Here is a 144,179-nt window from a genome sequence, read left to right on the forward strand (position 1 = left end):
AAAATAGCCAATCAAAATTTGCATTTATATTATTATATTCACAAATTAGTACAAAACAGTGCTGTGCTTCTTATTAACCATAAAGGGATATATGTGGACATTCTGTAGATGGATAAGTTGATGCACTTGTTCACATTACTTGTGAATTTCTGTAATGTACCCAAGGTCTATCTGTGGAAATTATATTTGTATGTTTATTTATTTGAGCTTGTATTTTATGTAAAGCTTTTTTAACAACATTGTTAACATTTCACCCTAGATCTCATTTGAGCTGTGATCTCTAAGAGTGTAAATGAGATGGTCTTTATTCGCATACTCATGTAATGCCATCATCTGAGCTGAAAATTAAAAAGATGTGGTTGTTGTCTTTGTTGTTGGCTATGGAGTTAATTGCGCTCTTTGTCCTTCCTGACAAGATTGTCATTCTCAATGATCAGAGGGGGATTGTAGTTGAAGACTAATGGTTAGCACACCAAGATGAATAATGATCATCTGATTTTAATTTATATCTGCACCAAGGTCTTTATTAGTCCTTAGATTTGGGTTAATATGCATCATATGAGTTTTTTTCCTCTGCCTTTCTCATACTCTCTTAAGTCTATACTTGGTTACATGTATATACTGTAGTATTATAAAATTCCCTCACACTACATTTTATTCCACATTCACTGCTTTGCAAAATTCAGGTCTTCTAGAAATTTGCTGATCTGTTTTTGACAGGCCAAACAGTTATCGTCTTCACAATGACATATTCTTTTTTTTTGGTCTTTTAGCTAACCTAAAACTTTAAAAGAAAAAGTGTGAAAAATCCACCTTTTAGGAAAGCCATTTATGTCCTCATAAATGAATTTATGTTGACCTTCAAGCTTTAAAGAGGCAGTTTGGTATAGTCTCCATGCTCTCTATGTGGTTGGCATCCTATTGTAAGTTAGTGAGAAAGCCTAGGTTTCATGACTAGAGATGGTCACCTTCTGAACCGCTTTACTGCAATTCCAAACATTTTTCAGCATAGTCCTTTATTGCTTGGTGAGGAAGTAAGGGATTCATTGGGGAAGAAGGGAATGCTCTGTGACCAATCTGAAACAGAGAATGCTTATGTTCTTGTTTACAAACCGAATACTACGTTTCTTTTTAACAGAGATTCATAGTGAGACTTTTTCATCAAAGTTTATCATATTTAAACTCAATAAACGCAAATATAATTTTATGTTTACACATGCAAAACTTATCATCACAATGCTATGAATGGTTGCCAAGGTGTTGCTACAGTATGTGGTTATAAGGGTGTTCTGAGTGGTTAGTTTTCTAATGTCATATTGTGGTTCCTAGATATGCCTCAGGTCTTTCCTGTATGTTTATGGACAAAAACTTGTTCTAAGAACAATTAAATGTGATAAATAATAATAATAATAACAATAATAATAAAAACACTAATATTGGCCTATAGATGGTGTCACCTGTCTTCCATGGGCCACTTGGTTTGAGGTTGACCTTGATCATGCTAAAGTTTAATAGTTGTGTTTGAAGTTTGTTAACTGTCACGGCTCATAATAAGTTGAACCAAATTGAAAGGAGCTGTTTTGCATCTTGCACTGATCGGTCTTCTCATGTCCTATATAGGCTACTTGGGCTAAACATGCCTGTGTGTCTGATTGTGTGTGTTGGATGAGGGTGGATTATGGGGGGTGAGGGGGGATTTAATCAGCGAAGCTGGAGTGTACACTCTTTGATTAAAGTAAACGTATTGGCCTAACACAAACAAGCATGGAGCGAGAGTCTATGCCAAAATACAGATGGACTGACAGAGCAATCAGAGAGAAACGGCTTGCAGTGCACGCTTTCTCTCTCTAGAGCTGTCTCGCATGGCGCAGTCGCACTAAATTAGCAAAATCTGATACAAGTTTCCAAACACTTCAAACAAATAGCTTAACAGTTCAGTGACAAACAGTGCTGGAGAATATAGTCCTTCTTGGCACCGAGACATGTTTTCTTGCAATGAATAACTTGTGCTTGTACTTCACTGATGTCAGTTATAATTGGGGCAGAAAGATCAAATATTCCTTATATATTTGTCACGATTCCTGTCACTTCCCAGACTCCAATTCCCATAATCCTCCCTGCCAGTCACCTGGACACACTCCACACTAATCACTAATCACCACACCCAGCTGCAGCACATTAACCGGACTATAAAAGACTCTCACTAACCACACATCTTTGCGAAGTCTTGTTTACCTGTGTTGCAATTCTGAGTGTTATTATCCTGTCTGCCTGCCTGCCTGCCTGCCTGCCTGCCTGTCTGTCTGTCTGTTACCGATCCTGTCTGTTACCCGTTTACGATTCTCTGCCACCTGCCTTTGGACAGTTTATTATTACCTGGACCTGTGAGTGATATCTGCCTGCCCCAATCTACTGCCTGTGTCCTAACCATGATTCTGCCTGTCCCTTGCTATACCTGTCTGCTCCTGTTTGACCCTGCCTGTACGACCACGTTCTTTTATAATAAAAGCTTGCAATTGGATCCCTGCCTGAGTCCCGCTTCGTTACAGAAGACTTCGCCCTACCAAGATTCAGTGGCTTCTATGAGCGTTTCCAGCCTCAGGATGGACCCAGCAATACGTCTTGTCTGCCTTTAGCAAGGTAATTGTACACTCGAGGACCATATTCAGAAGTTTCTGGATATTGCCTATTTATCTGACCTGCCTGACTGTGCTCTCATTGACTTCTTTGGTTATGGATTAAATGAACCACTAAAGGGCTATTTACTCACTAATGGTCCCCGAGGGTCGTTTGTGGAATTTCTGGACTTTGCCCTGCTCACAGTTGGTTCACTTTTTACTGTGGGTGTCACAGAGAAATGCAACACCATTCCTGAATCACGTCACGTCTCCGCTGATCGTCCAGAGTCACGTCACGTCTCCGCTGATCACCCAGAGTCACGTCACGTCTCCGCAGATCGCCCAGAGTCACGTCACATCTCCGCTGATCGTCCAGAGTCACATCACTTCTCCGCTGATCGCCCAGAATCACATCACGTCTCTGGATCCATCCGAGAGCAAGAGGATTGTTGTCCAGTGTGGACGATCCACCTCTGACATCAGTACGTGCAGCTGGAATTCCGAAGCCTTTGCCAGCCGCTTCGCAAGTCTGCCGGTTGCAATGCACTCAAGTTCACCGGTTGCAATGCTCTCAAGTTTGCCGGTTGCAACGCACTCACGTTTGCTGGTTGCAACGCACTCAAGTTTGCCGGTTGCAACGCACTCAAGTTTGCCGGTTGCAACGCACTCAAGTTTGCCGGTTGCAACGCACTCAAGTTTGCCAGTTGCAACGCACTCAAGTTTGCCGGTTGCAAGGCACTCAAGTTCGCCGGTTGCAACGCACTCAGGTCTGCCGGTGTCTACGGACAAGATGGTCACTTTGCCGGTGTCTACGGACAAGATGGCCACGTCGCCAGTGTCTATGGACAAGATGGCCACGTCGCCGATGTCTACGGACAAGATGGCCGTTCCGCCAGTGTCTACGGACAAGATGGCCGTTCCGCCAGTGTCTACGGACAAGATGGCCGTTCCGCCAGTATCTACGGACAAGATGGCTGTTCCGCCAGTGTCTACGAACAAGATGGTCGTTCCGCCAGTGTCTACTGACAAGATGGCCGCTCCGCCTGTGTCTACGGACAAGATGGCCGTTCCGCCAGTGTCTACAGACAAGATGGCTGTTCTGCCCGAGCCCGAGTCAGCTCCTGACTCCCCACCCGAGCCCGAGTCCGCTCCAGACTCCGAGCCCGAGTCCGCTCCAGACTCCGCACCCGAGCCCGAGTCAGCTCCAGACTCCGCACCCGAGCCCGAGTCAGCTCCAGAATCCGCACCCGAGCCAGAGTCTGGAGCGGGCTCGGGCCAGAGTCAGCTCCAGACTCCGCACCCGAGCCCGAGTCGGCTCCAGACTCCGCACCCGAGCCCGAGTCGGCTCCAGGCTCCGCACCCGAGCCCGAGTCGGCTCCAGGCTCCGCACCCGAGCCCGAGTCGGCTCCAGGCTCCGCACCCGAGCCCGAGTCGGCTCCAGGCTCCGCACCCGAGCCCGAGTCGGCTCCAGGCTCCGCACCCGAGCCCGAGTCGGCTCCAGGCTCCGCACCCGAGCCCGAGTCGGCTCCAGACTCCGCACCCGAGCCCGAGTCCGCTCCAGACTCCGAGCCCGAGTCGGCTCCAGACTCCGCACCCGAGCCCGAGTCCGCTCCAGACTCCGCACTAGGGCTCACTCTAGCAGCCCACGAGCCCGCTCCGGCCTTCGATAAACCAGCTCCAGCCCTCCAGGTTGCAATTCTGAGCGTCATTATCCTGTCTGCCTGTCTGTTACCGATCCTGTCTGTTACCCGTTTACAATCCTCCGCCACCTGCCTTTGGACTGTTTATTGTTACCTGGATCTGTGAGTGATATCTGCCTGCCCCGATCTACTGCCTGTATCCTGACCACGATTCTGCCTGTCCCTTGTTATACCTGTCTGCTCCTGTTTGACCCTGTCTGTACGACCACGCTCTTTTGTAATAAAAGCTTGCAGTTGGATCCCTGCCTGAGTCCCGTTTCGTTACATTATTCATAATGAATTTCCTGGTGATTTAAATCATTTGAAAGTGTGAATACTGCAATGGTTTACTTCAGTGGTTCCTAACTGGTTTGTCCATGGGACCCACAGTTTCTCATGGTCATTAAGCCGTGACCCATTTTTAAGGAATATGACTAGTTCCTAAAAAGAAACAAATTAATTTCACAGAAATGGTTGACATACACAGGTACCGTCTCACTTTGTTACTGTACCATCTCATTTGCATTCAAGTTCTGCTGCAAGTTTGTATTTGCAGGTGGTAAGTATAGTTTACGACGTTCAGTGCATTCAAGTCACTTTCAACGGTGCAAGATGGTATAGTATTCTCTTCATTAACTATGTAAAAATGCAGCAAGGTTTTTGAAGTCTACTTCTAGAAAATAAAGAACAAAGAATGCGCATCAGGTGTGTTTTGCTTTTTGATGTTTTTAATTAATTTATGAAGCCACTGTAAACTTTATTGTTACATAGCTATTATATTGTTATATTACAATGCTATTATTTTGTCCATGGAATTAGCTTATTTTGTTGTAAATAAAAAAGCCTGACAGCTAAATATTGTGGTGTTCCGCAATGCTTCTTACTGACATGCCCCTAACTCATAAAGATCGGGGCTTAAAGAAAATCCCAAGCTTCCCACTGGTATTTACAGCTTTGTGGTGGCATTCATGTGCATTCAACTCATAAATACAATCTTTTCGACATGACTTGAACACACCATGACTGCATATAGGCCTACTGAATCAGTAAAGCGACGAGCGCATTATAGCCTTCACGGACGGCTCAAAATAAGTCTCGCATCAGAAAAAAACAAACAAACAAACAAAAACATTTAGTGTTACGTTTTTTGTTGTTTCTTTGACTTCTACACTGAATTTGACCATTATGTTTCCGGTGATAGTTTTGTGATCCCTATCGAGCAAGGAGCCAAAAATGAAAATTCTAGCATCATTTTTATCAACCTGTCATTCCAAATTTGAATTAATTTCTTTCTTCTGTAGAACATATGAGAAGATATTCTGAGAAATGTCTGTTTTTTGTCTATACCACAGTGAGCAAAATGATTTTTGCTCACCAAGGCTGCATTTATTTGAACAAAACACAGTAAAAAACAGTAATATTGTGAAATAAACTTTCTATTTTAATATAGGCCGTTTTAGTAGGCCTATGTTATTTATTCCTGTGATGGCAAAACTGAATTTTTTAATTGTCTTCTACAGAGCTCCGTACATGACATGCAAGAAAAAAAAATTTAATCGTGCACACGCCATAATAATTTGTTCCCTCGACTTACTAAATCGTGTGCACGATTTACTATTTCGTTCCTTCGATTTATAAATCATGCACATGGTTTATAAATTGAGAGAACGAAATAGTAAATCATGCACACGTGTTAATAAACAAACAATTCTATTTTTGGCAAATGTAAAGGTCCTTTCACACTAAAAGTGAAAAGAATAATCCTCCTTTAGGTTGAAGGTAATATACATTTACACCTGTGCAGTAGAGGGTGCAGCTCAAACAAACCTTTCTGTGCTGCCATTCTGGATTGCAGAAGAATAGGACGCAGGAGATGACAGTTTAACACTTTTACTTAAAAAATTAAAAATGAATCACAAATGTGATGTTAATCTAAAGTCATTTTTCATTGTTAGCATGGTTGAACTGGATAATCAGCAGCAAAACGAAAAGTAACTGATATTTTGTTGTACATTTAAAAGTAATGCTTTACTAAAAAAGTAATCTGATTACGTAACTCATGTTACTTGAAATACTGAAAATTATTCAATATCATGTTCTTTTAGTGAAAAAACAATCCAGAAAACACTCCCTGATTCTTAACTAGACAGATTAGATTAAAAAATTTGATTTTTATTTTGTTTTCGTTCTTAGATTTAATCATTCTTATGAAACAACATGGAAACAATGGCAGCTTGGTTAAAATGGTGGTTGCATATTTGTAGTTGTTAGTCTTTATGAGTCTTATGTTTAAGTATTCTGTTCCTTTTGAGTTGCTGTCATAAATGTAATAATTCACCATCACTTTTACTGCAAATTTAAGGTGTTGGATTGGGGAGGCACATGCTGATCTTTGTAGAATTGCCTGTGCACAACCCTTTAATAAATGACCAAGACTTTGACTTGCATGTGTTTTCAATTAATTCCTAGGATTCAAAAAGAATTATGTGAAAGTGTTTAACACCCACACTGAGCTCTACATCGCTGATGGAAGAACATTGATGGCAGACCGCTCAGTTGAATCATTCAGAGCTAATGCTGGATATTTGGCACCAATGCACTGTGGGTAAATGTCAGCATGTATATTAGGAACACTGTGGCCTCAGTGTGGTGTGGTCTCTCAGGTCCAAAGTTTCAAGCTGATTTCTCAGTAATTACTCTGTCCGCTTTTGGCATATAATCATGATGGCCGTTGCTGCTGTTTCCTCACAGTCATGTCGAGCCAAAGCGTTCCACGTAACAGAGGGACAGAACCCAAGCTTTATAAGACAGGAGCATACTTACACTTCAGTGGCTGTATGATTGTACGATCGCATTTTGATGGTCTTTACAATTTTCTCCCATTATGCAATCAAACCAAGATCTGGTATTTGCTCTTCAGCATAGTGAACGGATTCAAACTATTGAAAAAATCAAACACATCTAATACACAGTGGCCCCAAAGTGTATTTGGACACTGAAGCCACACTTAAAAATGTATTAAATGTGCAATTACTTTTAACCAACTGGTCCCAAGGTTCTTTTTAGTAGATGAAGTCAGTTCCCCTCAGGTTCACACAGATGTCCTAGAAGAGTTACCACAGGTGTAGTTCATCACATTAACTATGAACATGTTCCACTAACATCTGACACCCAGAAAGTGTCTGAATACTTCTTGTCTTAAAGGGACAGTTCACCCAAAAAATGAAAATCCTGTCATCATTTACTCACGTCAACTTTTAAGACTACTGTGACAATTTTCTTAATAATTTTTTGTTTTTTATTTTATTTATTTATGTATTTTGGAGCTCACTGAGAAAAAAAAAAACAGTTGAAATTTTCTGCAAAACAACTTTCATGTTCCGCTGAAAAAAGTCACATTTGGAATGACAAATTGAGGGTGAATAAATGATGCCAGAATTTTCATTTTTGAGTGAACTATGCCTTTTTATTTTATTTTTACATTTTATATTATTTTATATTTACACTTGGTTTGATATGTTAGTGTTGTTTTAGTATTACTTACAATATTACGGAGCCCCACACATGACATGTAAGAAAAAAATTTAAATTGTGCACACAATTTACTAATTTGTTCCCTTGATTTACTAAATCGTACGGAAGAGGATTAGGGCCAAGCAATAATAAAAAAAATTCAACCATCTCGAGATTAAAGTTGTTAAATTTCGAGAAAAAAGTCGAGATAAAATGTTGAGTAAACCCGTTAAATTTCGAGAAAAAAGTCGAGATAAAATGTTGAGAATAAACTCGTTAAATTACGAGAACAAATTTGTTAAATTATGAGAAAAATGTCATTAAATTTCGAGAAAAAAGTCGAGATAAAATGTTGAGAATAAACTCATTAAATTATGAGAATAAAGTCATTAAATTACGAGAAAAAAGTAGTTAAATTAACTAATTTGTTCTCGTAATTTAACGACTTTTTTCTCATAATTTAATGACTTTATCCGGGGCTCCATACAATATATACCATTATAGTTATTAATAGTTTGAATTATTTATTTGTATATTTTTAGTTCCCAATTTCTGTTTTTTTTTTTTCTTGGTTTTGTCATGCATTTGTCTTGCATTTTTATTAGTATTAGTTTCTTTTGTTTCTATATAGCTTTAATTAATTATTTCAGCTTTATTTCAATTACAGAAAACAATTTTAATAGTTTCAGTTTTATTTAACAATAACAAAACTGCTACAACTGCTAATGCAATGACATTCGTGAAGTTTTAAGTGTCCAAATACTTTTGGAGGCCACTGTATAGGCACATATAGGGGACAAAATGAGAGTAAATCGAGGTGGAGTATCACTCCCCCTTGACTCAGTGTGAGCTCTTCAACACCTGTTCCTCATTAGGTCTCTGTCCCTGTGCCAGAATCAATACGGCAGGATGCTAGAAAAAAATCTGACTGCCATTTGTGAATGGACAGAACATTAGCGAATTCCCAATTATTTACAAACACAGGCCTCTCCTCATTACTCTTCCTCCTGCCCATTCAGTCTTGGGGCCCTCTGCATCTCAAGCTGAAAAAGCAAGTTTTTTCCCTCCAACCATCCCAGCCTTGTGAAATCAGATGCCCTAATTTTATTTGGATTAGCAGAATATTGTGTTCACACAACACTTTCAAATACACATGAAAGCATTTAACTTTTTTTCCCTAAACCTTCACACTAATGTCTTTCTCTCTCGCCCTTAAGATGACGTATATGTTTCCATAGATTACTGCATATTTGCTGGCAAAGACAGACTAGTTAAACAAAAGATGGAAGCTTTCTTAGGGAGGGGACATCAGGGCTCTGCAGGGGTTGTAGAAACCTGGGAGAGAAAGGGAAAAAAATGTTGCGTGGCAATGTAGCGCAAGTTTGTCATCTTTATAATAAACACATCTACATCACAGCAGTGTAAACATGTGGTTGGGTTTGGAAAACAGGGAAAGAGAAAGAGAATCGTTCGAGCGCAGTGAGTTCTGTATAAGCATTACGAGAGAACTTGGCCTTGGCTTGTGCTTCACAATCACTGGGGTAGAAATGTAAATACCGAAATAAATGATGCGAAATGAAATCAAAGTAAACAAAGTAATCATTCACATGCCATCCCCCCAACTGCCGAGCCCCTTTGTATACCTATATGTGCCAAAATAGTTAGCCTTACTTATAACAAAAGTGTTTATGAAGCATATTTGAATGAAAACATAAGAGAGTTTCGCTACTCCCTACATAGGCAGTTCCCTGCAAAAACAGCACTCAAAGAGCATTGAAAATCATATTACAATGCTCAAACTGATTCATAATTGTTAATGATTCACTAAAAATTAGCGACTCACAAGAGTCATTTGCTCTGGAATTGGATTTCTAGTCAGGCATATGTTTTGATTCACAATGAACCAGCCCATATGAGTCTTCTACTCAGAAATCGGACTGATCACACCAGGGGCATAGACCCTTTTTGGGGGGTGGTGGATACCGCTGTGTCCCAATAAAATATTACTGATAAATCCTCATATCAGCTGTTTTGAATCAGAAATGCTGACTCGCGAATGAATCACTATTGACCTAATCTGTCAAATGGGTTTGCAAAAAGTTTGAGACTGAGTTTGTGGTTTGATTCATTTGGATTGTTAACTCATGCACTGAATCATTTGCAGTGGTTTCTCACCGTAACGGGATACTTTATAAGACAAAAAACAAAAATAGCGTTTATATTTACCTGTCTAGTCAACTGTATCTGAAACCAACAAATGCCTTCTCATTTGTGTGTCAGCGATGAAGCAGCTTTTTATTGTGCATGCAACTCATGAACGAACAACACACTTCTCTATTGTGACATATCTGAGTAAAATGGCTTCTCAAAGAAGAAAAATAATATAAGTTCCGCCTTCAAAATAAGAGCCAATCTCCAACTGGTAAAGTCATCGCGTCACTGCAGCGGCTGTTAGAAGCACTGGTTTCTATAGAAACAGTTAGACGCGTGCTTCCGAAATGAGGCACAAGAGACGCGAGTTGCGTCCCAAATGAAGCACTATACACAGTGCATAAGTACATAGTGTATAAGTGCATAATGCACTCATCTATGTAGTGCATGAATTGTATAAGGTTATTTTGTCATTTAACAACGGAGTCCGATCCTCCCTTCCCCTCCGCTACGTAATTAAAGCTGCGACAGTTGAGTGCATGAAGTGTCCAACATTCCATTAATTTAGTGCATCATCCGGGTATTTAAAGTGTACTTTTTCTTTTTGGAACTTTCAGTGTGAATGCATTACTCAAACTATTTATACTTAAAAACGTCATATTGGGACGTACCTAGTTATTACCTAGTTATTACCTAAGATTGGTTATTACCTAGCTATTATATAGTTATTACCTAAGATTAGTTATTACATAGTTATTACCTTGTTATTACCTAAGATTGGTTATTACCTAGTTATTACCTAAGACTGGTTATCACCTAGTTATTATCTAGTTATTACCTAAGATTAGTTATTACCTAGTTATTACCTAAGATTGGTTATTACCAAGTTATTACCTAAGATTGGTTATCTAGTTATTACCTAAGATTGGTTATTACCTAGTTATTACCTAAGATTTTTATTACCTAGTTATTATCTAGTTATTACCTACCTAGTTATTACCTAAGATTGGTTATTACCTACCTAGTTATTACCTAAGACTGGTTATTACCTAGTTATTACCTAAGATTTTTATTACCTAGTTATTACCTTAGATTGGTTATTACCTAGTTATTATCTAGTTATTACCTAAGATTAGCTATTACCTAGTTATTACTTAAGATTGGTTATTACCTTGTAATTGCCTAGTTATTACCTAAGATTGGGTATTACCTAGTTATTATCTAGTTTAAACCTAAGATTGGTTATTATCTAGTTATTACCTAAGATTTGTCAATTTATTGTCAATTGTCAATTTAGATTTCATGGAGACATGAAAGGCTAGAATTTTCAGTGTGAACACACTACTGTTTATGCTGCAAAATGGCACAAATTGGGACACACCTAAAGTATCGCACTGTATGTTTTTGATTCACTAAAAAGAACCAACTTATTCGAGTCATTTTCTCTAGGATTGGATCATCACGCTGTATGTTTTGATTCATTAAAAAATTAGCCCATAAGAGCCTGCTTTTGCTCGTAAATCTGACTTCATCAAAAAGAAGCGGCTCGTAAGAGAAATTTTCTCAGGAATTTCTTCACTAGTCACACTGTATGCTCACTAAAAAGGACCAGCCCTTAAGAGTCTTTTGAATTTGGAGTTCACTATTAGCGCTGTATGCTTAGGAGAAAGGGCTCATCATCAAGAGTCAGTTGCTCAAGAATCAGACTTCACCGTTTGCAGTGTTTCACGCCAAATAGTAATTAAGGGAACACTTTTCTTTTTTTTTTAATGGTATTCTGTCCACATTAGTTTTGTTAACTGAACATTGTAGAAACCATGGAAACACCAAAGAAGCTTTAATATTTACATGTTTCAATAGGCAAGGGAACAACTGTTTTGATATATTTATAGACAGAAAACTTATTATTGTTATATAGCTCAATTGTTTATTGTCTTATTGTTTATGTTACAAAGGGCAGACTCAGGCAGGGGATCCAAGTGCAGCGTTTTATTAAATGTAAGCGTGGTCGTACAGGCAGGGTAAATCAGGAGCAAACAGGTACAGCAGAGGGCAGACAGAATCGTAAACCAGGTACAGGCAGAGGTCAGGACTGGCAGAAATCACTCACAGGTCGTTATACAAAGCAAGGGTCAGGACAGGCAGCAATGGGTCAATAAACAGGGAGCAGGCAGGAACGGTAACAAGGAAACAGGCAGACAGTAAACACAGGGGAACGCTCAGAATTGTAACAACAGTTAACAATACTTCGTGGTGAGGTGGTGTGTGTGGAAGTCCTTTATAGTCCTGGTAATGAGCTGCAGCTGGGTGTGGTGATCAGTGTAGTGTGCTAGGCTGTATGTGGCAACAGGTGATTGGTGTGGAGTGAACATGTGACTGACAGGGAGGATTGTGGGAAGTGTAGTCCAGGAACTGACAGGAGCAGATGGTGATCGTGACATAATGCCCCCCTCCCGGAAGGCGCGTCCTCGCGGCGTAAAAGGAACAGCTAGGGAGGGGGGTGGGTGCATTGGAGACCTGCTTGCAGACAGGAAAGGGGTCCCCAATGCAGGTCCAGGAACTTGGGCAGCCAGGGAGGGTCAGGTGCCACGGGTAGCCATGACGGGTCAGGTGTCATGGGCAGCCACGGAGGGTCAGGTGGTTCAAACAACCACTGCAGGTCTGGTGGTTCGGGCAACCTCGGCAGGTCAGGTAGTTTGGGCAGCCACGTCAGGACAGAGTCCATAGATGACCCCAGCGGGTCAGAGTCCATTAGTGGCCATAATAAATTGCAGTCCAAAGGTGGCCATAAGAGTTCAAAGGCCCATGACGGCAGTGGTCGGGCAAGGTCCCCACCCACAAGCTCCCCACCCTCAGGTATACTACTCCCCCCCAAAAAGTTCTTGGGGATTTCAACGGGGTCCGTTGCAGGCTCGTGGGCAAGGAGTTCGGGTGGCTCTGGCAGGGCAAGGCGTTTGGGCATCGCCGGCATGGCAAGATGCTTGAGTGGCGCCGGCAGAGCAAGGAGCTTGGGCGGCGCTGGCAGAGCAAGGAGCTTGGGCATCGCTGGCAGAGCAAGAAGCTTAGGTGACACTGGCAGGGCTAGGAGCTTGGGCGGTGCTGGCAGAGCTAGAAGCTTGGGCGGCGCAGGCAGGGCTAGGAGCTTGGGCAGTGCAGGCAGGGCTAGGAGCTTGGGCGCAGCAAGAAAGACCTCTGGAGTGGTCTCCGGGCGCACAGCGGGCTCTGGGAAGGCCTCCGATCCTTGAAGAATGAAAGAAGCCTTCTTCCTCCTCCTCCTCCTCTTCCGAGGGTGAGGCGATGGTTCACCGGTTGGAGCGGGTTCTGGAACGGACTCAATGGCTGGAACGCCCCCTACATCCTTGAGCACCGCAGGGGCGGCCATCTTGCCCGTGGGCACTGGCAAAGCAGCCATTTTGTCCATCGCGTCCAGGGCGCTTGAGTGCGTTACAACAGGCGAACCTGACTGCGTTGCAACCGGCGAACATGAGTCCATAGCAACCGGCGAACTAGAGTGCGTTGCAAAATGCAAACTTGAGAGCGTTGCAACAGATGAACTTGCGTGCGAAGCGTCCGACGAGCTTGGGTGCGAAGTGGCCAGCTGGCTTGAGTGCGAAACGGCCGGCTGGCTTGGGTGCGAAACGGCCGGCTGGCTTGGGTGCGAAGCGGCTGGTGGATGCTTAGGAATGCCAGCCGCTCGTACTGAAGTCATCAGTGGATCTGCCACACTGCAACGCAATCCTCTCTGCTCCCTGGCTGATCTAGAGACGAGGCGTGACTCTGGCCAATCAGCGGAGACGTGGCGTTGCTCTGGGCGATCAGCGGAGACATGGCACTGCGTGGTGGTAGCTACCATTTTGTGCGCACTGTCCATAACGGCCACCATTACGTGGCTCAAAGGAATGTCGCATTTCTCCGCGACCCCCACAGTGAAAGTCGAACCAACTGCGAGCAGGGCAAAGTCCAAGAATTCCATGAACGATCCTCGGGGACCATTGGTAAGTAAATGGGTTTTTAATGGTTCATTTAATCTGTAACCAAAGAAATCAATGAGGGCATAGTCCGGCAGATCCGATAAATAAGCAACATTCAGGAACTTCTGAATATGATCCTCGAGGTTAGCGTTACCTTGGCGAAGGCCGATGAGACACCTTGCTGGGTCCATGCTGAGGCTGATAATGCTCGTAGACGCTGCTGGATCTTTGTATGGCAAAGTATTCTGTTACGAAGGGCAGACTATCAGGAGCAAACAGGTACAGCAGAGGGTAGACAGAATCGTAATCCAGGTACAGGCAGAGGTCGGGACTGGCAGATATCACTCACAGGTCGTTATACAAAGCAAGGGTCAGGACAGGCAGCAATGGGTCAATAAACAGGGAGCAGGCAGGAACGGTAACAAGGAAACAGGCAGACAGTAAACACAGGGGAACACTCAGAATTGCAACAACAGTTAACAATACTTCGCGGTGAGGTGGTGTGTGTGGAAGTCCTTTGTAGTCCTGGTAATGAGCTGCAGCTGGGTGTGGTGATCAGTGTAGTGTGCTAGGCTGTATGTGGCAACAGGTGATTGGTGTGGAGTGAACATGTGACTGACAGGGAAGATTGTGGGAAGTGTAGTCCGGGAACTGACAGGAGCAGACGGTGATCGTGACAGTTTAAATCTAATTTTCTTGATTTTTTTCGAGTACCATTCCTCAGAGAAAAACACCATTTTGTGAAGTAGCTAACATAGCATAATCAGATGCAGCTTTATTTTTAGTAATACTACAGCATTTTCTCAACCATACAGTACAATACGTTTTAAAATTAATTGCACGCCATTTGTCTCACATTAATTGCATGCCATTTGACAAATGTCTCACAGCAGCCACCGAGCGAACGCATAGAGTAACGTTATAACATCATTTTCAACATGATGTATCTAATATGATAAGCAGAGCTGCGTTACCTCATACTCATTACTGGAAAAGCGGAAGCGGCACCAGCGACTGTGGCATAATAAAAGTTCCACTGCTTGCAGCGTGTGTTGTGCAATCGCTCCAGCAGCCTCGTTCAGCTCCAATAACATTCGGTCCTGCTCTGCTTCATACTACAGTAACGTTAATAATTGCATCCATGAACATGATTTCTTCCCTAGTCCTATCCCTATTCTTTTGCATCGCCGGTTGAGATGAAGACCACATGTCCCAAGATTCCGCGCTCAAACTTGCCGTCATCAAGCTACGCCTTTGTTTTGAATAGGCATACTTGTAGCAAAAGTTAGGCGAACGTTCAACAAAAACTTTAATTCAAAATAAACAAAGAAAAAATTAAAGTAATGCCGGCAGACCCTCACGGCATATGTCCTTCACTGATGTCGCTCCTCCTTTTATGCCTCCGGAGCTCCTCCGTGAGAGACTCGAGGCCGGCAAGCCTTGCAGGTGATGCTCATTATCACTTGCGTCACCGGCCTCACGCCGTTCCCTAACGGCTCTCGCCCTGTTTGTCACATACCCCCAACGCCCCTCGCAGGCCGGGGGGTTCTGCCGAGACTGTGCTCTACTCCCCCCCGGGGCCTGTCTCGGCGGCCGCAGCACCTGGGGGTAAGGACAGACGAGACGAGAGAAAGGAGGCGGAAGCAAGGGGAGCGACAGGACGAGCGATGGCGATGGCGATGGCTCCTCCGACTGAGGGCAGCCGGCAGCGAGTCCCCCGTTCCCTGCTCCTCCCCTTTATGGCGGACGGCAGCAGGCTCCAGCCCACGGCGAACGGCGGCGACTCCTCCGCTCCTTCTTGGACGGCAGCCACCCCACCTCGTCCCATGGGCATGGCCTCAAGCTCTCCGCCCCACCTTTCACTAGGCTCCAGCACCACCGCCTCGGGCAGCCTCTTGCGGTCTTCCCACTCCTGCGCTGCCTGAACTCCGTAGCACCGCAATCCCCCTCAGCAGCGAGGGCTCTCCGACAGCATGTCCTTCCTTCCTCCCGGGTTTCGGCACCAATGTAACACGGTTAGTAGTTGTAGGAAGAAGGAGGCGGGAACCGGCGAACGTTCAACAAAAACTTTAAATCAAAATAAACAAAGAACAAAACGAAAGTAATGCCGGCAGACCCTCGCGGACGTCTGCCGGCCACACAAACATAATAAACCATAAAATAAAGTCCAGGCCTGGTCCTCTCTCGTCCTTCACTGATGTCACTCCTCCTTTTATGCCTCCGGAGCTCCTCTGTGAGAGACTCGGGGTGATGCTCGCAGGTGATGCTCATTATCACTCACGTCACCGGCCTCGCGCCGCTACCTCACGGCTCTCGCCCGCCCGCCCTGTTTGTCACACTAACATTACACACTGTTGGAAAGATTTATAAAGAATGAAGTTGTGTTTATGAATTGTACAGACTGCAAGTGTTTAAAAAATGAAAATAATGACAGTCTTGTCTCGTGAATACAGTAAGAAACAATGGTAACTTTAACCACATTTAATAGGACATTAGCAACATGCTAACGAAACATTTAGAAAGACAATTTTACAAATATCACTAAAAATATCATGATATCATGGATCATGTCAGTTATTATTGCTCCATCTGCCATTTTTCGCTGTCCTTGCTTGCTTACCTAGTCTGATGATTCAGCTGTGCACAGATCCAGACGTCCTGCCCTGGTCTTTTAAACAAATGAAATTTAGGAAACAACGGTGTTTGAGACTCACTATATGTCATTTCCATGTTCTGAACTCTCGTTATTTAACTATGCCAAGATAAATTCAATTTTTAATTCTAGGGCACCTTTAAAACAAAAATGCACTAATGTAAAAAGGGCCTCAGTTTCATGCCGACTTTTTTCCAAACACTAGTCTTGACTCTTGAGATGCTGAAATGCTTCAGTAAATGTCTTTGTCACTGATTTTACTACCACAAGGTCCATATGTGCATAGTTACCACATATGTTTGCTGAAACAAATGAATTCATTTACTTGGTTTAATCGCCACCAGCATACATCATTATTACAATGGCTGTTTTGTCCTTCACCCCTGCAAGTTTTTCTTTGAGTCTAGCTGATTTTTGAGGATGTATGTTATTCCATCACTCTCTGGCACTGGATAACTGCACTTAAGCCTCCAAGCTGTGTTAGACTTGACTTTGCTCCGGGCTGATGGCAGCAGTCACTGAAACGTAACGCTCCTCTGGGTGTTAACATTGAAATGTCAGCCTGCCATTGCTGATCACTTGTTCAACAGCTTCCAACACTGGAAAATAAACACCTTTTTCATTTTCTTCTTCTACTGTCTGATTTTTTTAGCCTTTTTTGGGGGTGGGAGGGGTGTTGAGATGTGTGATTTCAGGGCCTCTGAATTCCTCCATTAATAAATCCCAGCTTTTCAGCTCTGAGAGGCTGGAGAGAGGGACAGCTCTGATACTGATAGACCTGCTAAATGCTTCTCACACACAAACACAGACACTCTGCTGGGGTGGAGAACTAATATGGAGGTCAGCTTGACACAGCTTGCTGATTGTAACATTTTTTCTCATTCAAAAAGGTTTACATAAGAGTACTTTTAAAAGATACAATTATTTAAATTGATGTACATGAGATGATTCCAGTTGCATCAGTAGCCTAATAAAGGTTTTATTTCACCTTTATTTAGTTATACCAGCTGAACACTTCCGCTGACTGCAAATAGTTCATTTATATGATAATATAATGTTTTTTTTTAATGTGATTTTGGTTAAATGGCTAAATGGCTGGTGACTGCATTTAGGCTGCAAAATTCATAAAAGCTGTGTTCATATGTGAAAATGATCTTGATGGACAAAACGTGCAAGTATCATAAACTTTTGTTGATCACAGAGCTCGTTTTTTGCGATAATCCAAAAGCCTATGGAAAAATCCTATCAGGTTTTTGAAAAGGGTTCCATTGAGATGCTAACTTCTGATTGGCCTACAAAGTGACATCATACCTGTAAGTGACATCATATCTATATGGCTTCTGAGCTTTACAAATTGAATCAGTGAATCGGAGCTCCAAAGTTACGTGATTTCAGTACTTTAGTTGTTTGATAGGAAATCCGAATCACTAATTCGAAACAAAAAATTCATAAAGCTCAGAAGTGTTTTGAAATCGGCCCATCACTAGATATTGTTGAAAAGTTGTTATTTTGTTTTTTTTGCCACACAAAAAGTATTCTTGTCACTTTATAATATTAAGATAGAACCACTGAACTCACATGAACTGTTTCAAATATGTTTTTAGTACCTTTATGGACCTTGAGAGTTTCAAAGGCTTTCAATGGCTTACTGAGCCACGGGATTTCATCAACAATATCTTAATTTGTGTTCCGAAGATGAACGAAGGTCTTACGGGTGTGGAACGACATGAGGTTGAGCAATAAATGACATTATTTTCATTTTTGGGTGAACTAACCCTTTAAAGGGTGACCAGTAGTAATGATTTATGGAAAAACGAATATATATTACGAAATACGGGCAGCGTAACGGTTTAATGATCTACAGCAAAATAGTTTGAGCTTTGGTGTTAACTAAGCAAATATTTAATTACTACAATAGTAATTTCAGGCTAAAAATGACATCAAAAGTGGAAAACAATAGTCAAAAACGTACATTTGCACACAAACTTACCACCATCCGCAAATTTCAGACCCCATCTTTATTTATTTATTTTTTTTAGCTCTACTGTCACAGTATGGAAAGCACAGGATTGTGGGATATCAAAGGCAGCGAAGGATACATCTATGAAACAGGAAGTTAAGCTAACTTTGGATCCGGACGTGCCTTGATGCCTTCCTACCTTGGAATGCGTCCTCCAAAGACAGGGCAGCATTTTTCAGTTTTCAGCCATGGAGATACAGTTTCTGCCCGATATTTTAAATTTAAATTTTTAATTTGTGACATAACAAATAAGAATTTAAAAAATATATAACTTCTCATTTGCTATTTTTGCTCATTTGCTCTTTGCAAAAATCAGATGATGTCACAAGGTCGACATAATGAGCCATTTTTGCAGTTTATGGCAATAAAAGTTTTTTTTGTTCATTTTTCTTTTTGGAATAATTCAAGGATTTACTTGAAATGAAAAGTCATTTCGCAATAACGTTAATTAACAAGTCCAGCGCCAAAGTTCGATTTCTGAGCCTAGATCACGTCACATGATTAGAATGGCAGTCCTGTTTGGCTCTTAGGAAACATGTAGTGCTCTAAAAGCAATTAGACCGACCACGGTGTATTCAAGAGAGCAAGTCGCTGCAGTGTATCAAAGGTTACAGTAGATTGAAGCAAGCTTGGCAACTATAGAGTATGAATAATAAATGGCTGCCACCCATGCAGCAGAGTTAGAAGGGGGCAGCCTGAATCAGTTTCCATCACTCTGTTTTTAAGGCCATATGCCCCTTTTCATTACTTAGAGCACACCAGCTGTATTGTAACTACAACCAATTTCCTTGCAGTCTATAAAACTGTCAATCAGAATCATACAAGAGAGTTGAGCGCAGAGTAGAGTATGACTGCCTGAACAGGGGGAGACTGAATCTGTAGCCAGATGTCAGCAAGTTGAAATCCTGTGCGCGAGATAATGTTGTTGGACTTTCGTGACTTTAATGTAAAGTTCAGGCAAATTGATTAGGCCTTTTGATTGTACGTTTGAAATTCACACAGGCTAGGTCAGGAAATTGTTTTTTTCTTTTCTTAGACTTGCACAGCATAACCAGCAATGGCTCAGATGGCTTGGTTAAATCAATCAGCTTTGTTAGTTTAAGGCCCATATGTGAGGAAATTCATAATGACTGGGTGTTAGGTGATGAAAATGCTAATGCTCCATGCATCAATTGACTGGTGAAGGTCACAAGGTTACGCTAAAGAAATAGTCATGGGTGTAGCTACATTTTGAAGAATCATTTATTAAATGTATAGCAAAGAGACAAATAAGTTATAATATTTTTATTTGTTAGAATTCTATCAGTGTTTGAACATTATTATTTAGAGAGCTAGTACATTTGTTCTACTTTCATGGCTAGCTTTTCACAAAACCCAAAAACAGTCTTCTGATTGGACTCACTCTCGTCTATATAACACTGTAACAGGGGAACTTTAGTTGTCAGAGAACAAGTTAGCAATGAAAGTGTGCATCTTAATGTCTTCTCAGTTATGTTCTCACAAAAATGGTAGCATTACATATAAACTCTTTAAAAATATACTTCTGTCAAATAACTTGACAACTACTATATACACTACAAAAATAAATTTTCATATAAATAAATTATATGGCATACATTTATCTTTGTAACTGAAAACGACATACATCCACGCCAAAACAAGGAAATAAATGGCAGTCTGTAAAAAAAAAAACAAAAAAAAAAAAAACATTTTTTCCTTTTAAATTCCTCTAAGAGCTATGATGAATCTTTAAGGTAAATGTTATATACTCTTTTTTCCTATTTAACATTAGTAAGCACTTTATACAGATCAAAATCCATTAATGTAACAAAGAAACTGTAATAATAGTGTTTTCCGACAGACGTAGAAATCCCTGCATTGTTAAGAACTGGCATTATGACCATATTGAACAAAACATCTTATTATACAAAAATATAAATATTGCAAAACAAGTGTAAAAAAAAAAATATATATATATATATATATAAATTTATATATATATATATATATATATATATATATATATATACACACACATATATATATATATATATATATATATACATATATATATATATAAACAATAGTTGCCAGCCATGATTTTCTCCCATTTCTGCCAATGTGACATGTAGGAGAACACAAACACAACAAACAAACAAACAACACAGAACAGCTCTCAAAGTCTTTGTCAAGAACAAACATATGTTTGACAGGAAGTCAATCTGGATGAGGGGGTCGCAGCAAACACACAAACATACTCTTAAAGACACATATGCCAGCTTCAGAGCCATGGAGGAGTGGGGGCTCCACGACCCTTGACCCTTAAAGCACTCGCATACACCATTTGGCAGTCGAGGGGGAACGTCCAATTAGTGTCACAGCGTTATGTTGTGGATTTTTATGAGGTGAGGTCAGCGCAGAGAACTGCTCGTGCTAAATTAGGGCCAGTAGTTGTGGTTTGTCATTGAGGAGGTCAACGAATTGACAAAAACCATCGTCATGATCGGCTGTTATGCGACGCACACCTTGAGATTGCTCGTTAGCTTAGCTTATTAAAACAAAAAATAAGACAAAAAAAAGTTACATCACCAGAATCAGAGCGGATATTGTTTTAACAGTAATGTTTTAGCTTAAACCATGATCAAACAGAAATAATGCCGTACCATAAAAACAAACAAACAAACAAAACGCTACAATGGAAACCCGAAAGAACCGTCACATTACATTACTTTAGTAATGCAAAGTTGGAGTCATGAGCAAATTTAGGGTGGCCACAAATGACCGTTTTACAGTAAATAACTGGAATATGAAGATACAAGAGACCAGAGAGAGTTCCAGTACAAAGGACAGAAAAAAACAGAGGCACAGTCACCCAACAATCACTCATTTCCTTCTTCATTTCTGCTCAGCTAAATTCTCACGCATAGCGTGTTTCATTGTTAAACAGTATTTGTTTTTTTTTCCAACTACCACAGGTTTGTGATAAGCAAATTAACATTAAAAACTCTAACGCTTTAATATACACAAAACGCAAACGTCCGCACGCACGCTTAAACATCTGATGCTTGTCGGCAAACAACTGGATATTAATGTGAAGTTCTACATGTTCTAGCATATGTCTGAACAAATATAATTTCCCTGAATGTGTCCTCTGAAAGTGAAAGCATCTGTGCAGTTTTGTACTGGTGTTCTGAACAGAAGTGTACCGTAAGTAGGGCTGCACGATTAATCGCATGAGATTGTCATGCGTGTCTCATCAGTAAAGCCGGTTCTGTGATTAGCGGTAAATGTCCATGACCTGCTTGTTCATAATCGAAGGCTGCGATTATGAACGCAATATTGCGTAGCTTGTCCGCGAACTACGGCTCTGTATATTAAGTGCCGCTCCATTTGAAAGCAGGTGATGGACATTTACCGCTAATCACAGAACCGCTTTTACTGATGAGACACGCATGACAATCGCATGTGATTAATCGTGCAGCCCTAACCGTAAGTGCAATGGAACTGCCACAAAATCATTCAACATATTTGTTAGGTCACTTAGTGTTTGTTCTTGTTAGTTAATATGCATCTGAGTCCCTGTTTCCACCTTGCATTAAGATGCGTTTTGGTCGATCAGATCACAAGTGGACGAGGAAGACACATTCCCGTTTACACCTGGTATTTTAATCCGTCTCTTTAGTCCACTTTCAACCACTTCTGTCCTGATTTCTTTGAGGGGTGCATCAATGTAAGGGTTTTTTCAGATCTTGCATGATTTACATATGAACGCTCCCAGAAACAACGGAAAAACATAACGAGAGCAGCATCATTTGTTTCTGCTCTGACAGCCGCAGGACCACGCCGGACGCGGTCAGTGCGTGTTTAAAAATGAGGAATGGTGAGAGAACATTGTGCTTGGTATGTTTTTTGTCTTCAAACCGAACTTATTAACAAAGTTTAAATCCCGCTTGGCTAATGCGCTTTCCATAATGTTTACAGATTCAGTAGGCGGACTTTAGTGGCCGTTCGAACACATTCGACAACATAAGCGTTTCAATTACGAAAACAAACCGGTCGAATTCGTTTTCGACTGCCACTGGAAGTGGTTGAAAGTGGACAAGCTCGAAACGTTTTACACCTCATTTATACCTGTATTTAGCATCATCCACTTGTGATCCGATCGACCAAACCGCATCTCAATACCAGGTGGAAACAGGGACTGAGGGGTCTATGGGGCCTGACATGGACCAAAATATTCATACATGCACACACACACACACACACACACACACACACACACACACACACACACACACACACACACACACACACACAACAACAAAAACTATACATTTTCAAACTCACACGCACAGTTCTATAAAATTAGAGAAAATAATTGCATAGCATTATACAAACATTACAACAATATCATAAGCAGCAACGACTGTATGCTGAAATGTTTGTCAAGAATGAAGTTTCCTTATGGCACAGATACCCAAATGATGGGTGGGCACTTGACGACCCCGGTCAAATTATAGCTACTCTCATTCATTATTTACATTTGTGTACACATAAATACTTAGAAATATCTAACAATAATACACCAGGGTTATACAGTAACAGAGTCAAGCACCGAAATGGCGCCGCTGGTCAAAGTGTCCCCCGTCATGCAGCACCATGTTTCTGCCACACTGGCAGACAGATGTCCCATCTTTGGCTGTTTGAGCTTCAACATTCAACCACTGTGAAGACAAAGTGAGGAAAAAACAGGGTTAATAGCAATTAAAAATAGATTATAATTAATTCATAATTCATAATAACAGATAAGATACCTGGTTAAAGGTCCTTGCAAACTGAGTCAGAAATTTTCACACATTAAAAAATAAATACGACCTCATGTTGTGTCAATCACTTTTATCTGTCTTAAATTCGGATCGGATTCAATTTTCTGTGTTTTTCGCATCCACAACAAGCATTTTTTTGACAATTCAGAGCCACCGTACAGTTGACGAAGTTGATCCACTTCGTCTAACAGCACCAAGCACTGTATGACAAACAAAGTGCGGAATACAAAGAGACGGAATACAAGTTTCTATGACTATGTGTAACACTAGTATTTCCTATACCTACAGTGATTATTTCAGTATAATCCCGCAGCTCCTTGAATCTCAGGATTGGATGTAACCAATATTTCCTCTTTTTCCTTTTTTTCCTTTTTCTCTTTTTAAGAAGAGAGAACTTCCTCACTGCTTTAAGACTCCATTTTGTATTGTTTTGTGGAATTTTTTTGCAACAGATTAATTAATAAGCATCGGACTCAGTGTGCAAGGTTTCTGAGCGTGACAAATTTTTAGGGTGACGAATATGAAAAAATGCATACTAAAATTTTGGACTCAGTGTGCAAGGACCTTAAGTCTACATAATTAAATCAGATAGAAAGGTGTTATTATTAGTAGTAATCGTTTTATTAGGACTGTCAATTTAATTGGCTAATTCTATTATAAACAATTACGTGCTAAATAAGTAATGCAATTAAAAAACACATTTCGATTATATATTATATATTACATACATTACGTAATTTCATTAACAAAAACAGTAAATATTTTTAATGCTTTCTGAAAGAAGTCTCTAATCCTCAGGGCTACATTTATTTGATCAGAAATACAGTAAAAACAGTAATATTGTGAAATATTATTACAATATAAAATAACTTTTCTATTGTAATATATTTTAAAATGTAATTTATTCATGTGATGCCAAAGCTTAATTTTCAGCAGCCATTACTCCAGTCATCAGTGTCACATGATCCTTCAGTAATCATTCTAATATGCTGAGTTGGTACTCAAGAGGCATCAACTCAATGTTGAAAACAGTATTGCTGCTTAATATCTTTCTAATGCTTAACATCAGCTCTAATCTGCTAAATGCAACTATAAGGCAAGAAGATATTTAAATATAAACATTAACATGGCTTTATTAGACAAATAGAACTGACTTAATATTTTTGTGGAAACCATAATGAATAGAAAGTTCAAAAGAACAGTATTACTGAATAAAAGTATTAATTTCTTTTTTTTTTTAATTTATGGATTTTAATTACATTTATTTTTAATCATTATGACAGCACTATTTATTCATAGAATGCATACAACTGCTGATTTGATGTGGACAGTTTTACTTGAATTTATAAGAAGCTCTCAGACTAACCTCAGCTGGAGGGTCTTGTGTGGCAGACATTGGGAGTGTCATATTCTAGATCCTGCAGCTCCATGCCCTCCGCTTTTGAGCTGTCGTTGCTCTCGTCAAAGGGCACGTGAGGGTCGGAAAAGTGAGGGTCAGTGTAGACATCTTCTGAAGTGTGATAGCTGTCATTGGAGGGGTAGGACGGGTAGGCAGGGCTCTGTCCGGGCATCCCCGAATGAACGGCGACCGTCACCGAGGCTGAGGCCGTCACCGTTGTGATGGGCTGACAGTAGGGAGGGCCTGTGGACGGATGGGAAGGGTGAGAGTAGGGGTTGTGGGAACGGGGGCGATGGGCCCCTGAACGTTCCCGGTGGTTGGGGCCCGAACGGCCACCTGGCTCAGTAGCGGTTTCAAAAGCATCCATGCGCGGCCTGTGAGGGGGAGGCGGGTGTCCGCTCCCGAGGTCCCTCTTAGGGTCCCTGCTACAGTATCGCTTTGACGACTGAGGTCCAGCATCCTGAGAACTGGGAAGATGGGTAGACCTGTAATGCCGCTGTGGTTGCTGCTGTCTAGAGTCATCCTGTGGAAACCATTGTAACATTGTTAGTTCACTGTTTTTATGTAAAACATTTAGAGATATAAATGCTCTACTCACTGAGTGAGAAGGAAACATTGGCAGTTCAACTTGACGACTGCCTTGTCGCCCCCCAGTGGCAATCTGTACCTCCTCCAGTCTGGCTGATCGCCCCCTGTTGGGCTGGAGGTCATATTGCTGAAGCTCTTGGCTAATGCCAGACACAGTAGTGTTGGAACCGTATTCTGAGTCTGATGAGTCTGCTGAACCTGCTCCAGGGGACGTGTGACTGGGCCGCGTGGTGAAGCGGACCACCTGTGGGGGAGGTTCGGGAGACGGGGTGGGCAGCCGGCTTCGTCCATCCACTGGAGATACCTGAAAGTGTATTGTGCATAAAAATAAAAATCGGAGAAGTTGCTCCGTCTAAAATTTGTGGATTTCCTGTGATATTTGAAAGATTTAACATCATCACATACTCTTGAATATTTACAGTGGCTCTGAAAAACATTTGGACGGTTTAGCCACACTTAAAAATGCTGCCGTTATGACTGATAACAGATAAATGGCAGTTATTAAAATTCTATGCTATTTTGTTTAAATAAATAAATTAAAAAATAAACTAAAATAAAGAATTTTAATGCTACATGTGAATTTAGGAATCAAAACATTATAATGTGTTTTTAAAATTGAACACTGTAAAGTTCACAAAATATTAAAAAATGTAAGTAAAAAACATTTGAATATGTGTTTTTTTGTTGAGTATCATATTTGATACATTAGGCTTTTATGGCTCAAGAAAATGGAGCTAATACTCAAAGAGTAAAAAACACCACAATTTTATTCAGAGTCTCAAACTGAGCTAAAATATGCAATTTGGTGCAGTTGCTGATATTTATATGGCCAAAAAGTTTGAAATCCTGATAGCTTGTAATGTAAATCAATTAGATATTTATAGCAGTATAGCTCCAATTTTCAATAAAATGCATGTAAATATCAGTTTTCATTCTATATCTGCCAATGATATGTCTTAAAATGATACTAAATGCTTAGTTTTATGATTAAAGCTCTGTAGTTTTTATTATAGGGGACAAAATTGCAAACTGCTCTGCAATACATATTTAATACATTTTAACATGAAAAAAAAAAAAAGATGAAAAAAAGATGATTTTCTAAAAAAAAAAAAAAAAAAAAAAAAAGGATGGATAATTAAGTAAACCTATGTTACTTCAGTCCCATATATGCTCATCTTGAAATATTACTAATAATATAAAAGCTTCAGTTTAAAAAACTTTATGTGAGCATTAGATGACAGCAAAAATAATCTAAATGTCTAATGTTGGTAATTAAATATTTTGGTCACTCTTTCAAATAAAGCTAAACAGGGTATAGCTCCCCATTGCACTATGTATGGTATGTGAAGGTGTTATGCAGGATAACTTAATGGGAGCAATCCTCTTACCTCAGGATAAGGGCCAAAGTAAGACAACAAGACTGGGAGCAGCACCAGTCCATTCAGGACCCCTAATACTGTTAGGATGGCCAAAACAGCAAAGAAATACCTGTAAATACACAGCAAAAAGCAGTCATTAGAATAAAAAGGAACTTTACTGCTATGATTCAAGCACAGAGCAAAAGTCACATTCTAACAAACATTCGCACACAAAAAGACTTTAGTCGGGTTTGGTTTTAAACAAAATTACCTTGTGCCAGAGAAAGTCTCCAAAGAGGTCTTTTAGAAAGCAGCACAGAGAAGCAGAGGACATAATTAGTTGGTTAATTCAAAAGCATGGAAAATAGGGAAGGAAAAAGAGTTTTTTTTTCTCTTTTTTTCTAGGGGTGAGTGGAGTACAAGCAAACACAGGGAAAAGCAAAACGGGAAGGAATGTGGAGTACAGGCTTGCGAGAGAAGAGAGGCAAAGCACAAAGGGACAGGGGCCTCTCTCGCTCTTAAAAAAAAGAATGTAGAAGCAAACAAATGAAGTGAACGGTATAGAATTTAAACAATTTAGCCTAGGAGGAAGAGACGAGAGGAAAGACTACAGGCCCCTCTTGCCTGGCCTCAAGCACATTCACTTTTCCCTCTCTTTCTCTATCACTCTTTCTATGCTAAGCCCCTGTGAAATTTCCCTGCCTTTTACAATCCCCTGCTCTAATTAAATCTCTAAAGTATCAGGTAAGACCCCCCAATCTCCTCAACAAATCCCTCCCTCCTGTCCTTCTTCGCTCCCTTGCTCTTTCTCTCTTCTTCATTATGGCCAGCTTTCCTTCCTTCGCTACTCCAGCAATGCATCTGTGTAAATTTCTGTGGCTCAAATTGCAGCTGCCATCTTGTTCCTTAAAGTAACACTGGGACAAGAGGACACATACTTTTTTCTTGATATTTTCTTTAAAATTATTTTATTTTTTTTTAAACGTTGAATTTTCTCCTTTATATATATCCAAATAATTACATTTTTGTTTAATTACCATTACTAAATTTATTCACTGCAAAAAAAAAAAAAAAAATCAGTATCCCCCCCCAATTTTCATTTTCACCTCACAGCCGGTGGAAAAGAATCCAGACAGGACTCTGGCAGAAACCATTACTGTAGTATGAAGCAGAGTAGGGCTGAGTGAAGTGACGGCTGAATGAGGCTGCTAGAGCAATTGCTAATGAGAGACGAGCACGACACACATCTCGAGAGCAGCAAAACTTTTTTTATGCCACAGTCGCTGCTTCCGGTCAAGCATATGTTGGGTAAAGCAGCACTGTTTTATCATATTAGATACATTTGAGTGTATTGAAAATTATGTTATAACGTTACTCTGTACGTTCGCTTGGCGGCCGCTATGAGACACTTGTTGCATAGGGTCGATATTAGAATATCATATTAATAAATGCTGGGTGGCTTGTGTTGATAAATGGCATGCAATTAACTGTAAAACATATTGTATGATGGAGAAAATGCTGTATTAGTGTTACTAAAAATAAAGATGCATCTGATTATGCTATGTTAGCCACTTGACTTCATTTTGTTTTTCTCTGGGACATGGTGAAAACATGCGGGCGCGGAAAATCAAGAAAACAAGATTCAAACAATAAGACTAAACTAATTGTTGAGCTATACAACAATAATAATTATTATATATATATATATTGTAAAGTACATGTTTTAGTAAAAATTTAAAGGTGCAGTAGAACGTCTTTTCAAAAGATGTAATATAAGTCTAAGGTGTCCCCTGAATGTGTCTGTGAAGTTTCAGCTCAAAATATCCCATAGATTTTTTTAAATTAATTTTTTTAACTGCCTATTTTGGGGCATCATTAACTATGCACCGATTCAGGCTGCGGCCCCTTTAAATCTCGTGCTCCCTGCCCCCCGAGCTCTCGACTATAAGTGCAGTTATACAGTGCATAAACAAAGTTCACACAGCTAATATAACCTTCAAATGGATCTTCACAAGATGTTCGTCATTCATGCTGCATGCATGCATCGATTCCTGTGAGTATAGTATTTATTTGGATGTTTACATTTGATTCTGAATGAGTTTGATAGTGCTCCGTGGCTAACGGGCTAATGCTACACTGTTGGAGAGATTTACGAAGAATGAAGTTGTGTTTATGAATTATACAGACTGCAAGTCTGTAAAATGAAAATAACGAGTCTTGTCTCCATGAATATAGTAATAAACAATGGTAACTTTAACCAATTTTAAGAGTACATTAGCAAGATGCTAACAAAACATTTTGAAAGACAATTTACAAATATCACTAAAAATATCATGTAATCATGGATCATGTCAGTCATTATTATTACTCCATCTGCCATTTTTCGCTATTGTCCTTGTTTTTTTACCTATTCTGATGATTCTGCTGTGCACAGATCCAGACGTTAATACTGACTGCCCTTGTGTAATGCCTTGAACATGGGCTGGCATATGCAAATATTGGGGGCGTACATATTAATGATCCCGACTGTAACGTAACAGTCGGTGTTATGTTGAGATTCGTCTTTTTTCCGGAGGTCTTTTAAACAAATGAGATTTATATAAGAAGGAGGGAGCAATGGAGTTTGAAACTCAACGTATGTCTTTTCCATGTACTGAACTCTTGTTATTCAACTATGCCGAGGTAAATTCAATTTTTGATTCTAGGGCACCTTTAAGGTAATATAACTTTTTAAAATATGTATATAAACACAGACAAAATGTTACATAAATCAAATAAATATATAAAATATTATTATATAACTTAATTTCTCATCATAAATGTATTCTCTAAAAGACCACTCTTACTATCTTATATAACCAAGTAAATTCATCTTGTTAGAATATTTTTACTGGAAAACAAATGTTTGCAGTGATAACTGGATGGGTGAAATATGCATTGAAAGCATACTTTATACGGGAATGAATATGCGAATGCATGTGTGGGAGAGACAGTGGGTACATTAGCAAACGCCCAGCAGCTGGTATGCAGCACAGCTGCGCCTCAGACTAAACTCACAGACACATTTATAACTGATGCTGCTCTTGCTTGGCCTCCCCAGGTTTACAAGCAGCTCCTCAGACTAAAACAACGTCCTGTAATGTCCGAACAAGGTGGGCTTCTAACTAGAGAAACGCAGATCTGGGTGTCTCTCTAGGCACACTCACTTTATCCGTGTCATTCAGGAGATTCCGTAGGTCTGGTTCAAGGAAACAGCTACCACAGTGTTTAACCAAGCAGACGCCACTTGTTTGGGGAGAGAGTGGAGAGAGAAGCCAGCCTGGTATTATTTAGGCTTATGTTAGAAAAAAATGTTTGGATCTTTAGTCCATGTCTGTATTTCATCAAGTAAGTCTCCTTGAATTGCACTTTTGGGTTTGATTCCGGCTCTTGCTCTACCACACGAAAGACAGAACTCACAAGCAGAGAGATCAAACAGATCAATAGCTACAACTCAACAGACTATAAAAAATGAACATCGTCTTGCTCGAACTGCTCGGTAAGTCACAGACTCCAAACTAAACGTTCGTATTGACGAGTGATTTACTCCGGTGTGCTTTTCCACGGATGAGAGACTGGCTGAAGCAACAAAAGAGTTTTATGTTCTTCAACTTTGAACTTTGAGACATCGCGTGAAGTGTCCATGAACCAAGAGCTGTTCTTGAAAGCCACTTCTCCCTAGCGAAACCTCGCAGAGCAACACGTCCGATCTGTTTGGATTCAAAACATTAGCGGACCTGACAGAGCAAAGTCAGGGAAACATTTATTCCTGCAAGGCTATAAAAATACAGCCTGCGTTTTTGTTTTTTTCCATATCTTCGGAGGCCAGGGGGTTTTGTTTGATGAAAAAACAGTAGTTGCGTTTCAATGGGAGCCCATGAGAGGGACTGGGGCCCAATGTGGTCTGTGGAGAGAGTGTGTGATTGCTCTGAACTTGTGTGTGTATTATTTTTCTGGCATGCTACTTTAGATCCAGAGTGATTTGAGGGTGGAGGGCTGTGGTGGTTTTCCAGTCCTCTAATAAGAATGAGCTACTGCAGACATTTGTTCTTTCCCTCCTGAAGAAACAGCCGAGAAACTTACCACTCAAACACCAATGACTCAGTGTGATTTGAATTTCAGCACAATGATAGTCTCAATACCACTCCAAGAAACAGTAAATTACTGTATGTGTTTGGACTCCTCTGAGGACGGAAAGGACATAAAACATAAAGCAATTGCAAAGTTACTGATTTAGATCCTCTAAGTAGCAGTGTGTGTCACTCCTCATTTCCACCCCTCGACTTGCTGCAAAATAACCCCCGGGCCGTCCCTGCGCTCGGCTTGTAAATGTCTTTGCAGGGTTGTAGAGAAAAAAAAATGACAGAAAACACAGGCTCAAGCTCTGTGAAGACAGACAGGAAAGATACGTGCTCATGTAAGACGTGAAGGGAGGTTGGTTAAGACTGAGAAGAGAGTTAGGAAAACATTTACACCGTGTACTAACCAGGCGTGATGTGACAAAAGAGAGAAGCGATAAAAGCAATATTTTCTATGTTAATCAGTTTGTCAAACCAGCTGTGATGAGCAAAGAGCAGTACATTTTGTCATTCACTTGGTTTCTGTTTATACTTAAATATTTTGAGCCAGACATCTATGCCCTCACAGGAAATTCATTGGATCACAATCATTCTCCTCATGAATGTTAAACATATACTCCAATATTCAAATGTTTGTTCACCTGAAAATGAAAATTCTGTCAATTACCCACACTCGTGTCATGTGTTCATCTTCAAAGTACAAGTGAAAATGTGTTTAATAAAGCCTGAGAGATTTCTATCACTCCACTGAAAGTGTATTCCACTAAAACTTTGATGCTTCATAAACTTCATAAGGAAATCGTAAAAGATATCCATATGAATTAAGGGGCTTCTGAAGATACATGATCATATATATGACAAACACATTAAATTTAGGCTTTCATTCACATATAAACATTTATCAAAACACATACTAACCAAATAACATGTATTATATTATAACTGTATATTACTGCCATATGGACATTACTTTGATACACTCATCTCTGATAACAGAATACTTCCTAAATTGTAACACCGAAACAAGAATTCCTGTAAAGCTACTTTGAAACAATATGTATTAGGAAAAGCGTTATATAAATAAACTTCAAGTGAATTAAATTAAATTATCCCTTTAAACAAGAATGCCATGACAATACAAGGTATATGTTTTTTTTTTTTTGATTAACCATCATTTTGTTTTCAGTGGGGACAGAAAATTTGCTTGTCACTGGAATTGTCACATCTTGTCCAGTTTGGACACATTATTGGAGACAAATATTGCACAAGAACAGCTATCGTGTATAAAAGTGTAAGAAAAATTAAAATTATATTTGACCAGCATTACCTCGTGAGAGAGAAAAATGACCATCAAGTCGTTAAAGGGATAGTTGTGTCATCATTTACTCACCTTCATGTCGTTCAAAACCCGTGAGACTTTCATTTATCTTCAGAACACAAATGAAAATATTTTAATGAAATCTGAGAGATTTGTATCACTCCACTGACAGTCTACGCAATTACCACTTTTACGCTTTAAAAAGTTCATAAAGAGATCGTAAATCTCATCCATATGAATTGAGCGGTTTAGTCCAAATTTTCTAAAGAGACACAATCACTTTTTATGATGAAAAGATTTCATTTAGGCTTTTATTTATAAACATTCATTAAAAAAAAAAAGATATGGTAAACTGATGCTCAATCATGCTTGCTGGGTGTTAAGCAGCACATTTGAGCTTCCACAATAACCAATGAGGTTTGTTCTCATGTGTCAAGCAAGTTAGCTTCTGTTTGTTCGCTGATCAATGTATATACAGCTATGGAAAAAATTAAGAGACCACTTAACATTGATTTCTGAACTTGGAGTGGTCTCTTAATTTTTTCCATAGCTGTATGTGAATAAAAGCCTAAATTCAATCTGTTCATCATATAAAGCGATCGCGTCTCTTCAGAAAAATTGGAATAAACAGCACGATTCATATGGATTCGTTTTATGATCTTTTTATGAATTTTGTGAACTGTCAATGGAGCGACAGATATTGAAAATATCTTCATTTGTGTTTTGAAGATAAATAAAAGTCTGGATTTTTCAAGGTTTGGAATGACACAAGGGTGCGTAATTGATGACAATTTTTTTCATTTTTGGGTGAACTAAAACTTTCCCATCTTAAAGCTGCAGTCCGGGAGTTTTGCTTCTTTGTTGCCATCTTTGTTTGAAACCTGCAATCGTATATATATGCGGAATTATTATTGTTACATGCGTTGTGCATCGGCACGACTCTGTGCGGATGAATCTAACGTTTGGTGTCAGTCACCACATCAGTGTGGATACTGTACTTCGGAAACACAGATTCCGTGTCTTGGAAGTATGACCAAAATAAGAATTTTCACCGGAAAATGTCATCTGAACAAGTAAGTAACATGTCTGCCACTTTTGTTCTCCAACTGAGGAAAAAAACATTAGGGCTACAATAAATTGTGCTGCCATGGTGATTAAATCTAACGATCGCTTAGCTCGGATCATGCCAAACCGTGCAAATTATTATTACTGTTATACTTTGCTCTCAAATCGTTAATGTTAACAACATCATTGCGTGACTATGTGTATTTAGTGTGTATTAGCGTTACCTGTAGATTTCAATTTCTGTAGCCACTCCACAGTCCAAAGTCTTTTGCTTTTTGACTACAAGTGAATCTCCAGTTGTCACTGATGATTGTCATTTGGATCTTTCTGGATTACAATCCGCCATCAAAATGATAAGTTTAATTATTTCAGCTGTTGTGAGAAAAGGCTATAAATGATCCGCTACAAGCAGCATCCTCACGACATAGCTACTAGCTGGGACTGCTTCCTTTCTGTTTACAGACGTGACGTAATGACGCAAAGACGAACGGCTGCATGCTCGAATTTCCCGCAGAAACCCACCAGTACCTCTCTTATTGTGAAACATTATTACAAGCTTACCGTTGTGAATCAAGCTAAGGTAAGGAGATAGTTTTGAACATTGGCTGGTTATGTACTTGCTCAAAAATTGATTTTAGATCATTTTTTAACCCAAAAAAGTTACAGACTGCAGCTTTAAAGTACATTAAATGTACTACAATCTATGCAGCACAAAGGAATTCAAAATACAAGTCTGCAGTCTTTACCTGACTATGAAGTCAAACTCTGACCCTGCCAGCATCAAGACTCCTAATAGTGTGGAAAACGCTCCATCCAACACTGGGGCAAACATGTGCTCAAGCGCTAGTACAGCTCTTTTGTTCCTGTCCCCGATAGCTGTGAGGAACGCCTGAGAAAAAAAAACAAAAAACAAATGTGATGAATATGATTCACCCAGACTAATAAATGATGAGTGCTTTAGCTATATATAGTTGTAATTGTGAGATAAAAAGATGCAATTTTGAGAAACAGCTAGCACATTAACTCACCAGTGCCACGTGGACGGTGAACTCCACACCTATGCCAACAGAAGCGATGAGGATGACGACAGGCACAGCGCTGAGCTTGATGCCGATCAATCCCATCATGCCGAACAGCTCCACCGTCATCAAAGACAGCACCAACACCTGTTGGAGAGGACCAGCAAACATAAATCCATCATCCTAGTTCTTTCCTAAAACACAAGGAGCCATACTTTACATAGATTAAAGTAAAGTACATTTCGGGTTAGATGGGTCAGCTTAGATAAAGCGCTGTGGAATGTGGGAAAATATCTGCTCTTCAGACGGGCTCTTTTGCGACGCTTTCATATGGAGCTGAACTTGGGCTATGAACTGGTGAAGTAAATGCCATAATCAGCTGATGAGTCTTGGGTTACTGGGGGGCCCAGCTGCCTTTGAAGAGGGATGAAGAGGACAGAAAAAGGGCAAATGGAGGGGAGTTTGGGGGCTGGGAGGGTTGGCAAATGAAAGGAGGGGGGCCGAGCATTGCGGAAGTAGGAACGTATGGAGTTTAAGGGGGCCGCTGGTGGTCTGGGACAAAAGCGCAATGGTAAAAGCTAAAGCAGGGCTATAACTTTCCCTTTCAAGTGTCCAGTAAAGCAAAAGAATGAAGCCGCTATCCTGTCAGACAGAGTTGGAACAGTCAGATGGCTTAAACACTGCCCCTAATAAAACAGAAACCATCAAAAAGTGGCTGACAGAGTGTGGGAAAGAAAGTTAGGCCTCATGAATGATATAAATGTTACATACGCGCACATTTCAACAGGAACTGCAGGTCTATTTTATATGTGGAGTGATATAGTTGCTGTGGTAACCTCTCATTTCCCCATTTATTTTAGAGAAAGGTCTCAAAAAGCCTCATGTAGACTAAACAAACTCGCTCTGACAGTATAAGATAAACACAAAGAGCAGGGCTGTAAAAACACAGCTTCTCTTCAGCTATTCCTGCCTGCCCTCCCCTGTCTTGCTCTAAATTGTGCACATTTAATTACTTCCAAACCTCTTGTACATCACAGTTCTTCACAGAATAATGAAGAGGACATGGTGAAAGCTTGTTTATACACTTTATATTTATTTGAATTCATATTTAATAAATTCAAAATAAATCAATTGAAAATTAATTAAAAAAGATATCTCTCCTGTCTGCATTCAATTTGAGTAACACTGCAAGGTTTGTGAAACTGAGTGTTTATTAGATTTGTTTCAATGATATAAATAAGCATTTGCTGAATGCTGATGGTAAATAAGAACATATTATAGTGTTTGCCTTTCTGTTACTAATAATATAAAAGCAAACGCTATAAGGGCCGTTCACACAGAACACGTTTTTCTGTTCTTTTTCATTGTTTTTTGAAAAAGAACAGAAATTACTTTTCCATGTCAAAAATATTATCTATCTATTCTGCTGTTTGCCTATTTCTATTATTTCTGTTATTGCAGTTATAGCATCACGTGTCAAAAACGCGTCTCAAGAACCTCGCGTTCTGAGCTTCGCTTTTTTAAAAACCATTCCTGAGCAATGTGTCTCGCGAGTCAAAGATGCGTTCTGTGTGAATGAGCCCTAATACTTTTTCGTATACAGTTTACTTTGTTTACAGTTCTATTCAGTAACATATTAGACAGACTGTTAAACAGAGACTAATGAAGATGGAGAATGGGAGCACTGTGTGCTCAGGTGCTGCCGTTCTCAGGGCCGTCAAAATAAAAGTCCCACTTCCAACACATCAGCCAAAAAGAAAAACTTGTCAACCGATGCCGATATAAAAAAAAAAAAGGCAAATATCAGCTGATATATTGGCCTTAGCGATATGTGTCAACCACTAATTGTTTCCACCTCAGAGTAAAAAAAAAGAATTTAAAGGCAATTGTGAGAAAGTACTTTTTATGAGATATAAGTTGCAATTGCAAAAATATACTCAATTTTGAGACAACTAGGAGAAATATGTGCAATAGTGCTTTAAAGACGTATTGAGAAAATAGTTGCAATTTTGAAATATAAAGGTCACAAGTATTAACTATAAAGTTGCCATTGTGAAATATAAAATGCACAATTGCAAAAAATAATCACAATTACCTTTCATTTTTGAAAAAAAACAAACAAAAAAAACTGAGTAAATAGTTATTAATGGATGATAATTTATAAATATGAATAATTGTAAAAATTAGCATTAAATATAACCTTAAGATGCATGTACTGAATAACCGAAAAAATATTTTAATGTTTTACAAGGCTGTATTTTGAGAGAGTTAAGCCCCGGGTATACTTCACTTTCCGCAATCACGTCCGCGCGTCTTTCAAAGTATACTACACCACGGATGCGCGCGGATGACTGTGTTCGTCACATGCGCAGTACAGTTTTTTTTCTATGCTCTACCAGACATCGGAGAGCAGCACTGAGTCGTGTCATCAACGTGACATTCACTGTTCATGATCGGAAAAGAAAAGAAGTGCATCCTTTCCCATATTTTACTTATCCCCCTCCATGAATTTGCCACCCTAAACACATCTATGTACTCTTTCAAACATGAATTGTACAAATGTAGTTACTTTATAATCTCTTCGCACAAACGCTGGTCAACTTCGCTGTCCATTGTCATGTTTCTCTCTTTTTTCAAGCGTGTTGTTTTTAAACCGGCCTTTTCACACTCTTCTTTGACGGCTGAACACTGTGCTCAATACTGTGCGTATTGCCACCTAGTGGACTCTTCTATACTGCTTGCGCATGCGCTGTTGCACGCGGTCCTCGAAATTTGGCCTGCACGCGGCCAGGGTGTGCGGCCAGCCGCGAGCCCTCCGCATGACGAAAATTACATCATGCGGACGGTGCACGAACGCAGACGGCCGAAGTATACCCGGGGCTTTACACAATGAAATAAAATTAAATATTAAAGTATAAAAAAAAACACACATGCAGCATTAAATGTTTTATTTAGTTATCTATATATTTATATCTGTATAAGACCTGTTAACACTAAGTCCAGTGTGACTAAATGCCACGAAAGATTTGTGCCAAAACTACTTACACTGAGTCTGACATCTCTAAAAAAATTTTAGATACATGAATGAATTTTTTCTGCATGCAAACAATTTTAAAAAAGCCTAACCCCTAACTCCAACTAACAACAGATAATTGCAGTATGAAGGAGTTCATAGAAATGTTTCATGCCAAAAATTCAGACTTGGGTTTTACATGCCTTGAATGTACATACACAGATAGAGCCAAGTCTGTGATGGATGTACGTGCACACAAAACCCTGACACATCTTAAGGAGAAACTTACTATGATTCCCGCAGTCCAGGGGTTGAGCAGGAAGACGGCGCACACTAGAAAGGTGCAGGCCAACACGACGCTGATGGACAGCAGGAGCCAGTGACGCAGGCCTACGTACTGCTCCCAGAAGAGGAAGGGGTAGCCATTGGGGTAGCTGGGCAGGCCCTGACGGCTGTAGTTGCTGCAGATGGCGCGGACACTCTCGATGGCCTCCACGAACTGTGGCGTCTCACGAAGCCCGTTGAGGTAGAAGGGAAACTGTGCATATTCGATGGGCTCAGCAGCAGGAACTGCAGGTGAAAAGAGGTCCATGCAAAAGAGATAATTATTAGTAAATTTTACTTTTACAACAAGCCACATGATCTGCTACTCTTCCAGAATCATAGTTAAAGGATGTCTAGTGTTCTCAAAGTAACAGACTGCACCTATTAAACATGTCGATTTCTTCACCGCCCCAGGAGGAAAAGAGGGCTAAATTACCAGCTATCAAATCTCGACATGCAGCCGAGTGTCAATCCTGACGATGATCTGCTGTAATTATGTTGTCAAAAATCTGCACTGAAATATCCCACCGCTCCTCTCCGGAAAGAACACACACGCGCGGACGACTATCAAACGTTTGAGTATTGCCAAATTCATGCTGACAGTTATCACCTGTCATCAAAGCTTGTGTGCACTGCAGGGCTTTCAGCAGCAGGCCTGGAATGAGTCATCACTCCGGCTACTGGACTTGGATAAGCGGCAGTCTTAAAACCACAAATAAAATCAGAAGAATGTGACCCAGAATGACTAGCGCTCCGGAGGTGTGTGTGAGAGCGTCTGTGAAGGGCGTGTGGGTGGAAGGGAGGGAATATCTGAGTGTGTGTTCCTGTGCCTGAAGGGTCAGGCAGGACCACTTGCTAAACATGCTTTTGCCCCGTTATAATCTCCACTATAAATTTCCATCAGGACGGGAGTTGGATGTCTGCCAGCCTGCTGTGGGGGCTCCGACTCGGAGAGGCCGTTTCAGCTTGTTATCCAGTCACATTTCCCCTGAGCGCCCACTGTGTACTGCACACACACAATGTACGCAAGCTCACGCAGCCGCTGTTAACTTTAAAAATACGACTACAAATTGAATAAACCCACTTTCGCCGTCTGAACTTCATAAACGATACACAAGTCATTCATTGTGGAAAAGCTCAGTTGACCATTATCAACCAAATATCAAACTTCCTTTGTAACAGAATACATTTAATCATATACTCCTAGTCTTACTATGAACAATACAATGCATGTTTCAAATCTATTTATTTATTTTAACATTTTATATAGAATTGTTATATACAGTATTTAATGCAATTACATCAGTAGTAACTGTAATTAAATTAGACAAAATTGTGTAATCCCTTACTTTATTTGTGACCCATGCTGGCAAAATGAGTCGCAAGGAGCAAATTATCAAAAATGAGTTAATATTATTTTCACATTCTCTATTAAAAAACCTTTAATTATGTTATATTTGTTGGAATCTGACCAAAAATGACTGAGCTACACCTGTTTGAAGTCAATAGAGTCTGCATTTTGAGAAAAATTGAGTTCCAAAACAAAATCACCTAGCAACCAAACCTTAAAATCCCTGGTAATACTGCCACATTTGGCACAAACCAAGTCCCATATCTATAGGAAGAAATATATCTTAAACTTTTTTTTCTCCATAATTTCCCAACTACTATTTCTCACAGATCTAATATAATGTTACACATCAGATGTTTTTTCCCAACAGTTAACCAAATGTTCACTTAAGACAATGTTTGTGTGAATACTCACCAAGACAGATATTTTTGAAATACTGCAATTCTGTGTATTTGTGTATATTGGGATCGCACGCTGTCTGAGGCGTCTTTGTGTGCGCGCTTCAGATCTGTCAATCAGCGCGAGTAAGATCATTTTGTTTACATCAGCAGAGTTTGAAAATCACATTTAATTGGTTCAGACTCATGCCATAGGGAATTCGCTATGAATATTCAAAAATGTAGAATGCTGCGTTTAACAACGATACCAAACTTGTTCTGAGGGGAAGCACCAGTAGTCAAGAAGTGAGCAGAGGAAAAACTGCATTTTTCATGATCAAAGAAAAGGTATTCCCCTCAGAAAACGTACAAATAAAGATACTTTTAGATGTTTAATTGCTATTTAGAGCATTGGGATTGCTAGACGAGGACTTAATCCTATCTTTTATTTTTGAATATCCTGTTTTACTATGAAATCGGTAACATTACAGAGGTAAAATGTGTTGTAAATACCATTTCATGTTGACTTTATCATTTAACACAAAAAATGTATATCCTAACAAATAAGACATGAATAAAGGAAAATCCAGAAAATGACAGCAGGTTTATTCACAGGTTTAAGATGTCTAGTAACCAAGTAATGCATTAATGCCATCTGCTGCTGCTTGAGATGAAATTATTGTGCCCACAATGCATAGATGCCAAGGAAAACAGGATAAGATCAACAAAATTTAGCATATTAAAATGCTTAAAAATCTAAAAAAAAAAAAATAATAAGTTGGACACATCAACTAATTGTAATTATTTGGCACCTTGGACTGGTGATAAATGAATCAGAAAATACTCACTGTTGAGTCTGCTGACAGGAATGGAGTCTGTCCTGTCATGGAGCCACTCAGGAGGGTGAGGACGGATGTTGGCCTGGGATGCGGCATAGGCCACCGGGTCATTGCTCACCCAGGCAGATAAATAAATATAGAAGGCGTTTGGGTTGATGATTCCATCGCTACCCACCAACCGCTGTTTGGTTAGCTAGTGATTAAAAAAAAAAAAAAAAAAAATGTAAAATTAGAAAATGTTCAATCAACATGGTTTGTCCGCTAACATTAACTATATCTAAAAAAGCAGATACACCAATATATGTACTATATAATCGAGCATTGTGAATGCCCACCAGCACTGCTTCTCTGCTTCTCGCCTAGCGCTAAGCTAGCTACCTCCTGTGAAGGCAAAGTCATTATGGCATCACACTCCATGCCATACATGCTTCCCGAGAAAATAAATCTACAGTCTCCCAGTCAGGAGTTGGGGGTCAGTGTGTGTGTGTTTGGGGGGGTCAGGGTGTGTGGTGGAAATGAGAGTGAGTGAGAGAAAAATTGCTTGAGTTAGTGTAACAATAAAAAAATTGGCCGGAGTCCCTGAGCGCGTCTGTGTGCAGTTAACCTTGCTGTTAACACTGGAGGAAATGCCACCCAGCAAATGGAGGAGAGCTATAAAAATAACACAACATCTGTACAAATGTTGCAAACACTTGCTTCTCCTGACCCCTATGGATACCCACAATGCCTGGCGCCACAGAGGGCTCCTGCCATGAAGGCAAAATAGGGTTTTTGATAGCACAGTGACCTAAAATCCTACTCAACAAAAGTAAAAAATTAAAATCAAGTAAAACTGCCTGAAAGGAACAAAAAAAACAAAACAAACAAAAAAAACACATTAGATAAACCTAATATTGACGTGGAAGGATTGTGGATGCTCTCATTCTATAACCGTCCATTTAGAATTCAGTACTGCAAGAATCAATGGGGCTAAATTACATACTGTAATCTGTTGGAGTAATACAACCCGAACTTTAAAATGTTTTAAAGTGAATATTGTTAATTTGTGATCATTGGCTGCCTTCTAATTTTGCTATCTATCTATCTATCTATCTATCTATCTATCTATCTATCTATCTATCTATCTATCTATCTATCTATCTATCTATCTATCTATCTATCTATCTATCTATCTATCTATCTATCTATCTATCTATCTATCTATCCGTCCATCCGTCCATCCATCCATCCATCCATCCATCCATCCATCGCCATTTTTATGTTGTATCTTATGTTGTATTTTATGTTTGCTGTTACTATATCTCTGCAATTTCTCACAATAATCACAAATAAAAAACATAATTACAAAAAATATATATTAGATGAGGGGAAAAATGTTTGACAGTACTGACTTTCAATTTAATAAGAAATTAAATGAAATTTAAATAATTTAATTTAATTACAAAAAAAAAATCTAAAATAAAAATGTAGACTAGTAAGAAAAATTGAGAGACAACTGAGTAATTTCAATTTAATAAAACACATATATAAAATAAAAAGTTAATTTAGTATTGATTTTCTGTTTAATATATTTTAAAATGAATGAATATAATAAAAAATATAATAATACATTTACTATCAGTTAAAAAAAAAAAGGAAGTCCTCAATGACAAAGTAGTACAAGTTAAGGTGACCAAAAGACAGGCAGCATGTGATTCCCGCATCTGTATACACTGAAAGGGGACATGGCAACACTTCCAAGAGAAAGGGAATAAGCGAGAGGCGGGAGAGAAAAAAGCGGACTTGGATTCCAAAGATCTGGATTGCATTAAGCAGCAGGATGCGCAACAACTGTATGTCTTCAAGCTGTCACGGGAAGCACACAGTACAAAGCTGGCGGCCTCCTGGCCCACTGCCGTCCCTCTTCCCTCACAGGCAGAGGAAATGACATCACGGGGCCGCACACCAACACAGATCGGCTGGCTTTTCTTTCACCATTCAGCTGGCAATGGTTCAGCAAAATAATGACCACTTGAATACAACAAAAATGCAAATCATTTTTGGTCTTATGCGTGCATTGCCAATTACCCGACAAGATGACACACTCTCAAACACACACACTCTTGCTCGCAGCCGTCCGCTCCACACCTCCCCACCCTCTAGTCCCTCTGGCATGTGGTATGCTTTGTATTTTTCATATTTTTGCTCTCCTCTTGCCTGACATTTCATGCTGGGTAGCAACTGGAAACTGTTAATGTGTTAACCTGTTATATTTTTTTGCCGGTGTGTGTGTGTGTGTGTGTGTGTGTGTGTGTGTGTGTGTGTTTGTGTGTACGTGCAGTGGTTTCTTTCTTGACAAGGCCCCTCTGAAGGAGTCCTGAAAAGGTTGTATAGGCTGAGCTTTAGGCCTGCAGCAAGAAACTGGAACAAATGGTTTAAATGAAGACTTAATTGCTTTTTCAGAGGCAAGTTGCGGCCCCATCGAGAGCTTTAAATTCCTCTGCTTGGTAAAGCAATCAGAGAGAGAAAGAGAGAGAGAGAATGAGGACAGACACAGACGGACATTCAGAAGCCAGGTGTGGTTCCTATGCGTAGTTATATACCCTGACACTGATGCTAAACGCCTATCTAGCCAAGCACCTCCGTCATCTCCAGAATTACACACACAACCAGAGATTCACATAAACATGTTGATCATGTCAAACAGGAAGTAACAGAAAAGGCCAGGCCACTTTACTGTATCAATATACTTCAGAGAAAAAGAAAAAAAAAAGGGATTGGGATGACAGTTGTTTAATAGTAAAAAATAATAATACTACAATGTTATTAGTATTATTATCGACAATAATTTCAGAATGTATATAAATATAACATTAATAATAAATATTACACAATAAAATGAATAAGTAGATATTATTATTAATTATTGATATGATTACTTTCTATATTTGTTATTATTACTTAATATGATAGATAGATAGATAGATAGATAGATAGATAGATAGATAGATAGATAGATAGATAGATAGATAGATAGATAGATAGATAGATAGATAGATAGATAGATAGATAGATAGATAGATAGATAGATAGATAGATAGATAGATAGATAGATAGATAGATAGATAGATAGATAGATCTCAACTTTAATAAAATAAAATAAAATAAAAATGTCGCCAAGCTTATTTGGTAAGCCCATAAATAAAATAAGTTTGTTAGTTTTGGTTGTGAATTTAGTTAGTTAATTTAGGTAGTGAACTCCATTGGGTGACCTGCATAATCAGTCAATATGTTTCTTAGTAAACAGTAATGTGCTCTTCAGTAAGAGTGGATAATCTGGATATAGGAGACTGGCTCCATCACCTCTCTGAGAATCATGGGATTCAATCTATAAAAACTGGAGATGCATTGAGATGTATCTGATCTTACTCAAGTGAGATGGACTTAAGTCTAGTTTATTTCTTACCAGGTTGATGTCGACTGGCTTATCCCTGCGGCCAGTCTGCACCAGGAGTTTGTAGGCCAGGACACCATCGTCAGAGCCGTTCCTGTAGTTCCCCTGAGTGATCCTACCGGCCTGCCAGTCCTTATCGAATGCCTCCTGCAGACCTGCCGAGACACACACATTATTTTGTGGCTCCTGTTGAATAGGTTATACATACATAAATCATATTAACCTCTCCTCTCAGTCATCCCTCAACCTCTTGTTCTCTCTCTCCCCTCAACGCCAGTGGTCCGTTTCTAGGGCACGATGTTTTCTCTCTCCCTCGCCTCACTGTCTGTGACCAATTTGTCGAGCCATTTCAAACCACAATATTAAAGACAGCTCTCTCCACCCTCTCAGAAGCAGCCTTTACTGAAGCCTATACGCACATACATACACCACAGTAAACGCACACATAGAGACGCTGCCCCTGCACCGAACAAAAAAAGTGTTCCAATGAGATCGCTGAAAGGATTAAACAAAGAAAGTAAATGAAAATGGGCAATGATGTTTGAGGTTCTGGTTGGCTGAGCTGACAGCGACAAAGCAAGTCTATACATGCCACCCAAACTCCGTCTGGACAGAAGTCCTTTGGTATGCCTTTTAAAAGAGGAGTTATGAGAGAGAAAGTGGGCAAAACAAGGTTTGCTTTTGAATTTGGCCCGCCCGGGATTAGATACGGCATTCCGAACACTCGACACATGGATTTCGTGGAAAGAAGCCACTGTGGAGGAGGCCACAAGGAGAAAGTTATTGCAGGGACATGCCCTTTATCTCCCAATCTTTCTTTTTTTACTCACCTTCACTGCATTTTTTGACTCCTTTTTGACTTGTCTTTTTCTTTTCTCTGTTTTTAATCTCTCAATTTAAACCTCATTCTCGGATCATAATCCGTCTTAAGAAATTAAATGTGTTACAGATTTGGAGGTTTAGCAGCGTGATTGATGTTTGTGAGAAACAGATGATCTGATGATGGTAAAATTGAGGTAAAACTAGTCTCCGACGAAGCAAGCCGCTGTCTGGAAAGCAAAACAGTCTGCAAAAATGAAGCAGTATGTGAAACTCCTATGTTTTTTTGTTTTTTTTAGAGAAAATGAAATAGTTTATTGGCAAATGGGATATTGGATTTTTTTTCCCTTTTTAAAAATACACCACCATTTAAAAGTTTGCGGTTGGTACGATTTTTTTAATGTATCTAAACGAAGTCTCATTTGCTCACGAAGGCTGCACTATTGTGAAATATTATTACAATTTATAATAACTGTTTTCTATTTTAATTTATTTTAAAGTAATTTATTACTGTGATGGCAAAGCTACATTTTCAGTTTTTTGGCCAGAAATCATTCTAATATGCTGATCTTTCATCATAACCGTCGAAAACAGTTGTGCCGCCATTTCTATGGAAACCATGATACAATACTTCAGGATTCTTTGATGAATAGAAAGGTCAAGTGTTATGTGTTTTTAAATGTTATTTGAAACAGAAATGTAATATTATAAATGTCTTTATGGTCTCTTTTGATCAATTTAATGTTAATATGTCTTACAGATAATTTAAGAGTATTAAATTCTTCAAAAAAAATAAATAAATAAATAAATCCCCAACTTTTAAAAGTGTACATCTAACAAAACTTATAGAGGTTTATGCTGAAAACAAGGGGGAAAAAAACAAAACAAAACAAACAAATGCATATGTTGGTCATTATGATCTCTTCCTGTCTAAATGGGCAGTTCTGGATCAGAATGAGCTGCCATGTGCAATATGACCAGACCTTTTGCAGCTTAGTCAAAGGTCTGGCCCTTGGGTTTGGCCTCCACCAGTGGTCTCTGATGCAAGACTGATCGATTACACATCTGAATGTATTACCTTGCAGCCAATCTCTGAAGTAATGCAGCCACATGTGTGGGAGCTGGCCGTTCTCCTCCCGCAGGACGTACTTCACAGTGCCGAAGCGTTGGTGCAGCTCATAGAGCTGAGGCTGGATCTGTGCGTAGTCCGCTCTCTGGGTAACCACATACATGTTGTAGAAGGAAAAGTAGCGGAATTGGGCACGGATGAAGTCGTATTCGCCCGTCTCTCTAGGAACAATGTCAGTCAGCTCTAAACCGTCCCGGACACGGGTGGTGCCGTACAGACTGACCCCGAGTAGTGCCAAGAAGAGCAAAATTACCACCACCTGATAGGAAACACACACAAAAAGAAAGATATGAGTCAGAGTTTGGCTATATCTGAAGCTACTGCTGTTTTAGTGTCTTATGACGAAGTTCTGCCCTGTTTGAGGTGTTTGTGGTTTTCAGAAGGCCCTGACTCACAAAATAACACTTACAAAACTTAACTCCAGGAGATTAGCTCATCGCTGGCATCTGTAATCCCACTTCTAATCGGATGATGTGTACAGTGGGAAAAAAGCATTTTATCCTCACCTTTGTTGTAGGCTGCAGTAAAAACGGTGCATAATGATTCTCAGCAAATGATGCGAATGTCCATCGTGAACACGGTGGTTCCAGGCAGCGTAAACTCGACTCCCCGAACTGAGATAGCAAGTCTCGTGTGGAGCTAGCGCCATCAGGACTCTGGCAGGACGCTGTATCAGAAGCCGCTCCTGGCCCTGTGCTGCTGTTGTTGCGGTTGTTGTTGTTATTGTTGTTGCGGTTGGGGTTGGGATTGGGATTGGGATTTGGGGCATAGGGTTGGACGGAGATGTGAGAATGGGGCTCGGCTGTGGTGTAGTAGGCTTGTGTTCTGGGGTCGTACTCGGTGCGCAGCTGTACAGTGGACTGCATGGTGATTTGGGTGTGCTGGGCAAAGCTGTGGCTGCTGTAGGAGGGCGGAGGGCTGTAGCGGCTCGAGTCGGCGGAGGAGTCGCCGTACGATGCCTGCGGCTCTAAATGGATCACCCGGTTAGCACAAGGGCTAAAAGAGAGGGAGAGAGAGAGAGAGAGAGAGAGAGAATGACAGAGAAATTCAGTAACACAAAAGCACCATGTAAAGGTTGATTCTGTGTGGAATTTCCTGCAATATCAATTTATATCACAATAACACAGGAAATTATACAGAAGAGCTGGATAAAGTTGGCATGTATAGACTAACATTCACCAAAAAAGGACGTTTAAAAAGGCATCTTAATCACTCCTCCTTTTAAGATTGGTCCAAATTTTAAGTCAGCATCATACGTATCTTTAATCTTTAATGTGCTGTGTCCCAATTCACCTACTTATACTATGCACTAAAAATTTTATCTTTTTGTGAAGAAAAGTAGATAATTTTGAGTGTGTAGCAGAAGAGTAGACAAGTTGTGGGACGTATTATTACATCATAATTGTGACTTTAATGGGTCGCACTGTCATCTGTCAGTCATTTTACCACAGTTTACATCCTCTTATACGCAGGATATTTCAGTTTATTTAATTTACGCTACTGAATCCGATTATCTTAGGGATACTCATTTCATCATACTAAGATTTGGGACACACTAATTTTTATATAATTCTAATTTCGAATACTATTTGGGATGGATAGTATGCGAATCGGAACGCAGCAATAAATCCAGGATGGCGGACGATGCAAGACAAAGTCATTCAATACCAAAAAGTATCAATATGTAAAAAATTTGATTATTTTACCCAATATTTGTGTATGCTCTGTATTTTTATTATTATTAGACTATAATATTGTTAGTTTCACAACATGCTAATGACAAACTTTACTGAAATCAATTGAAAGTTGAGTTTCCTGTGTGGAGCGCCATTTGTGGCAAATCGCTGCCTACGTAGCATGTTCCAAATCAGTTACTTATAAGGGTTCATGACAGTTAGTATGCTGGCTTAGAAGGCAAATGAAGGGGGTTATCAAGAATTGTAAAAGAGTTTCTCCATGATTGTCTATATGAATGGAGATGTAGCAAGTGAGCTTGTGAAAGTCCTTCAGATGTGGCAACTCGTTACTCTTGAGCGCTCATGCAAATTAATGTAAATACGACCGCAATCAGGTTTCCAGTCGAGAGCAGTTAAAGCCGAGAGGCGAGTGAGTGCTGGTGACTAGAAAGCAAGCGTTTCAACCATGGTGAAAGTTTAGGCATCAGGTTTAATTTCCTGCAGGAGTTTGGGGGCATGACTAAGAAGGTAAAGTATGTGCCTATAGCTGACTCGCTTTCTCTCTCTCATCAGACACCAAGAATGTTACAGAAAGCAGGAGAGGCAACGGCATGTCTTATTTAAAGGCCCGCGGCCACAGACAGAGATGCATATCAACACACACACGTATGCACACAAAGTATAGATGTTAGAACAGGTTGATGCTTAATTGTGTTGTTGATACTGTATATATATATATTATATATACATATATATATATATATATATATATATATATATATATATATATATATATATATATATTTTTTTTTTTTTTTTTTTTTTCCTTTGATGAATAGAAATAAATGTATTTCAAAACTAAATCTTTTGTAACATTATAAATGTTTGTACTGTCAATTCTGATCAATTTAAAGCATACCTGCTAAATATAAATGTATTAACGTCTTTCATAAAATGTACTGACCTTAAACTTTTAAATGGTAGTGAACTTAAATTGTTAGTTCACCCAAAAATTGTCATCATTTATTCACCCTCATGTCGTTCCAAACCTGTAAGACTTTTGTTCATCTTCGTAACACAAATAAAAACATTTTTATGAAATCTGAGAGATTTCTGTCCCTCCATTGACAGTCCATGCAATTACCACTTTGTTGCTTCAAAAAGTTCACAAAGAGATTGTAAAATTAATCCATATAAATAGAGCGGTTTATTCGCTTTATATGATGAACAAACTGAATTTAGGCTTTTATTCACATATAAACATTTAGCAAACATAAACAGAAGCTCAACCATACTTGCTTGACGTGCAAGAACAAACCTCATTGATTCTTGCTGAATCTCAAATGAGCTGCGTAACACATGAAAATGAACCTCATTGGTTCTCGCGCGTCAAGCAAGCATGCCTGAGCTTCCATATACCATATCTGATGTGTGATTAGATTAATGTTTAATAAGAATTCATCATAAAAGCAATCAAATCTCTTCAGAAAATTTGGATTAAACGGCTCAACTCATATGGATTTGTTTTACAATGTCTTTATGAACCTTTTGAAGTGGTAGTTGCGTAGATTGTCAATGGAGGAATTGTGTTTAGAAGATTAACAAAAGCCATTTTCATTTTGGGTGAACTAACCCTTTAAGGTCATCATGAGAACAAAAAAGTTTATATATTAGCCAAAAATGGAATGGTATGGTATGTTTACTTGGGGACAAAACCCCAGAAGTTAGCTAACTCTATTTAGCGACATCCTTCAAAGTAAAAATGCTTAAATTATGTTTTTCTCCTGAAATGCAAATGGTTTTTTTTCTATTAAGGGTAGAGTTAAGCTAAGTGTATTAAATAAAATTAGCTTTGAAAACAACAGCGGTTTATGATGAGTCTTCCTTTAGCCGGGTAAATGCGTACACTACCTAACAAAGCAGCAGAAAATGTCAAAGCGGCGGTCCTCTCGGCGGTACAGGTCCATGCTGAGGATGGCAGGAAAGATCAGCAGCACCATAGCGAAGTTAAACACCACAACCACTGCAGCCTGAGAGAAAAAGAGAAGTTGCTATTAAGCAGATATTCACACTCGCACAAAATATTCACTTATAGCAACACTCGCACATCTGCAGAGGGTCTTAAGCCAAAACCACAATGATCCCAACAAATTCAATTTTAAGACAATTATTCTCTTCAGAACAGATGAATGACAAACAAATAAAAAACACAACCCTTGCCATTCCAAAACTGAATTTGGGCTCATCCAGCTTGAGTGAAACTCACTTAAATTTCTAAATGTAAATCACATTGTTATCAAACTCATAATTCAATCAACACACTCCCATATTAAAAACTAACTATGAATTAAAACTGAATGGGTTTGTGTCCAAACACAGGCAAAAAAAAAATCTCAGAGTTCAGCTAGATGTGGCTCTTCTGACCTTTGGGAAACAGCCACTTTCTTTCACAGCCGATATATCACACGGTTACTAAAAAGACCCCACCAGGCCAAGAGCTCCTTACCAGTGTGGGGAAACGAGCAAGTGATTTAAAACATTTAATCCTGATTAATTTGGTTGAAGCTCACAGAATAACTAGTGTGAGAAGAGAGAGTGGATGAAGAAAGGCGACATGACAATGAGAGTCAGAAACAGAGAGAGAGGGCAGATCGAAGCATGCCTGCCCTAGTTAGGGTGTATTTTTTTATGGGTGGAGGTTGGAGCCGTCAGACTGCCAGACCACCCAGAGAGCAGCTCAGCCTGACAGAGCCAAGACACAATAAGACAGAGAGACTCATGGATACAAAATACATCGACTCCAAAAAGTATTTGGACACACTTGTCACTGCATTACACAACAAAATATCAAATCTATCAGCCCTAGAGAGGAACAAAGAGAGAACAAATGAGAGAATGTGTGTGAGTGATTCTCGAGTAAGATCTGTTAGGCTTGACATGTGCAGCTGGTTTTAGGCTGCCAAAGAAACAGATAAAAAGACAGAAAGAGATGGAGGTGCCAAAGGAACAGTGCTAAACAGAGATGGAAAAATCAAAACACAACCTGACTCATAACAAGATATTAAGACAGAGAAATAATGTTTAAATTCAACTAGAAGTGGCAATTGCAACCTATTACTTATTGCACAAAAATACATGTTGATAAAGTAAATTTGGCAAATTATATTTTAATGAAAAAATATGAAGAAACTATTTTTTCCTTTGGAATAATGTGCACCAGTGAGTTGTTAAAACATGGAACACACACTACCATTTAAAAGTTTGGGGTTGGGAAGAATTTTTAATATTTTGAAAGAAGTCTCATGCTCAGAAAGGCTGCATTTATTTGATAAAAATAGAGTAAAACAGTAACACTGTGAAATATAATTACAATTTACAATAATTTACAATTTACTGAATTTTCAGCAGCCATACGCCATTCTTTAGTGTCACATGATCCTTCAGAAATCATTCTAATATGCTGATTTGACGCTAAAAAAAAAAAAAAAAAAAACATTATTTTTATCAATGTTGAAAATAATTGTGTTGCTTATTATTTTTGTTGAAAGTGTGATTCTGTTTATTTCAGGATTATTTTATGAATAAAAAGTTCAAAAGTAAAGCATTTATTTGAAATAGAAAAATGTTGTAACATTATACATGTTTTAACTGCCTTTTTATCAATTTAATGAATCATTGTTAAATACAAGTATTAATTTTTTGTTAAAAAATTCTTTTGAATGGTAGTATATAGTCAGTGTAGATTTTATGTTGACTTTAAAAGACATATTTCATTCTCATTCTTGAGCATTTGATTGGGCAAAAATCTGTGTAGTGCAGGATGAGTCATCAATATTTTTGGTGCATTTTCCCAAAATAGAAAGCCTACAAATTTGTTTGTATAAGTAAATGTTATCTATAGATTATCTAAAGGCTTGAGATGCATATGGCAGAATGTGGCAGAAATCAAAACAAATACAATTCTTCAGTAATTTTGGGGCATTTTGCCCAAAGTGGATAAGTTGAGCCAAAAAGTTGAAGAATATTAGACAAAAGTTGAAGTAAACACATTTGGACACAAATTATCAAGTAATCACATTTGTAAAGAAAATCTGAAGTAAATATTTGGACACAAATTCTTAAGTAAACACACTACATCTGAAAAAAGAGACTGTCACGGCAGGAAATAACACATTCGTAAAAGCAGTATCTCTTAGCCGTGAATGTGTGTGTATGTGTGTACGTGTGTGTGTTTTAACAGTGGTTTTGAAGATGAGTGTTTTCAGGCACTGCTGAACAGGTGCCAGTTGGAGTGCGCTGCAGTGAAAAACAGCGTGTGTCTGACAGATGTGTGTGAGACATCAATCCACACATCCTAATACTAGATCTACAGCACCGTATGAGTGCGTGTGTGCGAGTTTAGGCGTGAGCCACTTCTCGCGTGTGGTCGGGCAGGCTCATCCCGCACATCATATTCTGAAAATATGCAATCATTGAACAGACACAAACACATTATGAGTCTACACTTGCAGATATATAAAGAAATGGTGTATTTATGATTTAGGATCAAAGGATCCCGCAAAGGGGGAGGCTGTCAGTAGGGTTTAGGCTGAGATTTGTGTGAGTGTGTTTGTTAAACAGAACAAGGCATCAGTGTGTAAATCTCTGCGTCTGTCTCTGTGCAGCTGTGCAGGTTATGTGGATGATGGCGAGGTTATTTCACCTAAAGTTCAAGGGTTAAGCAGCCCAAGTGCTGAATCAGTGTGCGTTTCATGCGAGGGGGATGAAGCTTCAGACGTCCAATAGAGAAAATCTTTAAACTGAATTTAGTAAGACTGCTTAAGCAGGTTCAAACATAGGTATTCAGATTTCATAAGCAATTTAAAGGGATACTTCACCCAAAAATAAACTTCTGTCATAAATTATTACAAACTCATAATAGATACTTCTTTTCAGTAGAAAATCAGTCATGCAATTACAATGAATGGGGACTGAAGCTTCAAAAAGGATGTGAAAGAAAAAAGTGCTCCATACAACTCATGTTCTATATTCAAAGGTCTTCTCAAGCCATACAATAGCTTTGAGTGAGAAAAGACAAACATTTTAAGTCACTATTGACTGAAAAGTCTCCATTCATGAGTAGTGAATCATGAACGAATTATTAACAAATTATTCATATCGTTTATTTGATTCATTGAAAAGATCTGAATCAAAATGATTCATTCATGAATTGGACATCAATACTTGTCACTCAAACACGCTAAAGAGAGCTAGAGAGGATTATGGTCTTATTGTGCATGATTCGTCATAGGAACCAATTTTATTACACTTTAAAGGGCTGTTCACACCAAGACGAATGTTCAGTGAGAAAATTTAGGGCGGTAAACGGCTGTTAAAGCATCTGTTTAGTAGGGATGTGCCTGAAGCCTAATTCCGAATTTGGAAAAGCACGGAAAATGAATAATGCATTCTACTGAGCCCCAAAAGGGACATGGTTAGGCTTGCTGCAGTAGTCGGTTATACATTACAGTATATCTTCACGTGAAGATAGTAAGGAGAGATGACTGACAAGACGATGTCAGAGGATTTGGTGCACAACAATTCCTAAGCGTCATTGACAAATATCTTATCTTGTAAAATCAGTATCGCTGCTCTCTATACACCGAGTAGCGTGATCGCGAATATGAAAGCAAAAAGCGAGTGTCCATTCAAAAGTGATAGCAGCTCCCTGATGTCCTCAAATTATATACAATACAGTGATTCCCACAGGTTTGAAATATACTTGAGGTGGTAACCGCGTGGAAAATCCTCCTATTACCCACGGCGCAAAAAAGGTCTGCTACATGTGTCAGACAACAAATTATGTGACTTTTAACAATTTTTTTAACAATATTTTCAATTAAATTTTTTATATTTTTATTTAAATTGATTTTGATACAGATAGTGTTGTATTTTGGGGAATATAAATTACTTTTTTACCTATTTATTGCAAAATTCTTCAACTACACCATTAGCATGCATATGAAATATTACATTTTTTGAGAGAAAAAAAACACTAATGAGGATTAAAATTAAATATGAGCTGTTTCTGGATATTGATCTAGGTGTTAGGGGCAGAATTCTGCCATCTGTTGGTCGTAGGAAGTACAGTTTTAGAAAAAAAAGCATAATTACTATACATCATCAGAGGCCCATAGAGATCCATTCATTTTTCTGGATGGGGCTAACTGCTCTTATAAATGCAATGTGGAACGAACATGATCACACAAAATAATATAATATCCCAATATAATTTCCCAATTACATAATTGCGAGAGGACGTAAAATCATTAACATATATTTTTTTCCTCCCATCTTATTTTTTTTTTTTTTATTAACATGCCCCGTTATCGGCTCCGTAGAATGCGTCATTTCCTTTCCAAACACGGTATTCGGTTTTGGCACATCCCTACCTTTTAGACAGACACAAATATTCGTATGGCATCAATGCAGTATTTCTGCTTTTCTATAAGTGCCATCTACTGTCAGGGAGTGAAATTACATTTTCATTCATTTTCATTCAGCCTGATGTTTTTTTATGCATTGGTCTGAAAAGACAAATCGCACGCAAAAACTGAAAAATATTTTCATGCCGAACATTTGAGTTGGTGTAAACAGGCCTTAAAAAGGTGCTTTTTGAGCTTGAAATATCCAGTCAACAGTCTTCAGAATATCTCCTTTTCTTTCCCCACAAAAGAAAAAAAAGTTGGTATGGAACAATATGAGGGAGAGTAAATGATGACAGAATTTTCATTCGACAGTCTCTTTATCCTGATTTAAGTCAGGAACAGGTTGTGGGCAGATCTCCTGCTCAGCCTCTTTGCAATGTCACTTCCACAGCCTCGCGGTCATAAATAAACCGCAGATGTGTGGAACAACAACCAGCGCAACCCACCCCCACTCCCAGATTGAGTTACATGCCCACAATGTGCACACTTAGGGGGCCGTACCACTAATCACACGCCATAGGGGGGGTTATGGGCCATGCCAGCTCTCTCAACCTGTCACACGCTTGGTTTGATGAATGAAATCAATAAAAGTCGTGTGGAGAAATCTGGAGTCAATGAAGGTATGGAACACACGCACATACACAAGGAAAGAGCAGGTATGGGACAAATTTCAGCAAACATCCACTGGTAATACAAGCAAACACACAATTGCAACAGACAAGCAATTTGAACTGCATTCCTATTCAAGGAGATGGAAAAAAAATATATATACACAAACCTGTAAGGAGAAAGCTCGGAGTGCTGGGATTGGAATAAGGGCAGCCATGAAAAATGCTGTGACATTACTGATGGAGGTCAAGGCTACACTAGCCCCAGTCCTCTTCAGACATTCACCAGTGCGGTCCTGAGGAAAAAAGACAGAAATAAACATCACGCAGTCATCAAATCCACAGCAAGAATTGTATTCTTTCCCCGGAGTCTACTTATATTAGTCAAGGTTTCTTGCACCAAAAATTTGTTGTGTATTAGCTTTTCATGTCTATTTTCCGACTTCTCTCTGACCCTGAGAATTAAACTAGCTGTTTTTGCTACTGTATCCTCAGACTGTATCTGTACGTAAATTACCTCTGTTATGATTGGCATGTGAAATGAGTAACAATGTGATTGCCAAGTTGCTGAATATGCAATAATAAGTAAACATGAGGAGTATTATAATAATGTGTGCACAGTTTTGACATCAATATCATAGCGAGTACAGTTTTTGCAGCTAGTCAGATGTTGTTTAGTTTAGATTGCTGAACTAGGAAGATTGACATCTGGTCAGTGATAACACTGCAATTCTTTATGTTTAGTGTATATTTATTCAAAACTGTCTCTGATATACTGCAAACTTTTAGTCACTTATTTTTCTTTCATCTAAATGTGGTGTTTTGAACAATTTTATTCAGATTTTGGTAGAATAGATATAATTCAATGTAACTGGAAATGACAATAAACTGATTAAATTTATATTTTTTATCCATTTAATTTATTACTCAATTTATTTAATTAGTTATAGACCCCAAATATGGGGGTATGTGCTGCTCTAGATGTTCAGATTGATAAAATTAAAAATAAATAATTAAATCTAATATCTGGTTATATGATTTGATAACATGAATTTTTTCAAAACTGTGATATACTGTGAACTTTGAACTTTTGAATGTGGTGCTTTGAACAATTATATTCTCAGCTCGATCCAGTCAGAATTTCAGTAGAATAATTGAGTTTAACCTGAAATGGCAAACACTAATTTATTAATTTATGAAAAATACATAAAAAATATACATTTTATTTTGTTATACAATTATCAAAAATGGGATAGGTGAAAGACAAAACTCCAATTAAAAATAACCAAATAAATAAAAATAAAAAAATAAAGCATCTTTTGTCACTTTCAGGCCTTGGTTAGTCTGGCAAAAATAATTCACCTTTAATAAATCTCGGACTCACACATTACGACTTCTGTGATGGCGTAACTTGCATTTAAGCACACTGATATTTTGAAGAGAGCTGATGATCAAACAACCTGCTATGACAACTTAATGAGCTCAACTTCTGATGAAAAGCCTTCTTTTCTAGCCCCGCTATTATGTGGATTTTTTTTTTTTTTTTTGGAGAGGAAAAAAGCAAAAACAGATTCATTTCCCTCCCTTCGCCTTATCCCTCACTCACACAGAAATATTTTCCATCAATATCATTTTAAACAAAGCAGCCCAGGGTGCAGAAACACGATTGGCTTGCTGTCTTGTTAAGATAAGCTCTCTCTCTCTTCGTTTCAAATCCATTCAGGGCGTGAGATGAAAAAGAAACAGTTCAAAACCCCACCTCCATACACACAGAGGTAGAGATGAGGAGAAGGAAAGAAAGAGGGAAAGTTTTTTTGTGGTGTCTGAGGACGTGCAGGACCACACACAGAGAGCTTTAAGACAGGAGGGCTCTGCACTCTCTCTCCTCCCACAGGGGAACTGTTTACTTTCCACACAAAAGTGTCACTGCACGCTGTGCAATCTCACATAAACACAAGTAAATACATGCCTGATCTCAGCCGTTTGCATTAGAGTCATCTAAATCACCTCTCATACACGACCACGCGTACACGCACACAAAAGCTAAACAAAGATACCCCTGACAGATATATCGACGAAAACAAGTACACAAATCTACTAAAAAAAACAGATCATGTACACATAAGATTGCCATCGCCCAATCGAGTCTCGCAGGCAAAACTAACAACTTAAATCCTTAATGTCTGTGCTAGTAATGGCTATACAGAAACTGATTAAAGATTTACTAAAAAAGTACTGTGGCAGTACTATGGAAAAGTGATGGTATCAGATGATAATACCATGGTATTTTGAAAAACCAAAAGTATATGTAAAAGTATGAAGTATTAAAAAAAGACTACCGCAGTATGCCAGCATAGACCAAATCATGAACAAATGATCAGGTTCTTTTAATGATCCTTTTTTTTTTTTAAATCAAGTTTACAAATCTTTTACTATATATAGTTCAAAAATATTTTTAAAAATGTTTACATAATATAACCTATTATATAATATTATAAAATATTCACTGACATATCGATACTGATATAAAAATCATATATTTGGAGTACTTGTGCACAATGCACATTTTTTAACATTAAGCCTAAAATGTGTTTTAATGTCAATACTGATAAGGATTGTATGAATTTTGAATAATTTCAGTCTTCAAATGCAAGATGTTAAGTGTACCTTGTAATTGTTACTTGCAATAGTATACTTGCAATAGTTCCACTTTAGCACAATCAAATATACTATATGTATATCTTTAGTTAGACCTCAGCAAAACTTCCCCACAATTAAAGTGCATTAAGTACAAAATTAGTTGACTTTAGCAGACTTTAAGTATACAAAAAGTACAATTGCAGGGTATTTTTTATTAAGTACATAAATATGTAAATGTATTTGTAATATACTTAGCATGAAATAAATGTATTTCAAATACATTTTAGCAAATGTATTTTTCACTAGGGTATTATATGAAAAAATTATGTAATATTTATCAAATAAATATTAATATTTATTCCATGGTATTTATTACTTCAAATTATGTTATAGAATACAATGGTATGAACATAATGCCATATCCCCCCAAAAAACAAACAAACAAACAAACAAACAATAGTAGTACAATGGTACAATTGTTTATCAGTGAAACTTTTTATCAAGAAACTTCTTTAGTCACACATTGTTCAGTGGCCCTCAGCAGATCAAAGTGTGCCAGTGTTTTTGAAGTTACATCACAGGCCGGGGCAGGTACACACACATTCCTTTATGTAAGTGATAACATGAGGGTACGCTCTGATAAACCCCCTTCCTCCTGATAACATACTAGCTCCCTCATTTCTGAACGGACAGCCTTTTCTTGACACTATCTTTGGATGTGTAGTCACTGTGTTTCTGAGGGTCTATCACAGGAGAAAACGGTTGTTGTTTAGTAGTGTTCCCTGTTTTTCAGGATGTGTGGAATGAGATAACACACCTCGAATGGAATCCTCTTGTTCTGACCAGTCTCGCTGAAAGCATGAGCCAGGAGAAAGACATCGTCCACCCCTACACCAAGGGCCAGGAACGGCAACACCTTTACACACATGAAAACAAAAAAGTGTGCTACGTGTAAAGTACGCAGTTGGTACTGTAACATCTCAGGGCCGGTTCACACAGAACACAACAATTTTAATGCAAAAGAGGATGGAGTGCCACATTTTTAGAATGCTGTGTCGTGCAAAACATGCGAGCGCAATGGTTAAAGATGTTCGTCAAGCATGTTTATATTGAAAAACAATGGCAAAATAGCAAAGTGGAATGGAAGAATGTGTTTTGTGTGAACAGCCCCTTAGTTTGCTCTTGTTCATGCGATGTACCTGTGTGGTAGCGGCATTAAAGGAGATGCCCAAAAGCGAGCAGAGTCCCAGTCCAGCGGCGACAGAAAGAGTGACCAGCAACACTCCGGCCAGCCCGACCGCCCCCTGAGACTTGGCGCAGTCCCACCGCAGCATGGTCAGACACGCATAGGCAAGCTGCACACAGATAACACAGCTATAGCGTTAATCTGACATTATCACGTTACCACAGTGTCGTTCTCATGAGTGCGGTCACGGCACAGCAGGGTGAGGCATGCACTGGCAAGCTGCACGTAACATAACACTGGGCCTATACACACCAAGTCTGAATTTACAACATGAAAAACATTCATGACAAGATTATAAAATGAACAAATGCATGTCGATATATTGTAATGATCAGTCGATCATTTGATTCTTAGCCAAGGTCAATTTTTTCTTACATCTTTTGCTTTTTGACACTTTGACTTTGACACAGAGAGAACAGAAAATTATGTACAGTGTCTGTAAATGTAGATTCAAACTCTCAGCGACTGCATGAGCAGCACAACGTGTGCAGTAACCTGCTTGGCCATGGCACCGACCAGTTGATTAATTGGTATTTTAAAGAATTCCTGTACAATTTCTGCCTGTTTCAGGCTCATCTGACCATGACTGTACCAGTTTCTTTGGCGGCATTTACATTGAAACAACTAGATGGAGTTGCAACATAATGGAAAAGAATACAGGGGCCTCGAGATGCATTTTTAAAGGCCCACTGAAGTGTCATGGAACTTGCAGCATTATTTAATGTGTTGATGTAAGTTCAACTGAAAGAAGACAGAACGGGACATATCAAACAGCTCCGCCCCTTTTTTCTCCTCCTAATCTCCTCTATATCACTTTAAAATACAGCATTCTGTGCAGAATTTAAATGGGTCTGATATCTTTTGTGGTCTGCGCTGACTCGCGCTGATCCGCTCTGTGCTCTCATGTCTCTGGACCGGAGCAAACTGTGCTCGTGCTTCAGCGGTACATGTGACGCTAACGCAAAAACAAACTTCATTCGGGTCATTGGAATGCATATGTACACTGAATCGTTCCCTATCCTCTATATTGTGCACTATGTGCCATTCACCATGTAGAAAATAGTAAATGTGTGAACAAATGACCAATTTCAGCCTCAGCTTCAGTGTCTCCTGATAGTGTAGGAGGGGTGGGACTTCAGATTCTAGAGAACATTTGATTGGACAGAAGATTTGATGAGAAACTGAAGTACGCGGTAATGTCATTAAAATCCGTGATCCATTTTAGCGTTTATATCTCCTAAATACGAATTTTGTCATTGTTTTGAAATGCACCAGCTTATTCCTAGCCTTAAGGCTAACATAATCATACTAAAAGCTAAAAAAACTTTCATTTCTGTAATAATCACTCTTTTTGAAAGTATGGTAAATTGTACTTTTATTTTACATAACAGAAACACCACGCTTTTGATGGCACGCTCAAAGAACAGAGCAAGATGCAATACAATGTCCAAATATGTTTGCCTAAAAGTGAATGGCTATAGCAGTGATTAAAAGGGGATGAAATTAATAAATCCAACTTTTGATGTTTTTTACCATATAAACAAATCTAACAGATGCATGCTGTTAGCATGCTAATTAAATCACTGTCTTTCTCAGATTTGGTGTCAATTTTTTTTAGTCACTCCAGCTTTGTGTGAATGGACCTTAAAATGACGTTAACATCAAAATGAGGCATTTTCCAGGGTTATACAAATACTCGGATGAGTCCTTAGTTTAAAATGTGTAAAGCAGAGTGTAGTGAATGAGGTTGTGCTTTAACTTGAACATAAAAGGAGAGGAAGTCTAGATAAAACTAAAGCTCTTCAGAAGGAACTGGAGACGTGTGAGTGAGTTTACCATTAAGAGGTAGCCACTGGCGATACGGATCACGCTGACATCAGAGAAGGACTTAAGGATGTCTTCCAGGGTGGTGGTGGTGAACGTGAGAACTTTCTGAGACGAATTTACCGTCACACTCTGCTGGACGGCCTGAGGACACACAGGTCGGAAGGAAGAAAAAAAAAATCTATTTAATGTTGTTAACCTTCAATTCAATTTCACCATCTCTATCATTTTCTCACTGCTCATCTTTCATTCTTTGTTTTATCTTGTCCCTCTGGCAAATGAAGCTAATTAAATAACATGGAAATCACAGTCCCACAAATGTTTCAACAGCACAATTATCCAAGAAATGAATATCACAGCCCCACCCCCTAAACCACACACACTCATATCCACAAACGCACACATGTTCAGCTCTGTACACACACGCACTAAAAGGAAACCCTATGCCAAGCGAAGGTCAGGGCTGACAAAACAGAGTCCAGATGATGTCACACACAAGCCACCAATGGGACGGCAGCTGTGAAAGAGATTGTGCGCTGAGCGGGTTAATGTGTTCCAGACAGTCGTGTCAAACACACACACAGATACCACACACATGCTAAAACACACACACACACAGACACACAAGTGCTGGGGCCACCGTACCAAGAGGGGTTTATTCTGCAATGGACACCCACACTAGCAAAAACTGGCTGTTGTAATGCAGTCATTCCATATTAAATGAACAAATCTCTTATTAAAGCATGCTATAATGATTTGTAAACATTAGTTAATGCATTAGATATCATGAACTTAAAATGAATACTTTGACAGCATTTAATGTTGCATAATGTTAGTCTTAAGTACATATAACATGTTAGACAAGTAACAAGTTAACAATTACAAGTTGTTAATGTGAATTTATTATAAACAAGGGCTGTCAATAGATTAAAATTTTATGACGCTTAATTTATACGATAAGTATGCGACTAATCGTGATTAATCGCACAAAAAGAGTGATTAATCATGATTAATCGTATACTTATTGTGGAATAAAGCATACATTATTTATCTTGTTTAATATATTTATAAGCGTTTTCATTTTAGACATGTCAAGTTGCGATACTGAACAGAACCACATGGTTCGTGTGGGATCAATGTGAATGTACTGAAATGTGTCTGTGCATAAATTCAATGTGCAATCAGTGCATCAAGAGCGCACATACACAGTTTATTGGCACATCAATAATAAGGGACTTATTTGAACAATAGCAGCAGAAACATTGTGAACAGCAAAATTTCCACTTTTGCTAAAACGCTCCAGAAAACGAGAATGCAGTAAATACAATTATTTTTGTTTGTCATACAGATAACTTAGACTGTTTAACTAAACCAGTTTTGTGACAAGTTAACCTGTGGAACCTTTAGACGTTTTGTTTTTTCCTTCCATACATTTAGCATTATTAATCAGCATATTAAGAGCATTTCATAATAAACAATGTTTTAATTATTTAGAGATGGCAAGGGAAGACAAAAAAAATTTGAAATTACTAGTTAACACTGTTTTGTGCTCATGATGAGAGTTTTGATTATTAGATTATGTAAATTGTTTGTTTTTAGTAGTTTATTACTTTGAGCAAAATATAAAAATGGTCCATACTTTTCCAAATATAAAAATGTTCCATAATTTTCTTCAGAGGTAAACTCTGTACCCTCAGTATGTTTAGACTATACAACAATTCTATATAAGGCAAAAGTGGATTGAACATCAATTTTTTAATGTTAAAATGTATGTTTTTAATGTAACCTTCTCCCTTTACACACTTTGGTCAGTTCAAGAATAATTAATGCAATTGTATATTGTTCATTTGAAAGAATGTGCAGCTTTGTGTCTGTCCTTGTATTGTTCAACTGGTCGAGGTTGATATGGGATTTAGAAAGTAATTATTAATAAGTAATCCAATACTTTTTAGAGAGAGTAATTAGTACAGTAGTCTAATTACACTGTTGAAGATGTAATTAGTAGCTAGTAATTAATAACTTTTTTAGAGTAAATTACCCAACACTGTGTAGGTGTCTAAATGTAAAATAATAATAATAATAGCCTGATAAAAAAGCCTCTTACCTTTTTATATTCATATCCAGTTGGGAGAAATATTTACTTTTTTGGTAAATATTGGTAAAAATTTCTTATACATCACTGCTTTGGCTCTCAGGGCCCAAGATTCTCATCTTTGATGACTATTTTGAATGTTTATTTTTTTCTTTTACAAAGTACTATGGCTACCCCAATGGAATTATATAAATGTTCCAAAATAACTGTCCGGACCTCCAATGGGAAAGAAACATAGAGACCGGACCTCTTGGAACTTTAATTGAATACCCCTGTTCTAGAAGATGTTTTCAATGTCATAACATAACTCATCAAATATATGTGAAGAGTTTAGTGTGCACAATTCTACAGTGTCCCATCGTGACCTGTCCTGACCTTACAGATGTGCCCCGTATTTCCAAGTTCACACTTAACCTGAGCGTTTAAAGTATGAAGAAGGAAAAAAAGGAAGTGTATGCCTTTGAAGGACTGCACTTAAACACAGCTGGGTCCTAACCTCAAGAGACACAGCGCCTTTGGAATGTATGCATTACTTATGACTAAAGATGAATGCCTTCACACTGCATGAGTGCATGTATGTGAGAGTATGTTCCAGGAAACACAAAGTTGGACTGGAGGAATGAATCGCCACGGGCCCCCTAAACGGTTCACAACAAGATCCAGTTTTAGGCAAAGTAAAACCTGATGAAAGAATGAATCACTAAAAATACTACAGAAGAAACAATCACTGTAAATGTCTCCACTGAAGTAAGACTGCAGTCTGGACATCAATAGAGCATCTTTACATCCGTTCTGTGAGATGATCTGCAGTAAGAGATGTGCACGTACCTCAGAGTATCTCCTCTGCCAGGCCTCTAATATGGCAGCTGCTTTGTCCTCGTTCCAGTTGATGTGCGAGACTTCGTCGTAGCCCTTCAAGTGCTCGTACATCTGCTTTGGGGTCATGAGTTGGAACATGGTCTGAAGAGCCTGTGCACTTTGAGGAAGAGTGGAGAGAACAAAATGTTAAGCTGAATGTAAGGTATAAACTGACCAAGTGTTTAATTACTAAAAAATTGTGGTGTCACTAAACATTCAGCACACAACTTTGTAGTGCATTATCCTTGGTGCAACGTGTGGGCCCAATTTCCAAACAAATCACATGATAAGTGTTTTTCTTTCCAAACAGTTGAATGATTGGAGAATCTCATTGGTCTGAATCATGAACTGAATCAACTCGAATGACTCACCCACTCAGTGAACCACAGTTTATAATGTCCAACTCTAAACAATCCAATTCATACTGTTGGAAAGCAATTATCAAAAATTCTAATTTGTGAGGTTATTTTAGATTTTTGTTATTATAAATGTTTTAATAATAAAAAAAATGTTGACTTTAACGTTATTTAGCATGCTGTTAATCTCAATTTCTTGAAGGGAAAAAAATCCTATAGCAGAGCAAACATATACTTGACCTTGTCTGTCACTTCTTAAGGATAAAAAAAACTTAAAAAGAAGCACTAACATGCTGAAATAAAGTGGTCTGTCACTTTGCTCCACAGACGAGCTCAGACTTCTCCAACTGTAGAGTACAGACTCCCTCAAGTGGACTGTCAACATGCTATTGTTCAATGAACACTTCTTGAAAGAAAAAACCCTCGACTTTCTCTTTTCAGCAAACCACAATGGAGTGAAAAGATTCCTAGAAATCGTAGTGGACGATTCCAGAGCCACTTGAGAATATTTTCCGCCACCACCACTGTTGTGAATTAACTTTTCTGGGACTTACGACAACGTTTTTTCATAATGTGGATGCCGAATTCTGTCCCCACTCAGGCCTAAAGAGGTCTGGAGGGGGGAAAAACACGTTTCGCTCAAGGAGTAAAAGGTGTGGGCTTCCTTCAGTCTGTGGGAATGAATACTAATATGCAGTTTACTAATGATTACAATCTGCCAAGAAACAAAAAACAAACCTCACACTGTACATGTGAGTGTGTAAGAGAGAGGGAAAGACAAAGTGATCTTTTTTCCACTGCTATGTAAGTCCCAAAATTGGTCTGCTAAATTTAAAGACACACTTTTCAAACTTTCTTTTTTCCTTCTGCACACCTCTATGGTTTTCACAATCGTTTCTCCCCTTTACAATTAAAATACATTAAAAAAAATCCATTCCTCTAAATGCCATCAGTGTTTAAAGCCCAAAGTGTTCTCTTACCTCAGAAGTTTGCCGCTGTCATTCTTCTTGGTCCCACCTACGATAAGCTCCTCCTGCCAGTGCATGTACTTTTTGGAAAGCCCATAGCAGCCACCAGTCAGAACACGAGCCACGTCAAAAGGCTTAAGATGATGACAGATAATAAATCAGAGACACGCTCAAGATGCAAAACAACTTTGCTTTAATTACGAATCTTTAGCTGTAGCCTATGACTGGGAAAACAGAAAACAGACATCCAACATTGATTTTCAGCTACTGCTCTGAACTCACCCGTGTCATGTTCTTGTTGGGAGCGGACAATGGACAGTCAGGGTCTGAGGGATTCAGGCAGGGGCGGTCCATGTAGCCATGGCCCACATCTGCTTTGACCAGCATCTCCTCCCAGATGTCCACCGAATACTTCAGCATCTTCAGCTCAGCAATGAATCCCATCGGATCAAAGTTGGTCCACTGCACTGGGGGTTTGCCACTGTGTGAAAAAAAAAAGAAAACATTTTATTGATGTGGACCTAAGGGAGCATTCACACTCATATTATGGCACTCTCACATTACAGCCTTAAAGTGCATTAGATGAAGTGCAACGGAATTGAATAGAAGGCGGGGTTATAGACACAGTAAGGCTGTGTGTCCACTAAAGTGTTTTTTTCCAGCGGCTAGCGTACTTTGGAGTGCCGCGTTTTTTAAATGCCAGGAGCTTAATGAGCGCTGTTCTTCTTTTTAATGCTGAAGCGCTGAACGCTCTGCGTTTTGTACCGGTCACCTCAAGTTGAAGAGTGTTCAACTTTGAGTAAAACGCTGTGCTCATCACTGTCACTTTTTAGCCAGCCGTCCAATCAGATTTGAGGAGGGGCGGGACAAATACAACACCGACCAAGTGTCACAACATTCTTGCTGTACAACATCATCAACAAGCAGAGAAAGGAACAAAATGGATGAGAAATTAATATTGCTGGTCTCTGAACGTACACAGCAAGTACTCTACTACATTGTGTCATCATTTTTAGACTGAAACAAATTTTCTGTGAAATCAGTTACATGTTACAGTGCCGTGGATGTTTCGTATCATAGCAACAAAGCATCTCAACTGAAAAAAAATGCTGCGCTGCCGAAGCACTCTCAAGCGCTCACAGCTAGGCATTTTCAGCACAGCGCCTAGCGTTTTCAGCTGGCTAAAAACGCTTTAGTTGGCACACGGCCTAACTCCCATAGACAGTTGCTAATTAATGTCTTTATTTAACAAGAACTCATTCATTAAACTGACCAAAAAGTGAGAGTAAAGTATTAATTTCTTTCAAAAAAATAAAAAATAAATAAAATCTTACTGACCCCAATCTTTTAACCCTGCTTATGTGATGTTGGACGTGCTTAAAATGGTATGGCATAACTATGGGGAGCGGAAGAAGGATGACTGGATGGAATTCCGAAAGCTTAGGGATTGATGGACGCTGCACGTCACAGTGGTGGCAGCACAAATGTAGTTGGGATTGGATTTCAGCCTGCCTCCATAATAACAGCTTTGAGAAAATGGAATCAATCCGCTCATCTGATCTTTATCCCCTCTAATTATACTGCCGTGCCGGGTGATCCCGCTCAGGGCCTGGCATCTCCCCACAACTAACAGCCCAACGCAGCAGTTTCACAAACCTCCCATACTTTGCTTGCCATTTCGTCTCAGTTGATTTTTTCAAGACCCTCCTTCTCTTGCTGTGTCTTCACCCGGTCTCCCGTCCCGCCCGTACGTTTGACTCTATCCTCAGACGGCCTTCCTCGGACCGAGTTCACCCTCCCACTTTCCATCACCCATCCACTTCCACCGCTCCGCTGACTGATTCTCTAAGCCTCCCTCTGTCAAACCAGCTCCGCCTTTCTGTCCCTGCACCATCTTTCTCTCATTTCTCCCTCTTGCTTTCATTCTTTCCTTTTTTCTGTATGTGTTTCCTTCTGCTCGCCCCTCTGTCTTTCTCTTCTGGCAGGCCTGCAGTGGTTCAGACCACATTGTATGTGCCTAACCAGGCTTGAGTCATTATTCCAAGTCCCCCAACCAGAACACAGTAAAATCCTTATTTACATCCATGATGGAGGGAAAGAGGGAGGAGGGTAGAAAAACTTTTGCAGACTTGGTGGTTGTCTACTGAGTGTAACTGTTGCAAGAAGCCATTAGCAGCAGAAGCGTGAGGCCTCGAGCGGTTCAACATCACAATGAAGTACTTTAGAAAACACCACTAGAGTCTGTGAAGCACCACTTAGGGCTGTCATGCGATTAAAAATATAGTGATTAATTTAATCATTTTTTTTTTTATATTCTTTATGCAACATCACTATGTACTATTCTATTTCATGCAAAAATATAGATTATATAATTCTCAAACTGAATCAAACTGGAAATACAATCACAGAACTTGATTCAAAAACAAAAAAAATCTTTCCTGCACTTCATGGACTTAATCTTAAAAGCATATTGCAAATAGTTTTTGATGTTTCTATGGTCTGTGCATTAGTTTTCCGCTGGTGTTTGCATTTACGTTTCTATGAATTATTGCATTTAACTTAGTATTGTCAAAAGTACTGACTTCAATACTCCGGTTCCTGCTTTCAAAATGCTTTCAAACACTTTCAAATGCTCCTGTGCGTTGATCATTGTAGTCAATCACAGACATATATGTTGAGTGCGTGAACACAATGGCCAATCAGAGGTGTTTAACGAATCCACTCAACAGTGCTCAAAGCAAATTCCAGTATCGTGATAATTTATGTGATATCTGACTTGTTGAGCTTCTCTGATTATTCAATTTCACCATACAAAGAGTGAAAATGACTACTCTCATTAAACGTCCTGTTTAGGTTTAATTTATAAATAAATTAACCGTAAAGAGGTAATTTATCAAAATCCACTTTTAAACACCTCTCTTGATAGGACTGGAAAACCTTTTCCTTTAAATTTAGTTTGCTTGTTTATTGGTTTTTAACATGGCTCTATTCACAGGAAGGATATGTCAGTGAAGTGTTTACTGTATGAAAATGGCCTTTTTGGCAAATCAACTTGATTTCAAGAGTCAGATGGGACAGACTCAAATATTACAAGCTCCAAGCAAATACAGAAAGGTGTGTGTAACTTACGGGAGGTAGACCGTTCCTGAATGTAGCTTAGCACCTTCCCAGAAGCAGTCCAGAGGAGTGATGATCAGACATGGGTGCAGTTTCTCTATAATCTGAAAAGGTAGATGTGCTATTACTGTCACAAGCCTTTAGGTCCTCCTCTGAAGTTCAAATATTTCTACTAAAATGTCATTTTAAAAAGATATTGTAAGCATTCTTCCTTACCTGGTCCACAAAATTGGTTTCTGTAATAAGTTCTCCTGATTTGTAGCATAAATGTTCCAATGTCCATTGCCTGAAAATTCAACAGTGGAAATTAGATATACTGCAATTTTTTTTTAACAATTATGAATGAAAGTAAAAAGAAAATTTGAAAGAAATGGTGATCGATTATAAGACTTTATACACATTGGAAAATATACACACAATTTTTTTTTTACCTAGAATCTGAATAAAAAAGTCCATGGACATATTGTGCGTAAACTACCCAATAAAAAATAACTGTACAGAGGCTGTTGTACCATTACCTGTTGTACATGTAAACGTGCACTCTGCTGGCCTTTATGGCAGAGTCGAGGTGCTGCTTCAGCGCCTCTACGGTCAGAATGTTAGCACCTTCCTGTCGTGGCGTCTGTATCATGAGCTGAGGACTAAACATGGCCTCCTCTCCGATCTTCTGCCGTGTGTACTTGAGTTCCTGATTCACCCTGCCACCCACTAGGAAATAAAGATAAAAAATGATGGAAAAGATGATTTTCAGATGAGGCTCTACATCCTTTTAGTACTTTTATTTATAAGTCTAGGAGCATGAAAAACATTTCACAGCTCAATGCGTCAGAAACTATATAAACGTAATGTTACACTGCTTTTTTGTTGTTGTTTTTTTTACACATTTCCGTCCATCCCCAAATGATCGAACCCCCACAATTGGTCCTAATTTATTAGTAAATTAGTATGTTTTTTTAATTTGTTTTAATTATGAAATTAATTAAATAATTGCATATGAATGTTGTACTTAAGTTATAATTCATTTAAATACTCATAATACAATTCAGTACAATATTAAGATTTTCTTTATTAAAATTTAAATGTATTTTAGGTCAAACATTACAATGTAATGTGGAGTTATGCAGCCTTCATGTGCTATCAGAAATCTGAAGTCGTGATTACGAGCTCATCACATTCAAGTTGCGAAACTGGAGGGCGTTCATGTTACATTTTTACCTAGGAAACTTGTATACAATAATTCCGAGAGCACATGAAGGCAGCATTAGAGTCAGATGCTAATTCGGACAGATTTAGTTAATTCAGTGAAATATCAATCAAACTGATTAAATGAATTAAAAACGCTGACTCTGAGTCATTCGTTTATGACACTGGTTGTACAGTATGTTTGTTTTTGAATGTAACCAGTGAAGTGTTTTCTCTCCATTATTTCGCAGTACAGTCTTTTTTAGCTCATCACATTCAATTCATCAAGCTGACAACTCAAATGTGACATGGATTTATATGTTTAATACTTCAATTTAGTCATTTATTTACTTGTTTATAAACTTATTACATCAACAAGCAGTTGGAAAACCCACAAGAATCAGAGAAGCATGATAAAAAAGTCACTTTGCATTCTTCAGTGACAAACAATCATAACTTTCACTGCCGTCACACAGGGTCAAGCACAGTCTCACTGTAATCAATCATATCCTCCAGCCTCGATGAAAGGAAAAGCTAACACATGTACAGGCTCCCATCTGTCCTGTTAACTTGACTTCAAAATGCCTTTTAGTACACCCTTTAACACCTGCAGTCTTCTTCACAGCCTTCAAATCCAGGCTTATGAATTATGAGTGTGTGCGCAAGTGCGTTTACGTGCGCACACGTGTGTGTAAGCGCCTTGGCTTCTTTATTGCAATGGGGCAGTGGAGTCGTTGTGTGGCACACCTAAGCTCCACACAGGAACAGCGAGCCCTCACAGCTACAAAAGCAGCCTTTCAAAGCGTCCTGCTGAACACCGTCCAAGTCCGCCTCTCAAAGCTGTCGATTCTTCACGCGCTCTCTACCTGACCTCTGAAAATAGAAGACTTCTCCATTTCCAGGATCAAGCACTCTAGAGAAGCAGGCAACACGGTTCACAAGGACTTCACAGTTACTCTGAACCAGGTAGTAGTAATGCAGTCTCAGACAGGTAATCTGTCAATTCCTCTTAACGTAATCAAGCAAATCAACTACTGGTGTGATGTGTTTCGGACGGCAGGTTGCGTGATTCTGAAGCTCTTCTGAGATGTTGAAGCAGGAAGGAGGGTTCATTTATTGTCAACTATCATACTTTTAAGTAATGAAGGTAAATTCAACCATATTTAACTGACTTTTTCTGCCAGAGAAGATATTCTGAAGGCCAGCTTTTTGCTTGTGCATTACAAAGGCACAGTCAATTGACATGTGATGTTGCATTACTTTGGCAGAATCAAAAAAGAAGCAATATTGTTACCTTCAAATGTATGTGCGATTAAAATGGACATGGTAGCTAACAATAAAGAAGACAACACTTTAACTAAATTTAACTAGCTGAGAAACATTTTATGGTCAACGGACCATAAAAGATGCAAATTTGTGATCATTTAATTCTATGGTTAGCACTGTTTTTAAAAGAAGGAAAACAAATCTGCAAATAATTTTATGAGAAAAAAATATTAATAAATGTTATTCTCAGTTAAGCTGGCAACATAATTTGCTTTAGTTTAATGACAATATAAAAGTCAGATAAAATGTCTTTATAGTATCACAAACGGGTGTCTATACAAGAAAATATATAGCTACCATTATATATTAAGAAGGGGGTCCCTTGCATAATATTTGAGGGTCCTTGGCATAAAAAACTCCAGGGATAGTGTACGTTTTGAGTTTTTAAAGTTCAAATACACAACATAGCTAGAGTATAAAGGATATTACATCATTAAATGAGACAATACCCGTCGTTCTGAAGTACGATACCCACTGATAGCCTGCTGTTTTGAAATGCTCAGTGTTTGTGTAAGCACTCTGTGAAGAGCGTCAATGATTATTTATGTTTTTTGCAGCATTGAGCTTTGTAGCCAATCACAGACATATCTGTTGAGTGTGTGAACACAATGGCCAATTAGATGCATAATTTAAGTTAGTCAGAAAAAGCTCAACACTGCAGAGTTTTTGTTCAGAGTTCTGCACACTCGTGAATTCTTTCATTATAACCAACGAAGTACAAACACAATATCAATAAGAGATTTATTACAAAGCGTAGACAGCTTCATTGATTATAATGTGAGTTTTTGCAAGAGTGCAGCTTTGCGTACCTCGAGTTATAATTGACAGTTTCAGTGCTCGCTTTCTGTATAGGTTATTGTGAGAGCCGTGGGAATGGAGCGAGGACGGTGTTGCGAGTGTTAATGAGTGTCACCTGCGTGCCACACCGGTCTCGAGTCCCACAGAGGAGCTCTGGAAGGATAAAAGAAGTGACGACAATGAAGGATGACAGAAGACCAGACCTGGACTTTATGTTGTTGTTTTATTATGTTAATATGCGGTAGGTGTCCGTGAGGGGCTGCCACTTTACTTTTGTTTTGTACTTTATGTTTATTTTATTATTAAAGTTATGTTGAATGTCCGCCTGTTCCCGCCTCCTTCCTCCCTGAACTTTATTACAGCTATAATATCTATTTTTCATGCTGCTGACTACACATTGCAAAGTTTATGGATTGAAAACCATAATTAAATGCACAGTTGAATCCGACAGACAGTGATAACCATAGCAAAGGGCAGAACAAACCAATCTGCTACTGTATTTCAAATGATATGTGCACAAAGTCTTGGAGTGTAAAATAATAGATTTGTCACTTTTCCTATGAAATGAGTAATAATAATAATTCCTTACATTTATATAATGCTTTTCTGGGTACTCAAAGAACTGTACATATGGAAGGGGGAATCTCCTTAACCACCACCAATGTGCAGCATCCACCTAGATGATGCGATGACAGCCATATTGCGCCAGAACGCCCACAACACCAGCTTATTGGTGGAGAGGATGTGTTATTTTGCCTTTCATTTTATTACTAACTTTTCAAATCAGTCACTCAGTGACTCTATATATTTACAGATTTTTAAATATAACATAGTTCTAAGCACTTTGTTTTATGATATGTCCTGACAGTGATTATTTATCATTTCATGAATATTTCATAATGAGCTAATATTACAAACTGTTTCTTTTCATTTATTATGGATTTGTAGTCAGTACTGGGCTTGCAGTTCACATGGGTAGGGTACTTTGTACTGTGTGTGTGGATGGTCTTGTTCATCCGCCACCACCAAAGACCATTTTTGACCCATGAAAAACCCTGGACATGGACAAAGAAAAATGAAGTCAGAATCATATGTTAGTGATTACCAATGTTTTTCTTAAGAAGTTACACTAGCAGGTTTTAAACCAAGTCCTCTCCCACCTAGCGTGTGGCAACAAGACTTAGGCTCTTCACAATTTTTCCACACTCCGAACATATGTGAGAATGGTCTCAATTTCACGCAGCATAAGCAAGCATAAAACAACAAAAAATAAAACAAATCTGCAACCAATTCAACTCTTTTTGACTGTTTTGTTCCCCTCAAAACCACTAAAACTTAAAAAAAAAAAAAAACAGAAACATCTATCATGCCTGGTAACTAAAGCAAAAAAAATGTCTTTTTCTCATTAACCTACTCCAGCTCTGGGGGAAGGGCTGTGTAAAGCAATCTGTAACAACTTATAAGCTCTAATCCAATTTAACAATGGTTTTCAATTCACGAGACAGACATACGTTGAATATTTTCAAACCGTTGTAATTGTATTAAAGTTGAAAATAACCATGATTTTTTTCTAAGGGCAGACCACCCTGCCAGTGAAAAAGGCTGAGAAGGAGGGAAATGTCTAGAAGCATTCATTAGAAAGCAATGGATTTCTTTTTTCCTGGGCCCAAATGTACATCTGATCTTGTTTTGGGGGATTGTTTATATTATTCCTTATTAATTGCAGCTTCAAGCAAGCCTGAGCTTTACTTCAACATGATTATTGGGACCAGGTTGATTACATCCCAAACAAGCTTAGCATGTTCCTGATTTTGAGGCTCTGGGAACACCAACATGTTTTGGGGATGAAACAACCTCAGACGTCAGCTTTCAATCAGAAAAGTCTCCACTCTGGTTTACCACAAACTGGGTCACCTTCATGTCATGAATGGTTCCTCTGATGTACGTTCTACAGAGGCAACAGGAAGGAACTAGAACAATGGATGTCGCTCACTTCACAGAGAAAGACTTCAATATTGCTGGAACCGTCATATTCTGACCTGAACTCTGGAGAATTCAACACCCCTCCTGAGACGCACAGGTTCTGGGGTCACAAATGGCCTTGCCTCAGGTGTGAAATTAACACCAAAAGAAAATGTGAATGAGAAAGAATGACAGAGAACAAGAGGTGAATTCATTCAAACACGACTGCAGGTGTGTTTTAAGGTCTTTCAAAAACCAGCATAATTGCCTAATCCTATGGATCAAATCTTGAAAAATAAACACATGAACTGCATCGACATGGACAGGTGTATACATTCTTGGGGGATTAAGGGCATTTTCACACCTGGCTCATTTGAAGCATTTGTTTTGGAACCTGATGCGTTTTCTCTCTTAGTTCGGTCCGTTTAGACCAGGGGTGTCCAAACTCAGTCCTGAAGGGCCACTGTCCTGCAGAGTTTAGCTCCAGCTTACCACAACACACCTGCCTGGAAGTTTCCTGTATGCCTAAAAACCTTGATTAGCTGGTTCAGTTGTGTTTAATTAGGGTTAGAGCTAAACTCTGCAGGACAATGGCCCTCCAGGAGCAAGACTGGACACCCCTGGTTTAGGCATATATGAACATGGCAATCATGCTTGGATTTGCACCAAAACAATTGCTCCAAGATCACCTGAAACGAGGTGGTCTTGGCCTGATTGAAAATGAACTCTGGAGTGGTTCAGTTGAGGTGAGAAAGCAATCTGACCCAACAGACCAACAGTCCAAGCGGTATCATAATTTATAATGGGAAATGTGTTATAAAAAGAGCAGTGTCTAATTCTGTGAGTGAGCACATTAGTTATCTTAAAATGCACATTACTTCATCTTAAAATATTGTGTAATTGCCCTTCTTGTGAACACACAATTTTCTAGACCCCAATATTGAACAATATTGACTGCTGCAGATTCATTTGTATGTTGATAGTGTTGCCACAGAAACGCAAATCAGAGTCTTTGGCCTTGAACAGCTCCGAGTAGAATCCACCTTGTAATCACAGTAATTACGACAAAGCATGAACGCTATGCTTTAACCAGTTATTAAATACACTAAAATGTGCAGCAGCTGAGACGCCTATAATCAAATCAGATAATCAATTTTGCTAACTAATATGTAGCTACTTTAGACAGCAGAAGGGAAAACCATCCATATTCGTCTAACCCACAGGTATGTAAGGGGTGCAGGAGGGCAGCCAGAGAATCTGGTGTGCATGTCAGTGTGTGTTGGTGCCTCCGCTGGGCCCATTCAGTTTGTTGCATAACATTAACCCTTGAACCTCCCTTTCACGAACAGGGGGAGCTGCCATTGGAAGGACTCTCCCATTGCCCCGAGTTTTCAAGCGGCGCATTACCATTCTCGCCTTTCAGCTGCAGAGTGGCTTTTGAGTGGCCCGTTTTGGAGGGGTGTGAGGGGTTTGGTACAAAAGAAACATCCCACCCACACCCCCCCTCCGCCACAGCCAAAACCACTGCACCCAACCCCTTCAAGATCATGACATAACTCCACACTACTGCAAGCTCCCCTACCGCCCACCACTTCATCCCACCGACTACGCCAATCACGCGGCTGGAGGGCCAGGAGGAATGGTTGCTGGGGTCGCTGCATGATGGGATGGTGTGGCTTATGGCAGCTTTTTTAGATGGGGTGGGGTGGGGGGTGGGGGGCTGTGTGTGGCAATGTCGGCACAGGGAGGCACTTTTTATGACTGTGTTGCGGGCGGGATTAGCTGGATTAGACTCCAACTCAGAGAGACCCCCTGTGGTCGCACGGAAGTTTCTGCACAGGGTCATAGCGGCATGAACTCTTTCCCTCGTACAACCCGCACAAATCCAGGCACAAACCGTAGCGCACCACAAACGGCTCTGTCACCGATGCACCGGTTTTGACATACCACTGACTGCCGAGCTCACATCTGAACCAGAAAGCTGCCTTTAAAGTCTTTATTACATTTCGTTTGGCTGAAGAAAAATAACATTGCCACTTCTACACGTCGATTTTAATAGCGATACAAATAGGTAGCATATCCGCAAATAGAGCAAAGCCCTGTAGTGGCTTATTACATTGACCTTCACCATGCACTTATCCGCCTTTCGCAGAGGAGATACGAAGGGTGAGAAAGAGGGAAAGTGAAAATGAGAGAAAAAGAAAAAGTGAGGGAGAGAGAGAGTCCCTGACCCGCAGCTGTAGCACAATGCCCCCAAGCAGTCTGTTCGACCCCTGACACAAATTTTACACCGCAGCTGCCATTTACTCCACACTGCATTACCATATGTATGGCCAGCTCTCCTCTAATTATGCTAATCACCTGTCCAGATCTGCTCCACGAAAAATGGATGTATTTAGCAGTCCGCTGCCTACAAATACAGCTTACTGCAATCCAGAGATGTACATTCAGAGGGGCCTGAATGGGTAGATTTTTCCACGTTGCTGGCTTCATTCAAGTCCCTTGCTTTAAGAAAAAACTATTCAAATGAACTGGATCGCACTGCAACAAAAAGCATGGGGAAAAGTGTGTGTGTGGGTTTGTGCACACTTGAGGTTGGGGGGGGTGGATCAGTGTGCACACCTACCCAAATATTCGGTGAGCTCCAGCAAAATAAGATATCACTGGGACATTTCCAGTTACAAGGGTTTTAAAATAAATATCGCTTGTTATTACATGACTCTCTGGAATACTGGTGTCTGATTGGCTGGTACAGCCAATGTAACAGGTGTCTGCAGTAAAAAAATTATAAAAAAAATGATAATCTAAGGTAGATAACATTATAATTTAAACTCAAATCAATATAATAAAATACAAAAAGCTGCAACAGATGCACCAATCACTTCTATTACGGTTTTACATTCACATGCAAAACAATTTAATCAACCTAAAAAAACTATACAAAGATTACAATTTCATTCTTGGATGCTGATAAAACAAAAGAGTGAACACTTCTTGCTAACCAAGGCTTTAAAGGCATGTTTTAAAGGCATGTTTTAAACTTTCAATTTTCACTACAAGTTTACTAAACAATTCCCAGAGAACTCAAAAGAAACCGGTTTAGATGTTGGCTGAACTTCATACCATCTTTGCCCATAGGTATGAAGCATTAACCGAAGCAGCAGATTGCAGAAAAACGGCCATTCTAGCCAAAACACAAATAACACTTCAGCTACTATGCTCCCCTCCCCCACTCGCTCTCTTTCGCTGAAATCCTCCGCCCCTCGGCCACAGAGAGATGGAGGGTGGAGAGGGGGAGGGCCAGACCACCCGGCATCCATGGCAGGACTCAGTGTTTACATTGCTGCGCTTCACTCTGTAATACATCTGGCATCCCAGGGATGGACTCCCAAGTGAAGGGGGAGGAGGGGGGTGTCAGTGTGAGGAGCAGAGAACGGGAGGGGGACTGAAGTGCAGTGAAAGCTTTCGGAAGAAAAGAGAGGGGAAAGGGAGTAGTAGAGAGCGAGAGACAGAGAGAGCATGAGTCTTTTCCGTCAATTCGGTGTCTCTGTTTTTTGAATAACACGGAGTGGAGGTATGCAGAATATAAACACAGGAATTGGAGGGCTGTCAGGATGCCGGTTGTGGATGGGAGTTGCTCAATTCATATCTGTCTTCCACACACTTGCGTCAGTTTTAAAACTGTTGAGGTTGCCGCTGAAGAAATCATGATTTATAGACAGTGTAAAATACGAACATCAAACGTGCATTAGAGAACTGCAAAGTATTAAATTTTGTTGTGTACCTTGTAGTGCACCATTGGTGCTAAAGACATGAATTGCACCTCAAATTGTGTGGAAAGTTTAGAAGAGGTGCACTTTTATATTTCAAAGTGATCAGCTTTCACTTCGTGGAGAAAATGGGCAAAAATCCCATTGTTGCAAAGGACCTGAGCCAAATCTAGGCACAGTCAAGTGCAAAAAAACGATAATCAGATATATGTTAAGGAACTTGCTGCATTTTAAACTGCTTTGTCATGTAAGTTGTCCTGCACTGTTTGTGCTACTGACATGAACAGGACTCTAAAACTGTGTTAATTGTTTATAAGACAACGCAGTTTTGCTTTTCTAAGCAATTACAACTTTCACCTGGTGAAGAAAACAGGCAAAAATCTCAGTTACATTTGAGAACGGAGCCATTTCTCCAGACCAGAATATCACAGTATCCACCAAGTAACCGCAGAGCAACACCCTGGGAATCACCAACAACACCCTAAGATTGTGGCAACGAGCTTGCGCAGAATATAAATATCCAGTCCATCTAAATGTAATTTATATTAGCCATCACAGTTGTTTGTTACATAGTTAGATAATTAATTACTTAGTATAAATAATTAGCAGAAATGTCCTGAGTAATACAATCAGGGCAGGCACAAGGAGCCCATTCTCCAAACATGAGTAAAGTGGTTCAAACTTCAAACCAGCTAAAATCTCAAAGCCCTCAGTGCTCCACATACATCCCTTACAGTTCAGCCATGTGTGTCCAAGCCTTCCAGAGTACATCTAAACAGGGAGAATTCCACTAAATCCCAATCTTTTCGCCACAATGCGGGAAGGCCACATTCTTCAGCCACTTCCTTTATATTAAAAGAGAACTTCTTCCTAACATGCACTGCAGGTTATATACTCCTCCACACTGCTTACTCTTAATCGTTGAGTTTTCACTGGACAACCAGGGGAGATTTGTCAATATGTCCACACCTGTTGAATGTAAAGGCATTCTTAGCCTACACTTCAGGAGTAAATATCTGAAAAGAGATAGCTCAATTCACGAAACACTTAAAAACTTGATAAAGTGAACATAATAAAACTCATTAAACAAGAATTAAATAAACCCAAGTTACATGTCTTCCATGATACCCAGATTTACTGCACATTGATCACTTATCTAATAAATTTACACTGCCCCCTGCTGGGTGTAAAAAACATCTTGCTGGTTAAATTAATCATTAAATGCCTTTAAATTGATCAAGCTCCTCTTCCACAGGAGGGCTAGCATAGTAAACCTTCTCTCATCATCGTTGGCGTTAGCTGGAACCCCTCACTCTGCACCCGGGTCATGTAGCCAGTATCAGATGAGCTTTTAAATAGCGGAGTCTCTACTCAATGACCTCAGATCCTAAGGGACACAGCCTTGTGGCCCTGAGCCTCATGCTACTCCTCCTACCCCCCGCACGAGAGAATGGGACAGCCCAAACCCTGATATTTCAATGATTTCACTGCAAGAGCAGTCCTTCTCGAAATCGGCCAGGAGGGGAAGGCATACAGGAAGGCGAATGTTTACGTGAAACTGTTTTAATTAAGTTCAGGCGGTGCTGGTATTTTCTTTAAAAAACTTGGAGCCTGTGATTTTGAAAAGCAAAAAAGATGGCTACTCATTTCGTCTGCAACTTTTTAAAGAAAAAATATTATAAAATATATATACACACTTAAATATTTTTTCTCTCTTTCTGCAAAAAACTGACCTGAAGTATTAAACTAGACGTCCACAAGTCTCCACAACATTAGTGTCCAAAACATCAAAGCTACATTCATATCAGATCAGTGAGAGGATACAGCCAGTGAATCGAAAAGCTATGACAACATTATCTACATCAATCATGTAACGCTGAAAATCTGAAGAGCAACCAAACAAATTATAATGGTTGGAGCGTAGCAGCCCTCAATGGCAAGTGATGAAAGCCAACATGAGATCACACTGAATCCCATTCAAGCTGAACTTAAGGGAGAGTAGGAGACACAGCTTCAACGAAGGGTCATTTGGAGGTCGCTAGCAAAAGTCTGTTCCAAACGAAACATAAACATGCATCCTAATGGACGCTGGGCCGACATCTCCCAGCGCAGAACCTGGCCAACCAGAACTAATCTATCCCTCAGCTGTGGAGTTTAATCTAAACAAACAGGTCTCAATGTTACTGCATCTGGAAGCTGTCATGTGCTTCGACATGGGAACAACTGAGGTGTGAGTGAGTGTGTGTCCAGCAACTGACTGTCATACTTCATCTGCAAACCTCCTGCACTTCTTGGAAAGGAAATATGGAAGTGAGCAACAAAGATAAAACTGCAGAGAGGATAAAGCTCTGGGTTAGCAAGGTGTTTGTGATAAGGTTCACAGTTGATTTTGTCAGGGTTCTGTCACTTCAGTCTTGTTTATTTCTTGGTTTTGTGACAGAGCTCTGACACTCCCGTTCTTGTCGGGTTTTTGTGTGAGCGTACGGTCTCGAGGGTTCTCGGGGCTGTGCGCTCTCTTGTCTGCGTGCCTTGTTTCATGTTGGGAGCGTGGCGTTCGGATCCCGGCACTCGTGTCTAGTTTGGTTTCGGTTTCGTGTCGGGATTCGGATACTCGCGCTCCCAGTCCTGTCTTTATTGTGAGCGCACGGTTTGTGTGTATGTTCACTTGCCGTGCGCTCTTGTCTCATGTTTTGTGTAGCACGCGGTGATTTCCACCTGCCGCGTGCTTTCATGTTGTGGTGTTGTCTTGTGCAGCACGCAGTCGGTGTTTCACGGGCTGCGTGCTCTCATGTTGTCTTGTTTTGTGTGAACACGTGGCTTATGAGTTTTCATAGTCACGTGTTCATGTCTCGTCTTGTGTAAGCACATGGCTTGTGATTTGTCTTCATTGGCCATGTGCTTGTGTCTTTGTTTTGTTTTGGTGTGAGCACATGGCTTGTCATGTGTTTCTTTGTGCCATGTGCTCTCACGTCTATTGTCTTGACCCCGCCCACCTTGTTACCTCATTATTGGTTGATTTGCCCCACCTGTCCTCCCTTGTTACCTGCCTTGTTTGCTCTCCTATTTATTCTCCTTGTGTTTGCAGTCCTGTGCTGGTTCGTTGTCATATTTTTCCTGGTGTTTCCTTTTGTCAAGTCAAGTCAAGTCAAGTCAAGTCTGTTTTCCCCCACGGGGTTGTTTTTGTTGTGTTTTTGTTTTTATTTTTATTGCTTAATAAAATGCCCTTCTAACCTGCATTTGAGTCCTCGTCCTCCCTTCCATACCTGACAGAACGAACCAGCCAACATGAGGACTCAGCGGAAGAAGGGCTTGCACCGTCCACCTACCTCCACTGTCTCCAGCCCTCTTTTCCAGCGCATGCTCCAATTTAAGATCCTGAGCTCCCTCCGTCAGGAGGGAACTGACCTGAGGGAGTTTGCTGTGGAGTTCAGTGGAGCTGCAGAGGGCCTGGAGCTCAACGACACAGCACTCAAGGACCTTTTCAATTATGCTCTTGATGTACCCCAGAGCTGGTGGGCGATGAGGGGCCTGGATCATCTGACTTTTGGGGAATTCGTGGATTTCCTCGATTGGAATGGGAATCCTCCTGTTACAGTTTCCCCAAAGGTGTTCATAGAGGCTGCAGATCCCCTGTTGGTGGCTGAAGAAGCTGCAGCACTCCCAGTGGCGGCTGAAGAAGCTGCAGCTCCCACAGAGGTGGTTGAAGATGCTGGAGTTCCCGCAGAGGCTGCTATCTCCAAGCAATCATGTCGTCGTAAGCGGAGGAAGAGAAGGAAGGCTTCCTCTGACTTAGAGAGTCTGATCCCAGAGCCCGCTGTAGGCCCGGAGGCCTTCCCAGAGCCCGCTGTAGGCCCGGAGGCCACCCCAGAGCCCGCTCAAGGCCCGGAGGCCTTTCCAGAGCCCGCTGTAGGCCCGGAGGCCTTTCCAGAGCCCGCTGTAGGCCCGGAGGCCTTTCCAGAGCCCGCTGTAGGCCCGGAGGCCTTTCCAGAGCCCGCTGTAGGCCCGGAGGCCTTTCCAGAGCCCGCTGTAGGCCCGGAGGCCTTTCCAGAGCCCGCTGTAGGCCCGGAGGCCTTTCCAGAGGCCGCTGTAGGCCCGGAGGCCTTTCCAGAGCCCGCTGTAGGCCCGGAGGCCTTTCCAGAGCCCGCGGTTGGCCCGGAGGCCTTTCCAGAGCCCGCTGTAGGCCCGGAGGCCTTTCCAGAGCCCGCTGTAGGCCCGGAGGCCTTTCCAGAGCCCGCTGTAGGCCCGGAGGCCTTTCCAGAGCCCGCTGTAGGCCCGGAGGCCTTTCCAGAGCCCGCTGTAGGCCCGGAGGCCTTTCAGGAGCCCGCTGTAGGCCCGGAGGCCTTTCCAGAGCCCGCTGTAGGCCCGGAGGCCTTTCCAGAGCCCGCTGTAGGCCCGGAGGCCTTTCCAGAGCCCGCTGTAGGCCCGGAGGCCTTTCCAGAGCCCGCTGTAGGCCCGGAGGCCTTTCCAGAGCCCGCTGTAGGCCCGGAGGCCTTTCCAGAGCCCGCTGTAGGCCCGGAGGCCTTTCCAGAGCCCGCTGTAGGCCCGGAGGCCTTTCCAGAGCCCGCTGTAGGCCCGGAGGCCTTTCCAGAGCCCGCTGTAGGCCCGGAGGCCTTTCCAGAGCCCGCTGTAGGCCCGGAGGCCTTTCCAGAGCCCGCTGTAGGCCCGGAGGCCTTTCCAGAGCCCGCTGTAGGCCCGGAGGCCTTTCCAGAGCCCGCTGTAGGCCCGGAGGCCTTTCCAGAGCCCGCTGTAGGCCCGGAGGCCTTTCCAGAGCCCGCTGTAGGCCCGGAGGCCTTTCCAGAGCCCGCTGTAGGCCCGGAGGCCTTTCCAGAGCCCGCTGTAGGCCCGGAGGCCTTTCCAGAGCCCGCTGTAGGCCCGGAGGCCTTTCCAGAGCCCGCTGTAGGCCCGGAGGCCTTTCCAGAGCCCGCTGTAGGCCCGGAGGCCTTTCCAGAGCCCGCTGTAGGCCCGGAGGCCTTTCCAGAGCCCGCTGTAGGCCCGGAGGCCTTTCCAGAGCCCGCTGTAGGCCCGGAGGCCTTTCCAGAGCCCGCTGTAGGCCCGGAGGCCTTTCCAGAGCCCGCTGTAGGCCCGGAGGCCTTTCCAGAGCCCGCTGTAGGCCCGGAGGCCTTTCCAGAGCCCGCTTCAGGCCCGGAGGCCTTTCCAGAGCCCACTCCAGCCCGTGAGTCTGCTCCAGAGCCCGCTCCAGCCAGTGAGTCCACTCCAGCCAGTGAGTCCGCTCCAGAGCCCGCTCCAGCCAGTGAGTTTGCTCCAGAGCCCGCTCCAGCCATTGAGTCCGCCCTAGCCAGTGAGTCCGCTCCTTCGGTCAGTCCTGCCATGGCCCATAAGGCTGTCTTCACCTTCTACGCCTTGATTGTCCTACGTGCCTGGAGGATGTATTCAGGGTCTGTCGACCACAGTCCAGTCTGCCAGCCCGAGCCCGCTGTCGTCCCGAAGCAGCCCGAGGCCGCTGCCCTCCTGGAGCAGTCCGCTCTTCATGTCGGTCTGGTTATGGCCCAGAAGGTGGTCTTAGCCTTTTATGTCCTGGTGGTCTTGCGTGCCTGGAGGATGCACACTGGTGTGATTGACTCTGGATCTGTCGGCCAGTTCAAGGCCGCTGCCGTCCCAGAGCAGCCCCAGCCTGAACCCACTGCCGTCCCAGAGCAGCCCCAGCCTGAACCCACTGCTGTCCCAGAGCAGCTCCAGCCTGAGCCCGCTGCTGTCCCAGAGCAGCTCCAGCCTGAGCCCGCTGCTGTCCCAGAGCAGCTCCAGCCTGAGCCCGCTGCTGTCCCAGAGCAGCTCCAGCCTGAGCCCGCTGCTGTCCCAGAGCAGCTCCAGCCTGAGCCTGCTGCTGTCCCAGAGCAGCTTGCTCTCCCTGATACGGCCATGGAGGCCATCATCAAGCTGTCTGCCCTGCCGGCGCCACCCCAGCTGTCTGCCCTGCCGGCGCCACCCCAGCTGTCTGCCCTGCCGGCGCCACCCCAGCGGTCTGCCCTGCCGGCGCCACCCCAGCGGTCTGCCCTGCCGGCGCCACCCCAGCGGTCTGCCCTGCCGGCGCCACCCCAGCGGTCTGCCCTGCCGCCGCCTGCCAAGCTGTCTGCCCTGCCGCCGCCTGCCTGGATGGTCCCTCCAGTACCGCCCTGGTCCTTAGCCAGGACCCCAGACCAGCTGAAGCCCCCCTGGTCTGTCCCGCCGGTGCCGCCCTGGTCTGTGCCACCCTGGTCTGTCCCGCCGGTGCCGCCCTGGTCTGTCCCGCCGGTGCCGCCCTGGTCTGTCCCGCCGGTGCCGCCCTGGTCTGTCCCGCCGGTGCCGCCCTGGTCTGTCCCGCCGGTGCCGCCCTGGTCTGTCCCGCCGGTGCCGCCCTGGTCTGTCCCTCCAGCTCCTCCCTGGCCCTCAGCTGGGACCCCAGACCTGCCTGAGCCTCCCTGGCTCAACCCTCCCGTCCCTCCCTGGTTTCCTTAAGACATTCTGTTTTTGTTTTGCTGGCTGACTTGGCTCCCCTCCCTCCCTCCCCTCTTTGTCTTTGTATTCTGATGTTCTGTCATGTTGTCTTGTTGGTGTTTTTTGTCTTGTGTCGTGTATGTTGTCATGTTTGTCTTGTGTCCCTCGTGGGGACGCCAGGTGGCGTCCCTTTAGAGGGGGGGTAGTGTCAGGGTTCTGTCACTTCAGTCTTGTTTATTTCTTGGTTTTGTGACAGAGCTCTGACACTCCCGTTCTTGTCGGGTTTTTGTGTGAACGTACGGTCTCGAGGGTTCTCGGGGCTGTGCGCTCTCTTGTCTGCGTGCCTTGTTTCATGTTGGGAGCGTGGCGTTCGGATCCCGGCACTCGTGTCTAGTTTGGTTTCGGTTTCGTGTCGGGATTCGGATACTCGCGCTCCCAGTCCTGTCTTTATTGTGAGCGCACGGTTTGTGTGTATGTTCACTTGCCGTGCGCTCTTGTCTCATGTTTTGTGTAGCACGCGGTGATTTCCACCTGCCGCGTGCTTTCATGTTGTGGTGTTGTCTTGTGCAGCACGCAGTCGGTGTTTCACGGGCTGCGTGCTCTCATGTTGTCTTGTTTTGTGTGAACACGTGGCTTATGAGTTTTCATAGTCACGTGTTCATGTCTCGTCTTGTGTAAGCACATGGCTTGTGATTTGTCTTCATTGGCCATGTGCTTGTGTCTTTGTTTTGTTTTGGTGTGAGCACATGGCTTGTCATGTGTTTCTTTGTGCCATGTGCTCTCACGTCTATTGTCTTGACCCCGCCCACCTTGTTACCTCATTATTGGTTGATTTGCCCCACCTGTCCTCCCTTGTTACCTGCCTTGTTTGCTCTCCTATTTATTCTCCTTGTGTTTGCAGTCCTGTGCTGGTTCGTTGTCATATTTTTCCTGGTGTTTCCTTTTGTCTAGTCAAGTCTGTTTTCCCCCACGGGGTTGTTTTTGTTGTTTTTTTGTTTTTATTTTTATTGCTTAATAAAATGCCCTTCTAACCTGCATTTGAGTCCTCGTCCTCCCTTCCATACCTGACAGATTTAACAAAAATGACTTTAATGTTGAGAATGTTACTAAGTCTGTGTAAAGGCAATTCAGAGATTCGTTTCTTAACACTTTATAAATGTTAGAAACGTATTGCCGAAAACACATTACAAAGACTGTAAACTATGTACTGAATTGTGGAGTTAGACCGTAAAACAGTTTTTCACCATTTTGTGTTCAGGATTTTTTGGGCGGCCTGTAATCATGGCTCGATGACGCACTGGAGCCACTAAGCATGGCTCCTCCCCTACCACTATAATAAGTAGAGCGCATTAGTACCAGTGGTTTGCCCACTCAATCTCAAGTTACTGTAATTACCCTGTAATGCCCACCAATGAGTGTAAATTGCCTTGCCTAATGTGTTTCCCGTGAGTGGGGTGATTTCAGTGCCGTCAGCGGACACGCCCCCAGCAGTTGAGAGCAGAGAATACCGCTTATTTTTCAAGATAAACAAACTTATTTTATTTACCTGGGGATTTGTTTATCATTCAAATTTGGCTGGGTGGTAAATAACACATTTTTAGATATTGCTCAGAACACATATTTAGACAGCTTTACACAGACTCCACTAAAGTATTTACTTAAAATATTTAGCTGTACTGCAAACATTTTTCTATACCTGAGGGATAGACTGAGGTTTAAGGATCTAGGTTGCTACTCCAAAAGGTTCCAAGATGAGTCCCATGTAGGATTGACCAAAAATGTCTCGGAGATCCTGCACCTGCTCCATTACCATAGTAGCCACTAACTAAAAGCAATCACTTAAAGGGATAGTTCACCCCAAAATGAAAATTCTGTCATCGTTTAATCACCCTCAAGTTGTTCCAAACCTGTATAAATTTCTTTGTTCTGATGTACACAAAGGACGATATTTGGAAGAATGCTTGTAACCAAGCAGATATCGCCCCTTATTGACTGCCAAAGTATTTTTTTTCCTACTATGGTAGTCAATGGTGGGCGAGATCTGCTTGGTTACAAACATAATTCAAAATAGCCTCTTTTGTGTACAGCAGAATAAAGAAACTCATACAAATTTAGAACAACTTGAGGGGAAGTAAATGATGGCAGAATTTTCATTTAAAAAAAAAAAAAATCCCTTTAAGCTGCTCCAGGGGAACTGGAAGTGTAATATAAGTTGCACTGGACGGTATGAGGGAAGAACGAAACACTAACTTGGTCAAGGTATTTATCTGACAATATTATTTGGCAAAAAAGGCACACTATAGCTACAGGTTTTATTTTACTATGCAAAAAAAAAAAAAATGCATTAAAAATCAGCTCAAAGGAAACAGCATACATTGACCTCAACATAATTAGTTATGTAATGAGTTACAATATTGCGTTACTCCCTAAAAAATTAACAATTGCGTTACTTAGTTACTTTTTGTCTAAAGTAATGCGTTACGTTACATTTGCGTAAATTTTTCTTACCTGGGCTTGACTTGCCTGTTTGTTTTTTAATTTAAAAAAATGTAAATGTAAAAAATGTTTTGCAAATGTAAAGGCCCTTTTGCACGCTTGAGGATCACTGAAGATCAGCAGCAAAGTTTTTAATAAAGTGAGATTAAATACATAAAGTATATTTGTATTAATTAACATATTTGATTATTCCAGGTTTGCATAATATTCTGAGTTTGCATTTCACTGTTTTTATTCATGTTGAGGAATACTGAATGTTTTTGTGCAAGTGAAATGAGTAAATGAATGTTCACATTTAGTCTAGAACTACAATAACCATCATGTTTACACAGTGCACCTAACGCCTCTGTACTCTGTACTCATGATTTCTCTCAACATGGGGACAGGAGAGGTGTCAGTCAATAAATGGGAAAATTTGAAAAAAGTAATCTGATTACATAACTTACATTACTTGTAATGTGTTACCCCCAACACTGGTTATTAATATTTTGTAATTTGTTGGTTCTCTCGCTTTTGCATGTGTTCATAATTTCTTTGTATGACAGCCTGGCCAAAAATTGTGTCCACACAATTTGGCATGTTCCATTGCATTATCACAAAGAAAACTCAACCTAGAATCAAATACGAGCAAAAGTGGAGTTGTGAACAAGTTTTGCTATTTTTAGTTATAATTTAAAGTCATGAAGTGGCAATCAGACTTCCAGACCTCCAAGGGAGGCAGTGCCTCTCAAAAGAATTGATAAATTACAGTATAAAAACAATGTATCATATATTATACTAAATATGAGATCAATTAGTGTAAAAATCACTCATTTTTGTAAAGTAATGTTGATTCTTGAGGGCTAACTGAAAAATACTGGTAAAAAGTCACATGACAAGAAATAACTTACTATGATCAGTCACTAATCGAAACAATGGCTAGCCAATCATGATAGGAACAGGTCTGCAAATAGGACTGAACTGGCCAAAATAATTACAGAATAAACAGCTCAGACACTATTTTCGACTTGAAACAATAATCTACAACTAAAACCTAAAAATGCTTAAAAATGCAGAAGATTGTTAATATAAAACACAAATATTATAACACTAGCTGTTTGTTTATAGTGTAAGGTAAACAGTGTTTCATGTTTACATAGTGTTCGGTTTAAAGGCACATCAAGTGGAAATGCAACAGGAATTTACATAGGACTGAAAAAACACTGAGAGGCAACTGTCTAATTTCATAAATCTACTACACACCACTGACTTTAATATCAGTCCTGGATGGACAGAACATGGCATGTATTTACAGTCCAAAAACACACTGAAAGTCAACTTATCCAATTAAAATAACTTAATATAAAAATAATGACTGTAAAAGCAATTATAAAGGTAAGCTCTTATATCATCTGTGGCCATATCAAAGGTTCTTTAAACTGCAGGAATGTAGATCAAAGAAGAAATGCCTATTTGCCCCTCCCCCCTTCCAAAAAAATCACCACCCACACTACGGCCCCAACATCTCACAATTGGCTTATTCATAAAATAAAACAACTCTCTTTCAAACTTCCTTCAAACCGCCTATAAGCTGTAGTCTGTGTCGGGTCTGAGTGCACGTTTCTGCCTGTAGTTCGCTCGGTTCCTGCTGAAACTCTGAGACAAATCTTTTTGGAAAGTTGAACGCTGTCCAAAACAGGACCACACACAGGCTCTGTGAGCAGCGCGGATCAGATTCAACTGCTGGAGGCAGACACACACACACACACACACACACACACACACACTTACTCGCACACACTCACAAAATGGCGGCTATTCGTGTTAAAAACACTCACACATTGCTCTCTAAATCAATATCCACTGATGTATCGAACTTGGAATCTATAGGCGGGCGCGCGCGCGCTACAGTGTTCCATAAACAAAATGCACCCATGCGCGCAAGACAAATTCGAAGCGAAAAACATTCTTTTCACGTTTAATCTGGATTTCTGCCAGACCTCAATACAATAAACAATTCCTTCAGCTTACATGACAGACCCCCCACCCCACACCCACAGCTTCAGGTCTGCCTTTAGATTACACTTGAGGGGAAAACGTATTAGAAAGACTTAAAGTACAAGGAAAACAGCTTCTTACCTTCTACCCAGAGTTTCTCCACGTCCGTCTCCAGATTAGCTGCCCTTAGTCCAACAGCAAAAGCTCCAAATATTAAAAGGCCCACAACTAAAAACTTTCCGCAGTTCTTTTGTATGTAACAGCCAAGTTTAAACAAAAGTCTTTGAAACTTTGCTCTCAACCACAGCGGCGCTTTCCTCCCAGTCGCCTTCCCCTACAAGACAAGAGAGAGCAAATATTAAACTCTCATCACCTTGTTAAAAAGATAAACTAAATTCTGTCGATACATATTCATAGTTTTTTTTTAACTAAATGCAGTAAATAAGTTAAAGTGCCACTTAGGGGGGCTTAAATAGGTGTAGTATCAGGAATAACCTTTTTTTTCAAGTAATTACTTAAATTTTATTAAACAATTAAAGTTATGTATACACAACACCACTCATCAGGTCTTAAAAGTACCCCTTCGACACGTTCAAGCACTATTTCTATGGCAAGCCATTTTAACATTTATCCCTTAAAACTTCTATTTTTATGTAGCAAGCACTTAAGCCTATTGTTAATACTAGTTACTAGCTGCATCCTTTTTATTAGTAGTTTACTACAGTAGTCTACACCAGAAATAACCATTTATTAGATACTAGTAGTACTAGATACATATCATTTACAACTAGTCACTATCCCAATAACTATTGTTGTTACTGGTAGGAAATTTGAATTCACTCATGTTGTTCAGATTTCAACTTCAGACTAGTATCTATTCCAGTTTTACTTGGAATTATTCATTAGGTTATAAGATACTACTATCGATTTCAGTTTTCCTAGTACTAATTAAACACTAAAACCTATTTATTAGACACTAGCATGTATTTAAGTTGCTACTAGAATCATTCCTAATCTTACCAGTAATAAAAAAAAATGACAACTCATCTTATAATGTTATAAGAATTACATAGATTCAGGTGTCTTTTAAATACGTGCTAGAAACCTGGTACATACCACATTCAAATAATAGTTCATACTTGAACCACAGATCTTCAAAGAATTTGATGGCAAATATTCAATTTGCTACCAGTAACAACAGAATTGTTATTAATATTATTGGGATTGTGACTAGTAGCAAAGAAATAAGAACTATTATCTAAGACATAGTTATTACTAATGAAACTGAAAAAGGATGACAAACAAATAATAATCATATAATAATAATAATATTTGGAAACAAAAACATAAATACTACTTCTAATGACTAAATGTTAAAACAGCTTGCCATACTACTTGTACCATTCTGTCGGCTTTCAAAGAGCATAATTCAAATGAGTTCTATTCCCACGTAATAACAAGACATTAAACTGAGTATGGCTGCAATGTGACACACTGCATCCTTTGGACATTGTAGCAGGGAAACAGGTTACAGTGTCCAAAGTCGGAGATGCACGTGGGTCGCATAGCTGAAGGGACGCGATGTGATGCGATTTGGGAAGTGCTGCAGCCATCACAGAGGGAGTTACGACAATATTTGTGAACGGAAGAGGGCAGCCACATGGATCGTGCCTGAGCAGTGCGGGACGAAAACTACTCCCTGTGTAGATCCTATCTGAGGGGGCTTCAATCAGTCGGCTAGGGCCAACATCACGAACGACACTTCGCCTCACTTTCAGACCTCAGCCTCGCGTCTGACAGCTATGTTTACGATTAATGGTATCGGGAGTGATGGACATAACGGTGAACAAATGCAGAGAGTCCCTCAAGCGGCTACAGGTTACTTCACGCATAGACACCCCCATCGGCGCCGTGGCTATCCCGTTACCTAGCGACTTCACTAAAGTTGAGCACTTTGTCAGAGATTCCCAACAAAGTCCAACTGCAAACAGGGCAAACATAAAAGCACCTCTGATATCTGCTCCAATGCAAAGGCAGCATCGCAATAGCTCGGCCGCTGCAAATACTCCAAATCCGCCGCGGCGGTCCGATAGTTGCCCCTATTTCTCCGCGTTAACCTCGGCCGATCGGGGTCTCTGTTTTCCTGCTCGGAGGAGACATTAACAGCCGAGGCCATGTTGCAAAGTCTGCGCTGAACGTCTCGTTATCCGCGCTAGTGTATTTCCCCGCGAGCGTTTAGTGATATCCGAAGAAAACCAAGTTTGTCTCTCGTTGATCCCAGATCCGCGAAGCACTTCATACTCCTGTTTGAGACGGCGAGTCAGAGTCTGCGCCTTCCATTCCAACATTTCGCGAATCTGGAGGTCTCCAACAATTCCCCACTTTCACGCCGTCCGCTGGAAAGTTCGCGATATCAGAAGGCGATGTGGATGCTGTGGAAACGTCGATCCCTCGGTGGCTGAAGCATTCTGTGATCTATGTGGTCCCTCCTCAGGCCGCGCGACAAGGCGATCTCTGAGAGATTCAATAGATGTGAAAAAAGATCACTCTCCATTCGGAGAAGGGGAGGAGGGCGTGGCAAAACCACTCGAAATCCCGCCTCCGGGGCTGTCAGATGGCCGGGGTTCCTGGGCTCTGATTGGTTCCAGAAGGGCAAAAATTACTCAGCAAACACGACTATTATTAGCTGCTTAGCAACAGCTCACCAAAGTAGAGAGACCACCCAAGCAGCGAGCCCTCGTGTGTGCATCTCAAACTTCAGGGGAGTCTTAAAGAAGCAAAGCCCACTTTCTGCAGGATCCGAAGCGCTGGGTCCAGCTCGAGCGGAGACCAAACACATGAAGAAAACTGCAGGAGCAGGAGAGCACGGAGGAGCCGTTTCTAGTGGAGAAGCGACAGAACTTTTTTCTTTCTTTCTTTCTCTTTCTTTCTTTCTTTCTTTCTTTCTTTCTTTCTTTCTTTTTGTTTGTCTTTCTTTCTTATTGTTTGTCTTTCTTTCTTTCTTTCTTTCTTTATTTCTTTCTGTCTTATTGTTTGTCTTTCTTTCTTTCTTTCTTATTGTTTGTCTTTTATTCATATTATTTTTTTCTTTCTTGTTGTTTGTCTTTCTTTCATATTGTTTCTTTCTTGTTTGTCTTTCTTATTGTTCTTTCTTTCTTTCTATTTATTGTCTTTCATATTGTTTGTCTTATTGTTTGTTCTTTCTTTTTATTGTTTGTCTTTCTTATTGTTTCTTTTATTCATAGTCTCTTCTTTTTTCTTTCTTTCTTATTGTTTGTCTTTCTTATTGTTTGTCTTTTATTCATATTATTTTTTTCTTTCTTGTTGTTTGTCTTTCTTTCATATTGTTTCTTTCTTGTTTGTCTTTCGTTTTGTTCTTTCTTTCTTTCTTTCTTTCTATTTATTGTCTTTCATATTGTTTGTCTTTCTTATTGTTTGTTCTTTCTTTTTATTGTTTGTCTTTCTTTCATATTGTTTGTCTTTCTTATTGTTTCTTTTATTCAGTCTCTTCTTTTTTCTTTCTTTCTTATTGTTTGTCTTTTATATTGTTTGTTTTTCTTTCTATCAATCTTTTTCTTATTGTTTGTTTCTTTTATTCATATTCTTTCTTTCTTATTGTTTGTCCTTCTTATTGTTTGCTTGTCTTTATTATTGTTTTTTCTTTACTTTTGTTTTCTTGTTAATTTCTTTGATTTTTGTTTGTTTGTTTTTCTTGTTTATTTCTTTCATGTTTTTTGTTTCTTATTGTTTCTTTACTTTTTTCTTCTTGTTTGGTTGGTCTTTCTTTCTTTCTTTCTTTCTTTCTTTCTTTCTTGTTAATTAATTTTCTATAAGTTGTATTTGTAAGTATAGTGCCAGTTTTAGGCTCCAGGGCAAAGGAAAATGCAATTAATGAGGGTTGTCTTTTATTGTGCACAGGTGGATTATAGGTTTGTCTGTGCCAAAACATGGGAATTCCTTGTCTTGTTGCCCTTTTTTCCATCAAGAATTGTGCAAACATTACATAGGTTTTATACTATGAGATCACACATCCAAAAATAGTTTATGACTGTTGAGAATGAAAAATCTGACTTGTACCAGGCCGCAGTGATGCTCTGCAATACATCATGATTAGTTTTCTTTCACTTTATTGAATATATTACTAACACAAAGCACATTATTCAACACAAAATAATAGAAATATATGCAACTATAGCACTATATAAACACTGAACAATGATTGGAGTGGTGATGTCACCAGTTTAGGAGACTATGGGAGGAAAGTCTTGACATTAGTACGAAAATGAGATACATCGTTATGAAGAATCCATTTCCTATCCCACCCCACCATCAGGAAATTATTACAGCCATATTATTTTTCTCCAGAAAGAAAAAAAAAAAACTGGACCATTAGTCATTAACTTCCTCTGCTGGATTCTCTGAGCTATATGATCTGTCTTGAGCACTATGTTTCACTCAATCTCTCCCAACAGTTCTGTAGTTTGCCATGGTTCCCACTACAGTGATGTACCCATGACTTTTCCCATGTTTACTCTATAGCACAAGGTTGTGCTCAATCACACAGATGTGTTTGACAGCTCTGAGCACTTCTCTGCCAGTGTTTACACTCTCCAATTTCCTTTGCGATTGTGTGGCTCTTGTATAATCAGTGTGACACTAGAGAAAGGAGAGCACTTCATAAAAACTGGCTATTTACCTTTGCACGGAGGCTGGATGTTTTCAGTGGTCAAAATGTTTTATACTGCATTTTATGAGATTCAAATGTAATAATTGTCACAGACACGCCAGGCTCCACCTCACCACAGTACCCACGCACTCAATCACCAGCTTATTAATCACCGCCACCTGCACCTCATTCACTCTGCAATCACCAGCACTACAAAGCCACCACTCTCACACACACTCACTGTCCGGTCTCGTTTGCACTACGCCATGTATATGCTTACCTTAAGGACTCCCCTTCAACATACTTACCTGCTCCAGCGATCTCCTTCATCTCCTTCGTCTCCTGGTCCCTTCGTGTGCTTACCCATCTGTGTGTGTGAGTGTCTCCAACGTCTCCCTCCATCTCAGCTCAACTCCTGGATCCACAAACCATACAAGGACAGTATTACTTTATATTCATCTCTCAAGAACCTGATAACAGCCATTACCACTCTGTGTTCCACATATTGTTCCAATAAACTCACCTGGATTGCTTTTATCTCTGCCTCCGTGTCTATATCATAACAGAAGACCGGACCCTAACAACTAACGGCATGAGTACAACCGATCCATTCCAGGAACTCGTGGACGTGCTGCGTCGAGCACTCACACCACAGCCCTCAACATCGTCATCCCACAACACGGCTGTCTCCGCACCCACCAGCACCACTCCTTCACCTGCATTCACCGCCAGTCCCATGGCCAAACCGGCGCCCTACTCTGGATCGGCGGAGGAATGCAGCGGATTTCTTCTCCAATGTGAGCTGGTCCTGGAGATGCAGCCGCACCTCTACACCACAGACACGGCTAAAATAGCGTTCATTATTTCACAACTGCAAGGGAAGGCTCTGCAATGGGCAGATTCGTTGTGGACCCAGAAAGGCCCAGTCGTCCAATCCTATTCGGCGTTCGTCTCCCACTTCCGGGAAGTATTCGGGAAACCTCTGACTGATTCCTCGACTGGTGAGAAACTTTATAATCTAAAGCAAGGAAACCTATCTGTTAACGAATATGCCTTGCAGTTTCGAACGCTAGCCGCCACCAGCGGATGGAACGAGCAAGCCCTCATCACCACGTTCCGTCAGGGGCTGGAACCCTCCGTGCGGCTGCATCTCGCTGCATACGAGGACTCCATGGGATTAGAACGCTTCATCCAACTCGCCATCCGCGTGGGGTCCCGTATGCAGTCGTGCATTCAAGAACACCAGGGCCAGTCATCCACCACTAACCTCCTCCGTCGGTCCGAACCCGTCAGCTCCCCAGAACCAGCCAACGAACCCATGCAAATTGATCACTCTCGTCTCACCCCTAACGAAAGACAAAGAAGGCTGGCCCTGAATCTCTGTCTCTATTGCGGAACAATGGGGCATAATCTCTCCACATGCCCAATCCGTCCTCCTCGACCCGTGGTGAGTGCAATATTTCCCTCCATTCAGAAAATGAAACCACTCACTACAACTGTAACTCTTACTGCTGCTAACATCTCTGTTCCAGTGGTGGCGCTCCTTGATTCAGGGTCAGCCGGAAACTTCATCTCAGGCACCCTCTGTAGACAACTCAACCTCAAGATCTCTCCTTCACCGACGAGCTATCAAATCCACTCCATCACGGGCAAACCCCTAAGCCGCAGACACATCCGTCACTGCGTGGGCCCACTACAACTCAGCATCGGTATCCTGCACACTGAACACATCCATTTGCTGGTTCTGGAGGAATCCACCGCTGACGTGGTTCTAGGGCGCCCGTGGCTGGAACAACACAACCCCAACATCTCCTGGCGCACGGGCGAAGTCCTGAAGTGGGGCGATCACTGCTTCCCAGACTGCTTCCCAGCGCTTCCTGTTCCAAAACCTCCACTCTCCAAGTCTCTTCTCGTGAATGCCACGTCCATCGAGAGCCCTGTTGAGAAAGCGCTCCGTGGATGTTCCCCTGACTACGCCCCTTCAGCGACGTCTTCTGCCCGCAACGCGCCTCCAAGCTTCCTCCACACCGGCCATGGGACTGCGCCATCGATCTGCTGCCGGGTGAACCAGTGCCCAGGGGACGCATATACCCCCTGTCCATACCGGAGGAGAAGGCCATGGAGGAATACATCAAGGAGGCACTCGAACAAGGTTACATCCGCCCGTCTACTTCCCCTGCTGCTTCAAGCTTCTTCTTCGTGGCAAAGAAGGACGGAGGCTTGAGGCCATGCATCGATTACCGTGCACTCAACAAGATCACCATCAAGTTCCGATACCCACTTCCCCTCGTCCCAGCGGCCCTGGAACATCTCCGCGGTGCCACTGTGTTCACCAAGTTGGACCTCCGCAGCGCGTATAACCTCATCCGGATACGTGAGGGGGACGAGTGGAAGACCGCCTTCGTCACGCCCACTGGACACTACGAGTACCTCGTGATGCCGTATGGCCTGGTCAACGCCCCTCCGTATTCCAGGATTTCATCCACGAGGTGCTCCGGGAGTTTCTCCATAAGTCCGTTCTGGTTTATATAGATGACATCCTCATCTACTCCCCGGAGCTTGGCCGAACATCGCCACCACGTTGCGGAGGTCCTCCAGCGCTTACGGCAGTTCCATCTCTTCCTCAAGGCTGAAAAATGCTCATTCCACCAACCCTCCGTCCAGTTCCTGGGGTACGTGATTGATCACAGTGGCATCCGGATGGACGAGGGGAAGGTCTCCGCCATACAGTCCTGGCCCACTCCTACCACCATCAAAGAACTCCAAAGATTCCTAGGTTTCTCCAATTTCTATCGCCGGTTCATCAAAAACTACAGCACAATCGTCAGTCCACTCACCAACCTCCTCCGTCACCAGCCCAAGTCTCTGTCCTGGTCTCCATTAGCCACCGACGCCTTTGAGACCCTGAAGAAGGCCTTCACCACCGCTCCCCTCCTCGTCCACCCTAACCCGGACCTCCCGTTCATAGTAGAGGTGGACGCATCTACCACCGGAGTGGGAGCGGTCCTTTCACAGCAGCAGGGGACACCAAGTAGACTCCATCCATGCGCCTTCTTCTCCCGCAAGCTCAACCCGGCGGAGGTCAACTACGACATCGGTGACCGCGAACTCCTGGCCGTCAAGCTTGCCCTTGAGGAGTGGAGGCATTGGTTGGAGGGAGCTACTCACCCATTTCAAGTCCTCACTGATCACAAGAATCTCGAATATCTGAAGGCCGCAAAGAGACTCAATCCTCGCCAAGCTCGCTGGGCTATGTTCTTCTCTAGATTCAACTTCTCCATCTCCTACCGTCCTGGTTCAAAGAATACGAAGGCTGACGCCTTATCTCGCCTCTATGCTCCTGAGGAAAAGCCCGAAAAACCTGATACTATTCTGCCGGAGTCCATCTTCGTGAGCCCCATCCAGTGGTCCGAAGAAACCATTCCCTCCGCCAATGCCTCCACACGCACTCCGCCGGGTTGCCCACCGGGCTTGCAGTACATCACACGGACACGTCGCACTCCACTCCTGCACAACGTTCACTCTTCACTTGGCACTGGTCACCCGGGGGTCAAGGAGACCCTCTCGTTGCTCAAACAACGCTTCTGGTGGCCCAACATGGCCAACGACGTCAGGAGGTACGTGCAGGGCTGCAGGGAGTGTGCCATCTCCAAGAGCCCACGCCATCTTCCCACCGGCAAGCTCTTTCCTCTGCCCGTTCCTGAGAGACCCTGGTCACACCTGGGAGTGGACTTCGTCACCGATCTCCCCGAGTCTGACGGTCACACATGCATCCTGGTGGTGGTGGACCGCTTCTCAAAGTCCTGCCGTCTGATACCCCTGGAGGGTCTACCTACCGCCATGGCCACCGCAGAACTAATGTTTAATCATGTTTTTCGCTATTATGGATTACCTGAAGACATCGTCTCCGACAGAGGACCCCAGTTTGTCTCACACGTCTGGAAAGCCTTCTTCTCCCTCCTGGGTGTGACCGTCAGCCTATCGTCTGGATACCATCCTCAGTCGAACGGGCAGACGGAACGGAAGATCCAGGAGATCGGCCGCTTCCTGCGTACCTTCTGTCACGGCCACCAGAACTCCTGGAACCAGTACCTGGGTTGGGCCGAGTACGCACAAAACTCTCTCCGCCAAGCCTCAACGGGACTAACACCCTTCCAGTGCGTACTCGGCTACCAACCCCCGATGTTCCCCTGGGACGGGGAACCCTCCAACGTTCCGGCAGTCGACTACTGGTTCCGGGAGAGCGAGAGGGTGTGGGACTCAGCTCACCACCAGCTGCAGAGGGCCCTGCGCAGACGCAAGATGGCAGCCGACCTTCGACGCTCCGAGGCTCCTGTCTACCAGCCGGGGCAGAAGGTCTGGCTGTCCACCCGGGACATCAGGATGCGTCTGCCCTGCAAAAAGCTGAGTCCCCGCTTCATTGGCCCGTTCACCATCCTTCGGCAGATCAACCCCGTCACCTATCGTCTCCAACTCCCGGCACAGTATAGTAGAATCCATCCTACATTTCACGTGTCTCTACTTAAACCTCACCACCCTTCTGTTGTTCCCTCCACAGAGCCTGACGTGGCAGCCGCCGAGCCCCCCTTCCACTTCTCCTAGAGGACGGCCCAGCCTACGTGGTCCACGAGATCTTGGATTCCCGGCGACGTGGTCGAAAACACGATTACCCCGTGGACTGGGAGGACTATGGTCCAGTCGAACGCTCATGGATTCCCAGGAACGATATCCTTGATCCTCTTCTGTTACAGAACTTCCATACCAACCATCCAGACAGACCTGCCCCACGACCCAGGGGAAGACCACCACGACGTCGGGGTCCGCGGCCCTCAGGAGCGGGCCGTGGGAGGGGGGGTACTGTCACAGACACGCCAGGCTCCACCTCACCACAGTACCCACGCACTCAATCACCAGCTTATTAATCACCGCCACCTGCACCTCATTCACTCTGCAATCACCAGCACTACAAAGCCACCACTCTCACACACACTCACTGTCCGGTCTCGTTTGCACTACGCCATGTATATGCTTACCTTAAGGACTCCCCTTCAACATACCTGCTCCAGCGATCTCCTTCATCTCCTTCGTCTCCTGGTCCCTTCGTGTGCTTACCCATCTGTGTGTGTGAGTGTCTCCAACGTCTCCCTCCATCTCAGCTCAACTCCTGGATCCACAAACCATACAAGGACAGTATTACTTTATATTCATCTCTCAAGAACCTGATAACAGCCATTACCACTCTGTGTTCCACATATTGTTCCAATAAACTCACCTGGATTGCTTTTATCTCTGCCTCCGTGTCTATATCATAACAATAATAACAAATGCTAGAGCTAATTTTTAGAGCTATTTCTTTAGAAATCTTTGGGTAAAATGCAGATTAAAATATCTTTTTGTGTGTAACTCTATGGCCTGGTTTCACAGACAGGGCTTAGATCAGTCAGGATTAGGCTTTAGTTCAATTAGGACATGTATGTAGTATCTGTCTGTCTGTCTGTTGCTCCATCCATCCATCCACATTTAAAAGTTATTTTTCTAGACACATCATCAAAGCAGTGTTCTGACATTGTTTTGTTTGTAGTATATTTGTAAATCCCTGCAGAGCAGTTGGGTCTCCAATGCCCAGATCCTGATCTATGCTAGCCTACAGTTTTAGCAATCATAATTTTCAGGCTTAAGTTTGGACCCTTCCCATATTAATTTTTTTTTTTTTTTTAATTCTGAAGTATGCGCTGATTTTGTGTTTTGTTTTCATTCCATCACCATAGAAATCTACCATAAACCCTTTCTGTTCCACCACTGCCAGTCCTCTGCAGTTTACAGAAATATAACACTCCTGTGAATGTAAGATTGGTTTTGTCCAAGTCTCCACAAAAAAAAAAAAAAAAAAAAAAAGTAATCGTTCCATTCTCATTAGCAAGATGTGAGTAGCTCCCCAGTGTCCCGGCACACAAAAGGCCACACATATATAAACTGATCACACAATATCATTTCTATTCCTCATGAGAGGTCTTTGGAAATCATGGTTGTCTTGCTTCACAGCTGTGTGATGTTTGTCCCGCTCTACAGACTCTCATAGAAAATAAGGTCAAAACATATTAAAACCTGATTTGCTTCGGTATTCAAAATCATTTGCATAATATTCACTCTTAAAGGGTTAGTTCACCCAAAAATGAAATTTCTGTCATTAATTACTCATCCTCACGTCGTTCCAAACACGTAAGACCTTAGTTCATCTTTAGAACACAAATTAAGATGTTTTGATGAAATCCGAGAGGTTTTTTTATCCTTCATTGAAAGCAATGAAATGACCACATTCAGTGTCCAGAAAAGTTGTAAAAACATCGTTAAAACCATTGACGTGACTACAGTTGTTCAACCTTAGTGTTATGAAGTGACGATACTTTTTGTGTGCAAAAACAAAACAAAAATGACGCCTTTATTCAACAAATTTTTCTCTTCTCTGTCTTCTCCGCGTTTCTGTGTTTGCGTCAGAATGCCGGCTCATTATTGGCAGGCTCCTGCGTCAACATCACACGAATGCCTCGTGCTGCTCACATGAACAGCATTGGCCAATAATGAGCTGACATTCGGATGTGGAAGCGCTGCAACGAAAATAGCGTAGCAGAATGACAGGGGAGAGATGAATTTGTTGAATTAAGTCGTTATTTTTGTTTTGTTTTGGCGCACAAAAAGTATTCTTGTCACTTCATAACATTAAGGTTGAACCCCTGTAGTCATATTGATTATTTTAATGATGTTTTTACTACTTTTCTGGACATTGAATGTGGTAATTTCGTTGCTTTCAATGGAGGATAAAAAAAACTTGGATGTTATCAAAAATATCTTAATTTGTGTTCAGGAGATCCGAAAGTCTGACGGGTTTAGAATGACAAGAGGGTGAGTAATTAATGACAGAAATTAAATTTTTTGGTGAACTAACCCTTTAAAAATAAAGGGTCCAAAGGGAGGTTTCCGAAGCAATGCCGCAGAGGAACCATTTTTGGTTCCACAAAGAACCTTTAAGGTAGTTCACCCAAAAATGAAAATTCTGTCATTAACACACCTGTTCCACATCCATAAGACCTTCGTTCATCTTTAGAACATTTTATTTTTATTTATATTTTTGATGGAATCCGAAAGGTATATAGGCTAACTCTACAGACCTTATTTTCCAGAGAAACATGCGCGCCGCCATCTTTAGAATATTGTCTTTGAACTTCCATTTTTGCGGTAGCCCTATATATTTCTATTGCATCGCTGTTGAAGAATAATTAGCTGGGGAAGTGGATTTATGTGTTGTAGAGTTATGAAAGTTATCATGAGCATTGTAATGTTTAAAACAGATGTCTTAACAAATGCCGTAGACCGGGAGGATTTTAAAATGAGCAGTTCATTCATAAATACATAAGATCGCTGTGGAAATACAAGCCGGAATTCAAAAGACAACTAGCACAGCGCTGAAAAGGGGCGGGGCTACATAAGGTCTATATAATCAACACTTTCAAGGTCCAGAAAGTTACTAAAGACATTGTTAAAACTGTCGACATTACTGCAGTGGTCCAACCTTAATTTTATGAAGCAACGAGAATACTTTTTGTGCGCAAAACCAAAACAATGACTTTATTCAACAATATCTTCTCTTGTGTCATTCTCAAAAGCTGTTTACGTCCATCGCTTCCATTATGAGAATACTTTTTGTGCGCAAAAACAAAACTGGTTCAATCACTGCAGTCATGTCAAAGGTTTAAATAATGTCTTTAGTACCTTCTGGACCTTGAAAGTGGTGATTATATTTCTGTCTATGTAGGAGTCAGATACCTCTCGGATTTCATCAAAAATATCATAATTTTTGTTCCGAAGAAGAACGAAGGTCTTACGGGTGTGGAACGACATGACCTGAGGGTGCGTAATTAATGACAGAATTTTCATTTTTGGGTGAACTTACCCTTTAAAGAACCTTTTTTAAATGTAAAGAGCATTTTAATAATCTAAAGAACCTTTTTTAACTATAAAGAACCTCCATTTGTGCAATGGAAAGTTTCTATGGATGTTAATGGTTCTTCATGGAACCATAGATGCCAATAAAACCTTTATTTTTGAATTTTGGACAGTAAAATCTGGCAAAAGATCTAACAAAGACTGTATTAAGCTTGCTGTAATTGATCAATCAGTTCTGAGTAAAATACTGTGGGTGTTTTCTGGTGAAAGCAAAATACTTTACAAAAACAGAGTCATTTTAGAGTGAATTATATGATGACGTGTCTCTCCACCAGTACCTACAGCTTGCGCGCAACTCTATGGCTCCAAGCCCTAAAGGACCCTCTGTTCCTTGAAGCATTTTCAGATTGGCAATTATAAAGTAAACACAGCTGGCTGTAATATATGTGAATTCATTGGCTGCATCATGATTATTTAGGCAAAAAATTATTACATATACAAAGCTCTGCAGCTGATTGAGCTTCTCAGCGGCATACTGTCTTTATAAAGAAGCCTTTATTTATTGTGAAATGGTGAATGTGGAATCTGTGCAGACAGATTTGTATTGCAGTCTCTTGACAGAGATCTTTTCCTAACTAATTGTATTATTCTAAACTAAATCTCGCTCTCCGGACGCTGCCAATATGATGCAACATCATATATGGTTATGTACTTAATATGCACGCCAGCACCAAAAATTTTACTTGAAAGAGAGCTGTGTGCATCATTGGCATTTATGAGTGTGTGAGAATACGTCTATGTCCTCATGTTAAATCAAATCTGATGTTTGCAGGCTCTGACATATTATTCATCATGTTTACTATTACTTTTGACATATGACAGAGAGACATCTGTAGTCATTTACCACAGGCCATGCTTGGATTATACACTCTGAGACAAAGCATGAGCAAAATACCGCACTCCATTAGTTATTTAGATGTCTTTGCTGTGTGAACTCTATTCCTATCCTTTCATCACACCGTTTTATAAAATGTCAAGTATACAATGCAAACCTGCACTGGCTTTTCAAATGTGTGGTGTTTAGCTTTATTTGAGGTCCAATCAATGGCTGCTTTGTAGATTTACTGCCTTCTTTCTTCAGCGCACAATCGCTGGTGACTCTGAGAGCCTGTTAGCACTTATGAAATAAATTGGGGAAAACACATCATTTACTGATCGAGTGATTGGGTGAGAGAAGGGAAGAGGTGTGGTGCAGATGTTGAGGTCCAGTTGCAGGTCTCCAGGGACCATGAACCTGCAGGGTGATATTTTGATGGAGGTTGCTGGCAGTAAGACCATGCATGCTATACATATCACAAAGCATAAGAACAGGCTGTGTCCTATTAGTCAAATCCTGTTCATTTTCAGACTAAAAGATGAATGCAAGACATGGGATAAATGTTGAAAGTATGTTTGGTGTGACTTAATATCTACCGATTTCTTTCTTTCTTTCTTTCTTTCTGCACTGACACCAAAAGTCAGCATAAAGTAATTTGCAGAATGTCAAATAACATGCCATAACAAGGAAGGCAGATGAGTGATCTTGTGCCCTAGGAGATATTTTAGATATTGTTTTCATGTACATTAAAAATGGTTTACAGTATAACATTTGACAAAAAAAATATGTTATTGCATTATATGGTTTCATTGTATTGCAAAAATCTGTTCTCATCAGCATTTCCTGCACTCATTTCAAACCTGTATGGCATATCTTTATTTTTGTAAAGAGGAAGATTCAAAAAGGACACAAAAACATTATAAAAGTAGGCTATCATAAAAGTCATCCATTTCAAGTCTTTTGACGCCACAGGTTGTCTAAGGAATAAACCAAAATTTAGTAATTCACGATAATCATCATCACTTTCAGTGATTACCACTCAAAACACTGCAACTGGTGCAGTGAGAAATCGAGTCCCCGAGTGATCCCATTTCAACGGACTTTTAATGGGTAGTATTTTTAACGTATCATTATAATTCCTGCAAAATCATGTAATGACTTATATAGTTTAAAATGTGTTATAATCAGGGGTGCATATAAGTGGTAAAAATAAACAATGTGCACCAGAAAACATGGAGGGAAGCGCTTTTGAGTACAGGTTCAGAGGGACACGTTTACGTGAGTAGGATTTTTCTCCGTAAGATAGCAATCATGATGATAAGTGTGTTCTTTAAAGCAGAACTAAGTAACTTTTTTTTACCTTCATAAATAGTTTAAGTCCTTACGATGGTTAATTGACTTGTAGTGGTGTGTTTGAGGCGAGCACTAACCCCTTCTGGCACGTCTACGCCAAAAAACAGCACTTGCAAGTTGAGCAGCATCGACCCGACACAATCTCGCCTCATGTTCACGTTCATGTGAGAGTGACAAAATGCTTTATGGTAATTCAAAAACAATGTATATTATGACTTTATAAGACAATTTCGAAAATTACCCACCTCCATCAAGTGTACTGTATTTGCAAATTATCCACCTCCTCTTTCTTGTACTGTGTTTGCAAAACTACTGCGCTGGTGAGCGTTGTAGTCGTTGTAGTCCAGAGCTGCACTTGGAGTATTTACGACAGTGTGATTCACTGAAGGAAACTGTAGGGGGAGCTTCGCACCTCTTACTAGGTGTGCAACGGATCGCAGTTAATCCTTGATCTGTACGGATAAGGTCCAACGGTTCGACACGCATGTGATTCATGGATTAACTGCTAAATTTAACCATTATAGAGAGAAAGTTTATAATTTGGATGTGTTTTGTCTCGCCAATTAACACATCCAAACGATTTTAAAAGAGGAAGAGGAGGGGAAAATCGGAGGCGAGTCTAGTTGCATACCATGCGTGAGTGGAGCTCCACTCTCGAACAGGAAATACTTAATCTCCACTTGTGTTTTACTAATGTCTACACCTACCCAAACCCTAAACCCACCCTTACAATAATGCAAATATTAATACTAAATCTGCAGCTAGCCTCTATTGCTCGACCACCGAATTAATTCCTCTTTCACGTTTACTTGCGCTTGAACGCACACATACACACAACATTATGTCAAAATACCTGTCTCAGCAAGTATTCTCTCGGTTATGTCATAAGTGAACAGTTGAGAAAGAAACCGGATGTGTGTCAGTTATTCGGTCCGTGCTTCTTAAAGTGACAGCAGCCTAATATTCTTGCTGTTGTCTGTCACTGATGTTAGTAAAAAAAAATAAAAAATCATTATCATCATCTACCACGTTCGAGAGAAAAGAAGATAGTGAGGAGAGCAGTCAGGAGGAAAGTGATGAGGACAGCTTTTAGGATAAGTGTGTCGCGTAAAGTGCAAGTACCAAGCAACATCTCCAGGTGCTCCCTTGAGAACCAGACCAAAAAAGTACTGCGGTCAAGCCAGCCGCCACCCAGAAATGAGCGGTCAATCTAGCCGCCCTTATATTTCGCGGTCCGCGCATACACTTGGTATTACGGTAAGACTGTCTGTGAACCGATCTGAACGTGATTTCACATTCATTCATTTATTCAGTCAGTCAGTCAGTCAGTCAGTCAGTCAATAAAAATAACTAAAAAAAAAATATTTCACAGCTCAATTTCACCTGAAAATGATAGTAAACCTCAAAGCCTGACATTGTATGCTGCTGAATTCCAAAATTAAAGCCCTCCAACACTCATACGCTGTTTTGTCCATACATTGTGAAACTGAATACATTTCACAGAACTATTTTACCTCGTGTGGAGAGGACACCTTATAACAGTGTTAACGGCACTGTTTCAGCAGGATATTCTGATGTTGGATTCCAAAATAAGAGCCCCCCCCAAAACTCATGTTTGTGCTGTTTTGTTCATATTTTCAGAAATTCATAAAAAATAAAATCCTAGTTTCCACAGACTAATTTCACCTCAGCTGGAGAGGACACATTCTCACAGTGTCAACTGCACCGTTTCAAGGCATTCCGATGTTGCATTCGAAAATAAGAGCCCCTCAAAACTCATGTTTCTGCAGTTTTGCTCATATTTTCAGAAATTCATAAAAAATAAAATCCTAGTTTCCACAGAATAATTTCACCTCAGGTGGAGAGGACACATTCTCACAGTGTCAACTGCACCGTTTCAAGACATTCTGATGTTGCATTCCAAAATAAGAGCCCCCCAAAACTCATGTTTCTGCGGTTTTGCTCATATTTTCAGAAATTCATAAAAAATAAAATCCTAGTTTCCACAGAATAATTTCACCTCAGGTGGAGAGGACACATTCTCACAGTGTCAACTGCACCGTTTCAAGACATTCTGATGTTGCATTCCAAAATAAGAGCCCCCCAAAACTCATGTTTCTGCAGTTTTGCTCATATTTTCAGAAATTCATAAAAAATAAAATCCTAGTTTCCACAGAATAATTTCACCTCAGGTGGAGAGGACACATTCTCACAGTGTCAACTGCACCGTTTCAAGACATTCTGATGTTGCATTCCAAAATAAGAGCCCCCCAAAACTCATGTTTCTGCTGTTTTGCTCATATTTTCAGAAATTCATAAAAAATAAAATCCTAGTTTCCACAGAATAATTTCACCTCAGGTGGAGAGGACACATTCTCACAGTGTCAACTGCACCGTTTCAAAACATTCTGATGTTGCATTCCAAAATAAGAGCCCCCCAAAACTCACGTTTCTGCTGTTTTGCTCATATTTTCAGAAATTCATAAAAAATAAAATCCTAGTTTCCACAGAATAATTTCACCTCAGATGGACAGTTCACCTTGTCACAGTGTCAACTGCACCGTTTCAAGACATTCTGATGTTGCATTCCAAAATAAGAGCCCCTCAAATCTCATGTTTCTGCTGTTTTGCTCAAATTTTCAGAAATTCATAAAAAATAAAATCCTAGTTTCCACAGACTAATTTCACCTCAGATGGACAGTTCACCTTGTCAGTGTCAACTGCACCGTTTAAAGACATTCTGATGTTGCATTCCAAAATAAGAGCCCCCCAAACTTCATATCTATGCGCTGTTTTGACTATACGTTCAGAAAATCATAAAAATAAATGTCCTAGTTTCCACAAAACAAATTTACCTAAGATGGAGAATACACCTTCTCATAGTGTCACCTACATCGTTTCAGGACATTCTGATGTTGTGTCCCAAAATAAAAGCCCCCCAAACTTCATATCTATGCGCTGTTTTGTCTATACATTCAGAAAATCATAAAAATAAAAGTCCTAGTTTCCACAAAACAAATTCACCTCAGGTGGACAGTACACCTAGTCACGGTGTCAACTACACAGTTTCAGGACATTCTGATGTGGCATTCCAAAATAAGAGCCCCCCAAATCTCATGTTTCTGCAGTTTTGCTCATATTTTCAGAAATTCATAAAAACTAAAATCCTAGTTTCCACAGACCAATTTCACCTCAGATGGACAGTTCACCTTGTCACAGTGTCAACTGCACCGTTTCAAGACATTCTGATGTTGCATTCCAAAATAAGAGCCCCCCAAACTTCATATCTATGCGCTGTTTTGACTATACGTTCAGAAAATCATAAAAATAAAAGTCCTAGTTTCCACAAAACAAATTCACCTAAGATGGAGAATACACCTTCTCATAGTGTCACCTACATCGTTTCAGGACATTCTGATGTTGTGTCCCAAAATAAAAGCCCCCCAAACTTCATATCTATGCGCTGTTTTGTCTATACATTCAGAAAATCATAAAAAGAAAAGTCCTAGTTTCCACAAACCAAATTCACCTCAGGTGGACAGTACACCTTGTCACGGTGTCACCTACATCGTTTCAGGACATTCTGATGTTGTATTCCAAAATTAGAGCCCCCCAAACTTCATACACAGTTTGGAATACAACGTCAGCATGTACTGTAACGGTGTATTTGACACTGTGATAAGGTGTACACCCCATCTGACATTAAATTGTTCTGTGGAAACTAGGACTTTTCTTTTAAATGATTTTCTGAATGTATAGACAAAGTGCGCTTTTTTGTCTATACATTCAGAAAATCATAAAAATAAAAGTCCTAGTTTCCACAAACCAAATTCACCTCAGGTGGACAGTACACCTTGTCACGGTGTCAACTACACAGTTTCAGGACATTCTGATGTGCATTCCAAAATAAGAGCCCCCCAAAACTCATGTTTCTGCAGTTTTGCTCATATTTTCAGAAATTCATAAAAAATAAAATCCTATAGACAAAGTGTATATATGAGATTTTGGGGGGGCTCCTATTTTGGAATACAACATCAGAATGTCCTGAAACAGTGTAGCTGAAACTGTGAGAAGGTGTACTCTCCAGCTGAGGTACAATTGATTTGTGGAAACTAGAACTTTTATTTTTATGATTTTCTGAATGTATAGACAAAACAGCCGAAACATGAGTTTTGGGGGGCTCCTTTTTTGGAATACAACATCAGAATGTCCTGAAACAGTGTAGCTGAAACTGTGAGAAGGTGTACTCTCCTGCTGAGGTGAAATTGGTCTGTGAAAACTAAGACTTTTATTTTTATGATTTTCTGAAAATATGAGCAAAACAGCAGAAACATGAGTTTTGGGGGGCTCTTATTTTGGAATGCAACATCAGAATGTCTTGAAACGGTGCAGTTGACACTGTGAGAAGGTGTCCTCTCCAGCTGAGTTGAAATTGGTCTGTGGAAACTAGGATTTTATTTTTTATGAATTTCTGAAAATATGAAAATATGAGCAAAACAGCAGAAACATGAGTTTTGAGGGGCTCTTATTTTGGAATGCAACATCAGAATGTCTTGAAACGGTGCAGTTGACACTGTGAGAAGGTGTCCTCTCCAGCTGAGATGAAATTGGTCTGTGGAAACTAGGATTTTATTTTTTATGAATTTCTGAAAATAAAAAAAATATGAGCAAAACAGCAGAAACATGAGTTTTGAGGGGCTCTTATTTTGGAATGCAACATCAGAATGTCTTGAAACGGTGCAGTTGACACTGTGACAAGGTGAACTGTCCATCTGAGGTGAAATTAGTCTGTGGAAACTAGGATTTTATTTTTTATGAATTTCTGAAAATATGAGCAAAACAGCAGAAACATGAGTTTTGGGGGGGCTCTTATTTTTGAATGCAACATCAGAATGTCTTGAAACGGTGCAGTTGACACTGTGAGAAGGTGTCCTCTCCAGCTGAGTTGAAATTGGTCTGTGGAAACTAGGATTTAATTTTTTATTTTTTTATGAATTTCTGAAAATATGAGCAAAACTGCAGAAACATGAGTTTTGGGGGGCTCTTATTTTAGAATGCCACATCAGAATGTCCTGAAACTGTGTAGTTGACACCGTGACAAGGTGTACTGTCCATCTGAGGTGAAATTATTCTGTGGAAACTAGGATTTTATTTTTTATGAATTTCTGAAAATATGAGCAAAACAGCAGAAACATGAGTTTTGGGGGGCTCTTATTTTGGAATGCAACATCAGAATGTCTTGAAACGGTGCAGTTGACACTGTGAGAAGGTGTCCTCTCCACCTGAGGTGAAATTATTCTGTGGAAACTAGGATTTTATTTTTTATGAAATTCTGAAAATATGAAAATATGAGCAAAACAGCAGAAACATGAGTTTTGAGGGGCTCTTATTTTGGAATACAACATCAGAATGTCTTGAAACGGTGCAGTTGACACTGTGACAAGGTGAACTGTCCATCTGAGGTGAAATTAGTCTGTGGAAACTAGGATTTTATTTTTTATGAATTTCTGAAAATATGAGCAAAACAGCAGAAACATGAGTTTTGGGGGGCTCTTATTTTGGAATGCAACATCAGAATGTCTTGAAACGGTGCAGTTGACACTGTGAGAATGTGTCCTCTCCACCTGAGGTGAAATTATTCTGTGGAAACTAGGATTTTATTTTTTATGAATTTCTGAAAATATGAGCAAAACAGCAGAAACATGAGTTTTGGGGGGCTCTTATTTTGGAATGCAACATCAGAATGTCCTGAAACTGTGTAGTTGACACCGTGACAAGGTGTACTGTCCACCTGAGGTGAATTTGGTTTGTGGAAACTAGGACTTTTATTTTTATGATTTTCTGAATGTATAGACAAAACAGCGCATAGCTATGAAGTTTGGGGGGCTTTTATTTTGGAATGCAACATCAGAATGTCTTGAAACGGTGCAGTTGACACTATGAGAATGTGTCCTCTCCAGCTGAGGTGAAATTAGTCTGTGGAAACTAGGATTTTATTTTTTATGAATTTCTGAAAATATGAGCAAAACAGCAGAAACATGAGTTTTGGGGGGGCTCTTATTTTGGAATGCAACATCAGAATGTCTTGAAACGGTGCAGTTGACACTGAGAGAAGGTGTCCTCTCCAGCTGAGTTGAAATTGGTCTGTGGAAACTAGGATTTAATTTATGAATTTCTGAAAATATGAAAATATGAGCAAAACAGCAGAAACATGAGTTTTGAGGGGCTCTTATTTTGGAATGCAACATCAGAATGTTTTGAAACGGTGCAGTTGACACTGTGACAAGGTGAACTGTCCATCTGAGGTGAAATTAGTCTGAGGAAACTAGGATTTTATTTTTTATGAATTTCTGAAAATATGAGCAAAACTGCAGAAACATGAGTTTTGAGGGGCTCTTATTTTGGAATGCAACATCAGAATGTCTTGAAACGGTGCAGTTGACACTGTGAGAATGTGTCCTCTCCAGCTGAGGTGAAATTAGTCTGTGGAAACTAGGATTTAATTTTTTATGAATTTCTGAAAATATGAAAATATGAACAAAACAGCACAAACATGAGTTTTGGGGGGGCTCTTATTTTGGAATCCAACATCAGAATATCCTGCTGAAACAGTGCCGTTAACACTGTGATAAGGTGTCCTCTCCACACGAGGTAAAATAGTTCTGTGAAATGTATTCAGTTTCACAATGTATGGACAAAACAGCGTATGAGTGTTGGAGGGCTTTAATTTTGGAATTCAGCAGCATACAATGTCAGGCTTTGAGGTTTACTATCATTTTCAGGTGAAATTGAGCTGTGAAATATTTTTTTTTTAGTTATTTTTATTGACTGACTGACTGACTGAATAAATGAATGAATGTGAAATCACGTTCAGATCGGTTCACAGACTTACCGTAATACCAAGTGTATGCGCGGACCGCGAAATATAGGGGCGGCTAGATTGACCGCTCATTTCTGGGTGGCGGCTGGCTTGACCGCAGTAAAAAAGTTATGTGCACCCCTGGTTATAATGACCATTAATGTCTTTTAAAGGTGCCCTAGAATCAAAATTTGAATTTACCTCGGCATAGTTAAATAACAAGTGTTCAGTACATGGAAAAGACATACATTGAGTTTCAAACCCCATTGCTTCCTCTTTCTTATGTAAATCTCATATGTTTAAGAGACTTCCGGAAAAAACGCGGATCTCAACACCGACTGTTACGTAACAGTCAGGATCATCAATATGTATTTCCCCAATATTTGCATATATGCCAGCCCATGTACAAGGCATTAGACAAGGAAAGGCAGCATTAACGTCTGGATCTATGTACAGACAAGGTAAGCAAGCAAGAACAACAGCGAAAAATGGCAGATGGAGCAATAATAACTGACATGATCCATGATAGCATGATATTTTTAGTGATATTTGTAAATTGTCTTTCTAAATGGTTCATTAGCATGTTGCTAATGTACTGTTAAATGTGGTTAAAGTTACCATCGTTTCTTACTGTATTCACGGAGACAAGAGCCGTCGCTATTTTCATTTTTAAACACGTGCAGTCTGTATAATGCATAAACACAACTTCATTCTTTATAAATCTCTCCAACAGTGTAGCATTAGCCGTTAGCCACGGAACATAGCCTCAAACTCATACAGAATCAAACATAAACATCAAGATAAATACTTTACTCACATAATTCGAAGCATGCATACAGCATGCATGACGAACATCTTGTAAAGATCCATTTGAGGGTTATATTAGCTGTGTGAACTTTGTAAATGCACTGTACTATAGTCGAGAGCTCGTGTGGCAGGGAGCAGGTGAATTAAAGGGGCGGCGCGGTGCCAAAATCAGTGTATAGTTAATGATGCCCCAAAATAGGCAGTTAAAAAAATTAATTAAAAAAAAATCTATGGGGTATTTTGAGCTGAAACTTCACAGACACATTCAGGAGACACCTTAGACTTATATTACATCTTGTGAAAAAACATTCTTGGGCACCTTTAAATTACATGGTTTATATGCTAGTATATAACTGAAGCTATAGGTTGTGAAATAAAGCATTTCTCGTACTTACTGTTTTTAGTTAGCTTATGTACTAGCATAGCATACATCTACCCGATTAGCCTGCTAGCTTAGATTATGTTATATTAAGTAGGTTTTTTACTTCCAATATAGTTCCCAATTACATGTTTCAAATTAATGATGTTTGTGTGTACTTAGCATGACAATTTATTTATTAAAAATGTATAATAGTAATATTATATACTAAACCACATTGCTATTATTGTGTAAATTATTATTAAATTACAATACATTTAATTACAACCATCCTTATCCTTATATTTCAAGCATGTTGTTTATGCACTTAATGTAATAAACATCATACTATAGTGAAATAGGTTATAATTACTCAAGACTCCACAAAAAAACAACTTTTGATCAAGCATTACTGCCTGGGTCCTAAAAGAGACCCGATTCCTGGGGGGGACTCGATTTCTCATGACACCGGATTGAGTCGCTGCTTCCGAAATGAAATACTTCCCTGCCTGAAAAGAGTATGGTAACTTCCATTTCAGGTCTACTTTAACATTCACCTTGAAAAGTACGGGAAAAACTTTGGTGCAAAATCTTTCTGCTTTAAACTAGTCCACTCAAGAATATCTAGTTCAGTCATGCTATGCTGATGGGGAAAAAATCCCAGCAGGTTTGTAGTGATTATTTTGCGTTGTCTTGTTATTTGGCATAAATTGAGAGATGAATGTGCGAGAGTTGGCAGCTATGATTATAGCTACTTTGATTGCCTCAGTCTCCATTTATTTTATGCAAAGTAGAACATTCTTTAAAATATCTTCTGTTGTGTTCCATGGAAATAGAGAGTCTTGCCTTTGCATGAGAGTGAGTAAATGATGACTGCCACACTTTCTAGTTTCTTTGAATGTCATTCATCAGTAACTCTCACATTTTCTCAGCATTGTCATTCACATGATTCCTTGATATTGGGAGTAGCTCATTCCTAACCTCTGCTGTCATTTCTTATCTTTGTGGGAGTGAGATTTGAGAAAATCTGATTGGTCTTTTTGACATAGCAGGTAAATTAAGTGCAGCAGATGAACATCTCCTTTGAAAAATGGACAGAAATGGAAATACGTTTCTTCTCAAACTATCTTTAAAATAAACACCAGGTGTTAATCATATACAAGCATATTGATAATAATGAGCAATAAGACAGTTCAGAATGAATGAACTTCGTTTCATGTGTCTCAGATCGGGTTTATCTCCAATCTGGGATGCAGGACTGACACGGATTCAGTGGAACACCTGGAAAGCTTCACTGACGTACCTTTTGTCTTTTGGTCAGTTAGCTTACACAGCGAGGGCCGGAGCCAGAACTTGTTTGTATTATGAAAGTGATTATTCCTAACTGTCAAACATAGCATTCAAGAAGACGTATGGCCACATGTGCTGCAGGGGTGTTTGCACGTGGCAGCAACCGAGGGGAAAATCTTGGGAAAATAAACACTTCATGCATTTGTATTTGTTAAGCAGATGCCTGTCTTCTTTCAATTTGTAAGCACAATGAAAATCCTGATCAGGCCCGACAAAAAGAGCACTGGCGAGTTTTCAAGACTTCTGAGGTTTTTGATTATATATTACATTTATAATTGCATTTGTAATTGGTTTCATATCATTTAGGAATTATGTCCCTGACAAGTTTAAAATGACTTTTTCGAGAGTAGAATTCATTTTTTAGTGTTTTCTTATGTGTTTAGTTCACGTCTGTAGCAAGCAGGTCTTTCCTAAAGTTGCGAGGATTGTTACTGACAGGCAATTTATACAAACACAACTCAGAATTACGGTCAGACTCTCTTGATTAACACAGACATGATTCAAGCGTGTGTTTGCATGTGTATCATACATATATATCCTGTTTGAATGCAACCTTTTTTTAGCATGTCTAGTCTCAAGAGTCAAAAGTTCTTTACAGTTCAAGTACATGTGAACATGCAAGGGTGCTCATTAAGGGTATAATTCACCAAAATTACCATTCTGTCATCATTTAAAATGATTTCTTCTGAAAAAATGAATGAACAACATTGGACCTCATTTTCACAATATCTTCTTTTATGTTTCACAGAAGAAAGAAATGCAAACAGGTTTGGAACGACACGAGTAAATGATGACAGAATGTTCATTTTGGCATTGCAAATATATCATTGCATTGATTGTATGTAATAGTGCTTAAAGCATGTATTTTAACATTTCAAATGTGCATATGTGACTATAGCATAATGAGTTAAAAAGTCTCTATGACTGTTGTCAAAAATAAAACCTCAAATATTTCCCCCAAATCATTTCTTATGTAGACATGTGTTTGCATCGACATTTAACACAATAGAGACACGTGGTTTCTCTGCTAAAGATGAACATTCCTTTTATTGTGCTGGACTTTTTTCCCCTCTTGGAACCCAGGAGGAGCGCAAGCTCCCCGGAACAAGCCTGGGAGGTATAAGACCACACACCAAGAAGTATTTAGTTTAGCGCTCATAGGCAGAACGCCTCTGCGCTCAGCTTGCTATCTGGTATCAGTGCTTAAACGTGACCCGAAACATGAAGTGAACTTCTGAAAGACAGTATCAATGTATAATATTTGTTGCTTTATGACCACCCACATGAGTGTATTTATGTAGCCACAGTTCACTGATGCTGCCTTCAGTGGTGTTTATGTGTGTAAGCAATGCCACTGTGACTGTATTGGAGTTTTACTGTTTCAGTTGGGTCACATGAAGGCAACTCTTTTGGATGTGATGAACTGTAGTAGAGCCAGTGTGAACAAAGAGGACAGTTGATTGCTTGTTGTTTGCATTCCCCCTAGTGGCCAAACAGGATAAGAAAATAAAGACAAAATCTCATCCCTCAACCTTTTCTTTAGGGTTTGGGATTATTTAGAAGGTTTATAGTCCTTTAGTCCTTTGTTATTTGTTATAAATTTTGAGGTATATAAATATATGATCCTTATATATTGTTGATATATATATATATATATATATATATATATATATATATATATATATATATATATATATATATATATGTGTGTGTGTGTGTGTGTGTGTGTGTGTGTGCACTCACTATGCCCTCATTATGCACTTGCATCATATGTATAAAATTTCCCTCATACATTTAAATTGTATACATAAAAAATTGTCATTCCATTTACATTGTTTATAGCTTGTGCTTATTTTATATTTTTTCACAATAATTTGCTGTGTAAGAAAAGGATTTATTTAAAGATGGGCCACACACAAAGAAAGAAGAAGAGACAGAGAGAGAGAGAGTATCATTCCGTGAGTTACAAACAATTCCCTTATGTGGCAATGGTGTGAGAATCGGCTCTGAGAGGTCACTGAGGATGGTTATGTGTAGTGTGGTCTGATGCCAGGGACTCTACAGTCTCTTAATACATCTCATGAACATGATTACAATTTCCATTGTCACAGCACACCTGGGTGTTTCTGTAAGGGCACTGAAGTCCCTGTGGACTTTAAACTTAGGATATTAAACTAGCTTATTGGTTGATTTTTGTGCATTTCATGAGCATTTCCACCACATAAAACAGAGCCCCTAAAGGGACATTATGATGGAAAAAATATGAGATGGGAGGGGAAAAAAAACATTTCAGAGATTTTTGCATTCTCTCGCTAAAGTTTTGCGTTCCCCTGAGAAACTTTGCGTTTGCTCGCAAAACCTTTGTGTTCTTTGCAAGCACATGCAATGTTTCTCAGGGGAACGCAAAAGTTTTGCGAGTGAACGCAAAAGCTTCCACTCATCTCAGATTTTTTCCACCACTGTGTCCCTTTAGAGGTTCTGTAGTTATAAGGTCATTTACCAGGTCAAATATTTTTGAGAATAAATGTTTAATAACATTCTGTGGTGGAAATTACATTTTTGGACTCCTTTGTCTTGCGAAGGCTAATTTCATATCTACCATTTTGTAAAAAAACAAAAAAAAAAGTTAAAAAAAAGTTAAATAAAATAACTTTTTTCATTCTCTTCATTCAACTTTTTGCATAATTGGACAAAATTACACCTTGATGACCAGTTACTTGTGGAGGCTTGTTCCATAGAATTTCATAGGCTAAATAAGCACAATCACTTTTTTTTTCATTCCTTTTCCATAATTTGACATTACAGTTTGATTACGAAATAAAAAAAATATGTACTTTGACTTTTCTTCACACATCGCATGTTTCGTATTTAAAGGGGACCTATAATGCCACTTTTACTAGATGTAATAGAAGTGTCTGGTGTCTCCAGAATGTTTCTGTGAAGTTTTAGCTCAAAATACCCCACAGATCATTTATTATAGCTTGTCAAATTGTGTGTCCCTTTAAATGCAAATGAGCTGCTGCTCCCAGCCCCCTTTCCAGAAGAGGGTGGAGCTTTAATAGCTTGCACTTCCGTTGCTCAACAACAACAAAGCTGGAGAATCTCACGCAGCCAAAATGACGATTGTCAGTAACGGTGTTCAGCCTTACTCTGTTTAACCCTGTATGGTACGCATTATGTTCTAACCATGAAATATTTTTTTTGAGTAAGTTTTTATTACATGAAACAGCTTCAATTATGCAAATCAAAAAAGATTTTTGAAAAAAAGATTTTTGGGGGTACTTAGGAAAACATTGCCATATGGCAACGCTGTACCACTATGGAAATTCTATAAAATTATGATTTTCTTTTCTATTTAAATACACATTTCTTTTAGAAATTGATAGATTCATATACTTGGAGCTCATGTGAACCAAACATAAGTAGATCCCTATCATTCCCTATCATTTGGCTAACTCATCCTCACTCTCATCACTTGGAAGAGCTAACTCTGCACTCTTCCTTGCCCTTTCCATAAAATATTGCTGTATTCAATTTCTGAAAAGAAGAAAATAATTTTGTTATTTATACATAAATACAACTATACTACAAAAAACACTTTATAATAAATAAGTGCAATCATATTGTTGATGCTACTATCTAAAAAAAATCCCAATGGGGAAATACATTAGGCTACTGCCATTAGGCTACAAAGTTGATTTGTGAATAAAAATACCTAATGTACTCATCAAAGATGCTGCCCAAAAAAAAAAAAAAAAAAACCTTGAGAAGAGAGGAGCAATTTCTGGAACAATTCAACAGGTGTCTTCCATGTAAGGGTGACAGTGGGAAAGAGAGTTTTGAGGGACATTCAAATGTCATGTGACATGTGACTGCACATCATTGGCAACCTTAAAGGTGCCATCGAATTGAAAATTTAATTTACCTTGGCATAGTTGAATAACAAGAGTTCAGTACATGGAAATGACATACAGTGAGTCTCAAACTCCATTGTTTCCTCCTTCTTATATAAATCTCATTTGTTTAAAAGACCTCCGGAGAACAGGCGAATCTCAACATAACACCGACTGTTATGTAACAGTCCTGATCATTAATATGTATTTGCATATGTCAGCCCATGTTCAAGGCATTACACAAGGGCAGCCAGTATTAACGTCTGGATCTGTGTACAGCTGAATCATCAGACTACGTAAAAAAACAAGGACAATAGCGACTGACATGATCCATGATTACATGATATTTTTAGTGATATTTGTAAATTGTCTTTCTAAATGTTTTGTTAGCATGTTGCTAATGTACTCTTAAAATTGGTTAAAGTTACCATCGTTTATTACTATATTCATGGAGACAAGACTCGTTATTTTAATTTTTAAACACTTGCAGTCTGTATAATTCATAAAACCAACTTCATTCTTTATAAATCTCTCCAACAGTAGCATTAGCCGTTAGCCATGGAGCACTATCAAACTCATTCAGAATCAAATGTAAACATCCAAATAAATACCATACTTACGCAATTAGACATGTTGCATGATGAACATGATTTTTTTCTGAATATCAATTAAGGAAATGAGTAGAATTTAATTGTTGCCATATGGCAATGCTTCCATAGAGGGTTAAACTGGAGTCAGACACTAATGGAGAGACTCAGGAAGAAGCTACAACTTATAGAATGCAAATGGCTGTTTCTGAGTGGTTGGTGGATAAATTTATGTAGTTGCTGTGGAGTTGATTCAACTCATCGACTAGCATGTGCCGTCATATTAATCTTTTGTGCAAATCCAGCGTTGAATTATCCCACGTTTGTAAAGCAGTCCGGCGTAAAGGCAAACACAACAACACTCTACAACTCTTCTTCTTCTCTAAAGCAACCCAACATGGCCTTGCCACCTTTGTTGCGTGGTCTCAGAGGCAGGATTTTTAAATCTTAAAGGTAAAATCATAAAATCTATACATAAGTATTAAAAAGTAACACAAATAATTGATGAAGGAATGATAAAAATCATATAAAACATTTATGATACACCATTGTGTTTAAATTTGTATTTGGGCAAACGCTAAACAGAATAATTCTTCTGCACTGAAGTAGAACGATTTGTGGCCATACTGTACGTGCCAGGGACGTGGACACTGGGTTCTGCTGAGCTGGTACATTTCAGAAAGCCTTTGTTTTTCTGTTCAGTAATGCATCACTGTTGGTCTGTGGTGGCACATAAAACCCATGCCACCGTGCCAGTGTCCAATGGTGGCAAGGGAACCTACCAACTGTATCAGAGCACTCCAAAAATGCCAACACCAGCAGGTTTTTTCACTGGTCTTGCGTTTTGTTTGCTTATCAAATCAGTCTCAGACCAGTAAGAGGCCCATCGAGGCTTTTGATGATAGAACAGGGAGAGTTATATTGGATGCTTGATGTGTTTATTGTAGCTCAAGTCAACAAACAAAAGGGCCCTCTATGGGGTCCCGGCATAATGAGCGCCGCTTCAGTTGTAAGTATGTTTTTTTTTCATCCAGTCTTTCCATCTCAATACAGGACAAAAGAGACCAGCCCATCCAATTCAGGTCAGCCTGAATTTGGCGATGCAGCTCACTGAGTTAAATCATTTGTGCCACAAAGCCTCAAGAGGATGCCAGCAGATGATGGGAATGATGATAAATAAATAAATAGTGTACTTTGTGAAGTAGTTTTGTTATTTGCGCTCTTTCTGCAACTAGTTTCTGTGCCTTTCCATAAAAGACCCCACTTCAAGACGATCAGTGTGTGCTTTTCAAGTGTGTGCTTGTGGTTGTATAATTGCCTGTGAGAGAGACAAAGGAAGAGGGATAAAGGGGCTGGATCTAGTTCAAGAAGCTTGGAGAATGTTCAAGTATACATTTACACTGAAATGCATGGCAGCACTCTATTTGTCGCTGTCTTGGATGTGGACAACATCTTTGATAGCAAGTACATTCAAAAATAATTTCTAAGTAACTACTATTGATGTGTGGACAGCTACATTTATATACAAATGAGGAAAAAAACAGGTATAGGAGGAAGGAAAAAGAAAGAAAAGAGAAGCCCTTTCCACCCCAAAGGCATTAATATTCTGGGCCATGTGACATTTTAAATTAACAGTGAGAGTAAATAGCTGACAGAATGTGGCACACGTTGCCAAAGCCGGGTCCAAAGAAATCACAAAAGTTGTATGTACTCGTTCCAGAAATCTAGAATTATTTTGCAAGCATGAGGCGCTGGTGAATTCAACCACAAATCAGCCGCTTATGTCTCACTGAGACACGCTAGTAGTTTACATGAAAGTTTTAATTGTGTGCATCCTTACAGTTTTAATAGTAAGCAGTCCCTATATGTCACAGATCACGACAAATCTGTATGGGAAAGAAGACTGATGCCTTGTGGATGAAGGGCTGGGAAAAATATTACGGCTCTATCAGACACCTCATTCAGACTGTTTGAAAGATTCAGTGGTGTGTCTGTGATGTTGACCACACAAACAGAGACGTGGGGAAATGACGCAAAACTTCTGGAATCTGCTAGAGACAGACCTCACACACAGCTGAAATTTCCAGCTCGACAGAAAGGAGATTTTGTAAATCTTTACTGCTGATATGAAGAAATGCATTTGTGAGGAATATATTGAAGACTGAAGGAAAAGTAATGCAAACCCAGAGGGTCTTATAAGCACCCTGTTCATATAATGTTAAAGAAAAAAAATCTAGTAGTAGTAGATGGATTTCCAGGGTAGGCCACATATTTAATTTTTCGTGAATGAAAACAAGGTTAGGAGGGATAAGCGTACAAGCGTATTGCTAGCATTAAAAATATGTCTATCCAAAAAACCCTTGTGTCAAAAAAGTCTGCACAACATGCATTTGTTTAGAAAATTAGAAATGATGTGATTAAAGACATTACAACCCATTGAGTGTCTTTACACTGTCTACACTTTAAATTCATTGCATTGTGTTTTAGGGTTAATGGACATGTCATTAAAATTACTTGATAATAACCTGGTAATTTTCTGCTAGTACATTAACCATAATATATAATACAGTGTATTCTAAATGTAGTCTGTAAGCTGTTTATAGTTGATGGTTAGAGGAAGATTTATTTATTTATTTATCCCCAGACCCCTATTTATTTATTTACTTCCCCGGAACCCTCATTCAATTATTCCAGAACACTCTTTTGTTTGTTTGTTTGCTTGTTTGTTTGTTTGTTTGTTTATTCATTTTTTTCATTCATTCCCCCAAGAACCATATTTAGTTATTTACTTATTTCTTTTCCCTGGAACCCTCATTCATTCCCCGAAACTCCCATTCATTCATTCATTCATTCATTCATTCATTCATTCATTCATTCATTCATTCATTCATTCATTCATTCATTCATTCATTCATTCATTCAGACCTGAAACATTCATTCATTCCCTGAAACCCTCTTTCATTCATTCATTCATTCATTCATTCATTCATTCATTCATTCATTCATTCATTCATTCATTCATTCCTTCATTCATTCATTCATTCCTTCATTCATTCATTCATTCAGACCTGAAACATTCATTCATTCCCTGAAACCCTCTTTCATTCATTCATTCAGACCTGAAACATTCATTCATTCCCTGAACCCTCATTCATTCATTCAGACCTGAAACCCTCTTTCATTCATTCATTCATTCATTCATTCATTCATTCATTCATTCATTCATTCATTCATTCATTCATTCATTCATTCATTCATTCATTTATTCATTCATTCATACCTGAAACATTAATTAATTAATTAATTAATTAATTAATTAATTAATTCATTCATTCATTCATTCATTCATTCATTCATTCATTCATTCATTCGTTCATTCATTCATTCATTCAGACCTGAAACATTCATTCATTCATTCAGACCTGAAACATTCATTCATTCATTCAGACCTGAAACATTCATTCATTCATCCATTCATTCCCTGAACCCTCATTCATTCATTCATTCATTCAGACCTGAAACCCTCTTTCATTCATTCATTCATTCATTCATTCATTCATTCATTCATTCATTCATTCATTCATTCAGACCTGAAAACCTTTCATTCATTCATTCATTCAGACCTGAAACATTCATTCAATCATTCATTCAGACAGACAGACCTAAAACCCTCATTCATTCATTCAGACCTGAAACATTAATTCATTCATTTAGACCTGAAACCCTCTTTCATTCATTCATTCATTCATTCATTCATACCTGAAACATTAATTAATTAATTAATTAATTAATTAATTCATTCATTCATTCATTCATTCATTCATTCATTCATTCAGACCTGAAACATTCATTCATTCATTCAGACCTGAAACATTCATTCATTCATTCAGACCTGAAACCCTCTTTCATTCATTCATTCATTAATTCATTCAGACCTGGAAAATTCATTCATTCATTCATTCAGACCTGGAACATTCATTCATTCATTCATTCATTCATTCATTCATTCATTCATTCATTCATTCATTCATTCATTCAGACCTGAAACATTCATTCATTCATTCATTCATTCATTCATTCATTCATTCATTCATTCCCAAAAGAACCCTTATATTTTTATTTATTTTCCCCTTATTCATTCATTAATGAAACCATATTTTATTTATTTGTTTGTTTGTTTGTGTTTATTTATTTTTTATAAAGAATGTCTTTTAACAAGTCATCACAATCACAAAAATATTATTTCTGACAACCATAGTTTTTGTTTTGTATATATAAAAATTGAGATAATATTTTATACAGTAGGGTTTTCATACATTAAAAACATTTCTGTCTTTATATTTTAGGAAGGGGGTCCCTCACAATAGAATCATCATATATGGGTTTGTGTCATCAACAAGTTTAAAAACCTCTGGTCTGGTGTGTTGCTGTTTGTGCCTAGTTCTGGTCTAGTCACTGCAAGCTAATACAGGAATAAAAACAATAACATCAACAAAATCCTTTTTTAAATTTCCATAATCAATTTTTATGAAGTTGAAACTGTCATTTTTGGCATAGCAGTAATTGGTTTTGGCTTTCTAAGTCTCTACGTTTGAGTGACTCATGGGAGAAAGTCTGTGAAACACAGATGGAGAATTTCCTAAGCACAGGGAGAAGAGGACAAATCTCCCATTCAGCATCTGCAGTGAGGGGGAACTTCAGTGGTCTCTGCTGCCTGCCATCTCACACTGCTAATGAAAAATGCCCTTTACACTACCGTATGGGACAACATAATGTGCCTGGAGCTCAAAATTACAACACTGTGGCCTATTGTAGGAAAGTCATCTAAGGGCATTTATTGCTCAGGAAAAGCCTGATGTGTCTCCATTTGAACATTATTCCTCAGGAAACGTTTTACCTGAAAGACTGAGGATATTTGTGGTAGAAACAATCAAGAGGGCCTAATTGTGAATGAAAACCTAAGGAAACAGCTTGTCGTTATTATTATCCAAGCTAAAGATGAGGTGGAAGCCTGTGTTGTCCGCTCGGCTATGGTACACCGCAAGACAAAAATGAAACTTTCTGTTTCTCCTCTCTCAACGCTGGGAATTTATTGGGCAGCTGCTGGAGATGTTCTTATAAAGAAGCCCAAACAGTCATGACAGATGGTTTACATAGCAGTAGGCATAGCACTGGGTCGAACACAACACTTGTTCTTCTACTGAAGAGCATGGGTCTGTTTGCCCCCCATGAAAAAACAGCCACCCAAGATGGGTGGTATGGTGAGGTCAGTCAGAATGAATGTGTTAAAGAGATATGGACCACCCTTGAGCAAAGCCATTAACTGCATTCGATGACCATAATTAGCAGATTTGGTGGCTCCCTGGAAAGAGGCTCAGAGAAGATATACATTAGGAGGATGTCAAACAAATGAGTGGAACTTTTCCAGTCTGAGCCTAGCTGCCAATTTAGGTCTATTGCTGGGCTAATTTGCATTGGTCTGGGGTGCGTTTCCCAAAAGCCAACTATTGTCACAAGTTCCATTGAATTGAGTAGGAAATGACGGAAATTGCAACCATAGTTGGCTTCGGGAAACGCACCCCTGTTCTGGTTCCCAGACACAACCTTCGATATTTAACTTCAATTAAAAATATTTTGATTTGAAGATTTGGTTGTCAGCATATGATTGATCAGGTGCTTAGGCAGAATATGTGCCTTTTTTCTAACCAGGTAGAACAATAAAGCCTCAGTTTGCATAGATCAGGCATATCTGATTTTTAGCATCATTTATCATATTATTTTTTAATTTATTATAGTATTTATTATTAAATAAATGAAAACTGAAAATATATGAATATAATTTTTATTTATTTTTATATACATAAAATACTTTTATATAGTTTTAGTTAGTTGCCAAGACAACATTTCTCTGTTTTTTTAAGTTTTAAGTTTAAGCTGTACATCTAATATATTTTATTTCGGCTAACATATATTTTATTTTTTTTTCCATTTAATTTATTTCAATTATTTTAATAATTTTAGTTTTATTTAACAAAAAACAACACTGATGTTAGCATTGGTGTAAACTGCCCTTTCAAGTGAAGATAGAAAAATGAACAGTTTAAATATATAGAGCTGAAATATAGGCTATTTGATCAGAGTTTATTAATTTAATCTTTAATTTATTACAATTATTAGCTTCGTTATTTTTAATTTAATTGAATTTAATAATTCATGTAGTTTCTCCCTTAGCGCTTGTACGGAAAGTGCTGCTCTCAACACACAGATAGGTAAATAAACGCGAATCTCTTCCTTGTGAAGCTGCATGCAGCATGTTGCTAAGTTGATGTGAACGAAATCAAAATACATTGGACATGCAGAGGAATACTTGTTTATCTCACAGTCAAGGCATTACAGGCACCAGAAACACATGATCATCCAAGAAACCAACGTTACATCGACACTAAAATGAATTCATGCTGATGGTAAGACTCAACTGACTTCCACTGTGTAACGAATGAACTTAGAATAGCATTTAAAGAGATCTCAACGCCAAAAAAATACTTAAATCAAAACAAATAAATATGAAATCAAATACATAATTTTAGTGACATTATACCTGTCTATTCACGAACATTATTATAGTGATTTGATTCGTGTCAGACTGCTGAGCTTAGTTAAAGGGATAGTGCACCCTCCAAAATTGAAAGGAAAAATGTTCTTCCTTTCTTTCCTTTTATCTTCCTTCACAAAAGAAGGTGTTGGGACGACAGTCTCTGTCCTCATTCACTGTCATTGAATGAAAAAGAAACATGCTGATGTTGATTTAAAATGATAATATTTTGGGCGGATATATACTTGAGCTTTACCTTTAGCCGTTCAGCAAAGTTCTCAATACCCAAATAATATGACTTGTATGGAATTTATTTATTTAGCCTCTGTTTTGCAGGTCAAACGTACAACTCCTACGCTGATCATCAAAATGATTTCATCATTTGTGCTGCTCCAAAGGAGAAGCCTGTCACAACTAAACAAGCCATTGTCTAGTTAGCACCTGTATTGATGTGGACTCTGTCTTGATGGAGATGGAGGAGGAAGGCTTATCTACTCGGGGCCGGAATGTCAGAACATCTAGTCCTCAGTTTGAGGATGAGCGGCCTCTCTTCCACAGTAACCAGACGCCTCCAGGTCCTTCTGAGCCATTTCTGCTGTCAGGAAGTGATGTAAAAGTTCCATACACCATCAATCGATATTTACGAGACTATCAGCGAGAGGGCATTAAATTCATCTATCATAGCTATGCCAAATCCAGAGGATGCATCTTGGGTGATGACATGGGTCTTGGAAAGACTGTTCAGGTAAATGCACGCAAATCTACATATTACAATGTATAGATAGTATAAAGCCAGTAAGGACTGCTCATTTTTCCCCTTTCCTTTGTTCTTTTAGGTCATCGGGTTCCTGGCTGCAGTTCTGCAGAAAACTGGTACATGGAAAGACGTTGAGAACAACAGGCCACAGTTTTTGCTGTCACAGAAGCCTTCAGAACAAGTTCAGAAGGTATCAGCTTTGTTATGCTTGTGAGATGTAATATTTCCTTACTGCATGATTTTCTTGTGCAATACTGCATTAAAAGCCCTTTAGTAGTTTTTTTGTGGTTTGTTTGTCTTATTTCAGGTTTTCCTCATTGTGGCTCCGCTCTCTGTCCTCTACAATTGGAAAGATGAGTTAGACACTTGGGGTCATTTTAGAGTTGTGGTGGTGCACGGTGTGAAGAAGGATGAAGAACTGGTGCGTGTGCAGAGAGGAAGATGTGAGATTGCTCTTACCACTTATGAGACCCTCAGAATCTGTTTGGACGAGTTTAACAGGTATATTGTTGATACTGAGTTCAGTTTGTGTTATTATTTTATGCAACATGTTTTATTTTGTAGTTTACTGTGTCATTATTTCATCATGTAAATATGCTGTTTGGGGGTCGGTAAGATTCTTAACCAAAGGTAGCATATTTACTAGGGGTGTAAAGATTCACTCGTTTTCTCGATGCATCGATTACAAATCCTGACGATGCATATGCATTGATCTTTAAAAATGTTTTTTGAATCGTGAATCGTTAATTTCGGTCGATAATCAATGTAAAATACTACGAATCTGATTAATCGTGATTCTATAGCGATTCAGTGCTTTAAAATATATAAACATTAAATTACAACATGCGTAAATTGATGGGAGACGTTGTGTACATCACTCAAGCACTCACAGCTCTCCTTCACAGACACGCGCTGCACTCTTTAGCGCCTTTCACTGGATTACGCTTGCGCTCCGTCCGTAGCCCTCACTGACACATTTTTGAGAAGTCCGCATTTGAGCTGTCCTCAGGATCACCATAAGGAAAATATTCTGTATAAAGAGAACAAAGAGGGATTTTCTTACTATTCCGTGAAGAAAAGTTAGTTTAGGATTGGTTGGGAAAGTGCATGATATTCTGAGGTAGTCTCTCCATGTAAGCTTTAGTATGTTGAATGTAATTTGTACATTCTAATATGCTGATTTGGTGCTTAAGAGACATTTCTTCTTATTATTAATGCATCAATGTTGAAGACAGTTGTGCTGCTTAATATATAACATGATACTTTTTTTCAGGATTTTAGATGAATAGAAAGTTCAAAAGAACAGCATTTATTTTTTAAATAAAAATATTTTTTAACATTATCAAAATTTCACCGTCACTTTGGATCACTTTAATGTGTCCTCGCAAATAAAAAAAAAATAAAAAAATCTTGCTGACCCACACTTTTGCATGGTATTATTCAGTTATATTGAGTATATTTTAAAATGGTTACTGGCCAAAATGATTATTTCTTATCATATTTCAACATTCGTAGTACAAAGTTCAGTTTTCAACATATTTCACTTTCTGCTTTTCTTTGTGATTATATCCAATTAATGGTGACTCATCTTTTTCTCATCACACAATATAATGTTCGATTTTGTACAGTATTGATTGGGCTGCTGTTATCGTTGATGAAGCTCACAAAATAAAGAACCACAGGTCCCAGATCACTCAGGCCATGAAGGAGATTAGATGTAAAGTGAGGCTTGGACTGACAGGAACAATCCTTCAGAACAACCTTGAGGAGCTGTGGTGTGTTATGGACTGGTGAGACCCTCAGACTTAGATGCTTTTGTAGACTGGGGTTTATAAAGTTGTATATTTTTGTCTTATGATAATGATAATTTCCTTTCATGTCATAGGGCCATTCCTGGATGCCTGGGTACTCTGGCAGGTTTTAAAAACAGGTTTTCAGACCCCATTGAGCAGGGGCAGAAGCACACTGTGACAAAAAGAGCTCTAGCAGAAGGCCGTAAAGCAGTCCAGGAACTTGCCAAAAAACTCTCTCACTGGTTCCTCAGGAGAACAAAGGCCCTTATCAGTGACCAGCTACCTAAGAAAGATGATCGAGTGAGTTAGTTCAAGTCAAGTCAAAGAAATCAACTGCTATAATATGAGTTCTCATAGTACAGGCATAGTACAGTACGGATCTGAACTCCTTCATGTCTTGTCCCTCTCCAGGTTGTCTATTGCTCACTCACAGACTTCCAGCGGACAGTGTACCGAGCAGTGCTGGACACAGATGATGTGACCCTGCTGTTGCAGAGCTCGGTGAAGTGTCACTGTGGTAGTGGCCGTCCACGGAAGAAGTGTTGCTACAAACTGAACGCAGATGGTGTGCCGGTCAGACACTTATACTTCAGTTATCTGGCTATACTGAGAAAGGTTGCCAATCATGTTGCACTACTGCAGTCCAAAGAAGGAACCAGCAAAAAACAGGTTAGTAATCGGGTGTAGTGGGAACAGTGAAGGATTGTTGTCAGATACACTACTGTTCAAAAGTTTGTGGTCTGTAAGATTTGTAATGTTTTTGAAAGAAGTCTCTAATGCTCACAAAAGCTGCATTTATTTAATCAAAAATACAGTAAAAATAATAATAGTGTGAAATATTATTACAATTCAAAACTGTTTTCTGTTTTAATATTCCTGTGATGGCAAAGCGGAGTTTTTCGGCATCATTACTCCAGTCTTCAGTGTCACGTGATCCTTCAGAAATCATTCTAATATGCTGATTTGCTGCTCAAAAAACATTTCTGATTATTATCAGTGTATATCTGTTCTAACAGATTTTTTTGATTGAATGTATCTTGCAGTAAATTTAGAATGGCTCAAATGGACTCTGTCCATCAAGAACAGATTGTCTTTATCATCATCATCCTCATTATGTTTCTGTAAATATTTTCCAACCACAGGAAAAATATGTGACAGCCATTTGCGAGCAAGTTTTTAAGAAATTTCCAGATTTCACAGAGAGGTGCAAACAAGCAGCCTTTGAAGCAATGTCTGACCCCATGTACAGCGGAAAAATGAAGGTGAGACATTTTTCCCAATTATCAGTTTTTATTTTTAACAATGCATTTTTATATTCGAAAATATTCCGTTCTCATTAAATCTAAATATTTAAAGGTGCCCTAGATTCAAAAATTGAATTTACTTTAAAATTGAGTTCAGTACATGGAAAAGACATACAGTGAGTCTCAAACTCCATTGTTTCCTCCTCCTTATATAAATCTCATTTGTTTAAAAGACCTCTGAAGAACAGGCGAGTCTCAACATAACACGGACTGTTACGTAACAGTCGGGGTGTATGCCCCCAATATTTGCATATGCCAGCCCATGTTCCCAACATTATGAAAGGCATTAGACAAGGGCAGAATGTCTGGATGTGCGCAGCTGAATCATCAGACTAGGTAAGCAAGCAAGAACAATAGCAAAAAATGGCAGATGGAGCAATAATAACTGACATGATTCATGATAACATGATATTTTTAGTGATATTTGTAAATTGTCTTTCTAAATGTTTCGTTAGCATGTTGCTAATGTACTGTTAAATGTGGTTAAAGTTACCATCGTTTCTTACTGTATTCACGGAGACAAGAGCCGTCGCTATTTTAATTTTGAACACAACATCATTCTTTATAAATCTCTCCAACAGTGTAGCATTAGCCGTTAGCCACGGAGCATAGCCTCAAATTCATTCAGAATCAATGTAAACATCAAAATAATCACTGTACTTACGCGATTAGACATGCTGCATGACGAACACTTTGTGATCCATTCTGAGGGTTATATTAGCTGTTTGAACTTTTTTAATGTTGTTTAAGGCAAGCGCGAGCTCCGGGGGCATGGAGCACGAGATTTAAAGGGCCACACACCCTGAATCGGCTCATTTCTAATGATGCCCCAAAATAGGCAGTTAAAAAAAATGAATTAAAAAAAAATCTATGGGGTATTTTGAGCTGAAATTTCAGACACATTCAGGGGACACCTTAGACTTATATTACATCTTTTAAAAAAAGTTCTAGGGGCACCTTTAATTTTGTTGTTATTTTCTCTACAAAAAGCTGAAAATGACATAATTATAATGTAACTCTATAACTTCATTTACACACTTTTGCTGACCTGCACATGATGGAAAAAAGATTGGTTTGTAGTTTTCAACACATACATTGTTTTAATTTTTCAAGACACAAAAAATAATGTATAAGATAAATATATCCCATTATCATTGTTGAACCCTGAGTGTAAAAGTATGTTTAGTTAAATATTACAGTTATTAGAACCAGGGGTGCCCACATCATCAAACAAACAGCCTAGAAAATTTGCCTCGCTACGATATCTTCATTTCCAGTCCATTCCGGATTTTTCCCTAGCAATATGGAGATTAATAAACCCTCTTGTGGCTAGCACTGGCCCTGAGCTGTCTTCCCTCAGAGGCTGTGGATACACTTCCTTGAGAAATAACAAGGACAGTATTTAACGTTTCTTCAGGCCTTCCTTTCAAAGGTTTCCCCCTCCCTTTAGCCGGAGCATCTTGAGGGTGCTGTTATTGGCAGATGCTGAGTTACTGGCATCCTCACAAGAATGGCGGCTGGTTTCTGAAACATCAGCAATAGAAAGAAAAGACACAGCCTGCTCTGTTAATCTCTACCCACTGGCCACTGACTGACGTGTTTTTTCTCATTACAATTTAAATGAAAAACTTTGTGTATTTTCTCGTTATGATAAGCAAGATGGTCTTTGCTTCCATCATCATTTTGAAAAGCGTGTCCTGTTTTTCTTCCTGTTTCAGGTTCTGCAAAAGCTACTAAATCACTTTATCGCGAAGAAAGACAAAGTTCTACTCTTCTCTCTTTCCACCAAGGTGAGGAGGTTATAAAAAGTTTGTGTATATGTTTATCACAATTTTTTATATTTTATATATATACAGTACAGTCCAAAAGTTTGGAACCACTAAGATTTTTAATGTTTTTAAAAGAAGTTTCGTCTGCTCACCAAGGCTACATTTATTAAAAATACAGTAAAAACAGTAATATTGTGAAATATTATTACAATTTAAAATAACTGTGTACTATTTAAATATATTTGACAAAGTAATTTATTCCTGTGATGCAAAGCTGAATTTTCAGCATCGTTACTCCAGTCTTCAGTGTCACATGATCCTTCAGAAATCATTCTAATATGCTGATTTGCTGCTCAATAAACATTTATGATTATTTTCAATGTTGAAAACAGTTGTGTACTTTTTTTTCAGGATTCCTTGATGAATAGAAAGTTCAAAAGAACAGCATTTATCTGAAATACAAAGCTTCTGTAGCATTATACACTACCGTTCAAAAGTTTGGGGTCAGTAAGAATTTTTATTTTTATTTTTTTGAAAATAAATTAAAGAAATTAATACTTTTATTCAGCAAGGATGTATTAAATCAATCAGAAGTGGCAGTAAAAACATTTATAATGTTACAAAAGATTAGATTTCAGATAAACACTGTTCTTTTGAACTTTCTATTCATCAATTAATCCTGAAAAAAAATATTGTACACAAATATTTTGTACAATTGTACACATTAAATGTTTCTTGAGCAGCAGATCAGCATATTAGAATGATTTCTGAAGGATCATGTGACACTGAAGACTGGAGTAATGATGCTGAAAATTCAGCTTTGCATCACAGGAATAAATTACTTTGTGAAATATATTCAAATAGAAAACAGTTATTTTAAATTGTAATAATATTTCACAATATTACTGTTTTTACTGTATTTTTAATTAAATAAATGTAGCCTTGGTGAGCAGACGAAACTTCTTTTAAAAACATTAAAAATCTTAGTGGTTCCAAACTTTTGGACTGTACTGTATATATATATTAGGGCTGTCAATAGATTAACATTTTTCTATTAATTGCACACCTTTGTTTACCATCTAATCTACTTAGACCTTAATATGTGGCCTTGTTAGGAGATGTTCAATGATATTCACTTCACCTGTGACTGGTCATAATGTTTTGGGTCATCAGTGTATATAATTGTTTTTAAATATGGAATTGCAATTTATTGTAATTGATTGACAGTCCTAATTTTATTAAACATGAATCAGGTTAAACAAACCTTTCGTTATACTTTCACAGCTGTTAGATGTTCTGGAAAGCTATTGTATGGCCGAGGGTCTGGAGTACCACAGACTAGATGGAAACACTAAGTCTAAGGACCGAGTTAGGATAGTGAGAGAGTTCAACAGCTCTCGAGACGTCAACCTGTGTCTTGTGTCTACTTTGTGAGTGTGGCACCAAAAGCTATTATGTTTCGTTATGCCTATTAATTATGAGATCTCCCAAAATTTACGACAACATGAAAGTCTGATTCACAATGACTTTGATCTTCATGTTTCTTCTGTAGAGCTGGTGGGCTTGGTCTCAACTTCATTGGAGCGAATGTTGTTGTGTTGTTTGATCCAACTTGGAATCCTGCCAATGATCTTCAGGCTATTGACAGGTGAGCAAACCTAGTTATGAAAGGAAATATTCATATAATTAGGTATTCGCATTTCACAGCAGCATGCCAAAATGATGGAAGACAGCATATTGAATATTGACAATCATTCTCAAAATTATTTACTACTAACGTTCAAAGGTTTGGATTTTTTCCGCAATCACGCACTAAACTGATCAAAAATGATAGTAAAGAAATGTATAATGTTACACACAAAAGATTCATATTTCAAATAAAAGCTGTTCTTTTGAACTGTTTATTTATTAAAGATGCCTGAAAAAAATGTTTCCACAAAACCATTAAGCAGCTGTTTTCTACATTGATAATAAATGTTTCTTGAGCATCAAATCAGCATATTAGAATGATTTCTGAAGGATCATGTGACACTGACTAGAGTAATGATGCTGAAAATTCAGCTTTGCCATCACAGGAATAAAATATATTAAAATATCGAATTTAAATTGTTAATTTTTCACAATATTACTGTTTTTACTGTATTTTATGATTGTATAATGAGTATAAGAGACTTCTTTCAAAAACATGAAAAAATCTTACAGACTCCAAACTTTTGAACAGTAGTTTACATTTTCAGGTTGTATGGAATTTATCAAGGTCCCAATAAGACTTGTGTGGACTCGTAAATCTTTTTAATTTTTTAATAATTTTAATTTACAGAGCGTATCGTATTGGCCAGTGCAGGGATGTGACGGTTTTTAGACTCATCTCTTTAGGAACGGTAGAGGAGATCATATACTTGCGCCAGATTTACAAACAGGTATGTTCATAAAAAATGGACATAATACATTTCAGCAAAGGTATATGAAGATACCATACTATACAGATACTATACAGTTTAACAGTCATTTGTTGTTGTGTGCAGTTGTAGTTTTAGCTCCCTCATCATTACATCTAAATATATATGCATACACTAAAATAATGTAAAATGTATTGAGATCTGTTTGTTTTCTCTTCTTTATTGCTTGACAGCAACTTCAGTCATCAGTGATTGGTAGGGAGAATGCTAGACGGTACTTTGAGGCTGTTCAGGGTACTGATGGCAAAGCAGGGGAGCTGTTTGGCACTCGAAACCTTTTCCGCCTGCAGACTGATGGCACTTGTCTTACCCATCGCATTCTCGAGGTAAAAAGGCAAAAACATTGCAGTTGGCACATTGTCTAACTAACAACTCACACACCCAGCGTCTAAGTCATGTGTGTATATATATGTAGAACAGCATTATTTTTTATTTAGTACTCTCCTGAGTAAGATATTTTACATAAAAGATGTTTACATATAATCCACAATACAAAAAAAAGCTGAATTTATTAAAATAACCCCATTCATAAGTATGTGAACCATTGGTTCTTAATACTGTGTGTGGTTACCTGATGATCTACAACCGTTTTTATGTTTTGTGTTGGTTGTTCATGAGTCTCTTGTTTGTCTTGAGCAGTTAAACTGAGCTCTGTTCTTCAGAAAAATTCTCCATGTCCCAAAAATTCTTACATCTTCCACCATCTTGTGCATATTTGAACCCTTTACAGCAGTGACTGAATGATTTTAAGATCTGTCTTTTCACACTGTGGACAATTGAGGGACTCAAACACAACTATTAAAAAAGGTTCAAACATTCACTGCTCCAGAAGGAAACATGATACATTAATAGACGGGGGGTGAAAACATTTGGAATTTGAAGATCAAGGTAAATTGTATTTAATTTGTCTTCTGTGAAACATAAAAGTATCTTCTGTTGCTTCTGAAGGGCAGTACTAAATGAAAAAAATGTATATTTAAACAAAATAAGAAAAATTTGGACATCTTCATCCTGTTCAAAAGTTTTCACCCCCCGACTCTCAATGCATCATGTTTCCTTCTGGAGCATCAGTGAATGTTTGAACCTTTTTTTAATAGTTGTGTTTGAGTCCCTCAGTTGTCCTCAGTGTGCAAAGACAGATGTCAAAATCATTCAGTCACTGCTGTAAAGGGTTCAAATATGCAAAAGATGGTGGAAAACTGAAGAATCTGCAGGACCTGGAGAATTTTTCTGAAGAACAGAGCTCAGTTTAACACAGTATTAAGAATCAGTGGTTCACATACTTATGAATGGGGTTATTTTAATAAATTCAGCTATTTATTTGTCTTGTGGATTATATGTAAACATCTTTTATGTAAAATATCTTACTTAGGAGAGTACTAAATAAAAAATAACATGCATTTTGTATTATCTCCCTTGTTTTGTTAAAATTATATATATATATATATTTGTTCAGTTTTCCAGTCTTGTGAAATCAATGTACATATTTAGGGCACATTGTGAATTTATAATTTAGAGGTTCTGATGAGCATGTGGAACCTATCTACAGGGTTTTACTGTCTGTAAGGGCCCAGCTGATCATACATATCCCTAATGACATCCCTTTAATGAACTGTTTATATGAAATGAATTCCTTCTCATTGACATGATGGGAATCGTGTATTTGGCTCACAGAGGGAGGGCCGAGTGGAGGTGGGGATCATGACAGCCAGAACTCAAGCACTGGACGAGAGGATGCAGGAGCCAGTGAGTACCCACCCTGTCACAGACCCGTGTCTGATATATTTCTCTTTCCCACCCATCCCTCCCCTCTTCTTTCCCATCATCTATCTGTTCCCACGGAATAACGGGCGAACACATGGTCGTAATCAACCCCCTCTGAAGCCCAATGGTGAAGACCACACAGAAACATACTATCTATACCACATTTATTTACTCAGCAGAGGCCTTATCTAATTGTTCTTCTGGAAAGAACCTCACACACTGAGTTTCTGAAGAGGATGGGCACTGACTGCAACGTCTCGGCTTGTTAAAGTCAGTGTTTTGCTGAAAACTGGATGTCGCTATCAAATTTAGATTGTTGTGAAGTACAAATTGATTTAAGTTTGATGTTTGAACAAAATTTCCAGATAAAAATGATCAAAAAACTACAACAACTGTTTTAAGAACTCACTAAATCGTTTGTGTCCTTAATTTTTATATTTTTACACTAATAATAAAAGAAATATTGATAGTTAAAAAACCAAAACATCTTCTTCATAAAACTAATGAACCATCTTGATTTACCTCAGGATCCCCGGTCAGCAGATGCTGCTACTGAGCAAACAGGTGGATCAGCAGGTGCTGGGTTTAAACCCGCTGGGGTGTTGGACTTCAGCAGTGCAAGTGAGGATGAAGATGCCTGCTGCTCCAGGCCCTCAGAAACACACACAGGAGAGCAGATGGGAGCTGGTACTACCTGTATTGGCAATATAGACCTGTATGGTGTGCTGCAGAGACAAATGGCTCAAAGAGGACAGCAGGAGATGGACAGTGATGAGGACTCTAGTAGCCATAGTCAGGATGAGGATAACTATGCAAAACCCACCATGAATAAGGGACAAGCATCTAAGACACAGGATCTGTCTAGTGAATCCAAGGAAGGAATGGAGGTAGTCACTGATGGTAAACAACAGAGAATATCAGAGGAGTCAGCAGACCTTGAGCTTCTTCCACCAAGATCACACAATGACAACAATTACAGCACAACTGGTGGCAAGAATCATTTGCACAAAAGGGTGAAGTTTGCAGATAAAATATCTGAAGATGATATTGGAAGTTTTTCTTCGTCAGATGATGAAGTGCCTCAGGAAGGCGTGAGATGTAAGAAGGGTATTTCTCCTCAGGAGAGTAGATCTGCTCACAGACGATCTTCTGGGATGGAGGACACTACTGAAAGATCTTTGGGCCGGAACGCATTAGGATCTGACAAAACCCAATCCAGAGATGAAGGAAACACCGGAACACTGGACTCATTATTAGGTATAACTTTATCTGGATTTAACATAATCTTGTTAATCCAATATCTTTATTGGTTTTTGACCAATTATCACAAACAGAATGTATAATTAAACAATCCAAAAATAGATTTAACCAAAAAAAAAAAAAACATGTTGGGTTTCCATGTTTTATGGGGTCCCTAAACCTTTTAGATTTACATTTTCAAAAAACATTTTACATTTTTAAATCATTCTGTATGATTTATAAGCTGTTTTCCTCATGGGGACCAAAATGTCCCCAAAAAGACAAGGATTTGGGATATTGCCATCTTTGTGGGGACATTTTGTCCACATAACGTAGGGTTTAGCAGGACCACAAACACAAAATAAAAATAAATAAATAACTGCACGCAACATTAATTTACAATAACTTAATAACAATTAATAACATTACAGTGCAATCAGATGTTGCTAAATGTAGTTTGTTTTACATTTTCAGTCCAGTCATTTTATTCATTTCATATACAGAGTTTTGACATTTTGAGAAGATTGAAGTCATCTTGAGTTTGTTCCAGTGCTCTTTGTTCTAATATACTTGAGCATTTTGACTTCTCTTACAGGTGGACTTCAGCACGTGACCTACACCCACTCGAATCAGAAGGTAGTGGGCTCCAGCAGAGCAGAAGACCGCCTGAGCCGCGCTGCCGTACGAGATGTGTTTGAACGCAACAAGCACTCGCAGATTCCTGCAAACCAGCTTCTGGATTCATCAGAGGTTCCTACAAGTTTTATATTTATGCACTGCACACCGAGCTCACTAAGAGTGTGTATTTGTGGTATTTTAGTGCAACTAACAACAGTATCTTCAATATTCAAATTTAAATATAATTTATTAACAAAAAATGTTGAACTACGTTCGAGCAACCAGTCGGTAACAAAACAGATTTTTTTTTTAGTCCTTAATTACACAAACCTTTTGCAGTCAGACATGCCTGAATGTAAAAGCTTTTTTAGTGAGTGAATCAAATGTTGATCCAGTAACTGCCCCAATTCATTTGTTGAAAGATTATTCAGACTGATTGAGACATAACTTTTTTTTTTAAAGAGTGATTCATTAAAAGAACAGGCTCTTTTTTGAGTGGAATCAAGGCAATTTAACTGAAAGATGTATTGTTTTCGCATCGTCTTTATCTCATTACATGAAATTCAGAGAGGAAAATCACAATTTCTGTTCAATCCAGAATTATTTGGGAGAGAATCACGATTTTTGGGGAAAGATTTGTTAAATAATTTTAAAGTTCAATTGTAACACTCTGTATTTATTGTGTAATAGACATCCACCCAGTCATCTGATCCCGTACTCGCAGATCACGACGATGGAGGTCAGACACCGCTAGCATATGGCAGACCTCACATGGAGCATCCGGTCACCCACACCATCAAAACCTCTTACCGCCAGAACAATGTCACTGTCATAGTGGGCGAAACACCCAGCAGCATGTGCAGGTAACACTATTCTCTGCTCCAGATCCCTTCACTTTTCTCCCCGCGCAAGATCCCATTAGCCGTCATCTCCACACAAAGCAAATAATTGTGTCAATTGAGTTAAAAACACAAACACTAGAACAGCAAGTCAGTGAGAGGAAATTCCTGGTAGCGCAGGGCTATGTGCCAGTTCTCCCCACAGCTATGGTGTGCTGCCCCCGCCTGGCCCCTGGGGCTGCAGGAGTGAGGGAAGACCACCCTGGAGCCCTCTCACCCACCCATTTCCCAAGTCTGGCCAAAGCCATGAGCAAAAACACCTCTTTATTCTGCTTTTCTCCTCAGTACAATCTCGCAAATGTACTGTTTGCTCATGTAATGGTGAAAACACACACACACAAGTATATATATTTTCTTTTTCTTGATGAACTGCTGTAATGGGATTCAACTCCACTCAGACACATACTTAAGGGTCTTGCTTCATAGATAGTTTTTGCTTTGAAACCACAAAGGGTGGCAACCATTAGAAGTTACGCCACAAGCAGCTTCTAAGCTCTTTCAGTTTCAAATTACTAAGTGGTTTTCCTTAAAGACCCTTACACTGAATTTTCAAGGTTGTTTTTTTTATGTTTTATAATGGGGCTTTTAAAATGTGGAAATTGGGGTTTGTCATTTAATTCGTCTTAAAGGCATAGATCACCTCAAAATAATGAAATTGCTGTCATAATTGATGTACTCCCCTGCATGTCAGTGCAAACCTGTATGACTTTCTTCTGCAGAACACAAATTAAGATATTTGAAAGAGTGTTCCATTTTATAGACAAAAAAGGGGGGGAATTTCTTAAAATATCTTCTTTTATGTTACACAGATGAATGAAAGTCATACAGGTTTGCAACAACATGAGGGTGAGTAACTGATGACAGACTTCTCATTTTTGGGTGAACTATCCCTTTAAGAGAGTGTTTCATGTCACGTGTTTTAGCATTAAGCAAATCCTCTGGTTCTTATTATGCTGTAACTTATGGGCTGTGGTCTTATGAGATAATATACAGACTGTCATAAACTTACTCCCTGCCTGTATTTTGCAATGCATGGAGTATAAAACGATCTCTTAGAATTGTAAAGTTCACTCAATTTTAAACTAAACTGCTTATTAATATTTCAACTTCCAAGTCGTGTGGTCTAACCAACTTGCAGAAACATTCAGAAAAAGAAGTCCCAAAACAAAACAGGAAATGATATATGTGGACCCCATATGAAGACCCTGCAGACCCTAATGACTGTGTGTCAAGGTCAATAAGTCTCTTAAAATTTAAAAGATAATTTGACCTTTTTTATGACAGAGATATAAAACATCTCATGGTGCAACTCCCCAAAAACGTGACGTTTTTTTCAAACCATATGAAACCAACATGGATACAAAGAGTACATCTTTAAGAACTTGTGTTTTAAACTAAAGTTTTTAAAGATTTTTACTTTTCTTATTTATTATTGACCTACACTCTAAAAAATGTTTGGTTAAAAACAACCCAAGTTGGGTTGAAAATGGACAAACCCAGCAATTGGGTTGTTTTAACCCAGTGGTTGGGTTAAATGTTTGCCCAACCTGCTGGGTAGTTTTATTTAACCCAACTACTGATTAAAATGACTATATGGCTGACTTAAAATGAATCCAAAATAGGTGAGGAATTAAAAATCAGACACATAATTACTAGAGGCAACAATAATAATCAAAAGGTGTACATTTATTAATAAGCAATTTAATAAATGTTTGTTTATTATTCATTATCTTATTAATAAATGCTCATTTATTAAACATATTAATACATGTTAATTTCCAGCATATTTTGGGTTCATCAAGCAAGTAATACAGTAATTTTTATACAACAGTTGAGTTAAATAAAACTACCCAGCACGTTGGGCAAACATTTAACCCAACCACTGGGTTAAAACAACCCAATTGCTGGGTTTGTCCATTTTCAACCCAACTTGGGTTGTTTTTAACCCAGCATTTTTTAGAGTGCAGTCTGAGTTACTATAATTTAGCCAAATCAACACACTTAAAGCTTTAAAAATCTAATTTTGTAGATAGCTGTATCACTATAAGATAATTTGATTTGTGTCATTAAAATAATATTTGGTCTCACAGACAGCAGTTGGAAGAAATGGCTCAGTTCTTTGGATTTGACTCTGTGCAAGACTTTGCAGAAGACATTCTGAAGAACAATTCAGCCCAGAGACTGAGCCGATTGCGGAGCTTTTACAGCCAGAAGAGCCCTAAACTCAAGAACATCACCGAAAAGACCTTTCCTAAACCCAACGTCGAGCCAAAGCCACTCACCTCACCGCCACCTTCTACATCCAGACAAAGAACTACCTCAAAAAGAGCCCACCCAAACTACCCTCTTAAACCTCAAGTTGAGGTACCAGCTCCTGAAGTTGAGGATCAAAGAAAACCATTAAAGAAAAAGAGAGTGGGTCAACCAGAATCCTCTGAGGTTCACGTTCAGTGCAGTACAGACCTCACAAACAACAAAATGAAGATGTCCTCCACAGACAAATACTCATCATCAAGTTCTGGACATCTTCCTCAAAGGTGCACTTCACCAGTAGAAGAAAGTAAAATCAATATTACTAGTTCCTCACAACCCTTCAAGAACAAGGAGTACACTTCACGGTCACCTTATGTCTCTACAGATGATGATGTTTCTTCAAACTCAACCCAGACCTGCAGCTCCTCCAAAATCACAGACCTTATAGGTGACACATCCATCCTGAACGATTTGTTCAAGTCAAAGAAGAAAACTGTAGACCAACCAAGGGATGTGAAAACATCTACATGCACACCAAGAGCAAAAAGTAAAGGAAAGGACTTCTGGGACATTTTGAATGAGGGGAATGAGGAGAGCATTAACAAACTCACAGACCTGACTGAGGTGGAGAAGATCTGTAACAGTGTTAGTGTCTCTGCAAAGTCTAGAAGTAATGAGAAAACAGAAAGCTTGCAACTTTGGAAAAAAAATGAGAAATTTCTCTGGAAACGCTAGTTTTAGGGTTCCTGTTTTTCTTCTTTTTTAAATGATTATTTGCAATGTTATGTTTTATTGCAAGAACAGGGTTTTTATTTATGTGCGTTTGTTTTTATTTGTTTTTAATGTTGAATTTATTTGAAAAAAAAATGTATTTTGGTTTTTCAGGACACCATATAATTGACTGGCAATTTATGTAATTATTATTTTTTAGCTTGTTTTTAATTGTATTAAAGTTCATGTTTTTATAGAAGGCACAAGGACGTAATTTAAATGGTTACTATAAAAGTGAAATGTAGATATTTGAAAACACTGATTACAAAAAATTATTACAATAAAATTACACTGACAAACGATGGTTCATTGGTGGCAGATTTTGTAAATTCAATAAACTAGGCATTGAATGTGTAATTTTAATATGTACATATTAAGATTAAAATATGATTTAAAATTCACACATAGTGAGAAAATCATTGTCTGTAAAGAGCATGTGGAGTAGTTAAATGTTGAATGTAAATTGGTAATTTTTAGTTTTTTTTAGTTTTTATTTATATCGGAATTGGAAACAGTGCAGCTTTTCCCCCCACTCAACTATCCCTCTCATTTGGTTCAGGCAGCTAAATGTCTTAAATAGTTGGTGGTCTTGGACCTCAGACCAAAAAGTGGTGTAAATAGTTTTGAAGTGGTGTAATTGCTTTGACGAAGTGACATGGATCTCTCTCGCCGCAGTCTTTCTTTCATGGAAGCTTAAGGCCGCTGCTATTTGTTTAATCTCATCTGCCATGTGTCGCAGAGCTCAACACCTGTGACCCTGACGCTATCCTCAGTACAGCTGTATTTTCAGTCTTCAGTGCATTAGTGGTGGCACAATGAGAGAAGTGACATGTGTGACCTGCAGCTGTTGTCTGATATCGCTCAGCTGTTGCACCGAGGGGAACGGGTAGGATTTTCACTCTTGGTCTTCTCTTAAATGCTGAAATTAGAAAGTGTTGATAGCATCAATACAAATGAAGACAAATTGGGGCTACAACAGAACACTCAAGACGGCCTCCAAACTTCTGGGAGGTAGAACAAGGATGGTGTATCGTCCTCACTAAACATGGTTGGTTCACAAAATGGCTTTCTCAGAGCTGTAGATTCTTATCTGTAATGTATAGGCCTGTCAAAAACCTTTGAAATAGTTTCCAAACTAGTCTTCAGTTCTTATATTCCTGAAGATTATTCATAGGTACTGAAAGAAACTTAGTTGTTTGTACTTGTAATCCTTTTTCGTGTTTTTTTTATATTGAATGTAGTTCTGGCATTCAGCTTTTCCATCCATCCATCCATCCATCCATCCATCCATCCATCCATCCATCCATCCATCCATCCATCCATCCATCCATCCATCCATCCATCCATCCATCCATCCATCCATCCATCCATCCATCCATCCATCCATCCATCCATCCATCCATCCATCCATCCATCCATCCCTAGCCCAGCCTTTGTGAAATAAGCTAAATACACTGTATAAAAAAAAAAAAAAAAAAATCTAAAAGGTACTGGTAATTTTCTGCCAGGATATTAACTGTTAACACAATACATTGTGCCCTACCTTTATGACTTTTCTTAGAGTGTAACTAAATGTTTAAGAAGTACACTAGCACTCAAATGTTTGTAGTTAGTAAGATTAATACTTTTTTATTCAGCAAGGATGCAGTAAATGGAACAAAAGTGACATTAAAGACATTTACAGTGCTACAAAAGGTTTCTATTCCAAATAAATCTTTGTTCAAACTTTATGAATAAATAAAAAAAAAAAGATCAGTTCCCACAAAAATATTAAGCAGAACAAACATTTACATCATGGATAACAACAAGAAAAGTTTCTTGAGCACCAAATCAGCATATTATTGACTTCTGAAGGATGTGACACTGAAGACTGACGTAATGATGCTTGAGTCATGATTATATTTCATATAAAACATTTATATGATATAAAAAGGATACAGTGAATTAGCAAAATAACATAGCATTTTACACATCTTGTAATCATTACATTTAGTATATTTTTAGACATGTTGGAAATTGTAGAACAAAACTTAAATAAATCTCGATGTACCTCAAATAAATAATTTAGTTCATAGGGGCTGGCAAAAAAGGAACGCCTGTTTTATTTGGTTTTGAATTGGTCTCTTGAAAATGAAACAGTTTCTGCTATATTCAAACTCAGGAATTGGACATCCTGTTATTGCTCCACGTTGGACAAAGAGATATTCAGAAATCACTCCATATTTGCTTGTTTTAGTAGCACCTCCATCAGCACAGCAGTTCAGTCTGGGGCAGGTAGAACAGGCTGTTTGTTTTTCCTGATACAATAACCAAGACTGTAGTCACGCATGAGATCGGCCTGCTGACTCTGATTTACTTTGCTTATTTTACAATGTCATTGTAACAGGCATTTTGATTTGATTTCTGAGTGCGCAAAATAGCCCAACCTCTGGGGCACCTTTCATTTCAATGTCATCTTTCTGATGAGGAAAAGTGTTGATTAAACCACCATACTCCAAGTGAGCACTTTTTCTTCAGAACTGATTTCATGTTCATTTAACACCTTCAGCCGGTCCACAAAAATCCCCCTACTTAATTTTATTAGGAAATTACAGCCGTGGTATCATGATGGAGAGTCCACCATCATTAAGGTGAGCCCTCAAGCATCAGTTGCATTGGTTTTCTCCCACTAAGTGTAACATGAGTAACTTATTGAATATCACACCTCACAAAACCATTGGAAAATGTAGTATAACAATAAACTCCCACTCAGAATGAAGGTCTAAGAGTTCCCACATGCTCCTTCCTTACTTGACCTAATTTGAAGTGTTTCAGTACATACTGAAGTAAACAAACACAGCTGATCCTACTTCCCTGATAGTGTTATTAATGATGTTTTTAGATCTTGTCACGATAAACACCAAAAAAGCACACATTTGAGAGCAAAGAAGGGGAAAATGACACAAACAGACAATAAAGAGGAATTTGGTTACAAAATGTTCATGTTATGTCTGTCCCAGGCACTGACAAATGGGACTTTTGATATATTAGGGTAAATATTTACCCATTGGGGAACAAGGCAGATTCTCTGTTTGATTGCCAGAGTTCAGTGTCATTTGATCTGTTGTTTAGAGAATTGAGAGCTTGGTAAACAATCAGTGCTCCTACATCTGCCTGCTGTTTATGTGTGTTGGGACTCGAAGCCCTTGAAGCTGGACCACACAAGCAAAGCTTATTGAGACTGCAGTCAGATGTAGAGTGATGACAAAGCAGTCCTCTCACTTTCATGTCCTTATTGCTGGTATAAACATGCATTGTGCTCGTTTATTTCAGCAGAAAATTTCCAACATGAAAACAAATTGTTGGCTCATGACTATGTGCAGCTGTTAAACATTGCAAAATTTAGTAAACAAAAACAAAACATTTTATAACATGATATGCCTTATTTATATTCATCTATTTTCTAAACTGTCCCAAATGCACCGAACTCATGTTTGTGGTGAGCAGTGGTTTATGTTTAGCTTGTTTTAGACACCCTTCACGGACAAGACAGTCCAAAGTTAATGATAAACAAAAGCTTTGACCGCAGTGCGACAAGCTGTAAACTATACTCGAAAGTAATCTCTAAACCACCCTTGTGAAAAAGAAGTGTGCTTAATTGTATTGAATGTGCACTTTCAGTGTACTTCATTCAATAAATGTATCCTAAAAGTAAAAAAAAAAGTACTTATAATATTAATTAAATAAAATGGCACTTAAAGGATTAGTTCACTTCTGAATTAAAATTTCCTGATAATTTACTTACCCCCATGTCATCCAAGATGTTCATGTCTTTCTTTCTTCAGTCAAAAAGAGGTAGACATTCTAGGATCCTTATAGTGGACTTCAGTGGGGTTCAATGGGTTGAAGGTCCAAATCGCAGTTTCACTGCAGCTTCAAAGGACCCTACACGATCCCAGATGAGGAATAATGGTCTTGTCTAGCAAAACGATCAGTAATTTTCTAAAGAAAATAAAAATGTTTATACTTTTTAACCATAAATACTCACCTTGCACTGCCCTGCAATCCGCCACGCATGACATAATCACGTTAGAAAGGACACACGACGTAGGCGAAAGTACAAGATGAGCAGTTAAAAGCAGTTGTGGTTAAAAATTATATCATATGCAAACTTGATACTTGATAATTATAATTTTAACTGCAGTGTGTTGTTTGATATTACATTTTAAGTTAATATATATTTAAATGTTTAAATTACAACTTCATCATTACTAGTGTGTAGGCTAATTACAAATATAGCCTATTTAAATACGACATACAAGTTTTAATAGAAATGACAATATTTTAGTTACCATAATTGCTTGTCAGTACATACAGCAGTAGAAGTTAATAGAAGTAATTATGTTGCATACAAAGATGTACTTAAATAAATAGATTAAAAAAGCAGTCTTAATTTCAACTAATTGCACTTAATATAAATTTAAACTACAGGTTATTTTCATTCATTTGTAAATTATATGCAATTAAGTGTCCGAAAATATTACATTCAGCTTGCAAGTATAGTTTTTAGAGTCTATTATTACCCTTTTAAAAAACTATGCTAATGTGTACTTCATTTTCACAAGGGCAGCATTCTTCAAACCGGTCTGCAGAGCATTGGTGGTCTGTTATGATCTGTTGACTGGCTGATCTAAACAGTAATAAAAAAAAAGACCTAAATAAAATACATGATAATCATCAGCATTGAATGAACTGACTGAAATGACGATGAATTAACTGATTGTTTTAATATTGAATTAACACCTAATCAGATTTGGCTATTAGGTAGTCTTTTATTTTACTTATCTGCCACTTTTTTAAAAACATTAGATTTTCACAAATCACTGCTGCAGTCAAAGCAAGCACAGCTTACCCAGCTAGACATCATAAACAATACATTTCCCAATGTTTTTTTTTTTTTTAATTATTGCCTTAGCCTTATTCCACATAAATGTCTTTTCTGTTACAAGCAAGTAGCATTATAAATTATCAGTGGAAATTCCCTGTAGTAAAAACACAAACCCCATTTAATATGAGTGGAAACTGATAGTTATCCTGTCAGCTGTATTTCAATCAAGACAGCTTGCTCAAGTGTGAACAGCTTTATTAAGAACTACATCTAAAATGGAAATCCCCCATCAGACTGCACTTGTCTGTGTCGTTTACCTGCTCAGAATCTTCAAGAGATCTTTGAAATCTGAATCCACACACTATGTTGCAGAAAATCTGCCCTCTGCTGGCCGAGTGTCACAGAAACAAAACTAGCAGCTCTTTTTGTAGTTAAAGTATTAGTTCACTGTCAAATTAAAATTTCCTGATAATTTACTCACCCCCATGTCATCCAAGATGTTCATGTCTTTCTCTCTTCAGTCAAAAAGAAATTAAGGCTTTTGATGAAAACATTCCAGGATTTTTCTCCATATAGTGAACTTCAATGGAGCCCAAACAGTTGAAGGTCAAAATTAGTTTCACTGCAGCTTCAAAACGTTCTACACGATCCCAGACGAGGAATAGGGGTCTTATCTGGAGAAACCATCGCTCGTTTTCAAAAAAAAAAAAAAAAAATATAATAATAATAATATACGTTTTAACCATAAATGCTCATCTTGAACTAGCTCTCTTCTCTATTAGAATTCTGGCAGTGTAGACACTGCTAAGTGTATTACTGCCCTCCACAGGTTAAAGTTTGAACTAATTGTAATATACTTGCACTAGCATATTGTAAATGACAATTTAGTTCAAACTTTGACCTGTGGAGGGCAGTAATACACTTAGCAGTGTCTACACTACCGGAATTCTAATAGAGAAGAAGAAGAGAGCTAGATGAGCATTTATGGTTAAAACGTATAAAATTAAAAAAAAATGAGAAAATGAGC

General features: G+C 39.5%; 2 protein-coding genes across 5 annotated transcripts; one reads left to right on the forward strand and one right to left on the reverse strand.

Moving 5' to 3' along the window:
* Nucleotides 1-19,919: 19,919 nt before the first annotated feature.
* ptch1 (patched 1) lies at nt 19,920-89,912 on the reverse strand. Of its 3 annotated transcripts, XM_067394899.1 has the most exons (24): nt 89,385-89,912; nt 87,518-87,710; nt 67,952-68,141; nt 67,650-67,719; nt 67,446-67,537; nt 64,599-64,797; nt 64,329-64,450; nt 62,963-63,110; nt 60,055-60,186; nt 58,172-58,327; nt 57,790-57,888; nt 54,503-54,628; nt 49,169-49,287; nt 46,088-46,577; nt 45,531-45,840; nt 43,646-43,788; nt 40,210-40,393; nt 37,599-37,879; nt 34,306-34,443; nt 34,024-34,166; nt 26,807-26,906; nt 25,429-25,722; nt 24,798-25,353; nt 19,920-23,329 (listed from the first exon to the last, which is right to left on the reverse strand). In XM_067394899.1, exons 1-23 carry the CDS (start codon nt 89,550-89,552, stop codon nt 24,799-24,801), a joined length of 4,452 nt encoding a protein of 1,483 aa, XP_067251000.1. In that variant the 5' UTR covers nt 89,553-89,912; the 3' UTR covers nt 19,920-23,329; nt 24,798. The 3 variants fall into 3 exon arrangements, with proteins under 3 accessions (XP_067251000.1, XP_067250999.1, XP_067251001.1); XM_067394898.1 differs by having other exon boundaries at nt 24,798-25,722; XM_067394900.1 differs by lacking the exons at nt 19,920-23,329; nt 24,798-25,353; nt 34,024-34,166; ... (7 more) ...; nt 54,503-54,628; nt 57,790-57,888 and having other exon boundaries at nt 25,596-25,722.
* A 32,453-nt stretch (nt 89,913-122,365) lies between these two features.
* Nucleotides 122,366-138,576, forward strand: ercc6l2 (excision repair cross-complementation group 6-like 2). Of its 2 annotated transcripts, XM_067393739.1 has the most exons (19): nt 122,366-122,531; nt 122,996-123,404; nt 123,496-123,606; nt 123,724-123,917; nt 125,045-125,206; nt 125,302-125,509; nt 125,621-125,878; nt 126,352-126,471; nt 128,232-128,303; nt 129,567-129,712; nt 129,835-129,930; nt 130,603-130,702; nt 130,915-131,067; nt 132,416-132,487; nt 133,033-133,762; nt 134,340-134,494; nt 135,053-135,225; nt 137,352-137,798; nt 137,900-138,023. In XM_067393739.1, the coding sequence occupies exons 2-19, from the start codon at nt 123,126-123,128 to the stop codon at nt 137,901-137,903; spliced, it is 3,480 nt and encodes a 1,159-aa protein (XP_067249840.1). In that variant the 5' UTR covers nt 122,366-122,531; nt 122,996-123,125; the 3' UTR covers nt 137,904-138,023. The 2 variants fall into 2 exon arrangements, with proteins under 2 accessions (XP_067249840.1, XP_067249839.1); XM_067393738.1 differs by having other exon boundaries at nt 137,352-138,576.
* Nucleotides 138,577-144,179: the final 5,603 nt, after the last annotated feature.

The sequence above is a fragment of the Chanodichthys erythropterus genome, chromosome 9 (assembly GCF_024489055.1).
Source record: "Chanodichthys erythropterus isolate Z2021 chromosome 9, ASM2448905v1, whole genome shotgun sequence".
NCBI lineage: Eukaryota > Metazoa > Chordata > Actinopteri > Cypriniformes > Xenocyprididae > Chanodichthys > Chanodichthys erythropterus.

Coding starts and splice junctions, on each gene's coding strand:
- ptch1 (XM_067394898.1), bottom strand. CDS start 89,552: ATGGCCTCGGCTGTTAATGTCTCCTCCGAGCAGGAAAACAGAGACCCC. Junction 54,629..57,789: donor ACAAGAGGATTCCATTCGAG/GTGTGTTATCTC, acceptor TTTTTTCCTCAG/GACCGCACTGGTGAATGTCT. Junction 49,288..54,502: donor TCCGAGCTTTCTCCTTACAG/GTTTGTGTATAT, acceptor TTTTTCTCTCAG/GCTGCAGTGGTTGTGGTGTT.
- ercc6l2 (XM_067393738.1), top strand. CDS start 123,126: ATGGAGATGGAGGAGGAAGGCTTATCTACTCGGGGCCGGAATGTCAGA. Junction 126,472..128,231: donor TGTACAGCGGAAAAATGAAG/GTGAGACATTTT, acceptor TTCCTGTTTCAG/GTTCTGCAAAAGCTACTAAA. Junction 131,068..132,415: donor TTACCCATCGCATTCTCGAG/GTAAAAAGGCAA, acceptor TTTGGCTCACAG/AGGGAGGGCCGAGTGGAGGT.